At 43.7% G+C, this 121,896-nt stretch overlaps 2 protein-coding genes and 1 pseudogene across 7 annotated transcripts; 1 reads left to right on the top strand and 2 right to left on the bottom strand.

Annotated features, from left to right (window-relative positions):
• Positions 1-1,410: 1,410 nt before the first annotated feature.
• Positions 1,411-51,977, bottom strand: TXNRD3 (thioredoxin reductase 3). 4 transcript variants are annotated; one of them, XM_054551322.2, is made up of 17 exons: positions 51,784-51,977; positions 50,828-51,055; positions 40,997-41,057; positions 39,869-39,978; positions 38,058-38,162; positions 37,742-37,814; positions 35,802-35,921; positions 28,002-28,144; positions 25,839-25,954; positions 24,785-25,010; positions 23,397-23,489; positions 16,457-16,533; positions 15,706-15,862; positions 9,343-9,450; positions 5,015-5,110; positions 2,412-2,546; positions 1,411-1,886 (listed from the first exon to the last, which is right to left on the bottom strand). In XM_054551322.2, the coding sequence occupies exons 6-17, from the start codon at positions 37,785-37,787 to the stop codon at positions 1,824-1,826; spliced, it is 1,380 nt and encodes a 459-aa protein (XP_054407297.1). In that variant the 5' UTR covers positions 37,788-37,814; positions 38,058-38,162; positions 39,869-39,978; positions 40,997-41,057; positions 50,828-51,055; positions 51,784-51,977; the 3' UTR covers positions 1,411-1,823. The 4 variants fall into 4 exon arrangements, with proteins under 4 accessions (XP_054407297.1, XP_024101076.1, XP_054407298.1 ...); XM_024245308.3 differs by having other exon boundaries at positions 50,828-50,908; positions 51,784-51,942; XM_054551323.2 differs by lacking the exons at positions 50,828-51,055; positions 51,784-51,977 and adding an exon at positions 49,591-49,717.
• Positions 51,978-52,047: 70 nt separating this feature from the next.
• LOC129058438 (uncharacterized) lies at positions 52,048-93,095 on the top strand. 3 transcript variants are annotated; one of them, XM_054551316.2, is made up of 12 exons: positions 52,048-52,648; positions 54,944-55,141; positions 57,015-57,229; positions 60,635-60,741; positions 67,395-67,469; positions 67,601-71,506; positions 72,139-72,237; positions 83,843-83,980; positions 84,322-84,450; positions 87,394-87,474; positions 88,279-88,521; positions 90,744-91,290. In XM_054551316.2, the coding sequence occupies exons 7-12, from the start codon at positions 72,196-72,198 to the stop codon at positions 90,843-90,845; spliced, it is 735 nt and encodes a 244-aa protein (XP_054407291.2). In that variant the 5' UTR covers positions 52,048-52,648; positions 54,944-55,141; positions 57,015-57,229; positions 60,635-60,741; positions 67,395-67,469; positions 67,601-71,506; positions 72,139-72,195; the 3' UTR covers positions 90,846-91,290. The 3 variants fall into 3 exon arrangements, 2 of the variants coding, with proteins under 2 accessions (XP_054407291.2, XP_054407292.2); XR_008523533.2 differs by lacking the exons at positions 52,048-52,648; positions 54,944-55,141 and adding an exon at positions 92,865-93,095 and having other exon boundaries at positions 56,182-57,229; positions 67,395-71,506; positions 90,744-90,997; XM_054551317.2 differs by lacking the exons at positions 52,048-52,648; positions 54,944-55,141 and adding an exon at positions 92,865-93,014 and having other exon boundaries at positions 56,182-57,229; positions 67,395-71,506; positions 90,744-90,861.
• Positions 93,096-93,263: 168 nt separating this feature from the next.
• On the bottom strand, positions 93,264-94,385 carry LOC100439540 (splicing factor 3A subunit 2-like; annotated as a pseudogene).
• Positions 94,386-121,896: the final 27,511 nt, after the last annotated feature.

The following is a 121,896-nucleotide window of genomic DNA, read 5'->3' as shown; positions in this document are numbered from 1 at the left end:
CAAATGCTTAAGATGGATTGCTTCTTTCCACCCACATCAGTGAGAAGACAGGCTTCTCTGCTGCCTCTCTCTGTGAGGCAGTCTGTTTCCCACTGAACTTTCCATTGGGGTACAGCCCATTGGGCTTCCAGCTTTACACAAAGGTTTCCTATTAGAAACTCCACCCATGCAAGCCTGGAATTTCGGGTTTTTTGCCCCATGCTCAGTGCAAAGCAGGAGTTGAAGGCTTCCAGCGTTCTTGGTTTTGCTTCATTTGGGATTCTGCTGGCTCTGTGTGTGTGTGGCACTCAGCAATACAGTAACAAAATTATTAAAAATATATTTTATCAAGTATTTAAATCAAGTCTGTTGAAAGCATTAATCACACCCTCTCCATATTGCTTCTAATCTAATCCTTTCATCTCCACAATTCAGCTCAAATACGGCTACTTTCATTAAACTCTGTTCAATTACCCTACCCCTGCCCCACAGCCAATAGAAATTAATAACATCTCCCTCTGCTTCCCGCTGCACTGTTTCTGCCACACGGATAGCAATTACCGCAACATACTTTACACCTTTTAGAAACATTTGTATTTTTTTCTCCCAAATAAAAAAGCCACTCCATAACTAGGTCCTATGTCAGTTTTCTTTGGGTTCCCAGCCCCACTCCCCCACTGCTCCATTCCCTGCCTCCAAAGAGGATAACAAAATGCCTGCCTACAAACAGTGTTCCTAACTGTTAGCTTAACATTTGTCTTTTAAGACAAATGGCTAGAAATTGTGACCCCAGCCTATCCAATCTTAAGCTAAACAGCTAGTGTGGCTCACGAGAGCAAGTGGCCTAAAATAACCTTGCATTGGCTACTGTGTGGCATACTCAAGAACACAGAGGTTTTCCAAAAGGACCTTGGATGGGCCTCTGTCTTCAAGGACCTCTGAAATGCTGACATGTTTGTAAATTCCCATGCAACCACTTAATATTACCTATATTCATTTATGGAACTTGATCATCATTAAATAGACTGTGATGGAATTATTTCACAGATAAATTAGTTAGATTTCACATAATACAGTATTAAAAACTTTTGGAAATAATACTATAAAGATGAACATGAAAAAGCAATGCAAGTACTTTTATCTTACATGAGATATTTTGCTCAGTCTAGAGATATTAATTAGGGGAGAATAGCTTCAAGGTTATCACCACCAAGTAGTGAGTGTGAGGGTGAAGCATGAGTCAGCATTTTGACAGTAGGTTAAATGTGCCTCAAAAAAGAAAAGAGATGACTAACCCTACACAGTGTGTACAGCTTCCTGCTAATGCAGACAGCTATCCAAATGCAGCCCACAGCAGCCCACAGACACTGTTCACCAGTGAGCATGTGTGAATTCTAGGCCCACACACTAGAAAACCACCACTTTACAGCGTTTCTTAATTGAAAATATATTTTCATAGAAACAACAAAGCAAAGGGGATAAAAACAATGGTGACCAGAAAAGCTAACTTAGGTGAACGGTGCCACTCAAAGGTCTTTCCGAGGGAAGCTCAGTCCTGGCTTGCGAGAGTCGGCCTTGGCTCACCTCACAACAGGGCTCCAAGCTAAGGCGTCAAGGAAGCAGTCCCACTGCTTCTCGCAGTCAGCAAGACCACAAGGCAGATGCCCACTGCTGTCCTCTTTCCTTGTCTACTTTCTCATCTAAGTGTCGTAAGACAGCCCTGCACTGGTCCCTGAGTAACAGAGCAGCTGTCATGAGCACAGGCTCATTTTATCCGAGAGCATTCTTATCTTTGAGAGAAATGAGAAAATGACAAGGAAAACTAAACAGCAGCAGGCCTACCCTCAGCAGCCTTTCTGAGTGATGTCTAGTCCCGACGACTTTGTGATTTCCAAAGTCGTGAACACCTGTTCAAGAGAAAGAAAACAAATACATATTTAGATGTTAGTACTGTTTTAAAATAACACATTCTGAATATTATATTTATGCTATTCTTGAAAATATACAAATCTGGCCAGGCATGGTGGCTCATGCCTGTAATCCCAGTACTTTGGGAGGCTGAGGCGGGTGGATCACTTGAGGTCAGAAGTTCGAGACCAGCCTGGCCAACATGGTGAAACCCCATCTCTACTAAAAATACAAAAATTAGCCAGGCGTGGTGGTGCACACCTGTAGTCCCAGCTACTCAGGAGGCTGAGGCAGGAGAATCACTTGAACCTGGAAGGTGGAGGTTGCAGTGAGTCAAGATCATGCTACTGCACTCCAGCCTGGATGACAGAGTGAGACCCTGTCTGAAAAAAATAAAATGAAATAAAATAAATTTAAAAATATACAAATCAGTTACTAATATGACATCTTTCTGACAAGTGCTTTATAATAGTTTTTCAAACTACATCAACTGAAGCCAATTTTTAAAACCTCCTGTTTCCTACCTCCCCACATGTGGGGTGAATTCCAATGGTGTCATCAAGTAGCTGTTTTGTGAGCCCACATTTCATTGCAGCTGCAAATCCTTGGGTAACCTCACCAGCATTTGGTCCAAGAATATGAAATCCTATCACCCGATCCTTTAATAAAGAAACAAAACAAAGAGAACCCCAGTAGGTTAATGGTCTGAATACGGATCCATTCACTGCAAATTCACAGTTAAAATATACAGTATCTACTACAGAAAAAGAACTTCAATGTCAAAGTGAGCAGAGAACATTACCATGAAACTAAGCCACTGTAAGAATCTGTTAAATGAGCCAGTAAATGCACATCCAGAGTTAATTTGCACTCAAATTTACTAGAACAAGCAATTTACCCACTGCATGAAGGAGTTCATTAGTATGATGTAAATTTCCAAATTATGCTGAGACAATGCTCAACAACAACATAACAAATCTGAATTAAAGTCCAACACTGGAATAACTCTAGGGCAGCAGGTTTTACTGGAAATAAGAGGTTGCTGGCCCAGGAAGCAAGATGCCCTGCTCCCAACATCAAATGGAGACAAAGGAGAGGTTGGTGCAGGGCCGTCACCCAGGGCTGTGTGCTGAGAGGTATGGGGTTCAGGCAATGAGCTGACCCACCAAGACGGGAAGCAAGATGTGCAGTCGTTTTCCACGGTAACGGTGCATTCTAGGCTGTCCATTTGTCAATGTTCCTTCATCAGATTATCCTTCACTGTGATCTTCCTTCACTGTGATCTTCAACAGTTAAAGCGTACCAGAGATGAAGAGAAAGACTATAAAAGGGCAACGGAGGCCAGGGCCAGGAGAAACCCTTGCCCACTGAGCTTCTGGAAAAAGCAACAGCTCAGAACAGTCACACGCATCCGCATCTGCTGACGGGCACTCCAGAGGGGGGGCAGGCAGAAGCCATCTGGGCTGGGGCTTCAGAGTGAGTTCCCAGGGCCCACAGAAGACTGCTGCATTGGAACTTGAGGTGGTGGGTTGCTCAGCAAGCAGAAAAGGGGTGCGGCTCAGAGCAAAGTAAGGACACTTGGTGAGAATCTCCACTGATAACTGTAAATGAAGGTCCTGAGTGAGGGAAGTCTCATTTACAATTTTGACCCTGGAGCTGGAGTCAAGTATTTCCATTTTGTAAGTTCGAGGGTTCTGCTCAAGAAATACGCATGTGGCCAGGGTAAAGGGAAGGGGCACGCTCCCCATGGTTAAAGAGCAAGGACAAGAGTGTGGCCTCGGGACCTGGGCGGGAGCCAGAGGGGTGGTGTGGGACATAGCAGAGGGGCTCAGAGATGGGAAACAGGGCTGACAGCCACAGAGGTGCAGCCCACACCCTCATGAGGAGGTCAGAACTAGCATGACAGCTGCAAGTCCCACCTTCAGCAGCGGCTCTCCCATCAAACCCCAACCCTCTCACTTTCGGAGGGTAACAATGTGTACAGTCTCTCCCTGCTCCCTTTGGAAAGGCAGCCCACAACTGCCAAAAATTGACCTCAGATAACTCGTCCCAAAGAATCAGGATATAGCCCAGCACATAAGCACCCACCCTCAGGAGCACAGCTGCGAACTTGCCCAACCTGGAGCATTTCAGGGCCATTATGACCACCATCCCTGTCACTGCCCTGTAGCCAAATGCAACTACCAAGAGACTAAGCCCTAGAGCTCTGGATGACTTCACCATTCAGGCAAAAGAGCACATGCTAATGGGCTACTAGCCTGGGACACCCTGTTTTCTGTTATACTGAGAATAAGATAAATACAGAGATGTGAGAATTAAACAAGATAATGACTGCTGTTCAGTAAACTTTTATGTAGATGTCACTTGTTGCAGTTCATATTTATCTATTTGTATGTTTCCTCTCCCCAGATGATAAACTCTTCAAGAGAAGAACCAAGTCTTAACACTGCTTTCTACATTCAGAATTCTTTATAAAGCAAATTATAAACAAACTGTGCTTTAAACTGCACTACTAAGGAAGGCTATTAACCATTTTGATGCTCGCCCCTTGTAACTGAGAGGAGGAAAGCCTCCAATAATGGGCTGCTGCTTTAGTGAAAGCATCAGGAATTAGCTCAGTAAGTCAAGTTTCACTTTGTGTGAACATCTCCATCTAAAGACTTTTGACACACATTCAGTCTGTTTATAAAATGCATACATACAACTTATTATTTGATGACCAAAATTTTCACAGATCTTCTAGTTCTAAACTATCAAGTTTAAACTATCAAGCTATCAAGATGGCCCTGGGAAAAGGCAGCTTTCAGTGATGTGTTTTGAGAGGACACTGGTAGGGCTCAATCACAAACTGTCACTGCTCAGCCTCTGTGACATGTTATCTAAATGACAACATGGAGGTGCTCTGCATTGTCCTGAAAGCTACCTTAGAAAGATTATAAAAGCGCAGCAGTCCCAGCTGCTCAGGAAGCTGAAGCAGGAGGATCACTTGAGGCCAGGAGTTGGAGAGCAGCCTGGGCAACATGGCAAGATCCTGTCTCCAAGAAAAAAAATTATAGAAATCCAAATACTAAAAATAAAAGCTACATTTAAAAATCACAGCATTTTGGCTTCTAGTGGTATTACATACATGGTCGAATTTATTGCAGATTATCTTTGCGTAACAAGTGTTGTTCTCTCTGCCAGCTACTGTCCATTCAAGAGGCCAGAACAAAGTATGATATATCTGGAAGATAAGAGAGAAAAAGGGCAGAATTAATGTATATGGAAACCATTCCTTGATAGGCTCTTTAATTCTATAAAGGCAATAATCTCCATAGCAGCTTTCAGAAATTTAAAGTTCAGTGACCCCAACTTTATGTATCTGTTGGGAACCCCAGGGTCAAGGCTCCAGAAATGCTAGCTGCATACATGTGTTGACTGTTGTTTTGCTTGCTTGGCTGTTAGTCCAAGCAAAAATCCACAAATAAAACTCAGTTTTCAAACATGTACAGAGTACCAACAACCTAAGGCAGAGCACTAGGAACAGGCTCTCATGTGGGCTGCAGAGTTGAAGACTGAGATCCTGACGTCAAAGCTGACCCTGATAACAGGGCTCACATTCCAGCAAACTTGAGGAGGAGCAGAAGAAATAAAACAGCTCCAGCCTTTTAGAGCTCCAGAACCCAGCGATGGGAGAGCAGGGATCATGTCTCTCACATTTCTGTCCCCAGGCCCTCAGGCCAGTGCCTTGAGTGTACCTCTATGCCTCTTCAATCTGGCTCAGTCTTCTAAGAACCAGAATAAAATGCCATGTGCCCTCTCTCCAGCCTGGGGTTGCTGTGGTCTCCCAGTGTTGCACCTCTGAATCACTCTATACACAAACGGGCAGTTAATGCTGAGTGACAGAATTGGAAATGTAGTATGAACAATAATCCACGATGGATGGATTTAAATTTAAAAATACCACCCAGAAATAACCATTTTAAATGTTAGGGAAAAGCATCAATTGCCAGTGCATGTAGAGTTAAAACAAAATTTTTATTAAGGAGGTATCACAATATACAGTTACTTGTAGCTAAAAACAAAATTGATTTAACTTGTTTTTAACAGAAGAGAAATAAACTCTTCTACCCATTTTTTTGTTTGTTTGTTTGTTTGTTTTGAGACAGGGTCTCACTTTGTCACCCAAGCTAGAGTGCAGTGGTGAGATCTCGGCTCACTGCAGCCTTGACTGCCCAGGTTCGAGCGATCCTCCTGCCTCAGTCCCCAAGTAGCTGGGACTACAGGTGCGCATCTCCACACCTGGCTAATTTTTGTATTTTCTCTAGAGATGGGGTATCGCCATGTTGCCCCGGCTTGTCTCGAACTCCTAAGCTCAAGTGACTCATCTGCCTCAGCCTCCCAAAATGCTGGGATTACAGGTGTGAGCCACCAGCCCCCACCACATCTACCTATTTTAACACGAACCTTTTAATCTCTGCAGCTACTAGAAATAGAAATATTTCTTTATCTTAGGATAAGATAAAAGAGGAATAAAAATACACCTCTAAGGTTAAAAAGAGATGGTACAAACTCTTACCAGGTTTGTTTTTTGTTTTTTGTCTTTTTTTTTTTGAGACAGAGTCTCACTCCAGGCTGGAGTGCAGTGGCACAAACTTGGCTCACTGCAAGCTCTGCCTCCTGGGTTCTCTTACCAGGTTTTAAACATGATTTTTAAAACAGCAAGCTACTGTTTCTGATGTGTTCTATCACTTCTGCTATGAAGGAAGGAGGTGAACACTCACACTTCCCCCCATTTCCTTTCATTCTTTCACTGGTTTTGTCAAATGTGGTTTTTCCTTCTAGCACTTTGAAGATTTTACTATATTTAAATTTCTTACCCTTCTGGTTCAAAGTGGATGTGAAGTGTGGATTCAACTTCCAAATTTACATTTTTCCTTAATAGCTACCCACTTATTCCAGCACCCTTTAATAGATGGCCTGTGTTTTGCCATAGATTTAAAATATGACCTTATCACATACTAATTCTTACGAGCATTTGAATCCATTTCTGGGTTTCACATTCTGTTCTACTGATCTTGCTGTCCATCTGTGTGCCACTGCTGCACAACTGTAAGCACTGCAGCCATGTGATAACGTTTCATATTTAATTAGGGCTCCCCTCATTAAATTACTCTTGAAGTTTTTTATCAACTTATGCACAATTACAGACATAATTTTTAAAGCTCTGCTATGGAAAACAGTGATCTCTGACCCCATCCATTTCAATGAACCCAGAGGTCACCACCTTCACCTCTTTTATTTAATCATTTGGGTATTTACCTCTATGTTTCTAAATAACATGCTTATATTGTTACTGCCTGACTTTCCTGTTTTAGGCTTTATTTATTGATTTGGCTCTATGTAAGAGCAAGATGAGCTCTCTTCCCTGTCCCCTAGCACTCACTCTAGCTCCTTCCTGCCCTCCTCCATCCCCATCTTCCCAATACAGTTATACTCTTAGCTACAACAGTTACCAGTGTTTCCTTTACTATGTAAAAGCTATTCAAAGACAACTTGAAAGCAACGAGCAAAGGATGAAGCTGCACCCTTAGCTCACAACATTGACAAACATTAACTCAAAATGGATCACAGACCTAAATACACTCACACTTCCTCCCATCCCCAATCATGCACTGCATGTGTTGCAAAACAATGCTGGTCTATGATGGACAGCATATATGACTGTGTTCCCATAACATTAAAATGGAGCTGAAAAATTCCTGCCACCTGGTGACATTATAGCCATTGTAACATCATAGTGCAACACATTACTCACTGTTTGTGGTGATGCTGGTGATGCTGACACTGCACTGCCAGTCTCCAACAGTCTAGCATATATAATCATGTACAGTACATAATACTTGATAAAGATAATAAATGTGATATGACTATGATACTGATTTATGTATTTATTATACCATACATTCTACTATTATTTTAGAATGTACTCCTTCAACTTATAAATTAACTGTAAAACTGCCTCAGGCAGGTCCTTCAGGAGGTATCCAGAAGAAGGCATTGTCATCATAGGAGGTGACAGCTCCATGTGTGTTACTGCCCCTGGGACAGGATGTGGTGGGAGAAGATGGTGATATTGATGTTTCTGACCCTGTGTAGGCCTAGGCTAATGTGTGTGTTTGTGTCTTCATTTTTTATAAACAAGAAGTAAAAAAAATTAATAGAAAAAAGCTTATAGAATAAGGATATAAAGAAAGAAAATATTTTGTACAGCTCTACAATGTGTTTGTGTTTCTCTATAATAGGAACTTTAAAAAAATACTAACAGATCACATTTTCAGTCCTGTCAAAATGCAATAAATAAATAAATAAAACAGGTGAGTTGATCTGCAGCAAACCTTGGTGAAAAGACCTTAAAGTAATCCCCAAAACTTGAGGAACTTGTTTCCTATAAAGATACTCTTTTGTCTGGGATACAGCCTTGTACATCCTTCCTGTCATGTGCCTGACATCATCCTACCTTAATTTTTCATTAATTTCAGAAAGTTTTAAAACTAAATGTTAAATCCATAATTACTATCATCAATTTTCCAAGACCCAAGTAAAGGCTGACCAATGGAAAAAGGATAGCTTATTATTATATAAAGAGTTAATTATAAATGCCGATAAAATAATGTTCTCTAAAATGTAAATTTCAAAAATAACCATCTAAAATAACATTATAAAGTTTTAATCACACATTTTCCCAGCACCAGAAATTTAAATAGGAGTTTCTTAAATCCTTAGGCCATTTAACTAGGGAATATCAGTGCTATGATTTAAATACATTCTCAATAATAAATTAAATCATACAATTAAAATGCCTTCAAGGGAAAGCACTGTGATTTCAATTCTCTTTTACTTGAAATATCAAGTATTAATAACCCTCCAATTCTTTTTATCCTCCCTCTCCCTCCTAGTTGGGAGAGTAGGCAGAAAAAAGCCAATCAAACTTCCCAGCAAGAAATGATGTAAGAAAATATTTTTAAGGTTATAATTGGACAGGGTTGGGGGGTAAACGAGAGGTAGCAATAAAGGTGTGTAGAGGGCGTCCTTTTGGAAATCTGAAGAGCCCACAGACAGACAACCTGGAACTTCCCACCTTACCACCCATAGCCATTCCTACCCCTGCATTCCCAAAAGATCTTAAAATAACTTTGAGCTTCCTTGTACAAGTTTGCTCAAATAGATTTTTGTTACTTGTAATTCAAGTGTCCTGACTTATAGATTACACTTCCCTCTTTCCCAACCATATTCTTCTTCTTTGCTAGACAGACAGGATTTAAATTAATTCCTAATTTTCTTAAAATAGGAATATGATTTCCTACAATATAACCATCATAGTAACTTGCAAAATGATGAAATAAAAAGTGACCGCAAAGATAAATTGTTGATTAAAAGAGAATTTTTTAAGGAAGTAATAAAACACAATCTTACTTCTAGATTCTCTTTTTTATATACTTCAATAGCTTTCTCTTCAGATAATCCACAGCAACCATACTCCAGAGGAGTAAACACTGTAGTCGGAACATTAATATAATCACACTGAAAGACAAACAAATTACATTGTCTTATTTTGTGAAACTTTACAGCAAAAATCTATATTACATATATTTATATAAAGAAAATAAATCAGTCCAGTTCAGTGTAACCAATTCGTAAAACATCAACAGCTTCAGGAAAATTCTAAGGTACCTTAACAGAGATCTGGGATGGGCCCCTGACTCAGGGGAAGAGACCACACACTGGCTAGCCACCAACAAATGGGACCAGCTCTTCTGGAGCACAGACTCGGAGGTCCAAGAACCAGAAGGAAGAGGTGGAGATGGTGCCACCCATCTGCCCCTAAAGACACTCTCCAAAATGTTTTCTTTCCATGCCCATGATTCTGGGCTCTGCTCTCCTGGAGCACTTCTTCCAGGCAACCTTGAATTTACTACTTCACTGGAAGCTGAGACCACCTCTTGGCCATTTCATATTCCTTATGCCACTGAGAAGTGAGGCAAATATGCAGCTCAACGGTGCTGGACTAAGTGTTCTTGGCCATCAAAGGGGGATGGTACATGTGTGAGTGTGTCTGGAGGGGGGTGCTAATACACTGCAGGGACAAGGATGACCACAGGTCATCTCTATAGTCCAGGGGTTAAGAAAGAACCATCTCCAGAGCCTTTATTAGACTGAGTCAGAGAAGAATGGACATTGCAAGGTGGCACTCCTACCTAGGAAAGGCCCCAACTTGTGAGAAGAGAGGGCCTCTCTGGCTGTGTGGAGAGGAGCTGGAATACTTTGGTGGGTGAACCATGAAACCATGACATGGAGAGAAAGCTGTGTGTAGGTGGCAGAGAAACAGTGGAAGGTGCCTGCCCAGCCACAGCCCCTTCAAAAGACACCACCATCCACAGCACTGTATGTTCCCCAATCCCTGCCAATGGCCACAAGTGATTAGACTGGGGACAGCCATCTGATCTCACAAGAGCCAACACATAAGCTGGCCAGAAATCTATGGAGTGGCAGAAAAAGGTGGGCTGAGTCAATCCAATTCTTTCTTTTGTAGGAAAATTAACTAGAAGGAAAGAGAATTTTCCAGGTGGTAGAGGAATGGGAAGAAATGGACCTGCAGAGTTGTCGCCAAGTTAGGCCAAGGAGGAGCACATCTGTACAAACCCCCCACTGTGCTGCTGGGCCCCAGAGCAGCTGGGACCCCACCTCCAAATGCAGGCAGGTCCAGCCCTAGTATAGTTCTTTTTTTAGGTTCCTCTGTGATTCTACCTATTAATCCCAGGATTTTTACAGTAACCTCCCTCAATTTGCCTGGTTTGAGCGAGCTTCTATTCTTTGTTACCCCAAAGAAAACCAAAACACCACCATGTATCCCCCAAATCAATGAGAGGATTTGCATACAACACAGGTAAGTTATCCATTAGCCTAGATTCTTACACTCTCATGCCACTTCATATTTGCCTACCTGCAAACCATGGGTAAGCCAAGCATTTATTTTCTTTTCCCAACATGGCTGACAAAATCACATAACTATGTGAACTGCCTGGGTATTTTCTGACTTCTCTGAGGCACTCACATGTTGCCGATCCATTTATTGACTGGCAGCTGACCCTAGATTCCATAGCTTACATGGGAGGCCTCATTCTTAATAGATGCCTTTGTTTCCTGTTTCATATCAACTTAGAAAAATAAACAGGAAATGGTTCAACTTTGCCCCTTTCTCCTAAAAACCTTCTCCACCTCTTAGACCATCTCCTTCAACTGGACTTGACTCATGCTACCCTTCTTATAGGCTTCTTTCCGTCTTGAGTCTTTCATCTCTTTCTTTATACTCTACACATATTGCTCCATATTCTAATCCCTCCTCCCCACAGTCACCACGATTAACTCCCTACAGCATCAGGCAACTGCTCTGCCGACATACACCCCAAAATGTTATTTGCACTTGAGATAATTCCTTGCAAATTTGGCATTCCTGGCCCTCATCCATTAATGCCAGCAGAGCCCCCTCCCCAGTGGCCGGCTTCATGCACCAAATACACCCACCCACAAGGTCTCCATGCAAGGCCTTGGCAGGTACCTGGGGGATGAAGCAAAGCAGCACATGGCATTCCTCATGGAGAATCTGTGCCCAAACCTCTTCATCTGAACACACTCACGCAAAAACAACTGGAGAAATTCAGAATGTGGGACATTCTACAAGAAAAGTAACCTGGATTCATAAAAAAGTCAGAGTTAAGAACTGGAGCAAGACAAGGATGCCCACTGTCACCAGTCTTATTCAACACAGTACTAGAAGTCCTAGCCAGAGCAGTCAGGATGAGAAAGAAATAATGGGCATCCAAACTGGGAAAACAGGAAGTGAAATTGTCCCTCTTTGCAGACAATATGATCTCATATGTAGAAAAACCTAAAGATTCCACCAAAAATTCTTAGAACTAATAAAGAAATTCAATGAAGTTGCAGGATACAAAAATCAACATACAAAAATCAGTAGTGTTTCTATACACCAATAACAAACTAACTGAAAAAGAAATCAATAAAGCAATTCCATTTATAATAGCTACAAAAAATAAAATAAAATATTTAGGAATACATTTAATCAAGTAGGTGAAACCACTCTACAATGAAAACTGCAAAACACTGGTGAAAGAAACTGAAGAAGATACAAAAATATAGAAAGATATCCCATGCTCATGGATTGGAAGAATTAATATTGTTAAAATGACCACACTACTCAAAGCAATCTACAGATGCGATCCAATCTCTATCAAAATACCAATGACATTCTTCACAGTAGTAGAAAAAACAATCTTAAAATTTTTATGAAACCACAAAAGCCAAATAGCGAAAGTAATACTGAACAAAAAGAATCAAGCTGGAGGCATTACACTACCTGATTTCAAAATATACTACAAGTTATAGTACCCAAAACAGCATGATAGTAATATGAAAACAGACACATAGACTATGGAACAGAACAGTGAACCCAGAAATAAAACCACATATTTACAGCTAACTAATTTTTGACAAAGAACCAAGAACATACACTGGAGAAAGGATATCATTTTTAGTAAATGGTAGTGGGAAAACAGTATAGAAGAATGAAACTGTACCTCTATATCTCACCATGTGGAAAAATCAATTCAAAATGAATTAAAGACTTAAATATAAGTCCCCAAATTATAAAACTACTAGAGGAAAACAGGAGAAACCCTTCTGGACATTGGTCTAGGCAAAGATTTTATAGGTAAGACCTCAAAAACACAGGCAACAAAATGAAAACAGACAAATGGGACTGTATCAAACTAAAAAGCTTCTGCAATCAGCAAAGGAAACAATCAACAGAGTAAAGAGACGACCTGTAAAATGGGAGAAAATATTTGTAAACTATCCATCTGAGAAGGTACTAATATCCCTACACAAGGAACTCAAACAACTCAGAGCCAAAAAAAAAAAAAAAAAGAATCTGATTTAAAAATGGGCAAAGGATCTGAATAGATGTTTCTCATAAGACATACCCATGGGCAACAAGTATATGAAAAAATGCTCAGTATCACTAATCATCAGGAAAATGCAAATCGAAGCCACAATGAGATACCATATCCTGGTTAGAATGGCTATTATCAAAAAGACAAAAAATAACAAAGGCTGGTGAGGATGTGGAAAAAAGGGAACTCTTACATACTGTTAGTGAGAATGGAAACTAACACAGCCACTATGGAACACAGTATGGAGGGTCTTCAAAATACTAAAAACAGAACCCCCATATGATCCAGCAATCCCAGTACTAATATTTATCCAAAGGAAAGAATCAGTGTATCAAAAAGATATCTGCACACCCATGTTTATTGCAGCACTATTCAAAATAGGAAAAAATGGACTCAACCTAAGCATCCATAATGGATGAATGGATAAAGAAAACATAGTATATAAACACAATGAAATACTATTCAGCCATAAAGAAGAATAAAATCTGATCATTCACAGCAACATGAATGAGCCTGGAAGACACTGTATTAAGTGAAATAAGTTGGGCACAGAAAGACAAATACTGCATGTTCTCACTCATATGTGGGAGCTAAAAAAGTTGATCTTATAGAAGTAGAAAGTAGAATTGTGCTTATTAGAGGCTGGGAAGGGCAGGGTAAAGGGGAGGATGGGGAGAGGTTGGTTAATAGACACAAAATTACAGCTAAACAGGACGAGTTAAGTCCTAGTGCTTTACAGCACTGTAGGGTGAAGGTAATTCACAAGAATTCATTGCATATTTCCAAAAAGCTAAAAGAGGATATAACAGAATGTTCCCACACAAATAAATGACAAATGTTTGAGGTAATAAATATGCTAACTACCCTGATTTGATCATTACACATTGTATACACATATCGAAATATCACTCTGTAGCCCATAAATATGTACAATCATTATGTGTCAACTAAAAATAAAAGGAAAAAAGTCAGTGTCATAAAAAATAAAAAACAAATAAAGGCAGGGGGACTGTATCAGATTAAGAGACTTAAGCGCCATAAGAGCCACAAGTACTGTGCAAATCAAAACACACACACTCTCTTGGCCATGCACGGTGGCTCACGCCTGTAATCCCAGCACTTTGGGAGGCTGAGGCGGGCGGATCACGAGGTTAGGAGATCGAGACCATCCTGGCTAACACAGTGAAACCCCGTCTCAACTAAAAATACAAAAAATTAGCCAGGCGTGGTGGTGGGCGCCTGTAGTCCCAGCTACCTGGGAGGCTGAGGCAGGAGAATGGCGTGAACCCAGGAGGCGGAGCTTGCAGTGAACAGAGATCGAGCCACTGCACTCCAGCCTGGGTGGCAGAGCGAGACTCCGTCTAAAAAAAAAAAAAAAAAAAAATCACACACAAACACTGTTAAGAAACAATTGAGGAAACTGAATATTATAGTACTTTTGTTGAACTTCTCAGATATGGCAACAGAACTGCAGTTACGGAGGTAAACATCCTTGTACTTAGGAGATATATGCTGAAGTAGTTAGAGACAAATGTCATTGATGCCTGCCACTTCAAAAAGTGGCAGCAAAAAGCTCAGCAAAAGAAAAAAGGAATATGAACTACACATATACATATTCAGAAAAGGAGAGACAGAACAAAAACAGCAGGATGTGAATAACTGGGGAATCTGGGTGAAAGGTTCAATATGGGCAATTGTTTTACTACTCTTTCTGTCTTTTGACATCTTTCTAAATAAAAAATTGGGGGAAATAAAGGTCTCAACAGATCCCTACTGCCTAGAGAAGGACCTACCAATTCTTCTTTGTGGCAAAGATTTTTGATGATCTGGCACCAAATTAGTTTTCCAGCCTCCTTCCCAATTGTACTTCCCTATCACCAACTACTCTGCCTACATACATTCCAAAATGTTCTATTGCACCGCGTTTGGGACAATTTTTCTTTGCATGAGATGGTATACTCAGCATTCCTGACCCCACCCACTAATGCAGCAGGGCCCTTCCCCAGTTATCTGTCTCCCGCCAACTCCACCACATGGCCACAGAGCTCCTGATGGAGCTGAGCAGTACTTCCCCAGCTGAAAGCTCCTGGGACACTACTCATAGTCCTTAGCACAAGCCAAGTACTACAGGTCTCTGCGTTCTTAGCCAAGTTATCTGCCCACCTGAAAAGTCTCTTGCTTCCTCAATTTTCAATTACTCATCCTATAAAGCTCATCCCAAATATTTGATTTAAAAATATGAAAAGTGGAAATCCTCTGTAGAAATTATCTGATTCACATCCTTGTCTTTGTAGATGATGAAACTAAGAAGATCCTCAGAAGTTAAACAACCTGACCATGTTTACAGGCCAAGTGGGCACTGAAGCCAGGACCAGAATCCTGACTCATGCCAAGAGCTCCTATGCTATTACAGTGCAACAGTCCACTTACGAAGGCTTTCCCCTCCCTGCAGCTAGAATTAAACCATCCCTTCAGTGTCCCTAGAGCAACCTGCTGACAGCACTCTGGCACACAACCATACTCTGCCTTCTGCTCAGCCTGTGCCTGCCTGACTCATGATCCTACCTACCTGGTAAGCCCCTGGGGCTGACCATGGCCAGTGCTTTGTGTATCACGCAGCACAACATCTTGCACACAGTGGACACTCAAAAATATTTATTTTAATCCATTAGTAAATAGTAAGTCTACTGCAAATTATATCTCTGAGGAACTCTTTACTTGGAAAACAAGCACACAAGTTTTACTTGTATTAGTTTTAAAAATCATGATCTTGATCAAGATATTATCTCAAAAACAGTAAGAAACTTACTTTTTCTAAAGAGGCCCCAAAAAGTCTCCGAGCTAGCAGCTTGCCTGACTGTATGGCGACAGGAGTGAGCTCTGGCTTATCCTCCAAAATATCCCCAACAGCATAGACATATGGCACATTGGTCTGTTCCACATCATTTACAGGTATTTTTCCACTCCTATTAGTTTTTGAAATGGGAAAAAATATATATTACAACTCACTCTACACTGCTGGCTGACTAATACTATTAGCCAAAACACTGAATACATAGAGAAAAGACCTCTCTTAAAATTCACGCACCTCAGGATATCAATTATATATAAGGTCAATGACTTAAAGTTACAACGGTTTCTGTAGCTCCAAAACAAAATATCTCTGGTGAAACCACGGGCATTTCCTGGATGCCAAGGATATCTGCAGACTGCCTCCACAGACTCACTTAGAACTTTAGAATTTATCTCTTTCCCTGACCAAGGACATAAAGATGTGCTCTAAATCACAGACATTAGGTGAATATATCTCTGCAATTATTTCTTAAAGTCAATATATTATTTCTTAATTATATAATTATTTCTTAAGTTCAATATATGAGCTTTTTAAGGCATGCAATAAGAGTTACTGATTGATGAAGAAATTGATTATAAAGATCTGGCACTGAACTTATAAGATAAATTAAGACATATCTCAGTAATTAAATGAGAATTTCTTAGAGGTGATCTGCAGAAACCTGTTGCTTTGTGCAGCAACAGTGCAGTGATCCCAATATACTTACTTCTCATTAATTTTGACACCAATCTTCTCCAAGCCTATTTTCCTTGTACAGGAGTCACGACCAATAGCTAACAAAACCTGCATTTGGAGAGAAATCAAAAACACAAATTATCCATATCAGGAATGAAAGAGGGAAAGAACATCACTATAGATCCTTCAGACATTAAAAGGGTAATAATGGAATATTACAAACAATCTATGCCAATAAATCTGACAGCTTAAGGTGAAATAGATTCCTTAAAAGACACAACTTACCAAACTTCACAAGTCTGAAAAGTCTATAGGCTAAATTATGTCCCTTCAAAATTCATATGCTGAAATCCCATCTCTAAGTACCTCCAAGGGTGACTATATTTGGAGACAGAGCCTTTACAGAGGTAATTAAGGTAAAATAGGTCATATGGGTGTGCCTTAATCCAGTATGACTGGTGTACTTATAAGAAGAGGAGGACATGGGCAACACAGACCAAAGGATGACCATGTGAGGACACAAGGAGAAGACAGTCATGTACAAGCCTAGGAGAGAGGCCTCAGAAGAAACCAACCCTGTCAACACCTTGATCTTAGACTTCCAGCCTCTATAACTGTGAGAAATACATTTCTGTTGTTTATGCTCCCCGGTCTGTAGTACTCTTCCAGAACTGTGAGAAAATAAATGTTGTTTAAGCCACACAGTCTGCGGTATTTTGCTATGGCAGCCCTGGCAAACTAATATGTCCTATACCATTAAAGAAACTGAATTCTCAACTTGCAAACTTCTCATAAATTAATTCCAGACCCAGAGAGCTTCTATAGGAAAGTCTATGGAATACTTAAGTAAGAAATAATGCTAATGGTACAAAAACTCTTCCAGGAAAGAAAGAGGGAAAGGGAGTACTTCCCAACTCCTGTTTTATGAGGCCAATATAAGCAGCTGACACCAAAATCAGACAAGTGCATTAAAAGAAAAGAAATCCACAAGCCAACACTCCTCATGAATATAGATGTAAAATCCTTAATGAAATGTTAGCAAGTCAAACATAGCAATATATAAAAAGGATAATTGTTTGTGACCAAGTGAGTTTGTCCCCAAAACGCAAATTTGGTTTAACATACAAAAATCCATCAATGTAATTCATCACATTAACAGAATAAAGGAGAAAACAATTCAACCATCTCAATAGATGCAATAAAGCATTTCACAAAATTAAACACTCTTTCATAATTAAAATCTTCAGAATAAAAGAAAAGACAATTTTCGTCACCAGATAAAAGGCAAGTGTAGTAAACTTACAGGTCACATCCTGGCAATGATACAAGACTCAATGCTTCACCCCTAACACCAGGAACCAGACAGGCATGCCCATTCTCACAATTTCTAATCAACACTGTATTGGAGGTCTTAGCCAGTGAAACAAGGCAAAAAAAAAAAAAAAAAAAAAAAAAAAAAAAGATTAAAAGCATGCAGACTGGAAAGGAAGAAACAAAATTGTTTTTATTTGTAGATATGAATCCTAAGAAGCTACAAGGTCAATATAAAAAAAAACTGTACTTTTATATACTACCAACCAACCATTTAAAAATGTCATTTATGTTAGCTTTAAAAACATGAAGTATGTTCAGCAAAATATGTGAGAGACCTCTAGAGCCCAATGATAAAACATTGCTGAGAGGAACTAAGGAATACACAAATAAATGGAAAAACATATGAGGTTCATATGTTGGAAAAATCAATATTGCTAAAAAGTCAGTTCTTCCAAACTGACTATGGAAAAAAGACAATTCCAGTCACAATCCCAGCAGACTTTTATTTCTAAAAATTAAAAAGCTATTTTTAAAAGTTATATAGAAATGCAAAGAATCTAAACAAAATTAGAGGACTCACTCTACCTGATCTAAGACTTAGCACTGAGCTTCGGTAATCAAAACAATGTGGTACTGGGGAAAGGACAGACAAATGGTCTATGGGAAGAGTACAGAAATAGACCCACAGTTAAATGGTCTTTCTTTTTTTTTTTTGAGATGGAGTTTTGCTCTGTCGCCCAGGCTGGAGTGCAGTGGCGTGATCTAGGCTCACTGCAAGCTCTGCCTCCTGGGTTCACGCCATTCTCCTGCCTCAGCCTCCCGAGTAGCTGGGACTACAGGTGCCCGCCACCATGCCCGGCTAATTTTTTTGTATTTTCAGTAGAGACAGGGTTTCACTGTGTTAGCCAGAATGATCTCGATCTCCTGACCTCATGATCTACCCGCCTCGGCCTCCCAAAGTGCTGGGTTAAATGGTCTTTCATTGAAGATTCCAAAGCAATTCAACAGAGAAAGGGGAGTCTTTTCAACAAATGGTACTGGATATCCACATGGAAAGAAAAGAACTGCACAGTGAAGCACGTATGCCCTATACAATCCATAACACATGTGATGAGGTAGAAAATAAAGTGGCTGCAGATCTAGGATGTGGCTGTGGAGTGCTTAGTCTTGGAACTGCAATGTTAGGAGCCAAGTTGTATGTTGGATTTGACATAGATGCAGGTGCACTAGGAATATTTAATAGGAATGTGGAAGAGTCTGAATTAACATATGTTGGCATGGTTCAACATGATGTGTGCTCATTATCTAACGGAATGTCCAAGTCATTTGATACAGCAATTTTGAATCCTCCTTTTGGGACCAAAAATAATAAAGGGACAGACATGGCTTTTCCAAAGACCACTTTGGAAATGGCAAGAACAGCAGTATATTCTTTTTTTTTTTTTTATAGTTTAAGTTTTAGGGTACATGTGCACAATGTGCAGGTTAGTTACATATGTATACATGTGCCATGTTGGTGTGCTGCACCCATTAACTTGTCATTTAACATTAGGTATATCTCCTAATGCTATCCCTTCCCCCTCCCCCCACCCCACAACAGGCCCCGGTGTGTGATGTTCCCCTTCCTGTGTCCATGTGTTCTCATTGTTCAATTCCTACCTATGAATGAGAACATGCGGTGTTTGGTTTTTTGTCCTTGCAATAGTTTGCTCAGAATGATGGTTTCCAGCTTCATCCATGTCCCTACAAAGGACATGAACTCATCATTTTTACGGCTGCATGGTATTCCATGGTGTATATGTGCCACATTTTCTTAATCCAGTCTATCATTGTTGGACATTTGGTTGGTTCCAAGTCTTTGCTATTGTGAATAGTGCTGCAATAAACATACATGTGCATGTGTCTTTATAGCAGCATGATTTATACTCCTTTGGGTATATACCCAGTAATGGGATTGCTGGGTCAAATGGTATTTCTAGTTCTAGATCCCTGAGGAATCGCCACACTGTCTTCCACAATGGTTGAACTAGTTTACAGTCCCACCAACAGTGTAAAAGTGTTCCTATTTCTCCACATCCTCTCTAGCACCTGTTGTTTCCTGACTTTTTAATGATCGCCATTCTAACTGGTGTGAGATGGTATCTCATTGTGGTTTTGATTTGAACAGCAGTATACTCTTTACCCAAATCTTCAACTAGAAAACATGTTCAAAACAAAGCTGCAGAATGGAAAATCAAGACAGATGTTATTGCAGAGCTTCGAGATGATCTGCCAGCATCACACAACTTTCAGGAAAAGGAATCAATGGACAGTGAAATGGACCTAATTCAGTTTTCTTTTCAAAAGCCTCCAAAACCAAAAGCAACTTAAAATCTAATTAAAATGAATTCTAATTAAAATGAATGAGAATTAATTTATTTACTAAAAAAATTCAAGGTAGATTACAGACTTAAACATAAAAGCTAAAACTATAAAACTTCAAGAAGGAAACAAAGGGATACTTTCATGACCTCTGGGTTAGCAAAGATTTCTTAGAGCACACAGAAAGCATGAATACAAATAAAATACAAATAAAATTGAACTTCATAAAAATTTAAAACTACTGTTAACCCAAATATACTACTGAAAAATACATAGGCAAGTCACAGATGTGAAGAAAATATTCAAAACACATATATCTGAAAAAGGAATATGCCCAAGATATATAGAAGCCCTGCAATTCAATAAAAATTCAAATGATCCAACAAAAAAGGGCTGAAGACTTGAACAAACACTTCAAAGAAAAGATACATGAATGGCCAATAAACACATGAAAATTGCTCTACATCATTAGTCATCAGGGAGATGCAAATTAAAGCCATAAGATACCTCTACACATCCACCAGAATGGCTAGAATGAGAAAGCCAGACGCCCCTAAAAGTCCTAAGTGTCTGGAACAACTAGGCCTTCACATATAGCTGATGGAAATACAAAATGGCATAATCATTTGGAAATTGTTTGGTAGTTTCTTAAAAAGTAAAAACCATCCCACGATCAAGGAATTTCACTCCGAGGTATCTGTCAAAGAGAAATTAAAATATATGTTGGCTGGGAGCAGTGGCTGATGCCTATAATCCCAGCATGTTGAGAGGCCAAGACAGGAGGATTGCTTAAGGCTAGGAGTTCAAGATCAGCCTGGACAACACAGTGAGACCCCAACTGTAAAAAAAAAAAAATTAGCCAGGCATGGTGGCATGTGCCTGTGGTCCTAGCAACTGGGAAGCTGAGGTGGGAGGATCATTTGAGTCAAGGAGTTGGAGGCTGCAGTGAGCCTTGATCTCACCACTGCACTCCAGCCTGGGTGACAGAGCGAAACCATCTCTCTATATATATCTCTCCATAAAAAGCTTTCTACAAAGAATCTTCACAGCAGTTTTAATCACAATAGTCCAAACTGCAAAGAGTCTAGGTATCTACCCACAGGAAAATGAATAAACTGCTTCATTAATAAAATCTATACAATAAAAACAACTACTGATGCACACAACATGGATGAGTCCTAAAAACATCAATCTGAATAAAAGAAGCCAAATACAAGGAATACATACTGTACAATTCCACTTATATGAGATTTAGAGGTAAACCAAACAAAATGAATCTATGGTGACAGAATCAGAATAGTGGTTGCTTGGGGGTCGATGACTGGGAAAAAGCACAGAGCGCTTTCTGGACTCACAGAAATGTTCTGTTACCTAAAGGAGTGTGGATTACATGAACGTGGACATCTGTCAAAACTGACTGAACTGTACACCTAGGATCTGTGCATTTCACTACATGTATATTATACCTCATTACAAAAATAATTTATAGTTAGCTATTATGGACAACTTCATACCAATACATTTGAAAACTCAGATGAAATGGACTAATTCCTGGAAAAAAATATAACGAATCAAAAGTAAATCAAGGAAAAAATAAAAAGTCTTAAAAGTCCTTTGACTATTAAAGAAATTAATCAGTGGTCAAATATATCTCCACAGAAAATTATAGGTATAGACAGTTGCATCAGTAAATTCTATCAAACATACAAGGGACCAATTCTAATGTTACATGAACTTTGCCAGAAAATAGAAAATGAGGAAACATACTCCAAACTTCTTTCATGAGCAGGAATACCTTGATACTCAACCTAAAATTAAAATGTTCAATATGTAAAAGGAAAATTACAAGCCAATATGATTCATAAATATAAATGCATAAATTCTAAATAACGAAGTCCAACATTACCAAGTTGGGTTTATACAAAGGATACAAAGTTGGTTGAATGTTAGAAAATCAATGCAATTCAACAAATTAACAGATTAAAGAAAAAATTCATCATCCACAGCTGCAAAAGAAACACTGTTATAATTGAACATACATTCCTTCTTAAATATACAAAACAACATAAACAAAAAGACACTTAGGAAACAAAAAATGGAAAACAAGCTCCTTAACTTGATTAACAGCATATAACAAAACCCTACAGAAAACATTGCTTTTTAGTGAAACGTCTTTTCTTTTGATATTGTAAATAAGACAAGAGTGCCTGCTATTCCCATTTCTTGTCAGGACTGTACTGGAGGTCCTAACTAATGCATTTATACAAGAAAAAAAGAGAAAACCAGTAAAAAGGAAGAAACAAACTGTTATTATTCACAAATAAATAAATGTGTACACAGGAAATCTGAAACAATCTAAGGATAAATTTTTCAGTAAGAATTTAGCAAGATTACTGAATACTAAATCAACACAAAAATGAGCAGCATTTGTATACACTAGAAACACTTAAAGATAGCGACATTTTCAAAAAAATACCATTTGTAACTACATATAAATTACATAAGTATCTAGTAATAAATCTAACAGATATTCTTGATCTCTAAGGAGAAATGTACTAACTTTGCTGGGAATCATTAAAGAAGATCTAAATTAATGGATAGATATACCATGTTCATGGGTGGGAAGACTGAATATTGCAAAGAAGTCAAGTGTTTCCAAATTTTCCTATATATCCAATCCAATCCTAACCAAAATCTCAATAAGGTTGATTTTTGGATTTTGGTTTTGTTACATGTTTTTTGGCTTTGTTGATGTTCTTTCTCTACGTTGCATTTTTTTAACTGAAAAAATTTCTACATAAAAAGAGTATATAAAACATAAATGTATAGTTTCTGTCAAAACTATAAACTAATTACAAAAGAATTGTTGGCCTCCAAAGTATTCCATGGGTTATTTCACATTGTTTGGAGATTTTGTACTGTTTGTTTTTGAGGAAGAAAAATAGCTTTGTTGTTGTTTTTCATTATAAAATATATTCAATATTTATTGCAAAAATATTCAAATTAAGAAATGTATAAAATATCTAATTTTCCAAAAGTAAGCACTAATAACATCTGGATATATGTGCTTCCAAATTTTACATACAGTCGCATACACACATATTTTACCATGGTATTCCTCATGCATTACTGAAAACTCTAATGTCAGTAGCCAAATTATCTTCTATGATAATGCTCTTACAAAGAATAAAAAAAAGTAAAAAAATGTTAATCCTGGTATAATCTTCCCATAAGTTTCATTTCTGTTAATTTAGGAGTGTGTTCAATAACTTAGTAATGATAAAATAAAAACTCACTGTGTTATAGACTTCTTCGATTGTTTCTGTACCTTCACTGGATTTAGCCAACACTTTCAGCTTTCCAGGTGAACCTTTCTCCAACTGTTGAACCTAGTAAGAATGAAGAGTGTAATGATGCTATCTAAATATGATAAAAAAAGAAATACATGAAAGGGTGTACACTGGTATGTTCGTGTACATCTGTGTTTGGTGGTGGTACATATAATAGGTGTTAGTATAAGGTTTCTGGATAAGGCAGAAATAGAGAAAAGTGGACTGTCACAGACACATTTTGGAGGTAGAAATGAATTAATGAATTAGTTGAGATTGGAGGGAGCAAAAAAAGATAAATTAAGGGGTATTCCTAGATACTGGCTTAATACACTGTGTCAAGTACCATTTACTGAGTACTGAGATGGTACTCAGTACAGAAACTCAGTACAGATGGTACTCAGTACTGACTACTGAGATGGTACAGAAAGATTAGCAGGAGAATATTTAGGTAAAAAATCTAGAGTTTCATTTTTGTCTTGTTAAGTTTGAAATGCTTATGAGGAATTCAAGTGGCAATTTCTAGTAGGCAGTAGTATAAATGAGTGTGGAATTCAGGGGAGACTCTTAAATAGGAGATATAAATCTGAGAATCATTAGCATTTAGATAATGTTTAAAACTATGGGCCTAGAGAAGATCATCCAGGTAATGCAAGTGCACAGAAGTGAAGAGGGACCCAGAGGAAAACAAACGGGTGCTAGAGTCTGTAGGCTGAGTACCTGTAGATGGGAAAACTATAGACTGTGGGGCCACAGAAGCCAGAAAGGAAGGTGCTTCAAATGAATGGCCAGTTTCAGCACATGCTGCCAAGAGGCCCAGTAAGATAAGGACAGAGACATGACCACTGGATTTGATGACAGGAAGTTTGCTAAAAGCCTGACAATCAGCTTCAAAGAAGTGAAGGAGATGGAAGCAGCTGACAGTCAGCTAAGCGTGAAATGGAGTCAAGAAATTAGAAGCAGCATGCAGAGTTGTTCTTTGTTTTTTTGTAAAGGAGAAAGAAAAATAGGCATCCAGCCAGAAAGGCAGTGAGGGTAAAAGAAGGCTTAATTGTTCAAGATGAGAGACAGTGATAAGAATAAGGAAAAAGAAAACTACTAACTGAAGATGGAACATCCTTGAAAAGGTGAAACAAAGTAGGAGATGAGGGGACTCAGCCTCTGAGAGGAGCAAGGACACCTCCTATATCAGAAGAGGGGACGAGGGGGCAAATGGGGTTGGCTCTGTAGACTTGGGAGTGGAAACACTGTTTTAACATTATTTGAATACAGACTAATTTATGTAATGAAATGAAGTAAGGTGGGATAAAGTGAAAAGTTAGAGAAAAGAAATTACAAATGCCATGCAGCCTTACCATCACAGGTATGAATTTCCGTAGGAACTTCACACCATGCTGCTCCATGTAGGAACCCACTTTTTCTGCCATTTCTTGGTCGAAGCCACGGAGAAGGATTGAGCGTACCATAACTGTGACGTCTAGGCCAAAGCCAGCCAGAAACCCTGCACACTCCAGGGCGACATAAGAGGCACCCACCACTAATGTTTTGCCAGGGCAATAAGGCAGAGAAAAAAGGTCATCACTGAAAAATAAAAATTAAAAAAAGAATAAATACCTAGGCAGTAAGAATGAAATGAGTTATTCATGTTTCAGTGTATAATGGTCTTGTGATGACTGAATTATAATTTAGTGCTTGAATGAAGCAACAGCCTTTTGAAATTTGTAATTGAGTCTGCTGTGGAGAGAATGTGGAACAAGAAGTATACTTCAGATTTTTCAAAATCAGACCACAAGCAAGATTTTTTAAAAAATAAAATAGTATAGAAAATATCAGACTACATTACATGTGATAAAAAAAAACCTGTTTGTTTTGGAGGGGTATTCATGTGCTATGTGAAGAGGTGTGTGTTTGTTTACCTGAACAAAAAATTGCAACAAAAAATGTATTTCTTAATGTGAGTCAGCTCAAAAAAGTTTGCAAGTCATTACACAAATGTCTTGTTTGACCACCAAGGAATATTCCCATTAAATCTCAGTGTTAAGAAGAGTGGTGCTGCTCCTCCCCAGCTGGCTCATTTTTATCATAAGGACACTAAACTCTAGAGCTAACTCTATTTACTTCTTTGTTTTGGCCCGTAAGAAGTTTAGAATGAAACTCCCAGGCTACTTCTAGCAATCACCGAGACACATATGGCATATTTTTGTACACAAATTTTGCCACTGGCCTTATTTACCTGACTTTATATTCTCTGTTTGATTACTTTTAACTATTTAGCTTCTTGCATTGTATATATTTTCATTTGTTAATTCAAATCTTTTGTGGAATAAGACAGGAAGTAAACAAACTGGAAACATGTCAATATAATTCAATTTATTAACATTAAAGTTAAAATAGTCTATTTAACCTTACCTAGTAATGCAGTATTCTTTATCTCCTTGGATTCCTAAATACCGTGGCCTTTCACCCGTTGCTATGACAAACTGTGCAGCAGTATAATAAGTCTCCTGTCCTTTTTTATTGGTTGCCTTGAAAAAAGAAAAGTAAACCTCACTTAGCAAACACTACAGAGTACCAGACACCCTGGACAAAATAGTTACTACCCTCATGGAGCTTCTCATTCAACAGGAACAGCAGACATGTGAAAAAGTAATAATGCAATGTGATAAGCACAAGCACAGAAAACAGAAGTCTTCATAAAATATTAATCATAGCCCCATGGTGAGGGTAGGGTAGTGGACTAGAAAGCCAATCAAGGATGTATTAAAGAAGGAGTAGAGATTTTCAAGTGGAGATAAGAAAAGTGAAATGATGGGAGAGGAAAGGAGACCTGGAAGACAGAACAATGCACACAAAAGCTCATGGGCCCAGAACGAGTTGGTGTTTGAAGACTGGAGGGCAGGGTTGTGTCAGAAGTGACATGAAACAGACTAGAGCCAAGTGCGAAGGCCCTTATGTCATCCTAACAACTTCGGCTATGGGGAACCATCAAAGGTTGCTCACAATTTTTAATTATACAAATAATTAAAAAATATATTTTCATTTTAAAAAAATTCAAATACTTTGGGAGGCCGAGGCAGGCAGATCACAAGGTCAGGAGTTCGAGACCAGCCTGGCCAACATGGTGAAACTCCATCTCTACTTAAAAAATACAAAAATTAGCTGGGCATGGTGGTATATGCCTGCAATCCCAGCTACTTGGGAGGCTAAGGCGGGAGAATTGCTTGAACCCGGGAGCTGGAGGTTGCAGTGAATCAAGATCACGCCACTGCACTCCATCCTGGGTAACAGAGCAAGATTCTGTCTCAAAAAAACAACAACAACAACAACAACAAAAAACCCCCCAAAAAAAGAAACAAAAAAAAAGAAAAAAAAACCATTCACATGCTAATATTAATGAAGGTGTTTAAACAAGCGGGTTGGCACCATGAGTGGGATGGAGAACAGAGCCTGGAGAAAGAGCCTTGCTTTAGAAGGGCTCTGAAACAGACAAGCAAGTACAGGCTCTGGGGTGAAACGAAGACTCTGGAGTTTCTCGCCTGCAGACTGGGAATGTGCTAGCATTACTAAACAAGGAGCCACACAATAGGCAGGCTTGGTTGGGGCTTATTCAACCATCTGTGCCAGGCAATTTGAGAAATACAACATGTATTTCTGCTGTGTTTCATGTAAATAACATAATTCAAATTGGCCCATGTAAGGTTTTAAAGGGCTGACTTTATCCTATTATATTTTTTTAGGGGTGAAATATATCTTTAACTGACTAAAACACATCATCCAAAATATAGATTATATGGCAAATGATAACAACCGTTAAACCTAGGAATTGAATATTTGGATATTTACTGTGTTATGCTCCCAATTTCCTGTTAAATTTTAAAAATTTAAATAAAATGCTGGAAATAAGCATTGAAGGGCAGCTTTAAATGGACCATACCTCACACATTTCTGAGATAACAACTGAAAACAAAATAATCTAAAATCTTGCCAAGATTATCTTACACTGTGCTAACAAAGTACAAAAATAAACTAGATGATGAGGACAATATCTGATTGTCATAATTCCAATTAAACTGTTTGTGTTCCTCAAAATGATCTCATTTTCCATATGTATTAATCTAATAATATATAAATATTACAAAGATAAACTTATAAAACACGCTAATTCTAATGCTACTTTTATCAATGCTTTTATGAATAATATAATATTGGAGTTCTAGTTAAGGTTTCATTTTTAGGAAGGATTCCACTAATAAAGTTTTGATCTTTTTAGTCTTTTAAACTTTGAACTACTTAGTTTAAACATGTTCTCTTTTAAGACGGCAATAAAATCAAAGACAAATAATTTTAAATTAAGAGTTCTTTAAAACACAATTTCTTCAAGTTAACCAAACATGTAGAATCAACAAACAATAGGGGAGAAACACACACACATGCATGGCCATGTGTGTGTGTGTGTGTGCGCACGCACACGCCTGTTACGCCCCTTAACATGCAACATTAAATTTTAGTTGAAGGCAAGTACAAACAATTGTAAAGAAAGGAGATGAACAAGACAAGAAACTCAAACAGTACCTTTATTTTATGATGTTCAACAAATTCTCCATAGGAATTGACATAGGCCACAGCCTTTTCCCTCAGAGACAACCTGTAGCCCCAGTTTAGAGAGCTGATGTGGTTCTGAATCGCTTTTGTCATCGTCTCCCAGTTGTGCCTCACTAAGAAGAAATAATCAGGGTGAAGATGTTAGGTGAATTTTACCTTTAATGGTAAATTATATATAACCACACATGAGCCATACTAACAGTGCTTTAAAAATCAAGAAGTAGACAAGATAATCAGTAACTTAAATATTTTGTATGCCAGCCATAGTTTATACTCTTCCTATTTTATATTACAAAGAATGTGCAAAAATCAAGAGTTCTGAAAAGAAGAAAACTGGGGAAAAGTCCATGGAGGAGAGAATGGGGAAACTGGCTCTCATATGGCAATGCCTGCCACGACGTAAGGCAGGAGGCTCACCTCTCCTCGGTGGCACCTCCTAGAACCCTTTCCCACTCCATGGCACCTACTTTACTTGGCCCTTGGATGGGAAGAAGGCCTCAAGGCAGTGAGCTTGGTACACTCACCTCAACAGACTGGCATGGTTCCACTCTCATTTGGTTCACAGGGCAGTGGTTTCATGACAGTGAATATCTTACATGTCTTTACAACAAATATGGTTCACGCTCACCACTGCCAAGCTTCAATATTACAGTGTTTACCCATTCCTTTGGAAGGTGGGGCAGGATTCGGGTGTCGGAATTCCGCGTCATCCCTCTATCTTCTATGTGGGATTTACTGCATAGCGTTCACCTTGTCTACAGACGCCAGATCCTGAAGGTCATCCTGTGCAGCTCTATGTTTATAAGATGCAGGGGTCAGCCCAGCCAGGGCTTTCATCATAACTGGATGAGATTCCCCGAAGACAAACCAACAACCTGAGGTCAAGGGTAACATCTGGAAAATTACCCCATCTACCACTGTCAAGAAATGCCCCCCTACTCATTCAGGGACATGGGATGTTACCATGCAGGAAAGGGAGACGACTGGAGGGGACAGTCAGTGCACAGAGAGGCTTAGCCAATGTCAACACACACGGCCCTTTCTATGATGCCAATGTACCACAGTCTCCTAAAATTTTGCAACCCAGAATAGTCGTTCTTGTTACTACATTACCTCATCCTCCTACACCCTGTGATGTTGGTTATGATTCCCGAACTTGTCCCAGCAGTGACCACGTTGCCACAATGGCACATATCCTCACATCCTAAAGATACTTCCTCCCCATCCCCCAGAAAAGCTTTTCTTCCAACCCTTAAACTATTTATCCTAAGAATCCTGTCAGCTCAACTAACAGTTCATGTGTCCTTTTGTTTCTTGTTCTTGGTGCAAAAGGCATCTTAGATTAGAGGCTCTCAAATACAGCTGCACATCATAATGGGAATCATGTGGACCTATACAAATCCTAGGACCAGCCAAAAACTATGGAATCAGGAGTGGGACCCCAGAACCTGTACAGTTAAAAGCTCCTCCTGGAGTTTTTGATATGCCAAATCAATGAACTGGCACTTTGAAACCACCTGTTCTACTGTTTTATTGATGTGTTTAGTCCTGCAACAGTATAATATTTTTAAATACTGAGAAAGGTCACCCTCTATACTTTCTCAAAGGTTGCTTAGCTATTTTCACATATGTATTTTTCAAAACAAATTTTAAAATAATCAGCCAATTTCCAAAAAGAAAAAAATGTCTCATGGACATCTTACTGGACTTACATAAAATTTACAAATAATTTTTGAGATGCTGTCTTCACAATATTGAAACATCCTCTATAAAATCATAGTAAATTTTTTGTTATGCCTTTATATTCTTTCCTTATATATCCTGTACATTCCTAGTTGAATTTATTTCAAGTTATTTTCATTTTTTGTTACAATTTTCCATTATACATGTATGTGTATATATGTATATTACACACATCACACATACATATATATACACATACACATGTATATATACCTATATACACATAAACACACACACATACACACACACACACACACACATATTTTAAGAGACAGGGTCTCATTCTGTTGCCCAGGCTGGAGTGCTATGGCATGATCTTGGCTCACTGCAGCCTTGACCTCCCAGGTCCAAGTAATTCTCCTGCCTCAGCCTCTCGAGTAGCTGGAACTACAGGCATGAGCCACCATGCCCAGCTAATTTTTCTATTTTTTATTTTTGTAAAGAAGGGGTCTTGCTATGTTGCCCAGGCTAGTCTCAAGCTCCTCATCTCAAGCAGTCTTCCTGCCACAGTCTTGCAAAAGCAATCAACTTAACTCATTAGTTCTAATATTTCTTGTTTAATCTCTTATATATTCTATGTATGTTGCATATAATCATGTATAACATAACTCATATTATACATTTAAAATATCTTTTTATTACTCGTTTTCCAATCTATGTACTTTTTCTATCGGCCCTTTGTGTACACTGATCCAAAGCTCTAAACAGCACAGATATCAGTAGTGAATGTCTGATTCTTGACTTAATTAAAATACCCCAAGTTCTTCTCCAATAAGTATTTGCTTCTGACTCTTCTCCACCATGTGAAGAAGTATCTGTTTTCTAAAGCAGGAATGGGTATGAGATTTGTGTGAAATGCCCTCAGAGCTGAAATCCTGGCCATCATGCTGATTCTGTGCACTCCTGCTGTGCTATCCTGGGCTGACCCCCTTCCTGCATCCCATGGCGAGCCCTACCCACTCACATTTGTTCCTTTGAGACACTACCAGAGAGGATTTGCCAATGCTTGCCCTAGAGTTTGGGCACCTCTATGGGGTACAGTTTTCTATTTTTAGACTATCTTTCTGTATCATGGTTATTGCAGCCTCCAAAAAAAGGTGGCTTTTTTAAGTCTAGCTTTTCCAGAACAGTGTAAATCAAACTTGTCCAACCTGTGGCCCACGGGCTGCAGGAGGCCCAGGATGGCTTCAAATGTGGACCAACACAAATTTGTAAATTTTCTTAAAACATGAGGTTTCTTTTGTGATTTTTTTTTTTTTTTAGCTCATCAGCTATTGTTAGTGCATTTTATGTGTGGCCCAAGACAATTCTTCTTCCAATGTGGCCGAGGGAAGTCAAAAGATTGGACACCCCTGGTTTAAATTATAGAGGAAGTGCCTGTTACTTGTAGATTTGGAAAAATGTACCTGTAACGCTAATGGTACATTTTGGGGACTGGGTTATTCTTACACAGTGTGTTTTCTTTGATTATTCAAGTCAATTCTGGTCATTTATATTTTCATAGAAGATATTCCTTTTCATCAAGATATTTAACATTATGACCACTAATTTTTATACTCAATTTGTGGCATCTCTCCCCATCTGTAGTTATACTTCTTTTCTCATGTCTGATGCTGCATATCTGTATGAGTTTCTCCCCTTATTTCCTTAATTGGATTTGCCAAACATTTGCCTATTTTATTTGTATTTTCAAATACAGTCTTGGTTTTGTTTATCAGTTCTATTTGGGAAGGGAGCTAACATTAATTTCTGAGTTTTTCTGTTTGCTTGTTTTTTGCTTATATTCAACCTATCTGATATTAACTACCACTGATATTATTTACATTTTCCTGCTATATCATTTTCTGTTTAAAAATTTCTCATCTAAAACTTTAAATAGGAAATTCTTAATTTCCTACTTAAAATGTAAAATTTCCAAATTTTCAACAATTATTTCTTTTGGTTTTAGGTATTTGTCTTAAACATAGCATATGGAAGAATTTTGCCTCTACTAACCCAAAAATCTGACTCATTCAGCTTTATCCTAGTAATATGACTACTCTTGTGTAAGGTATCTTATTTTCTGTTGCTATTTTGTTTGTTTTAACTTGTAGTTTTATGTTGCTTCCCTTTCTATTTTTTCTTTACTACCTTCTCTTTGTATATTTTCCCCTTTCTTTTTAAACTTTTACTTGAAAGTTCATTCAGTTTCTAATCTGGAAATTATCTATACATTATAAACTTATTTTAACCTATATTTCTCTCTCTCTCTTTTTTTTTTTTTTCTTTTGAGATGGAGTCTCACTCTGTCGCCCAGGCTGGAGAGCAGCGGCATGATCTCGGCTCACTGCAACCTCCGCCTCCCGGGTTCAAGCAATTCTCTTGCCTCAACCTCCCGAGTAGCTGGGACTACAGGCGCGTGCTACCATGCCTGGCTAATTTTTTGTATTTTTAGTAGAGACAGGGTTTCATTGTGTTAGCCAGAATGGTCTTGATCTCCTGACCTTGTGATACGCCCGCCTCGGTCTCCCAAAGGACTGGGATTACAGGCGTGAGCCACCACGTCCAGCCTAGCCTATATGTCTTTATCAATATCAAGAATGCAAGTATCTAGAACATTCTCCCAGAAAATGATTTTAGCATGCTTTGACTTCTTCTCTTTTACTGCTCAGATTCTGTTGACTTCTCTTGGCCCTTTATTGAGTCTATACCTAAATACACCATGTGTTGGCTAGCTAAGTATTTCTTAGCACCCCAAAGCTGACTTAGAAAGCATTTTAGCTGGGCACAGTGGCTCACGTCTGCAATCCCAGCACTTTGGGAGGCCGAGGTGGGCGGATCACCTGAGGTTGGAAGTTCAAGACCAGCCTGGCCAACATGGTGAAACCCTGTCTCCACTAAAAATATAAACATCAGCCAGGCATGGTGGTGTGCACCTGTAATCCAAGCTACTCGGGAGGCTGAGGCAGGAGAATTGTTTGAACACGGGAGGTGGAGGAACGCAGTGAGCTGAGATCGCACCACTGCACTCCAGCTTGGGCAACATAGTGAAACTCCTCTGTCTCAAAACAAAAAAAAGAAAAAAGAAAGTATTTTGTATAGGGGGAACTTTGAGGAAGCTAATTATAAGATTTTACCCATTCAAGGAAATTAGAAAGTATTTAGAAATATTCAGCACTTAGAACAGAATTAACGTCATTTGACCCCACGGGGGCAGGGAGTGCAGCAAAGCAATGTGTGCAGACATCCTGCTATCTCTGAGAATGTAAGACAATGGAGAACAGACAGAAGTAACACACAGAAAGGTCCCCAGCTGGCACAGACCACACAGGTCTGATGTCACCCACACAAGCCACCTCTGCCTGCTGTGTCTCCAACACAGAGTGAGTGCTGTGGTTCACCCTTTATAGCCTCTTCCCTACCACTGAGGTTTTAGGGGCTTCTCCCCTCTTGGACTCAATTAGTTTTGAAACAGTGTAGATATTTATTTTAAAAAGAGATTCCATAAGTACCTGCCAAGTCAAAATGTGCATAATTCAAATCCTATTCCATTTAGCTTTTCTGCAGCATTTGATTCAGTTAGTGCTCTTTTTAGACTCCCTAAGGCCCCAATCACGCCCTTAAAAAAGCCAAACCCCTCCTGGCTTCTGTGATTCAACTCTCTTGGTTTTCCTCCTTTTCCTCACCCAGTTACTATAGGTATTAAAATATCTCAGTGTTCTGTCTCTGTTTTCTATGCTTTTCATTCTCCCCAATCCTGCATGTGCTGTGCCTCTCACACCCAGCTCTCGCCCAGCTCTCTTTTGGGAACAAACCTTCCTCATACAGCAAACTCTACCAGGATGTTCCCAAGGCACCTGAAGTACAGTGTCCAAGTAAGATGAAGGGTTTAGGGAAAAGAAAGATTTTTTTTTTCCCAAGACAAGATCTCATTCTGTTGTCCAGGCTGGAGTGCAGTGGTGCAATCAGAGCTTCACTGCAGCCTTGACTTCCTTGGACTCAAGCTATTCTCTTACCTCAGCCTCCCGAGTAGCTGGGACTACAGGTGCCTGCCACCATGCCTGCCTAATTTTTCTATTTTTTGTAGAGACAGAGTCTCACTATGTTGCCCAGGCTGGTCTCAATCTCCTGGGCTTGAACAATCCTTCTACCTCAGCCTCCCAAAGTGCTGGGATTATAGGTGTGAGTCACTATGCCCAAGCAGAAGAAGGATTCTTGAAAGCAAATAAAACTACCCCAAAATTACACTGCCAAGTAGGGAGGCCTCATTTTATCTACAACCAGCTGATCCTAGCTTGACCTAAGGCTCTCCATTGAGTTGACTGGAGAAATGTGTCCAGCATCAACCCATCCTGAACTCAACCCCACCCTGCCAATAAACCAAAGCTGCCTGTGTTTTCTATCTCAGTGAACAGTATGCCATTTCCCCCAGTCTCTCTTCCTGTATTCTTTCCTCTCCCTCACTCCATATCCTACCATGACCTGGATGCCCTGTCATAATCACCTGGCTACGGTCAGAACCAGGATCATCTATGATGCTTTAAATGTGCACATACACTGCCCACATCTACCAGATCAAAATCTCTGCACAAAGAGATAAGTGGTTTGTAATTTTTCTTAAAGTCCACAAGACATTCTGATACACAGCCAAGTCTACATCCAACTGGCCACCATATCTGGTCAATTTTATGCCTTCAACTACCCTTCAACCTGACTTCAGTCTTTGCCCAACCCTCTGTCATTTCTTGCCCCCACTTCCCTATCCTTTCCTCTCTTTTCTAAGTTCCTCAGTGCCACAAAAGGTGTGAAAGTTGTCAGAATCAAAATGGAGTAACTTGTGTAAAAAAAAAAAAAAACTCTACGACAAACAGAGGTGGGGAAGGCCATGAAGAAAGGGTTTCCTGGTTTCTATGCCTGATAACAAAATCATCACAAAGACTACAAAAACCACAAACTTGCCCAAAGGCCATCACAACCTTACATAAAAGTATATCTTCCAGGAAAAGGCCATCACAACCTTACATAAAAGTATATCTTCCAGGACATCTGCCCAGAAACTGCCTGTCCAACCTCAGACTTGAGTCACCCTAGTTATTGATCCTTGTAGCCAAGGATAATCATTTCAAAACAATCATATCATCCTCCTCATTTTTGCTTAGGAAACAATAGTTTACTATGGCACACATATTCCAATTGCAGTGCCCAATTCCCAAATAAGCATCATTTTCTTTAGGGAGTTTTTTTCTGCTTGCTACTTAGCTTGACAGTGGGACCCAGAATCACAGCCATGGCTCATGTTCCTCTCCTGCTTCAACTCCCTTCATCTACTCTTCACTCCAGCCACTACTAACCCCCCAAAACACCATGTTTCCTCACATCTCCATAGTGTTCATCAAGCTGCTTCTGATGTTAAAGGTCCTACTCCTCTGTAACCTTCCAGACGCAGCTCAAGGGTCACCTTGTTTGAAGAGCTTCCCCTGACACTCCCCCACCACCCTCAAGGCTACATGGAGCCAATACTCAAAGCAGCATGGCTAATTTGAGTGCACTGAATGGATCTCCTTGTTTCTCTCCCATGGACTATGCGCTGCTTACAGGCAGCTCTGTCTTCCTCACATCTGTATCCCCAGAGCTTTGCCAATACATGTTTACTGGATGAATTTCTTTTCCACTTTTCATTAACCAAAGATATATATAATCACTGAGAAAAAATGTTATAATAACAGATATAATTCAAACAATAACCTTTGCTATTCTATTTTTCTTATACTTGAAAGAAGTCTGAAAATAGCGATTATTTAATCTTTTACATTCTGCTACGGGTGTGGAATTGCTGCAGCTGAGACAATTCCCTCTCTAGGTGGTGAGGCTCACAAGAGTGGGGGGCCCTTTTACAACCTCTATGCCTGGTTGACACAGTGGCTTCCTAATGAATGTTCATTAAATGAATTACGAACTCAACTATAAAAATATGAATACCAAGTCTTTATCTAAAAAACTCATTTTTTTTCTTTTCTCTCAATCTATACTTTATGTACCATTACTCACCTTGTTGATTATATTCCCAGCCAAATTTCCTTGAGTCACATAATGCCTGCCCCAAAAGGGCAGCCTGATGCATCAATTTCTTAGGAATACAACCTACATTTACACAAGTGCCACCAAGACCTGAGAAAGAAAATAAGTTTTAATGCTTCTTTGTGTGTCTAGTTTCACACATCTGCAATCATATTATATTAAAACATGTCGAAATGACAAGCTCAATGGTGGGGGGGATGACACCCCACCCCAAAATAAGACAAAAGGGATTAACCCAAATTTTCTGACTACGAGTTCACAGAAGAGACCCAAGGATGAGTAAAAATACAGATGTGCATGTGAGAAGTTTTCTGGGCACAGTATCCAAAACTTTCACTTCAGTCTGATCCACAGAGATCAGAATGATCTAAGATTAATTAGATATGTACTACACCAAGGATGAGAATCTCAGCTCCCAGCCCTGTACTCTCCATAACTCTGACTCCTCGGAGCCACGTTGTCAACTGCAAGCTGCCTGGGCACATTTACTCTGAGTCCTGAACAACACAAAATGGATTATGTAAAACGGAGTGCCCCTTTGCAGGGAAGGTCTCAGATTCTCTCTGACTGCAGGTCTTCTGGTATGCCAGATAAGTAGGATTATTTCTCGACAAGAAAGGGAGAAGGGGAGGAGAAAAAGAGGAAAGAGGCCAGGGTGAGGGACAAAAAACAAGTGTACACACACCACAAGAACATTATGAGAAAAATCAAGGTAGATTAGCTTTTGTATATAAAATTCTAGGCTATAACTTTCTGAGTAAGTTTGAATTTTAAAAATTGATTTTTACACTTTATGTGAAAAAAATCTGCCATAAAATTTTTTCTAGCAGAAAAGAGAAGATACACTCGAGTTGGGTAACTGAAGGATTAACGAGAAATTATCACAAAGTTGTAAGCAGGAAGAGCAAAAAGGGATAGAATAGTTCCCTAAACTAGTGACAGCAGGGTACCATTGGCAGCCCCATGTGAAGGAGCAAGGAGACTGAGTGCCACCACCCAGAGGGAGCCGGCCATCCAATGGAGGGGGTGGCCTTCCACAGGAAGATGCAGGGACCCAGCAGGGAAGGAGCCAGGGTAATAAAATCCCAACTCCACTCTCCCTCTGCCCTCTTCCCATTACCCCAAAGTGGCCAAGCTGCCCCAGAAGCCAGAGAGCAAGGCTGCCAACAGATCAGTCTTACGGAGCGTACAGCAGGGCAGAGGCAGAGGGGAAATGCATTTAAAGAATAAATGGAAAACATCCAGCACAAAATCTATGTGCTCTTTTCACTGTGGAAAAACAACATGGAAAGGTGAGCACTCTAGTGTACAGTAGACAGCAGAGTCACAGGGCTGGTCATTGGTCTCCTTGTTAAGCTAAACTGTAATTATTACATACACTCACTCCATCAGCTATTGTGCAGCTAAAATAGTCAATTATGAAACCGACACAGAAACAAAGAAAAGTGTTTCTGGCAAACTTATATGACCACGACACAGTACATACACTGTGACCTCAACTATACACTCAAAAAAATACTACGGCAGAAGTGCTGAAATACTGGGGTCATGGAATTTTTTTTTCTTTTTGCAAAATCTTCCTTATTAATGTGTATATTATCTTTCCAACATCACTGCTTGTTAACTATATCCTCACTAAGACTCAGTTTCTTTTTTTTAATTTTTTTTTAATTTTTTTATTTTTTTGAATAGAGACAAGGTCTCACTATATTTCCAGGCTAGTCTGGGACTCCTGGGCCTCTCAAAGTGCTGGGACTTCAGGCATGAGCCTCTGGGCCAGGCCTAGACTCGCTTGTTTTCTTATCCAAGAAACAAGCAATCTTGAGATTGTTGTGAGGATTAAATGAGATTACATAAAGCAAACAACATATGTAAAGAGCAGAGAGGAACAACAGAGGAAAACAACTTACCCCAGGATGTGCCCTGAGGTGACGGGACAACAAAGTCTAGCACCATAACTTTCTTTCCCAAAATGGCAGCTTCCTACAAACGAACAACAACAAAAATTACATATAAAGATCTTGTCACTTTCCTGACACTCCCTTAATCTTTGTCTTCCATAAAAGACTGTTTTTGTGTGACACACAATCTTTTACCTGAATTACACCAGCTATTACAACAAAAGCTTAAACTGTAACATTAGTTTGGTTTTTTTTAAGTAGCAGAAGAAATAGCTATGGCAGTCATCAGGAAAATTATCTACAAGTTTCATTTCTATGTTCATACCTTTGCACATGAAAGGCCTCCAGAACCACCACCAATGATGATGAGATCATAATCATATGCTGAATCTTCCTGAAGGAGCTTCTGTAACAAACCACTCTGATATGCCTATGGTTTAATTACAGGAGAAAGAACACTGCAGAATTTAAAGTTTTACAGCTATTTATGTACACCCTATGTTCAACTGGTATGGATTTCTTTTAGAAAAATCTTAGGAAAAATCTATAATTCATCTAAGTTGGAATTGTAAATTTATCTGGATGCTATTTAAAAACAGGGTCCAACTAGTTAGAACTTATACCAAAGTACATATGTTTTTGTCGCTTCTTACACCTGACAGCTAGGAATGTGTCAAATAACCTAGAAGGTTGTGGCTCTGTATCTATGTAAGATGAGGTCATTTTCCTTGGTCTAATTATCAAAATTTTATAGTCAAGTACAGTAGAATAGCCAAGTATCATTTTTCATCAGCTCACTTGTGGTAGTCTTCATTTTTAAAACAATTCTTATGCATTATCAGCAAATTTTGTCATGGCTTCTCATAAATCGATCTAACTTGCAGTTACACTGGTGAGCTTCCTTTACAACACCAACATCTCCCATTTTCTTTCAGCAACAGTCATGATGCTGGCCCTGGGCCGTACCCTCTTGCTCATTTGGCCCTCCTTGTGATCAGAAGTAGCTTAGATGATGTTAGAGGTTCGATGTGTGATTTAGTAACAGTTTTCTTTATGCCAAGTCAGTTGCTCACTCCCATTACCTTCGCTTTAGACAAATACCATGATCAAACTAGCCTTTCCTGTAACACACAACAGATGCTTCATAACTACGTGGACTCACCAGATGCCATGTGTCCCCATGAAGAATGGGTGCCCAAGAAGTTTTTAGGGACGTTCTAAAAAGGGCCCCTATGGCCTCCTTACTTTTAGGTGCCCTTAGGGAAATCCACCTCCTCAGAATCTGCCATCCAAGAAATATCTTTCTGTCTTGAAATAATAGAATTGCTCTCTCTGCATCTACAGATTTATTCTTGGACATCATTTTCCAAGTTAGGATTGGCAAGACAAGCACTTCAGAAGGTGTTACAGCACTTACCACTATGTGAACTAGGTTATAAATTCTAGGACTAATAAAGCAGATTGTTACTGCATAAGGATGCTGATCACAGATTAACACACAACATAGACAATCTTTTTTCTCCACAAAAATATAATTCTTAATTAAAGTCTCAAATACAACTATTTAATCAACCACTGATTACTCATATTGTATACATATATAAAGGATATGACAAAGTAGAATTTTAATGAAAGTAAATAACTAATTATAAAATAGGGACCTTATTTAATAAACAATTTTTATCTATCACTGCTTACCTAACAACTCCTGTTCATTTGTAGCACTCTAGGAATCAAAAAATCAAAAGCCATAGGCCTTTGGCAATCACCCCAAGGTTAGCAGTCTTAACAGGAATTCTAATTGCCCTAGACAAGAATGTCAGTGTTGACCTCTTTTTACTGGGCAAACAGTAATGCTATCTCTCCCCACCAGGAGGAAAAGACCTGGGATGTCTCCAGGGTGGCCCACTGGTTTGTCCTGGTGCCCTCACACAAAAATCCTAGCTTTTGAAGTTCAGGCTGGCAGAAAAGCTAATTTCCCTTAAAGCAATCAGTATTATCTGATAATTATCCTATATGCTTCATTTTATAACTTCCAAAAGATGAGTGGACTCCTAAAAACCATTTTTTCCTCTTTTAAATACTTTTTTTAAATGTGAACAAACAGCATTGAAGAACATATAATACTATTATTACCTGGAAAGTTTGGTCACATCCACCTACATGCACTTTATTCACGAAAATATTGGGTACGGTTTTCTGATTAGTGATTTCTGACAGCACTTCTTGAACCCTGGCCCCATCATCTAAAGAAGATAAAAACTATATATAAAAACACTGAAAAGAGTTCCAAATCTTTGTGAGTTAAACTAAAGTGTTACAACACTCAAATGTTCACATGTACATACTCATTAACAGGTCAGTGTGTTATATAACTTTATGAAATGATAACTCAAGAGGGGAAAACATCCTTGCTTTCAAAGAAAACCTTAAAAAATAAAGATCTACTGACTCCTTCAAAGATAAACCCTTCAAAATTAGATTTTGACATATTATTCAGTGACTATGCCAAGACAGGTAAGAGCCCTCTTTAAAGAGCAAGAATCAAGATAAAATCTGCTGTAACAATAACCCAGAAAATACTTCTTACAATTACATTTGAAAAATGTTTATGGTCATAGTCCAATATTTATCTTCCAACCCTAAAAATAAAACTGGTCCATGACTACTTAAGACTACCTTATTGGTAAACCCTTTAGAAAAGTCTCCAAGATTCAAGACCATTTCATTCATTAAGGCAACTTTAAAGTGAGTCAATGAGGTTCTATGAAGGCAGAAATCAAACTTGTTCTGTTCATCACCATGCCCTCACCCCTGAAAAGCTCCTTATGTGTAAAGTGCTGAACTAATATTAGATGTATGAATGCCAAGAATTCAAAAGTATAAAGCTAAAAACTTAATGCACTCTCCCTGGTGGATGACACAGCCAGGAAACGGGAGCGGATCCTTTTCATTTGTTACAGCTTTATCTGTTCTGCTAGAGAGCTGGCAGGTACATCTGAAATGCCTCAAGTACTTCAAAGGGAACAGCTTATATATCTTCCTCCCACTCCCTTCCCTCAAATATGGAAAATGTATAAATAAAAAACCTACACCAATTTATCTGCCACATTAGGGTTCATTTTCTGCATGGCTGAATGTAGACAAAAATGCCTCATTTAACCCGAAGACAAGAGTAATCTGAATTGAACAAAGTAAATGGAAAGAAGTCAATCTCGTTGGCATTTATTATAAACAACACTATGTTGTAACTGGTCTACTTACCAACTTGATCAAGTTCCAAGACGTTACATTCGACTCCCAAAGAAGAAAAGAGTTCTTTCACCTGTAAAAAAAATTTAGCTAAGTTTCACTATCAGAAAAGATTCAACAGCTATGAAATATGAACATAGTAATGAGAGATGTCAAAAATAAATGTTCTGGAGGAACAGGAGTTCTAGCCAACGGGTGGTTTTTGTTTTTGTTTTTGATTTTTTCCTTTCCTCTACACATCTTCCCAGAATAATCTCAGGCCATCCCTTGCCTTCTTTTTACTGTCTCTTATGACTTTCAAATCTACAACTTTGGCCCAAATCTCTTTTCTGAACTCAAGATAGGCAGTATCTATTTTCCACCTGCGTGTCCCACAGGCATCTCACAGGCAACACACCCACAATGCTACTCCTCTCCTTCCACTGAGTAAGACCCCATCTCTACAAAAAAATTAAAAAAACAAATTAGCCAGGCATGGTGGCACATGCCTGTAGTCCCAGGTACTCAGGAGGCTGAGGTGGGAGGATCGCTGAAGCCCAGAAGTTTGAAGCTGCAGTAAGCCATGATCACACCACTTCACAACAGCCCGGGTGACACAGCAAGAAGACCCTGTCCCCCTCCAAAAAAGTACTATTAGTCCTAGCCAGAGCAATACCACAAGAAAAGGAAATAAAAGGCATCCTAACTGGAAAATAAGTTAAATTATCTCTGTTCATAGACAACATGATCTCATGTGTAGAAAACCTAAAGATTTCACAGACACACACATACCAAAACTGTTGAAATAAAGAAATACAGCAAAGTTGCATTGTACACAATCAACACACAAAAATCAGTTGATTTTCTGTATACCAATAACGAACAATCCAAAATAGAAATTGATAAAAAAATTTCATTTATAATAGCAAGAAGAAGAACTAAATACTTAGGAAGAAACTTAACCAAGAAAGCAAAAGACCTGGATGCTGAAAACCACAAATGTTGCTGAAAGGAATTAAATAAGATAGCAACAAATAACAATATCCCATGTTCATGGAAGATTTTATACTTGCAAATATGTCAGTAGTACCCAAAGCAATCTACAGATTTAATGCAATCCTTTTCAAAATCCCAATGATCTTTTTTTGCAGAAATAGAAAAATCCATCCTAAAATTCATATGGAATTTCAAAGGACCCTGAATAACCAGAACAATCTTGTAAAGAAGAACAAAGTGGAAGAACTCATGCTTCCTGATTTCAAAACTTACTACAAAGATACAGTAATCAAAACAGTGCCGTACTGGCATAAAGACAGGCTTACGGACCAAGGAAGAGACCAGAGAGCACAGAAATAAAGCCTCACATATACAGGGAAATGATTTTTAACAAGGGTGCCAAGACCATTCAATGGGGAAAGGAGAGTCTTTTCAGCAAATGATGCTGAGAAAACTGGCTGTCCACTAACAAAAGAATGAAACTAGACCCTTACCTAACACCCTGTATGGAAATTAACTCGAAATGGGTCAAAGACCCAAATGTCAGAGCTAAAACTATAAAACTCTTAGAAGAAAACATACGGCAAAAGTGTCACAACACGCTTTGGCAATGATTTTATGGATACGATCTCAAAGGCACAAGCAACAAAAGAAACAACAGACAAACAGCACCTCACAAAAATTTGAAACTCCTGTTCATCAAAGGACAGTATCTACTCAGGAGGCTGAGGCAGGAGGATCATTGAGTCCAGGAGTTTGGGGCTGTAGTGCATTTCGATCACACCTGTGAATAGCCACGGCACTCCAGCCTGGGCAACATAGCAAGATGCCATCTCTTAAAAAGAAAAGAGGGTATTATCAACTGAGTAAAGAGGTGACCCAAGGAACTGAATAGGGTATTTGCAAATCACATATATGATAAGGGATTAATATCTAGATTATATAGAGAACTCCTAAAACTCAAGAACAAAAAAGTTAAAACGCCAACTTAAAAATGGGAAAGCACTTGAATAGATATTTCTTCAAATAAGGGATACAAACGGCCAATAATAAGCATGTGAAAAGTTGTTCGTCATCACTAATCTTTAGTGAAACGCGAATCAAAACCACAATGTGATAATACTTCACATCCATTAGGATAAGCGTTATTTTTAAAAACGAGGAAAATAACAAATGTTGGTGAGGATGCAGAGAAACTGAGACCCTTGTGCACTTTGGTGGGAATGTAAAATAGTGTTGCCACTACGGAAAACAGAATGACAGTTCCTCAAAAAGTTACAAATAGAAATATCATATAATCAAGCAACTCCATTTCTAGGTATGTACCAAAAGCAACTGAAAGCAGAGACTCAAATAAATATTTGTACACCCATGTTCATAGAAACATTATTCATAATAGCCAAAAGGTGGAAGCAATGCAAGTGACCACTGACAGATAAATGGATAAACAAAATGTGTTATATACATACAGTGGAATATGATTCAGTCTTTAAAAGAAAAGAAATTCTGACACATGCTATAACATGGTTGAATGTTCAGGACATTACTCTAAGTGAAATAAACTGGACACAAAGAGACAAATACTGTATGACTCAACTCATATGAGGTACCTAAAGCAGTCATATTCATAGAGACAGAAAGTCAGAAGGTGGTCATCAGGGGCTGGGAGAAGGAGGAAAAGGGAATAAGTGTTTAATGGGTATAGAATTTCAGTTTGGGAAGATGAAAAAGTTCTGTGGATGGATGCTGCTGATGGTTGCACAACAATGTGCATGTACCTAGTGCCACTGAACTCTACACTAAAAAATAGTTTAAAATGGTAAGTTTTATGTTATGTGTATTTTAACACAATATTTTTAAAAAAGCAAAAGCAAACCAATGGAAGTATAAATTTGTAATTCACAAATGTATGAATTCAGGACTGGGGAAACATGGCTTAAAATTAATGTGGGGAAAGTACTTCTAAAAGTCAGGGCATTTTATTCACTGTATAGTTTACATTATTATCTTACATCTGTCCTTTAACATTGACTTTCCAACTAGTCTAGCTGCCTCTACACTGAGCCTAGTTTCATATGATGGCTAGATTTCAAATCACAGGTCAGACGCTGCTCACAAGCGTGAGATGACTTTTCTTTGCCACATCATTAAGTCCACACTTATTAGCAAGCATTTTAAGACCTCCTTGGCCAGGCACGGTGGCTCACGCCTGTAATCCCAGCTCCTTGGGAGGCCAGGCGGGTGGATCACTTGAGTGCAGGTGCTCGAGACCAGCCTGGGCAACATGGTGAAACACTGTCTGTACAAAAAATACAAAAATTACTGAGGTGTGGTGGCATGCACCTGTAGTCCCACCTATTTGGAAGGCTTATGTGGGAGGATCACTTGAGACTGGGAGGCAGAAGTTGCAGTGAGCCAAGATCAAGCCACTGCACTCCAGCCTGGGCAACAGAGCAAGACCCCATCTCAGAAAAAAAAAAAAAAAAAAGACCTCCCTAAATCACCTTTGAAACTAAACTTCCAGCCATTTTCCAATGAATCTTCCTGATTCCCTTGCATATACTTTGTGCTCAGCCATACTATTTTCCTTTTATCGTTATCTATCTTTGCTGATACTAGTTTCTTAACTAGATGCTCTTTCTTACCTACAGACTCTAACTTATCCCTCAAGGACCGGCTTACATGGCATTTTCTTAGACTGTTCTGATCCTCCACAGAAGCCACTGTTTTATCTCTTATTCCCACAACTCTTGTTTTTCTTACGCACTTCTTTCTACACATACAAGCTGGTTGATTACAGCTCAATTAGACTATGAGTGTATGGGAGGCAAGACCAAGGTTTATTCATTTCTGTGTCTCTGCAACACTAAGCACCCAATAACACTTATTGAATGCCATTAGCAGCCCAATGAAGAAACAAATCTCTCTCCTTGACTCTGCAAGGATAAGAACATATGTGGAATATGGTGTCTAATTTTGGGCAATACATTTAAGAGGTTCATGGGCAAAAACAAAACTGTACAACCAAGTTAGTGAGTGGCCACATGTAAAGACGGACATGTAAGGAAGCAGGCTACTCAGCCAAGCAAGAAAAACACTTGGCGAAAGTACTGGAAGATCTGCCTTCCAAGCAGAAGCAAGGTTCTTAATTCTGCCCACTGGAGCAATGCTCACCTCCAAGAATGAATAAATATTTCAGAGAGGCAGATTTTGCTTCGCTTAAAAAAATTTCAATAATCAGAGCTGTCCAAATATGTAATGGGACTCAAAATCGTGGCCACATTACTGAAAATGTTAACACATACAGAACAGAGGATCATTTGTCCTAAGATTTTCTGTATCAGCAAAGATTTGATTAACACTATTTAAGATAATTCACCCTACATTATGTGCCTGACACTATTGTCTAGGCCTCAGTAATACAGCAGTAGACAGACACAGTTCTGATCTCTTGGTGTTTATGCAAACTACAAAGGACAACTCTTAAGAAATATAGATAGAAAACAGACCCCAGAAATAGTCCAACACATACATGAGAACCTGATCAATGATGAGTGAGCATACGAACTAGTGTGGAAAGGATGGGGTCTCCAAAAAAGGAAACAGGAACACCTGAGAAGTCACAGAGAAGAAAACAAACTGGATCCCCACTCCTATTACCAATATCAATCCCAAGTAAACGTCAAGAATGTGGGTATCAAAAGCATACTATTCAATTTTCAGGAGCTAAAACAGGAGAATATCTCTATGATCTCTGAATAGAAACAGATTTCCTAAATAAGACACCAAAAGCAAGCCATAAAAGGAAAAGAACGATAGAAGCAAATACATTAAATTTACAAACTTCAGTTAATGAATAGATCCTTGTATTAGTCTGTTCTCCCATTGCTATAAAGAAATATGAGACTGGGTAATATATATAGAAAAGAGGTTTAATTGGCTCACGGTTCTGTAGACTCTACAGAAAGCATGATACTGGCATCTCCTTGGCTTCTGGGAGGCCTCAGGAAACTTACAATGATGGCAAAAGGCAAAGGGGGAGCCAGCACTTCACATGGCCAGGGCAGCAGCAAGAAAGTGGGGTGGGGAGATGCTACACACTTTTAAATGACCAGATCTCATAAGAACTCACTATCATGAGGACAGTACCAATGGGATGATACTAAACCATTCATGAGAAATCCACCCCCATGATCCATTCATCTCCCACCAGGCCTCACCTCCAGCATTAGGGATTACATTTCAATATTTGGGTGGGGACACAGATCCAAACTATATCAATCCCATAAAAAGAGTGAAAAAGGAAGCTAAATCTGACCGATTTTCTACAGCAGCAGGTCCTCAAATAACATTATTTCATTACAACAGTGATTTTAAAAACTATTTCCAGCCAGAGTCACTGTCAAGTGGAGTTTGCACCTTCTCTTCATGTTTTCTCCAGGTACTCCAGTTTCCTCCCACATCCCAAAGATGTGCATGTTAGGCTAATTGGTGTTATCTACATTTTCCCAGTCACAGAGAGTGTGGGTGTGTGTGCAAATGCACCCGCAATGGGATGGTGTCCCAGCCAGGTTTGGATCCCGCCTAACACCCTGAGCTGTCAAGACAGCCTCTGGCCACTTGCAACCCTGAAATGGAATAAGTGGGTTGGAAAAGGAATGAATAAGCAAATATAAATTACTGCCAAATAAAACTTCATCAAGTAGACAATAATCATATAGATGCAAACAATAACGAATGCAGTAGGATAGTGCTCAACAGTGCACCCTCTGTATTTCTGATTTTGTTTTTGAACTGCCCAGTGGCACAAGGTGCTCCTTAAAATTCTGCTTTGCGAACATTTTTTTATTTCACCCACTACCATTAGAACCCAACCTCTCCTGACTCACCAGAAATTGGGTAAATAATTTTCTTCCTTGTTCTCACTAATCTCTCTTAAATGTATGTATAGCTCACATTTATTTCAATGTTTAATATTAGACATGTTTTGGGTCTTTTTATTTAAAAGTTTGGTGATTTTTTTTGTGGTCAGAAATATGCCATAGGAACTTAACTCTTATTTCTATCGATTAGCCTACAATAAAACTGGTTTTGTTACATGTCATTTGGCTTAAGGTTGGTTTCCAAGAACCTGTCAACGATGTTGAGTGAGCACTTACTGTACACATAACCAAAGGATAAGCATCCTAAATATATAAAGAACAAGTCAGTACAAACAACTAAAAACCACTGCATAGGAAAATAGGCAAAAGGCCTGAAAAAAATGAAAAACACACTATATAATTTCATAGAAGAGGAAGCTCAAATGACCCATGAACACACTGGACTTCATTTGGGAAATGCAAAATTAAACCATAATGGAATGCCATTTCAAAATTGCCAGAATGGCAAAAATTAAAAATATCAACTGTTAGCAAGGATGTAGAGCAAGATGAATTGTTACAAACTAGGAGGAGAGTAAATTGGTATCACTACTTGGAAACTCAGTTGGGCATTACCTTGCTAAGGTAGAAATCATGCATCCTTTATGACCCAGCAACTCAGCTTCAAGATATCCATTCTAGAGTAAGTCTTTTATAAGTGCGCTGGGAGTTACGCACAAGAATAAGCATATAGCTGTACTGTTTTTTAAGACCAAAATACTAAAAACAGCAGAATGATAGACTCCGGTATGATTCATCCCAGGGAATAGTCAGCAATGAAAATTAATGAACCCCAGCTACAGATACTAACATGCATGAATCTCTGAAACATAACTGTTGAGGAAGAAAACTGCAGAAGAATACCTATGTATGTATGGTTCTATTTATATCAAGTCCCAAAACAGGCCAAAAGGAACCAAATATTGATTAATAATACATATATTTGGTAAAAAATGTAAAAAAAAAAAGAAATTTTGCATAGTGGTTAACCCTGAGGGAGGGAGGAGCCAGCCAAGGAAGCTTCTACAGTACTAGGGTCGCTTTATTATTCTTAAAAATGTATATGCATAATATATGTTTTAAGAAACTATACACATCAATGTAAACTTCAAATATATTTGAAAAACACAGCCTATAATTTCATGAACTCAACCCAATAGTTTATGCTTTTACGTACTGTCTTCCACGTATCATTTTTCAACTTTCTGTAAAATGAAGTAAATTCCTAAACGTTGACGTAGGTTATCACCCAAAGGCTCGTTTCTAAGTGAAGTATTCTTAAACTCAGAATACATTTGTCCTTAGAAATAATGCCGGATTCCTAGTCCGCCCCGAAAAGTTAAGGCAGTGTGCATGAAGCTGAAATTACCTCAGTCATCCTCACAACCCTCCCGTACCTTCGTTTCACAAGACGGGGGAACCGAGGCTCGGCACAGGGTCCTAACCCGGTCGAGGTCACGCAATTAGGAGAGTTTCTGTTTTGATAAACTATCACAAGCCCACCTCAGGGGAAGACTGGGGAGAGGAGGACAGGCGGCTGACCTCACCGCCGCAGCCCGGGACCCGCGGGCGCCCCGGCCCGGACCCGCCCTGCCCCGGGTGGCGTCCGCGTGGCGGGCCCGGTCGCGCGCGGTGGAACCGGCGAGGGCCGCGCCTACCCGAGTACTATGGGGACAGTAGCTCTTGCTGAAGATCACCACCCGGCTGCGCTCGATGAGGCCCAGGAGGCGGCGGCGCAGCTCCTCGCGGGCCTCGGACGAGCGGCTTGGCCCGGGGGACGACAGGCGGGCACGGCGCCCCGGCGGCGACAACACGCGCGCCCCTTGGACATGGCCCGAGCGGCGGTTGGGGGCATCGCCCGCCTTCCCCGGCCCGGGCGACTGCGGCGGCGACCGCTCCAGAGTCTCGCTCTCGCTCCTGGCCCGGCCGGGCCTGCTCACAAACCGAAACGCAGGCGGCGGCGGCGCCGGGACCAGGGCTGAGGGGCGGCGGCGCCGGGACCAGGGCTGAGGTGCGGGCGCCGGGACCAGGGCTGATGGGCGGCGAACGCTGCCTTCGCTGGCCACTCTCAGCACCCGCGCGAATCCGCGAGGCAGCCGCTCGCCCCGCCCCCAGCACCGCCCTCGGCACCGCCCCGCGCATGCGAAATGGGTCCCCCGCCCGCCCGCCGCGTAGGTGTCACCTGCTCTTCGCAAAGGGGCGGGTACCAAGCGCGAGCCTCTTTATCTCCAGGTTGTGCCTGCGTCCCGAGACCACCCAATTTGGCGATGGCGCTCGGAGATGGCCTCTGTGCAATGCCTTTTAGTCCTAATAATCCCCAACAGCCCCTTTAAACCACCTTAAAATATACGTTCTTCAATTTTTATGGGAAGTGTGAATTGGAAAGACTGATATTTTTAAAAGTTTAGATCACACAAGCTGAATAAATATATTGCGTTTGCTATTGCAATGCAGCTTTAAGATGAGTTTCCTAGGTTGCTACCCGTCAGTTCCCTTCTACATAGAATTCCAGAGCCGCCCCTAACAAAGGGACTCTGAAACCGCAAGAACAGGAATCCTCTGTCCATTTCGGTGGATGGGTGGAAGACCTCAGAGCTGAACTTGCCTGCAGTGACTTACTGCCCCCTTCACCACAATGGGTGAATAAAACCCCATTAAAGAGAGACACCCAACCACAGGACCAGCAGGTGTAAGCCGGTTCCTGCCTACCTCTAGGCTGTCATCCCCTGACAGTGTCCCTCGGGTTCACTCTGCTTCAGCTACACGGGCTTTCTCCCTGTGCCTCAGATGCGTCAAAACCATTCTTGCCTTAGGGTCTTTGCACCTTTAGCCTTTAGCTTTATCAGTCTAGGATGTTGTCTCCTGCAATGGACAGAATATATCACCCAGATTTCATATGTTGAAACTCTCATCCTAATGTAACGGTATTTGAAAGTTAAGACCTTTGGGAGGTAATTAGGTCATGAGGGCAGAATCTTTGAGAGTGGGATTAGTACCAGTAATTAGTATCACCAAGAAAAGGCCAGAGAGCTAGCTCACTCTCCACCATGTGAGAACACAGTGAGACCTTACAGCTGGAATGGGCAAGTGGGCCCTCATCAGAAGCAACCATGCTGACACCTTGATCTCAGACTTCCAGGCTCCAGAACTGTAAGAGATAAAATTCTGTTGTTTGTAAGATGCCCCATCCTTTGTTCTAACAGCTCCAATAGACTAATACCTGCTCCAGCAAGTCTGGCTCCTCATTGCCAGCTAAGTCTTGGCTTAAATGTTACCTCCTTAGAGAACCTTTTGCTGTGTACCCAAAATGCAGTAGCTGCTAATTTCCATCATTTCACACATGTTCTAGTCCCTTCATGACACATTTATTGTTATTTTCAATGGCCTCCTATAATTTCTGGTCTCCTTGCTTGTTGTCTGCCCTACCCCTGTCTCCATCACCTCGACTAGAATGTGAGTTCTGTGAGAAAGGGGCCTTATCCTTTGGTCCACAACTCTAGCCCCAGAGTTTATCACAGTGCCTGGCTCATAGTAGGAACAGAGTATAGTTTTACTGAATGAATGAACTAGTGATTCACACATGTCACATCTTACCAGAACATATATTACCATAATTTGCTTCTCCTCTTGTCCTCACACGACAGGCTGGGATCTCAAACTCCTCTTCCTCCTACTCTGCTCATCCAGGGAGCCACAAGTCGGGGAGGTGGAGTACAGACCACGATGTTCAGGGACTGCCTCATGACACTCCTCTTGCCCTGGGCCTACGTAGCTTATTTCATGCCTTGACTCCACAAGCACTTCCTGAACACCTCAGTCTGTGCTAAGTGTTAGGGAATAAACACATGGAAGATAGCACCTGTCTTCAGATCAGAGCCCTTCTAGGAGAGATGTCAAAAATAGGAAATGTAAAATGAGGAAGTAATTTCAAAGAGAAGAATAATACCTGAGCTGGATGTGATGAACTGAAGAATCATTGGCCCAGACGATAAGCACTGGAAGAGGGTATCAGAGGGAGGCAGCCCAGCTGAAACACAGAAGCAAGGGAAGGCTGGTGTATTTGGGGAAAATGCCGAAGGATCCAAAAATGAGCAGAGGTGAGGGAGAAATGAATGCTGCTGAAGTGAGCAGGGGCCAGATGGCTGCAATCTAGTTGATGCTGTTTAGAAGATCTCTAGGAAGGAAAACGGAACATGAGACAATAACTTCAGGCAACAGGAAGATGCCTTTCCTATTAGCCTGAGCAAAAGTCAGAGTTTGGAAGAACTGAAGAAGAAAGGAAACAGAACAAGTAAGATGTCGCCTTTATCCTTTTATTTTTATTTGTATTTTTTAAGAGACAGTCTTCTATTGGGACTCTGGATATCTAGACATCAGTGCAGGGGGTTTCTGAGGAGACCAGCCTCCCTGGCGGGCTTAGATGTGGCCTAGCCTGAGTCAGGAGGGGAACACAAGTGGGGCTGGATGTTCTTTCAGATCCCTGGCAGAGACCAAAGACAGAGTGGTCAGCTTGGCCTAGCTTCTGCGAGGGCTGGCTCTGATGTGGGAGAGGGAGGCAGTCCCCAGAGCAAGAATGCCTTCCTTGGGGCTCCCTGTCCTTGCAGGGGAGAAGCTGGCCATCGTCCCCTCAGAGCCTCCTTCCCTGCAGCCCGAGGAGGGCAAGTGACGGATTCCCCAGGGGGGCAAACGGAACGGATTCCCTGGGGGGGAAACCTCTGGGCTCTGGCTTCAGCCCCATCCCGGGGAAACATTCACAGCCCCTCCGGAGGAGAGCCCTGCTGCAGGAAGACTCTAGGGCAGGGCCCAGCTGCGAGGGACCTGGGCTGTTGGTGATAGTACCCCAGGCTCCAAACTCTCTGGGCCTGGGGGCAGTTCTCTTCCTTGGTTACAACAGATTCTTACCCGGCCGTGCCCTACTGCCCGCACCGCGGGGAAGGGGCCCAGGAGTCGACCGATGGACAGACATTCCGATGTCTCGAGTCGGGGACAGCCTGGGCGGCACCGTCCGCGTGGGGCAGACAGGGCGCTCAAGGCAGGCGCCAGACTCCAGAGCAGCAGCTGACAAGTGGTCCGGCCGTTCGGGTCTCCATGGAGACGGGGGCGGGGCCAGGCGACCCGTGACGCGATTGGGGCGGGGCTTTTCAACTGCCAACGGCCCCGCCCAGCCTGGGCAAAGAGACGTAGCCTGGCCTGGAAGACCGAGCCAGGGACCCCCAGGCAGAGCCTGACCCCTGCGCGCGGCCGGGGCCTCCTCTCTCCAGGCGCTGCTGCCTCCACACGGACCGGCACCCTCTGCGGGTCCCGCGGCTCCTGGCCCCGCTCAGCGCCTCCAGATGCCTCACCCGGGCCCACTCCGCTGGGTCCCCAGGGACCTTAAAGCGCTGGTCACTCCCATGAGCCTCCTGACACTCCCCTGGGTCCTTTGGAGCCCTGGGTTGTGATGTTGATACTTCCTCAGTGCCGCCCGCCCAGACGCGGCTGCTCCAGGACCACAGCTGACCGAGTGCGGCCACGTCCCCTGCGGGCCACCCGTCAAGGGCACAGGCGACAGGACCCCCAAGGCGCAGTGGCTCGCCCTGCCCAGGGCTGACCCTTGGGGTGGGGAGAGGGCACTAACTCGGGTTCTCTTTCCTTCCTCAAGGCTCCTTCCTCCTCTGGGGTGAAGGGCTCCCAACCCCAGCACCTCGGGGGCCTTCCTGTTTCATTCACGCCCACAAATGATCATTCAGCGTGCTGGGATAGAGAAGACAGACACGCTGGCCCCCGGGTGGGTAAGAGAGACTAGTCTATCAGTGCAGAAAATTCCCAATAGGGACAGGGGCCAGGAAGGAAACACCAGGAAAAGGGAGGCAGGAAGATGGGGGTGACCGTACTGCAGATGGGTGCTCAGAAAGGGCTTCTCTGAGTATGTGACATTCACTTAATTGGCAAAAGGGATGTGCAGGGCCTGTGGAAGTCTTCTAAGAGAGGGAACGGCAGTGCCCAGCCGGCTGTCCCAGGGATGGAAATAGGGCAGCGGGTGGGGGTGGGGGAATGAGCCAGGCAGGCAGGACCCAGACACTGTGTGATGGGACCCACGGAGGCTGTGAGGAAGCCCTGGGCCTCAGAAGATGGGGAAACAGGAAGACCCACTTAGAGACCTTCACAACCTTCTATGGCACAGACAGTGCAAAACAACTCAGGCCAGAGTGCAGTTTAGGTTTCAGAAGGATGCTGGCTCCCTCACACTCTTCTTGAGGCTAAAAGGCTCTAGCTCCTTGGTACCTTTCTACGGAGACATGGTTCTGGGGCCCCAGCTACACAGACAGCCTTCTAATGGTTGTCGTCCACAGCCAGGAAGGGGGTGTGGGCCGACCCGCCCCTTCCTTGGCCAAGTGGACAGATGAAGGAAGCAGCTGGGAGCAGGCTTGCTGGACTGAGAATTAGACTTGGAATGTAATCCAAACTCCCCAAAAGCCACCTCTTCTCTGGAGCTTGGCTTCTTCAAGAAAACTGGGGACAAAGGACAGCAAGAGCAGCTCTCAGGACCCTTGCCTAGCCACGCTGTGATGCTTTTAGATGGTTCTCAAGGGCCACCCTTTTCAGAAAGAATTCTTGGGCTATAGGAAAGTAAAGGGAGGAAATGTGTTTTGAGTGGCACTTAGCCCAGGCTCCAGACTAGGTGTTGGTTTGGTGGGGTTTGCTTTTCCTCCTGCCCCATCCCCCTTCACAAAACCTGAGTCCTGGCTAGGGCCGGGAGTGAGATTCCTGTTTCTAGATTTTCATCATTCCGTGTTGCCCAGGAGGAGGTCTGGGGGGGAAAGGAGACAGATATTAGCACGTATATAAAAGACAATTTAGAGAAAATCTAGAAGAGGAATCAGGATGAGGGGATTAGGAATGGCAAAGGAGGTGCTGGGGGAGAGGGAATTGGGTGTGGGGCTGGGACAAACAGAAAGGAGGTGGTTGTGGGGGCCAGGGAAGTTAAGTCCAAGAGGTCAGCGGGACCAGAAGCCACAGCCTTAGTGGGGGCCTCAGGAGAGCAGCAAGCTGTGTCTACCTTGGAAAGGTGGAGAAAGGACTGTAGTGAGCTGGATAGGGAGGAAGGGGGAGGTGACAGGGCAGAGGAAGCAGGGGACAGACAGGAGAAAGAGATGGTACCCTGGGCCAGGTGGCCACCACCGCTGCCATCACTGGAAGTGGAAAACTCTGCCTTCTCCGTACCCCTGTGGCTGTGACGCCTCCATTCTTCTTGCCCCTGCTTCTTTAGTAATAGGTGCTGGCAACTAAGGAGCAGAGTCTGATTTGAGGTTGCCTAGGAAACCCTCGGGGGCAGCTGTGAACCCACTAGGCTTGCCCAGTAGGGAGCTCAGTATCCCCAAATTGGACGAGCAAATAAGCTTAGTGAGTGACAGTTCCACCAATGTTCCCCAGAGTCACAGTAGGCATCCACTGTCCCTGTGTGTCCCCAGGCCTGCTCTGCCGGGTGGCCTTGGGGACCCAGGGCTGTATTTCCAATGCTCTGCAGACACACCTCGGGCTTGAATCCCATCTCACTTATTCCACAAATATTGATTGAGGGCCTACTGGGTGCGAGGCCTGTACGGCTGTGAGGGAGTCAAGGTCCCTGCTCCAGTGCGGGTAATGGGCATAAAACAGGACAACTTCAGAGCCTGAGAAGGGGGACAAAGCAGAGTACTGGGAAGTGGCTGGGTGGGCACAGAGCAGCCTGGGGTGAGGTAAACAGCCAATGCTTTGCCATCCATTCTTGGCCAGATATCATTGGGGATCCTACCTGCTCTCTCTTCAGCCTTGGTTTCCTCACCTGGATGGTGGAGCAGGAGACCCCCCCACTGCCTGACCCTGCTCTCTGGGTTGCCTCCAGGGAGCCGGCCCTGCTCAGGCCTGTTCCCCCACTCCATGGCTGTAAGTTCTTCCTGAGAATGTTCCCCTAAATGGAGGCCACTGGCAGCAAAGAAATGAACAAGACAAGGTTGCCGGGCCCACACCGAGAGCTGCATGGCTCCTGAGGCACAGCCTGGGTGGACACTGGAGGGTGCTTTCTGTCTTGGATTTTGCCCAGGTGCCTGGAGCCCTTTCCTTTGACCCAACCCAGCTCGCTGAGCCTGGAGCCCTAGCTTCTGGAGAAGAGATGTCAAGCTCTACCACAGGTCACAGGTCAGAAACAATTCTGGCCTTGTCCGATGCAAGTGGAGGCCAGATCTTGGGAAGGCGCCTCCTCTCATGGGGCTGGCACTTCCAGAGGGTGGATGGCAGCAAGGTAGGGAAGACTCTGAGGGACCCTTGGGGAGTTCAAGTGGGGCCCAAAGGGGCCCTCACTCTGGGGTGGCAAAATGGCATTGGGTGGAGGGAGATTCAGTATTGACACCTGGGGGACTCTCGCCCCCAAAGTGGATTTTAAGGACAGCAGCACACTAGGAAGACTAGGGGCCCCATAACACTCTCACCCTCTCTCCAGCCAAGGGGGCACTCAGCCAAGAGGGCACATGGGGGCTGAAGTCCAGCCTACCCCCACCAACCTCCAGGCCCAGCTCCCTGACCCAGGCTACATCCATCTGGAGGGTGGATTCTCAGAAAGGCATTGTACAGGCCAGGAGTGCCCTTCAGGTGGCCGGCTTTCTCATCTGTAAAATGGGCATCAGTGTCTGATGGCGGGCACTGAGAGACCCTTGTGGCAACTTGGACACCTCTGTCCTCTGCTGGATGAGGCCTCTGGGCCAGGCATCCTGGGCAGATGGCAGCCTGGGAGTCTTGCCTGGCTCCTACTTGCAGCTGATGAAGTCCACACATTGTCGAGGTTTCAATGTCAGGTTTTAATGTTCTTGGACTTAAGGATCTTCATTGTCTCCATTCTAAATGCAGGGAGACCTTTGATGTGGACTCTCTGAGGTATTTTTGCAATATGCAATATGTTCTCATTGGCTCTGGTCACCCTGCTATGTACTAGATGTCAAAACCTCTTCCTCCTGTCCATCTGAGACTTTGGTCCTTTGACCGGTCCTTTGACCAACAGCTCTCCATTCCCTACCTCTGCTGCCTCCCAGCTTCTGATCACCGTCAACCTACTCTCTACTTCTATGAGGTCAACTTTTTTACACCAACACTTCAATGACATCGTGAGAAATTTGTCTTTCTGAGGTTATGAATATGCTAAGTAGGTTCATTTCATCATTCCAGTGCACACATCTATCTAATCATCACACTGTACCCCATGAATGAATACAAACATGATTTGCCAATTGAAGTAATATTTATAAACATAATAAATATAATCAAATGCAGGCAGTGCTGCTTGACTACCCAAACTACTTGGTTTTGTCTTGGTCACAGCTATCCACTTGGTTTGTCAGTGCTATCTTATTAAGATGAGGTTTTTGGGCTTGGCAGAAACAAAGTAATTTCAGCATGAAATTGAGACATCTTCTGGCAGCCCTGTGGAAGCCCTGGCTCATTTTATTCAAAGAGGCTGAGGTTATACCATCTGGCTGCCCAGCATGGAGGGAGCTGGCTTCCTGGGATGTTCCCTGGGACAAGGATCTTTCTGGGTCTTCCCCACTGCTGCTGGTGCTCTGGGAGAAGAGCAAGGCCACAGGGCCATGCTGGGGTGCTTTGCGTGAAATGGTTCATTTCATCTGCAGAACTGGTAGGGGACTGGCAGGAACAGTGGCCTTTTGCCCTGACTCCTGGTCCTCCTCAGGCATCTGAAAATGGGAAAGGCCAGCTGGCTTTGAGTCCTGTTTGGCTCCACAGGGAAGGTGGAAACTTTCGCAGATGGGCAAGTTCAGGTGGGGCCTACAGGAGGAAGGGACTGTGCTCTGATGTTTTTCCACTAGATACTCTGATGCTTTCCATTAGAACTTTTAAAAAGTTGGTGAGTGGTACTTTCTTTGAGTAATTTTTTTCTGTAGGTCCTTAGAGTTCTCCAAGTAAAATGGCAGGGCCCTGGCCAACATAGTGTACAGGATGATGCCAAGGCTCCAGACACTGATGGTAAGGCATTGGTACCCATGGCCCAGGAAGAGTTCTGGGGCTACATAAGAGTAAGGCATATGAAAGGTTCTCAGCCTCTTGCCCTCCCTAAGTGTCATGCTGAAGCCAAAGTCAGTGATATTAACATTGTGTTCTTCATCCAGTAGGATGTTTTGCAGCTTTAGCTCTCGATGTGTGACGTTCTGTGGCAGTACTGCAGTGCTGACAGAATCTGCCTGAACATGGTCCAGGCCTCCTCCTCCTCGATGTGACCATGGTGGTGTATCTGGTGGTGCAGCTCTCCTCCTCCAGTGTGCTCCATCACTAAATGGACAGTGTTTGCTGTGTCAATCACCTGGTAGAGTTGAATGATGTTCAGGTGATTGAGGGTCTTCGTGATACTTATCTCTCTCTCTGGAGAGTGATGCTGGGGAAGCCACGCTTCTTAGAGATGATTTTGATGGCCACCTGGGTCCCAGTTAGCGTATGCTGGGCCAGTTTGAGGTCACTGAACGTGCCCCAACTGATGGTCTCAAAAATCCTGTACCTTTGGATCTCCTCATCAGCTGAGTTTGAGGCCAAGCCCAGCTCCATAGTGCCTCCTAACTATGCTGACTACAAATCAACCTCTATAAACTATTCTAACTAATGAAAACACTAATTGTACTAACCAGGTTGACAATACTAACAAACCACACTAATTATACTAAATACACTAATGATATTGACTATAATAACTATGCTAAAATACTAAGCAATGATACCGAATATACTAACTACACTAAAATACTAAGCAACTAAACTGACTGTAAACACTATGCGAGAATACTAAGCAATGATACTGACTATACCATCTATGCTAAAACACTATGCAACCATATTGACTATACAAACTATGCTAAAATATTAAAAACCATACTGACTATGCTAAAAGACTAAGTAACAATACCTACTGTAATAACTATAAGCAAAGATGCTGATGTTACAGACTATGCAAAGAAACTAAGGAACAATACTGACTACACTAACTACACTAACAGTACTACACAATGATACTGAGTGTGCTGACTACTACAAAATACTAAGCAACAATATAGACTATACTGATCACAATAAAACATTAAGCAACCATATCAACTATACTGACTACACTAAAATATTGAGCAAGCATAAAAACTATGCTAAAATACTAAGGAACCATACTGATTATGTCAAGTACACTAACAAAACTAAGCAATAATAATGACTATTATAACTATGCTATAATACAAACAAATAATACTGAGTATAATAACCATACTAAAATATAAAGAAACCATGCTAACTATACAAACTTCACTAAAATATTAACTAACCATATTAACTATACTAGCTGCACTAAACTGCTAAGCAATGATACTGACTATACTACCTATGCTTAAATATTAAGAAATTATACTATCTATCCTGACTGTGCTAAAATAGTAAGCAACTATACTAAGCATACTCACTAGACCAACAGTGCTAATTAGTGATACTGATATGTGTCTCCACCCGAATATCATTTTCAACTGTAATCCCCAGTGTTGGATGTGGGGTCTGGTTCGAAGTGATTGAATAATGGGGGCAAAATTCTCATGAATGGTTTAGTACCATTTCCCCTTGGTGCAATATACTGAGTGAGTACTTGGTAATGTGAGTTCTCACGAGATCTGTTTGTTATACAGAGTGAAGTATTCCCTACTCTCTCTCTTGCTTTTGCTCAAGCCAGGGAGTGCTGCACCCATAACACCTTCCACCATGACTGTCAGTTTCTTAAGACCTCCCCTAGAAGGGAAGCAGATGACAGTAACATGCTTCCTGTACAGCCTGTGGAACCATGAGCCAATTCCAACCCTTTTCTTTATAAATTACCCAGTCTCAGGTATTCTTATAAGGTAATGTGAGAATGGACTAATATGGAAAATTGGTACTGAGGAGTCAGGCATGGCTCTGAAGGTACCTGAAAATGTGGTAGTGACTTTAGAACTGGGTAATGGACAGATATTGGAAGAGTGTCGGAGGTTCAGAGCTCTGAAGACATGAAGATGAGGGAAAGTTTGGAACTTCCTAGAGACCAGTTAAATGGTTGTGACTGAAATGCTCATAGTGATATGGACAATAAAGTCCAGGCTGATGACGTCTCAGATGGAAATGCGGAACTTTTTGGGAACTGGAGCAAAGGTCACTTTTTTTATGTGTTAGCAAAGCCCATGGAGGCATTGTGCCCCTGCATTAGTGATCTGGTCTTTGAAATTGGGAATGATGATTGAGGGTACCTGGCAGAATAAATTTCTAAGCAGCAGAGTGTTCAAGATGTGTCCTGGCTGCTTCTAATGACCTCTGATGCTCATATGCATGGGCAAAGGAATGATATAAAATTGGGTCTTATATTTGAAAACAAAGCAGAGTGCAAATGATTGAGAAATTTGCAGGCCAGCCATATGGTAGAAAAGAAAAGCCCATTTTCAGGGGAGGAATTAAAGCAAACTGCAGAAATTTGCATAAGTAAAAAGGAGCCAATGGCTATTAGCCAAGAAAACAGAAGAAAGGCCTCCAAGACATTTCAGAGACCTCTGTGGCAGCTCCCCCATCACAGACCCAAAATCCTAGGGATGAAGCATAATTTTGTGGGCCAGACCCAGGGCCCCACTGCCCTGGGTAGCCCTGGGACACTGTTCCCTATATTCCAGCTGCTCCAGCTCCAGCCATGGCTGGAAAGAAAGGCCCAGGTACAGCTCATGCCTCTGCTTCAGGGGGTGCAAGCCATAAGCCTTGGTGGCTTCCAGGTAATATTAGGCATTTTACAGGGGCACAGAGTGCAAAAGTGGTGACTTGGGAGCCTCTGTCTAGATTCTAAAGGATGTATGGAAATCCCAGATGTCCAGGCAGAAGCTGGCTGCAGGAGTGGAGCCCTCATGGAGAAGCTCTCCTAGGGCAGTGAGAAGGGGAAATGTGGGGTGGGAACACCACACAGAGTCCCCACTGGGTCATTTTCTAATGGAGCTGTGAAAAGAGGGCCGCTTCTCTCCAGACCCTAGAAGGGTAGATCCACTGGCAGTTGCATGCTGTGCCTGAAAAAGGTGTAGGCACTCAACACAAGCCTGTGAAAGCAGCCACAGACGCTGTACCTTGCGAAACCTTGGAAGCAAAGCTGCCCAAAGCCTTGGGAGGCCACCCCTTGCACTACTGTTCCCTGGATGTGAGACATGGAGTCAAAGAAGATTACTTTGGAGCTTTAGGATTTAATGACTGCCCTGCTGGGTTTCAGGATCTCATGGGGCCTGCAGCCCCTTTGTTAGGGCAGATTCCTCCCTTTTGGTAAGGGAGTATTTACCCAACGTCTATACCCTCATTGTATCTGAGAAATAACTAACTTGTTTTTCATTTCACAAGCTCATAGGTAGAAGGGACTAGCCTGTCTCAGACAAGATATTGGACTGTGGACATTTGAGTTAATGCTGGAATGAGTTAAAACTTTGGGAGACTGGGGGAAAAGTATGATTGTATTTTGAAATGTTACAGGGACATGAGATTTGGGAGGGCCCCAAGACAGAAAGATATGATTTAGATCTCTGTCCCCACCCAAATCTCATGTCTAATTGTAATTCCCAATGTTGGAGGTTGTTGGATCATAGGGGCAGAATTCTCATAAACAGTTTAGGACTCTCCCCTTTTAGTGCTGTATAGTAAGTGAGGTGTCATGAGATCTGGTTGTTTAAAAGTGTGTAATGGCTTCCCACCCCCTCTTTTTCTCCTGCTCCAGGTGTGTAAAATACTGACTCTCCTTCGCCTTTTGCCTTAAGTTTCCTGAGACCTCCCCAGAAGCTGAGAAGATGACAGCATCATGCTTCCTGTACAGCCAGTGGAAACGTGAGCCAATGAAATATCTTTTCTTTATAAATTACACAGTCTCGAGTTTTCTTTCAAGCAAAGCAAGAACAAATTGATACAGATATTAACTTTGCTAACTGCACTAAAATACTAAGCAACCATACTGGCAGTACTGACCACGTTACAATGCTGAGCAATGACACTGACTCTACTGGCTATGCTAAAATACTAAGCAACCATATTAACTGCACAAAAATACTAAACAACAGTGCTAACCATACTGATGGCTCTAATGATGATAAGCAACAATACTCACTGTGCTAACCACACTGAACTACTAAGCAACAATACTACCTGTACTGACTATGCTAAAACCATAAGCAACCACACGGACTATAATGACTATGCTGAAATACTAAGCAACTACACTAGCTATGCTGACAGTGCTAACATATTAAGCAACCATACTGACTATACTGACTACTCAGGAATACTAAGCAATGATTCTGACTATAGTGACTATACTGAAATACATAACCAACCATCCTAACTATAATGACTGTGCTAAAATAATAAGCAATGATACTAACTATACTGACTGCACTAACAATGCTAATGATACTGACTACACTAGAATACTAAACAATGATAGTGACTATACTGACTACACTAAAGATGCTACGCAACAATACTATTGTTCTAGCATAGTAACTAACTTGTTACTATGCTAGAATACTGTCTGTGCTAGAATACTGACTAAACTGACTATGCTATAATACTAAGGAAATACATTAACTATAGCACCTATGCTAATTTATTAAGGCAACAATAGTGACTATATTGACTATGCTAAAATACTAAGCAATGATACTAGACTAACAATTCTTTTGTTTGTTTGTTTGTTTGAGATGGAGTCTCTCTCTTTTGCCCAGGCTGGAGTGCAGTGGCGCGATCTTGGCTCACTGCAAGCTCCACATCCCAGATTCATGCCATTCTCCTGCCTCAGCCTCCCGAGTAGCTGGGACTACAGGTGCCTGCCACCACGCCTGGCTAATTTTTTGTATTTTTAGTAGAGATGGGGTTTCACCGTCTTAGCCAGGATGGTCTCGATCTCCTGACCTCATGATCCACCCGCCTCGGCCTCCCAAAGTGCTGGGATTACAGGCGTGAGCCACCGCGCCTGACCTAGACTAACAACTCTTAACATGCTTAGACGTGATACTGACTATACCAACTATGCTAGCAATACTCAACATTGACACTCTCTATACTAACTATGCTAAAATATTAAGAAAGCATACTGACTATACTAACTACACTGAATGGTTAAGCAACCATAGTGACCATGCTAACTACACTAAAATACTAAGAAATGATACTGACTGTACAATTATGCTAAGATGCTAAGCAACACTACTGACTGTATTAACTACATTAAAACAAAAAGCAACAATAGTGAACACACTGACCCTGCTAAAATACTAAGCAATGATACTGACTGTGCTGACTATGCCAAAACGCTAAGCAACAATATTGACTATATTATGGTAAAATAATGAGTAACAATACAGACTATACTAACTACCCTAAAATACTGAGCAACAGTGCTGACTGTACTAACTATGCTAAACTATACTAAGCCACAATACCGACTATACTAATTACCATAACACAATACTAACTAACGATACTAACTGTACTGACTTTGCTAAAATGCTAAGTAACCACACTGACTATACTAACTGGGCTAAAACACTAAACCATGATACTGACTCTACTGACTACTGTAATGAAACTAACCAAAGATGCTAACTATACTGACTATGCTAAAACACTAAGCAACCCTACTAACTATACTAACTACACTAAACTACTAAGCAACCATACTGACTTTGTTAATGATGCTAAAATACTAAGTAACCGTATTGACTATGCTAACTACACTAAAGTACTAAGCAATGATAGTGATTATGCAGACTAAGCTAAAATACTAAGCAACCATACCAACTCTACTGACTACACTAAAATCCTAATCAACCCTACTGACCATACTAACCATGCTAAAATACTAAGCAACCATACTGACTATATTAACGATGCTAAAATACTAAGTAGCCATAGTTACTATACTAACTATGCTACAGTACTAAGCAACGATAGTGACTATGCAGACTATGCTAAAATACTAAGCAATCATACTGACTCAGCTGACTATGCTAAAATTTTAATCAACTCTACTGACTATACCAACTACGCTAAAATACTAAGCAACCATACGACTATACTAATTAGGCTAACACACTAACATATGAAAGAACCATAGTGACTATACTAAGTACGATAAAATGCTATGCAACCATACTTATATTGACTGCACTAAAATCCTGATCAAACTAGTGACTATACTACCATAAAATACTAAGAAATGATACTGACTACACTAACTACACTAAGATGCTAAGCAATGATACCTAGAATGGTAACTATGCTCAAATGCTATACAGTGGTACTGAGTGTATTTCCCACACTAAAATTCTAGGCAACAATATTGATTCTACTAACTATGCTAACATATCAAGCAATGATACTGACTATACTACCTACCATAAAATACTAAGAAATGATACTGACTATACTAACTACACTAAGATGCTAAGCAATGATACCTAGAATGGTAACTATGCTCAAATACTATACAGTAATACTGAGTGTATTTCCCACACTAAAATTCTAGGCGACAATATTGATTCTACTAACTCTGCTAACATATCAAGCAATGATAATATACTAACTATGCCAAAATACTAAAGAATGATACTGACTTTACTGATTATGCTAAAATACTGACTGCAATAATGATATGCAATCATACTGACTATACTATGCTAAAATACCAAGCAGTGATACCGAGCATACTAACTACATTAACAATACTAAGCAATAATAATCACTATACTAACTTCAGTAAAATACTAAGAAACAATACCGACTATACCAACTGTGGTAAAATACTTAGCAATGAAACTGACTATACCAACTGTGGTAAAATACTAAGCAACAATACTGACTATACCAACTGTGGTAAAATACTTAGCAATGAAACTGACTATACCAACTGTGGTAAAATACTTAGCAATGATACTGACTATATTAACTATGCCAAAATACGAAAGAGTGATATTGACTATACTAACTACTCTAAAATACTAAGCAATTACTCTAACTACACTGACTGTGCTAAAATAGTAAGCAATGTTACTAACTATACTGACTGTACTAACAATGCTAAGCAACAACACAACTATACTAACCGCTAAAATACTGAGCAATGGCACTGATTATACTAACTGCACCAAAATTCTAAGCAACGATGCTGACTATACTGATGGTGCTGAAATTCTAAGCCATGATACTGACTAAATTGACTACACTAAAACACTATCAACAATACTCAGTATATTAACGACACTTAAAATATTAAGCAATGATACTAACTATAATATCTGCACTAATAATGCTAACTAGAACAATGCAGAGTAAATCAGTGAGAGTCCTCCAGTCACAAAGCAGCTTCCAGAGATAAAATGGACCAAAAACAGACTCTGTATGTGAATCCATCACAGGGGCTGTTCACGAGGTCAGAGCTAAACACGGACCATGCCTGGGGATCATTCACAGTGGTTTTCTCACTTTTGTTCCTAAGAACATTTTCCCTTTTGAATAAAGGGTGTTTTATGTCTAGATGGCTTATAGAGACTGATGTTTAGTTTCTTAGCTATTTAAACTGTACAATGCTTCAATGGCATTTTCATTTGTAGTTTGAAAATCTGTAATAACTTTTGGTTTTCAAAGATTTCCTAATGTCTACATTCAAAATATTCCATTCCTTTTCTTTCAACTCTGGATGATTGGTCCCGATCATTGAGAAGGGAGGGAACATTTTCCTTTCCTTGTAGGACTTTTCCTTCCTCATGTAGTTGAGATCCTGCTGCAGACATGGAAGGAAACAGACACACCCTACCCTCCACAAGCCCATAGCCTGGTCAGGGAGACACCCCAGCCATGAAGCTCCTTCAGGATGAGGAGCACCAGGTGAAGCGGGGGCCAGAGAAGAGTGGCCTGGGCTGCAGGTCGGCGCTGGGTAGGGGAGGAAGCAGCTCTTTCTCCAGGCCAGTGTGCTGAGCCTGTAGTGTGAGGAGGGGTTGCCTAAGTGAGTTAGGGACAAGGGCAGGAGGATAGCCTCTGCGAAGTCCTGGGGATGACCGAGGGTGGCTCGCTGGAGTGATGTGCTAGTCTGAAGGTGGGACTGGGGCCAGGTTTGGAGAGCTCGAGTTCCAGGACAGAAGCTGAGCCTGTATTCTGTGGGCCGCAGGCCCTGTGGAATAGTTCTGAGCACCCTTGCTGTGCCACAGCCTTCAAACCCTGACTCTGCTCCTGACTTGGGAGTGGGCTCAGCTGAACTTTGCCTCCTCACCAGCCTCACTGCATCCAGCCTCCCCCACCCGTGACCCTCCATTCAGGCTTCCAGAGGGATCCAAGGGAAAGTCACCTCTGGCCTCCACCACCCACCTGGTGGCCCTGAGACCTTTAGAGGGAAGCCCTTCTCCTTGTCCACCAGGACTCGCCTGGGCAGCCTGTTCTCCCCACAGCCCTGCCTTACAGACCACCCAGTGTGCCCAGTTTGGTCCTATCTCCTGCACACAGTCCCCAATGCCTGGAATCCGCCCCTTACTCTCCTTCACTGGGTGACCTCCTGTCCTTCCAGTCCCAACTGAGATATCCAGCACGCTGGGGAGCATCCCTGAGCCCCAGACACAGAGGAGCCCCTTCTGTCTTGAATCCCAGAACCACTTGTGCTTTCCTGCTGTCATGGTGCAGAAACCCTTACCCACCCCCTTCACACGCATACACAAATGCACACACACACATGCACACACATGCACATGCGCACACACACCCACACGCACATGTACTCACACACACACACACACACACTTGCCACTGTCTGGGTACATGGATTGCTGCCTGCCGGACCGCCTCTCCCCAACCCCAGCCTCTCTCGAGGGCCCCAGGCAGAGGCGCTGCTATTAATAGTATAGGTGCACTAGACTGCACACGCCTGTAATCCCAGTACTTTGGGAGGCCAAGGCAGGCAGATCACCTGAGGTCAGGAGTTCAAAACCAGCCTGGCAAACATGGTGAAACCCCATCTCTACAAAAATACAAAAATTAGCCAGGCATGATGTGAGATGCCTGTAATTCCAGCTACTTGGGAGGCTGAGGTGGGAGAATTGTTTGAACCTGGGAGGCAGAGGTTGCAGTGAGCCAAGATTGCCCCATTGTACTCCAGCCTAGAAGACAGAGCAAGATTCTGTCTCAAAAAAAAAAAAATATATATATATAGTATAGGTGCATTGGAGGTGGGGTGCATTGGAGGTGGGGTGCATTGGAGGTGGGGATGCCAAGGGCTCCCCAGGAATAACCCTGCCTAGATGACAGCCACCCCATGGGGGACATGGCCACCAGGAAACTTAGGTCTTGAATATGGTGGAGGCAGCAGGTACAGGCTGGAAGAGGAAAGTGAGGTTGGATTCCCAGGGTCCCTAAATGCCAGGATGAGGAGGTCCTAATGCCTCCTGGGGAGCAAGCTTTGGAAGAGGCTGGGGCCTCATGGGGGCAGCACTAGGGAGGCTGGCCTGGAGGGAGGTGGGGCTGAAGGGACACACCTGTGCCTTTCCCAGATGGCTCAGTCCTCACTGACACCAGGAATCCCTTAGTCGGGAGTGGGGGGCGTCATGGCCTCCTGCCTGGTGCCTGAACACCCCAACGGGTTCCCCCCAGGACTTTGCACTTCCTCCCTCTGCCCTGACGCTCCCCCACCCACCCAATTGCTGAGGCATTCAAGCTTCCTCCCCTTGCAGTCTCTCTTCCCCTGAGAGCTGCTCTCCCTTGCAGACCCCATCCTTGTCCTTGTCACCCACACTGTACACCTTCCTGTCATTGACTCAGTCTTGCTTTTCCATCTTTGCATTGGAGTCGCCTCTCCCTGTGGGCAGCTGCTGCACCCTGAGTGCCTGGCACACTTGTGGCCCTGAGGAGGTGTTCAAACATACAACTCTCTGGGTGCCTCAGATCTGGTTGGCTCTCTTGTGTGACATGTGGAGGGAAGTAGAGCTCGGTGGGTCGTGTGCCGCCCTAGGCGATGAGGGCTGTCCTTGTCCTCTCATGAGCCAACCGTGGCACTCTTCCAGGGGACCCTCCCCCCACTGCCCAGACTGGCCAGCAGCCTTCCCATCCACCCTGAGGTGGTGTCTGCCACACGCTCCAAATCTGGCCCTTTACTGTGAGGCCCCGAAGGGCAAGGCGTGTGTGTGAGTCACCCACCGCTGGGGACTGGCGGGGTGGGGTGGCATCTAAGACAGACTGTTGCCAACCCCCTTCTTGGTCTGGATTGGAGGAGTCAGCAACTCACTCCCTCTTGAGGAGCTGAAGGGAGGCCTCAAAGGGGCTGTGGCCAGTCCTCTGGGCTCAGGAGCACCAGGGGCTTATTGGGGCTTGTGACTAGGAGCAAGGCCAGGCTCTGGGGCTTTTGGGCCTGCTCTTCTAGAGGAGCAGCCTGCAGGCTGACCTGATGTTGGCTCTTGAGTGGCCTGTGGCCTCCTGGATCTGATGGTCTTGCCCTTGCCCTTCAGCACGACCCTCTGGTGCCTGTGTCAGCCTCTACAGAACTCATTCTGGTGGAGGACGTTAGAGTGAGCCCAGAAGAGGTGACCATCTACAACCACCCTGGCGTTCAGATCCAGCCCTTGCCCTGTCACCCCCTGCCTGGGTGAGGCCCACCAGGGGACCCCTCGCCCTCTGACATGCTGCCTGCCCTCCCCAAATCTGCCTCCTGCAGGTGGAGCTCCAAGACAGGAAAGACTCGGGCTAATTCTTCCTCAACACCAATGCCACGGATGACATCAAGATGGCCTACCAGGAGGCCAAGGCCATCGCCATGGTGAGCCTGGGCCATTGGTCCCCCAGGCAGTTTTCATTCCTCATCTGGGCTACGTGTGGTAGTAGATTGGTTATTTTTGAAGCTGGCACTTTTTGATGGGATTGTTTGTTTTCTTCTTGCTGATTTGTTTGAGTTCCTTGTAGATTCTGGATATTGGTCCTTTGTCAGAAGTATAGATTGTGAAGATTTTATCCCACTCTGTGGGTTGTCTGTTTACTCTGCTGGCCTGAGGACATGAATAGACATTCTCAAAAGAAGATATACAAATGGCCAACAAACATATGGAAAAATGCTCAACATCAGTAATGATCAGGGAAATGCAAATCAAAACCACGATGTGATACCACCTTACTCCTGCAAGAATGGCCATAATCAAAAAATTAAAAATAACAGATGTTGGCGTGGAAGCAGTGAACAGGGAACACTTTTACATTGTTGGTGGGAATGTGAAGTAGTACAACCTCTATGGAAAACAGTGTGGAGATTCCCTAAAGAACTAAAAGCAGATCTACCATTTGATCCAGCAATCCCACTCCTGTATATCTACCCAGAGGAAAAGAAGTCATCATTCGAAAAAGATACTTGCACATGAATGTTCATAGCAGCACAATTTGCAACTGCAAAAATATGGAACCAACCCAACCATCAGTCAACAAGTGGATAAAGAAAATGTAATATATATATATGATGGAATACTACTCGGCCATAAAATATAATGAAATAATGGCATTCGCAGCAACCTGGATGGAATTGGAGACCATTATTCTAAGCAAAGTAACTCAGGAATGGAAAACCAAACATCATATGTTCTCAAGAGTGGGAGCTAAGCTATGAGGACACAAAGGCATAAGAATGATACAATGGACTTTGGGGACTTGGGAGAAAGTGTAGGAGGGGGGCAAGGGAAAAAAGGACTACACACTGGGTACAGTGTACACTGCTAGGGTGCCGGGTGCATCAAAATCTCAGAAATCACCACTAAAGAATGTATTTATGAAAGAAAAGAAAGAGAGAAAGAAAGAGAAAGAAGACAGAAAGAAAGAAAGAAAGGGAAAGAAAGAAAAAGAAAGAAAGAGAAAGAAGATAGAGAAGGAAGAAAGAAAGAAAAAGAAGAAAGAAAGAGAAAGAAGAAAGAAAGAAAGAGAAAAGATAAGCTTCTTTTCTTCTTTTCCTCCTTTCCCCCTTTCCCTTTTCCTTCCCTTTCTTTCCTTCTCTTTCCTTTTTTCTTTTCTCTTCCTTTCTTTTCTTTCTCTCTCTCTTTCTTTCCCTCCCTCCATCCCTTCTTCCCTCCGGCCCGCCTTCTTTCTTTTCTTTTCTTTCTTTCTCTCTTTATTTCTTTCTCTTTATTTTTCTTTTCTTTCTGTCTCTTTCTTCTTTCTTTCCTCTTTCTTTCTTTCTTTCTTTCTTTCTTTCTTTCTTTCTCTCTTCCTTTCTTTCTTTTTTCTTTCTTTCTTTCTTTCTTCAGTATTCACACCTGGGGGACCCTTAAACCCAAAGTGGATTTTATGGACAACAGCACACTGGGGAGACAAGGAGCCCCACAGCACTCCTACCCTCTCCCCAGGTCACTTCTTGCTTCCTGGTCCTGCTCTTTATTGGAGAAGGAGAATCTTATCTGACCGATGGAACTCCAGGACAGTCCCTGGCCACCATCAGTAGTGGGCAGGGTCACCGCATGTTCTAGGCTGTGCACACTGAGCCACCGGCCATGAATAAGGGCGAGGCCCTCTGGACCTCCCTCAAACTTCCTAGTAATACATGAGGAGGCTCCCTGATGGGAGCTACTCTGACCCCAGCACAGTCTGGTTCCCAGGACTTCAGGATCCTCCTGGAGACTTCTCAGCATGATTAACACAGGCAGATGAGACCTGAAGGGGCCACTGGTCCTTCTGAAAATGTTCACCAGGCAGTGTGAGTGTGCGGAGGCCGTTCACAATGTGTGGGACTCTGCCCTCCACCCGCTCAGAGCCTCAGCCCTTCAGAGCCACTGGTAATGATTTGCTGCGGGTGGGGTCACCCTGATACTTCTCTGAGGTCTTTTTCCTCTCAATTTTTCAATTTTTTTTGAGTAACTGAGAGGATCACATGACTGCATGCTGCCTAAACTAGGGTATGCACGCCCCCGTTCTGTGCAGGGAGGGAGCAAAGCAGCAGAGTGTCTGTGACCCATCTGCCACCTTTCCAATGCTATTACAAGATTTGCAAGAAACGGTAGTTTATCAGGAACCACCTTTATTTAAAAAGATAAAATAGAGCAGGATTGCTGGGCACACGGCAGCACGGGCCCGGCTCCTCTCCGCAGCTGTTGGCATCCACTGTCAGGTTTCAATGTTCTTGGACCTCAGGGCCTTCATCCTCTCCAATCTAAATGCAGAGAGACATTTGACACGGACTCTTTCAGGTGTTTTGCAAAAGGCAACACATTCTCATTGACTCTGGTCACCCTGCTGCGCACTAGATGTCAAAACCCCTTCCTCCTGTCCAGACTTTGGTCCTTTAACTGACAACCCCCCTTTCCCTCCCTCTGCCACTCTTTGACCCCGATCACCATCAATCTACTTGCTACTTCTATGGGGTCAACTTTTTTAGATCAACACTTCCAGGACATCGTGTGGAATTGGTCTCTCTGAGGTGGTGGAGATGCTAAGTAGCGGGATATCCTCATTCCACAGTGCACACATCTATCTAATCCTCACATTGTACCCCATGAATGAATACAAGCATGATTTGCCAATTAAAATAATGCTAATAAAGACAGAATAAATATAGTAAAATGCAAGAAGTGCGGCTTGACTGCCCCACCTACTTGATTTTTGTCTTCAGCTGCGCAACTACGTTGGGGAGATCTTATTCCTTTTTTTCTTTGTTGGACACATGCAGAAACATCAAACTACTATGGAGAGGCATCTCCTGGCTGCCCTGCGGCAGCCGCAGCCTCTTGTTGCCATAAGCCACCTCATCCGGCTACCCTATGCTTTTTTGTAAGAGTTGTATAGTTTTAGCTCTTATGTCTCAGTCTTTGATCCATTTTGAGTTAACTGTGTTGGATATAGGACTCTTGGTTGATGGGTGTTTTGGGGGTTTTTTTTGAGCACCTTGATAATGTTATCCTACTCCCTCTGGCCTCCATTGTTTCTGATGAGAAGTCAGCTGTTAATCTTTTGGGAGTTCCTTTGCTAATGATGAGTCATTTTTCTCTTGCTGCTTTCAAGATTTGTTTCTAGCCTTTGGCTTTCAACATTGTTTAAACTGTTTCAGTTTACACAACAGATCCAATCATGTTCAGGACCTTCTGAAGGGATAGTTTCTGAAGAAGGTATTTGTGATTTGTTCTGACCCCAGGAATGTTCTTCTATTTGTGTATGTCTTTGGGTTTATCTTATGTGGATTTCACTGGGCTTCCTGGATGTGTATATTAATATCTTCCAATAAATTTGGGAAATTTTGAGCCATTGTTGTTTTTAGGATTTTTTCTCCTCTTTTCTTTCTCTCCTGTCTTCCATGTTCTCCCATTATGTAACTTGGTAGTGCCCCATATTTCCCTGTGACTCCATTTTTCTTCAGTCTTTTTTCACTCTGTTCTTCACATTGCATAATGTCTATCAGTCTATCTTTAAGTTTGCTAATCCTTTCTTTTGCCAGTTCAAACTACTCTTTTTTGTTTGTTTGTTTGTTCTTTGAGACAAAGTCTCCCTCTGTTACCCAGGCTGCAGAGCAGTAGCACAATCACAGTTCACTGCAGCCTTGACCTCCAAGGCTCAAGCAATCCTTCCACTTCAGCCTCCTGAGTAGCTGGGACTACAGGTATGCACCCCCACGCTGATTATTATTATTTTTTCTTTGAGGCAGATTCTTGAAGCTGGGCATGATGGCTCATGCCTGTAATCCTAGCACTTTGGGAGGCTGGGGTGGGTGGATCACTTGAGGCCAGGATTTCAAGACCAGCGAGGCCAACATGGCAAAACCCCATCTCTACTAAAAATACAAAAATTAAAAGGGTGTAGTGGCAGGCACCTGTAGTCCCAGTTACTCAGGAGGCTAAGACAGGAGAATCTCTGAACCCAGGAGGTAGAGATTGCAGTGAGCCAAGATCACACCACTGCATTCCAGCCTGGGTGACAGAGCGAGACTCTGTCTTTAAAAAAAAAAAAAAGCGAGACTCTGTCTCAAAAAAAGAGATAATTGAGGCACAGTCTCACTCTGTTGCCCGAGCTGGTGTGATCTCGGCTCCTCCTGGTCCTCCTGGTCCAGGACCCATATCCTGCCCAGGGTCTTACAGCAGTGCCCTCCCCCAGCTACTCATCCTTCCAGACCCAGCAAATCAGCTCCTCTGAAACATCTCTCCTCCCACCAGAGGGACCAGTCACCCCCTTCCTCAGCCTTATCTTCAGAGCTGCCTCTTTCCCACTGTGTTTGTCACTGCATCCTCTCTCTAGGCAGGGCTTCCCGTTCATCTGCCAGCCCAGGGTCTGGCCCACAACAGGTGCTGATATATGACACAACAGAATAAATCCATTCACCAACAAGAAACACTGGTGAGTACTGACTGTGTGTCGGGTAGGCCCTGTCCTAAGGGTTGTCCTCAGGTACATAACTTCTAGTTGGGGAATATGAGCAGACACTCCCAGTTTAGGCTCTTATCCCTGACTCTCCACTTCCCAGGGGAATGGGGCTGGATGCCTCCTTCAGCCAGAATGGAATGTGGGGAGGGGAGGAGGGAGAGTGGACAAAGGCAAAGGCCACGGCTGGCTGGGGGCAAGGAGGATCAGCAAGCTGTCCATGCCACCCATGTAAGCGAGCTCGAGGGCACAAGGTACAGATGAAGTGTATCTGGGTTATTTCATACAATGACTTACAGTAGATTAACAAAGATCCAAGATGGACGTCACGCTTATACTCCAAAACCATGGCTATGTAACTCGAGCCATCGTCACACTAGCCTGGTGTCAAAATAGGCTGAGGAGCAGGGTCCGGGAGCCACTGATTTACCCCAGTTTATTACATTTCACCCAAAGAAGACCCACTGGAAAATTACAGAGAGTAACAAGCGCTTTCTCAATTTGAGGACCCAATTTGAGGCTCTGACTTGAAATTCCTGCAAAGTTACTACTGTCATTAGTGGGCAGGTCCTTCACAATGCCAAGAAATTCTGTGGTGCCCCACCGCAGAGCCCCACACAGGGCAGCACAGGGAAGGGCTTTTTCTCCTTTTCTTCTCCTTCAGAAAAAGCATTTTGCACATTTTAAACCAAGACATAAAATGGCAGTGGGGAAATCCATTGCTCTTCCACTCAATTTCCCAAGGGATGGCCGTTCAACCATCTCTGGAGCCTGGCATGCCCCTCAGGCTGGCACACAGCGGCTAAATGCACCCCAAAATTATGCTGTAAGGGGGCGCCCACCAGGCCACCCTGGAGGCTTGGGTAATGGAGGGCACTTGGCCGCTCTGAAACCATCACATGCCCTGAAGCTTCGCAGGCCCCAAGGGTCTGCCTGCGTCATCTCAGCCCTCACTTCCGGGAGCCCTGATTACATTTCAGGCTTGTCCTCTGACAGGTGGCAACTGCAGGGGAGAAGGAACCCTGCAGCTATTTCTGAAGGTCACTGGAGCCATGGGCTTCCATTTCCTTCAGCCTGCTTGTCAACGTCATGTGATGGGCCAGGTGTTGCTTGATTACTCGCCCTGGAGGCCAGCGGGGGAGGACATAAGCTCACATAAAATTCACAGGCACTGAGTTGGGGCCTGGGCACTGGATGAAACTTCATGCAGGGCCCCGGCCAGCCCTGTGACCTTCCCAAGGGCAAGGGCTGGGGATGTGCATCACTGTCCACACATCAGTCTCAGGCAAAAGGAGGACACACCTGACTTCAGGCCCTGAAGCTGCCACCCACTCCCCGCTCATCCCGGACATGCATCCTTGCCTGAACAATGGCCCCATGACTGGCTGCACCTCACAGGCTCATAGGACCCATGAGTGGAGAGACGCAGCCATGGCTGTGAATGAGTGAATGAGAGGGTGCCCAGTTTCAATGGCACTGTACACATTTCCCCTAACTTAGAACTCCCCATCACTTGGTAATGGGGATGTTTTTATTAATTTCTAAAAGTAAACAAAACAAGGCAAATGTCAAGCAGTCAGAATTAAGATGTAAGGTTCTTCTCACTCGCATGGCTGGAGGAAGAGCTGGGGAATTGTTCTTTCTTCTATGAGGGGATAAGAATGCTTAGGGGACACTGCCTGTAGTTTCAGGCTCCTACCCTCCTCCAGCATCCTCCAACCACAGGCGTGTTCCCAGGGGCTGAGGGCATCCTGCCATCCAAGGGTCTACCTCTGGGAAGAACAAGAACAGAGGGATTCCCTCCCTCTCCCTGAGGGATGGCACTGAGAAAGGGTCCTCTCTACAAGACAGCTGGAAACTAAGGTCAAACATGGAAGGAATGTTTTTAAAAAGCACCCCAAACACCAAACAACCACCAAAAAAAATGGAATCAAAAAACTTTTTAAACAGGAGGTGTTCCATGTAAAAACAGAGATTTCTATTTTCTCTCGAAAATCAGAGCTCTTGCCTCATAGACCCACACCCCCACATATCAAAAACCAGCCAGAGGTGCCAGTTCTGCAGGACAGTGTGAGGAGGCCATGGACTCCCCCATTGAAGGTGGCGGAAATCATGAAACACACACACAGCCATTGAAAATCTCTGGGATGATGAGGTCCAGAGATCTCACTTGAGATCAGGAGTTCAAGACCAGCCTGGCCAACATGGTGAAACTCCGTCTCTACTAAAAATATAAAAATTAGCTGAGTGTGGTGGTGGGTGCCTGTAATCTCAGCTACTCAGGAGGCTGAGGCAGGAGAATTGCTTGAACCCAGGAGACAGAGGTTGCAGTGAGCCAAGATTGTGCCATTGCACTCCAGCCTGGGTGCCAAGATCAAAACTCCGTCTCAAAAAATAAATAAATAACTAAAATAAAATCTCTGGGATGATTCCAAGGGCACACAGCAAATGAAGAAGTGTTTATTCAAGAAAACCTACTAACACCTGGGAAGAACACCAAGGGCCTGCAGTGTGTGAAATAAGATGCCTGTCCTCCCTAACTCCCCACCCCAGTGAGGGGGGCTCCACTCCAGACTGCTTTCTCCAAGATCACAGGACTCCCTCACCCCCCAGCTCCCGCTTGGCGGATTTGCTTCCTAAGAGGGGCAGAATGTCATCTTTTCTTATCATGCCACCAGCTACTGCTTGCTGAGACCGCTTGCTCGGCCCAGGAAAGTGGGTTGAGAGGTGGAGGCTCTTGTCTTCCACCCAGGCCCCACTCATGGGATAGAGGCTTTGCGTTGGGTACAGCACCCTTGAGAATACTGGGGCCCGGCCGCCCTTCCCTGGCCCATGGGGTGGGGTTCCCTGCTAAGAGAGGCCAGCGGAGGAACACTGGGGCTGCTGCCCCATTCACCAAGCACCCAGCTCCTAATGTGCAGGTGTCACCAGAGAGAGATGCACCACTGTGCCCAGCACCATAGCTCTGGCTCAGAGAGTTTGCCTGGGAAAGCAGCAGGCAGAAAACAGGTGTGAGTTGCTCCCGAAGGAACTGATTTCATGAGCAACAGAGCTTGGAGAAGTCCAAGCCTAAGTGCACTCTCCAAAACAGTGGAGGTTGTGCTGAAAGGCAACTGGGAGGCGACGGAGAGTCTGGGAAGTGTGGGCTACACTGGAGACTGAAAACAGAAAAAGAGACCGCTGGGAAGAGCTGTCCTGGGATCAGAACAAACCTAATATCTTTTTTGACAAAGAACCTAACATCAAAATAGCCGACTTTGGGTTTAGTTCAATATTTGCAAAGAGAGACTGAGAACATTTAATGGGACTCTCCCTTAAGCAGGCCCAGAACTCTTCTTGGGCCATGGGTACCAATGACCTGCCATCAATGTTTGGAGCCTTGGCATCATGGTATGCAAAATGGTGGCTGGGGCCCTGCCATTTTATGAGCAGAACTGTAAGGATATACAGAAAAAAAATACTCAAAATAGTACTACTACTTTTTTTTCATTTTAATGGAAAAAATTATTTAAAAATTCTTCACACTCAACCCCAGGGAGCAACTCCCACTGGACCAGCTGTTGAGGGACTCCTGGGTCAATAGCGACCAGAGACATGGTTCAAGCCATACAGAGAGCCACTCCTGGACCTCCCAGGCCCCCCAACAACCCAGCTCACAGTGGCCATGGGATTCGAGGAAGCGATATTAAAAAAATAAAAATCATCCCATGGCCACCTACCTAATCATGGAGTTCAGAAAAGTGCAGAGGAGAAAGGGTTCCAACATCGGAGCACAATCCCTCCCTCCTGGGGGTCCCACCTGTCCTTCCCCATCTGCCACAGTTAAGTCAACCTTCCCTGTCCAACCCAGAGGAGGACTCAAAACCAGCCGACCTTTCCCACTTTCTAAATCACAGAAGCATGAAAAGGACCATCCCTGGGAGTCAGGGCAAACCCTAGCTGGCCTAGAGATGAAGCCAGCCATTCCCAGCAAAGCCCCCCAGCATAAGCCTGTGGCTTCACCCTCCCCAGAGCACCAGCAGCTATGGGGGAACCCCCAAGGAGCCTTGTCTCAGGGAACCCACTGGGAAGTTGGCTCGCTCCATGTGGAAGACCCAGAAGAGGTGACTTGGTTGGAGGGAACCCCCGGGAAGCCAGATGGTGTAACCTCAATCTCTGTGACCAAAAGGAGTCATGGATGCCATTGGCAAAATATGCTTCATTTTCATGCTGCAATTATGTTGTTTCTGACTAGCACAAATAAAGTCAAAGGGAGAAATAAGGCAGCACCAGTGAACCCAATGGACAGCTGGGCCAAGACAAAAACCAAGTGGGTAGGGCAGTCAAGCTACACTTCCTGTTTTACTACATTTACTATGTTCTTCTTAATATTATTTTAATTGACAAATCATGCTTGTATTCATTCATGAGATACAGTGTGAGGATTAGATGGATGTGTGCACCATGGAATGACAAAATCACACTACTTAGCATCTGCATCACCTCAGAAAGACAAATTCCACATGATGTCCCTGAAATGTCCATCTAAAAAAGTTGACCTCATAGAAGTAGTGAGTAGATTGATGGTGAACGGGGGCTGGGGAACGAGTGTGTGGACGGGTGGCAGAGGAAAGAAATGGGGGCTTGTCGGTCTAAAGACCACAGTCTCAGTTGGAAAGGAGGAAGAGGTTTTGACATCCAGTGCACCGTAGGGTAACCAGAGTCAATGGGAATGTATTGCATACGGCAAAACACCTGAGAGAGTCCATGTCGAATCCCTGCATTCAGAATGGAGAAAATAAAGGCCCTGAGGTTCAAGAACATTAAAAACCTTGTGACAGGTTGACCATGTGTAGACTCCAACAGCTGTGGGTAGCAGCTGAGCAAGATGCTGATGCTGCCATGTGCCTAGCACACCTGGCCCAGAGGCATTCAGCAGAGGATGCAGGTGTCCAAGCTGCTGCCAGGGTCAATGAACAGGATTCAAAAGTCAAGAGGGCATCTGGCAACCCTGTGGCCTTCAAAGGCCTATCCAAAGCTACGAGTGAGCTGAAGGACAGCCTGGAGCCTCCTGAAGAACAGAGGGCCCCTCTGCCCCACCTGGCACAGGGCACCATCTCTTCCTCCTGTCTGTCCTCTGCTTCCTCTGTCCTGCCACCTCCCTCATCCTCCCCGCCCAGCTTTCTGCAGTCCTCTCTCCACCTTTCCAAGGTAGATGCAGCTTGCTGCTCTCCTGAGGCCCCACTAAGGCTGTGGCTTCTGGTTCCCTCTGACCTCTGTGACTTGATTTCCCTGGCCCCCTCCTTCACCTCATTTCTGTTTATCCCAGCCCCACCCCAAGTCCCTCTCTGCCAGGTCCTCCTCTGCCATTCCTAATCCCCTCATCCCGATTCTTTTTCTGCTACATTTTTCTCTAGCTAAATCATCTTTTATTTACTTGCTAATAATCTATCCCTTGTTCCCCTGGTTGTCTGTCTTATGCAACATGGGATGATGAAAACCTAGAAACTGGAATCTAACTCCTGGCCCTAGAAAGGACTCAGTATTTGTGAAAGGGAGAAAAAAAAAACAAAAACAAAAGCAAACCCCAGCAAACCAACACCTAATCTAGAGCCTAATACAACTGTCACTCAAAACATGTGCCCTTTCTTTCTTTCTCTTTCTTTTTATTTATTTATTTTTTTTTTTTTTTTTTGAGACAGAGTCTCACTCTGTCTCCCAGGCTGGAGTGCAGTGGCGCAATCTCAGCTCACTGCAAACTCCACCTCCCGGGTTAAAGCAATTCCCCAGCTCTTCCTCCAGCCATGCCAGTGAGGAGAACCTCACATCTTAATTGACTGCTTGACCTATGCCTTGTTTTGTTGACTTTCAGAAATTAGAAAAAAGCTTCCTCATTACCAAGAAGAGGAGAGTTCCAAGTTAGGAAAAATGTGTACAGTGCCAATGAAACCGAGGCACCCTTTCATTCACATTTGCTTTGCACTTATGATTTTTTGTAAGCCCTGAGGGTGGACCTGTGGCCAGAGAGATAACTTTTATCCAAGAACAAGAGTTCCTAGAGGTCAGTAATGGACTAGGCTGCCTCTGTAGGTAGTGAGCTCCCTGTCTCTGGAGGCATTTGAGCAGAAGCTGGGACACTTGTCTGAAAGACTGAAGGTGGGATTCCAGCATGGGTGTCAAGTTTCTCCAGGAGATCTTTGAGCCCCTGTTGAATCCTAAAATGCTGCAATTCTAGGAGTGCCTCTGCAGTTCTGTTTTACAGGTGGCCACAGGGGAGCTCTGGCACTCTCCCTCTCTGGATTGTGGACTGGCCCCTGGCCTGGTTGAGTGGCACAGAGTGCCCACTGCAGGCAGGACCTGGGACAAGTCTCCACTATGGCGAGCTGCAGCCCATGCAGCAGGCCATGTGAACTGCCCTTGTCCAGAAGTTTCCTTACATGGAGGTGCCCTGCCCACTGGGGTCTCCACTTCCCCTCATTTTGGGCTTGTGCCAAAGACCCTCGCAACTCTAAATGGAAATCAACCCTGGTTCCTCTGGACTCTTCCAAAGCCTGCGGGTAGAATTTTCCAGGCAGCGTTGACGTCAGAGGCAGGTCCTGGTGGCTTCTCACAGGCGGCTGTTTCTGAGGGACAGCTACATGTGGCTGTGCCTTTTTCCAGCTGCTGAGGAGCAGCACAGAGACAAACAAGCCCCCAACACTCCCCAGTTAGCTCACAGATTTCCTTCCTATTGATACACATTCAGGATGCAAGGATGGCTCGCGGGCGTGCGTGGCTTTGGAGCATCTCTAGGGGGGCTCTCTGGGGCTCACCCAGCAGGAGTCCTGTGGAGGTTTTTATGTCCACACGATGGCCATGGACTGTGCAGGGCTGTGATGAATTCTGCTCACCCAGCCCCAAAACGCTCTGTAAGGGCCTTTATTTTGTTTTTGGCTGGTTTGTACATGGAGCGTTTATCTGATTTAAACGTAGAGTTTCTGGCCAGGCGCGGTGGCTCGCACCTGTAATCCCAGCACTTTGGGAGGCTGAGGTGGATGGATCATGAGGTCAGGAGATCGAGACCATCCTGGCTAACACGGTGAAACCCCGTCTCTTCTAAAAATACAAAAAATTAGCCGGGTGTGGTGGCGGGTGCCTGTAGTCTCAGCTACTTGGGAGGCTGAGGCAGGAGAATGGCGTGAACCTGGGAGGCAGAGCTTGCAGTGAGCCGAGATGGTGCCACTGCACTCCAGCCTAGGCAACAGAGTGAGACTCCGTCTCAAAAAAAAAAAAAAACAAACAAAACCAAAAACAAAAACCTGGAGTTTCCTTCTTCTCAACAATTCTTTACATTTCAATTAAGTCCTCTAGGTGGAACCCATGCAATAACCAGAGCAGGGGAAAGAGCCTAGTAGGCACTTTAAGCTTTTTGTTAACCTGTGCACTCAGCGATGCTGGAGTGCCTGTGGTGTGCCAGATATTGTGCTGGGTGCTGTGGATTTGGCAGGGAATGAGGCTGGCGGCCCTGCTCCTATGAGGCGTGGCTGCGTCTCTCCATCTCCTGCGTCCCGTGAGGCGCAGCCAGTCATGGGGCCATTGTTCAGTTGAGGACACATGTCCAGGATGAGGGGGGAGTGGGTGGAAGCTACGGGTCTTGAAGTCAGGTGCATCCTCCTTTTCCCTGAGACTGATCTGTGGACATGACGCATGGCCCCAGCTGTCACCCTGAGGGAGGTCACAGGGCTGGCCGGGTCCCTGGGTGAAGTTTCATCCAGCACCCAATCACAGTGCCTGTGATTTTCACATTAGATTGGGTCCTCCTCTTTGAGCCGTGAGGGGGAGTAATCAGGGGCACAGACCATGACACTCTTGCATGGCACAGCCTGGCCCGTCACACAACATTGATGGGTCATTGACATGGGCAGGCTGAAGGAAACAGACATTGATGGGTCCAGTGACATTCAGAAATATCCGCAGGGTCCCTTCTCCCCTGCAGTTGCCACCTGTCAGGGCACAAGTCTGAAATGCGATCAGGGCCCCAGGAAGTGGGGGCTGAGATGATGTGGGCAGAGTCTTGGGGCCTGGCAAGCTCCAGGCCATGTGACAGTTTCAGCCCCTACATGCACAGAGCTGCCTCTGGCTGCACTCACAGCATCTTAATGAGCACGATGCATTTGTCATCTCCCACTCAATGACAGGACTTTCCCCTCCGCTCAGTGTTTCCCGATGTTCTCAGGTGGCACCTTTAACACTCGGAAATTAGAATTCATTCTGGGCATAGGTCACCACCACTTCCTTCCCCTCGCAAATGTTCTCCCGTGTGTGAATCAGGAAGCAGGTGGGTCCAGAACACATGGAGAGGCCAGGTGGTATGAGCCGCATATGCAGTGTAGAGTTAGGAGTGGGTGCAGGTTCCCACTCTGCCACCAGCTAGTGACCAAGTGCCCTCAGTTCCCCAAGCCTCCAGAGTTGCCTGGTGAGGACTTCCTTAAAGCACCACTGTGAGGCACAGTGAGCCACTGTGCACCAGCCCAAGGGGCAGGCCAGGCTCCGCGGGCTCCAGAGATGGTGGCTGGATGCCTATTCCCTGGGAAGTCAAGTGGAAGAGCAATTGATTTCCCCACTGCCATTTTAATGTGTCTTTAAAATGTGCAAAATGGTTCTGAAAGAAAAGAAAAAGAGCAAAAGCCCTTCCATGTGTTACCCTGTGTAGGGTTCCTCAGTGGGTGCACCATGGAATTTCTTCGCATTGTGAAGGACCTACCCACTCCTGATAGCAGTAACTTTTGCAGGAGTTTGAAATCAGAGTCTCGAACTAGGTTCTCAAAGAAAGCTCTCATTACTCTCCCTAATCTTTCAATGGGTTTTCTTTGGGAGAATTGTAATAAGCTGGGGTGAATCAGCCCCAGCAAAACCAGAACTGGTGGCTCTTGGACCCCATTCCTCAGCCCGTATTTGACACCAGGCTCATGTGGTAATGGCTCAAGTCACATAGCTACTGTTTTGGAGTATAAGCATGATGTCCACTTTGGGATCTTTATTCATCTACTGTAAGTCATTATATGGAACAACCCAGGCATGCTGCGTCTGTATTGATGTACCCTGAGTAGGTGGTATATGCAGCTCGGGTCAGTTTGTTGATCTCCTGTGCCCCTAGCCAGTTATAGGCTTGGGCCTTTCTCAGCTTGGCCTTTGCCTTTGGCCACTCTCCCTCCTCTCCTCCCCGCAGTTCCATTCTGGCTCCAGGTGGCATCCAGCTCTGTTCCCCTGGGAAGTGGAGAGTCGGGAAGGAGCATACGCTGGGAGGTAGGGTATCTGGTTCTATCCCCAGCTCTGCCTTTTCAAAGCCACACCCCTAACCTGTCATCTGGGCCTGTTTCCTCATCTGTCTACTGAAGAGCTTGGACTAGAATCAGCACTTGCCAAATAGGTGAGGGTCCATGAGGTTTGCCCGTGATTTTCAGAATTTCCAAGGCTTAACAAAGCTGGTTTTACTCTGTAAAGCCAAGCAGGCTAGAGCAGCAGTTTCCATGACCTTGTCCAGAATTACTCAGAGCAGCGGCCCTGGAGCTCATCCAATCAAGACGTGCATGGGGGCCAGGCTGGGCCAGATGCTGGGCTGAGTCCTGAGGGTATGTGAGTGCTGGGGACAGCCTGGAGAGGAAAGCCAAGTGCACTGCAGGCCCCATCAACACTGATGGCACGCAGCAGGTCCAGCCCCCGGGAGAGGGGAGCAGGGGCACTGGAAGAGCTGACCTGGGTGAGGGAAGACTGTTCTGAGGAAGAACACTGGACCTGGGCCTGAAAGATGACTTGGAGCCAGCAGATGGAGGCTGGGGAAAGAGCCCCAGGTCTTTAAGAGGGCTGTGAGCCCCAGAGGCAGGCAGGCAGCAGGTAGCTGACTGTGTGAGTGGGAGAGAAGGCCTGCATGGCTGGAGCATAAGCATGGTCGGGGAGTGTGATGTGTGTGGAAACAGGAGCGGAGGCAGGGGCCAGGCCACACCCAGCTTTACAGGGCATTCTAAAGCTTTGGGCTCATTCTCAGAGCACTGGACAGCTGTTGAAGGGTTTTCACCTGGGTGAGATGTGATCCTATTTGGTTTTCTCTTTTGGGTTAGAGACCTAATTTTGTGTGTGTGTAGGTTCTTGGTATTGAAACTCTAGCTTTGCAAACCCTGAAGTGCTTACTTTAAAGACCCCTGCTACTCACCCCATGAATATGAGACCACAAATAGCCAGCAACAAAGCCAGGCCCAGATAGAGGAGTGGGGCAGCCAGCTGGACTCGCCCACCAGCTCCATAACCTGTTCCTGCCTGCCCAGCTCCAAAACCACCTGGATGAAATACACACCTAAGCAATAAGGCAAGCTTCATGCAGTCCATCATAAATAGACATGTCACGTGTGTGAATGCCCATCCTGTGCAGCATGAGAGGGTGATTGTGAATGCACTTTTTTAGGGGAGAAAGTCCTGAAGGCAGAATCCCTAAAAGTGGATAGATGGCCAGGTGCAGTGGCTCATGTCTGTAATCCCAGCACTTTGGGAGGCTGAGGCGGGCGGATCAGGAGGTCAGGAGATTGAGACCATCCTGGCTAACACGGTGAAAGCCCATCTCTACTAAAAATACAAAAAAAAAAATTAGCCGGGCATGGTGGCACACACCTGTAGTCCCAGCTACTCAGGAGGCTGAGGCAGGAGAATTGCTTGAACCTGGGAGGTGGAGGTTGCAGTGATCTGAGATCCCACCACTGCGCTCCAGCCTGGGCAACAGAGCGAGACTCCGTCTCAAAAAAAAAAAAGTGCGTAAACAGAAAAGGATTAAAGTGAGGGCTCTTAGGCCAGAGGGGGTGGATTGCCTGAGCTCAGTAGTTCAAGACCAGCCTGGGCAACACGGTGAAACCCCGTCTCTACTAAAATACAAAAAATTAGCTGGGCGTGGTCCCAGCTACTCGGGAGGCTGGGGCAGGAGAATTGCTTGAACCTGGGAGGTGGCAGTTGCAGTGAGCTGAGATTGTGCCACTGTACTCCAGCCTGGGTGAAAGAACAAGACTGCATCTCCAAAAAAAAATAAAAAATAAAAAATAATGGGGCTCTTGCCTTGAGCCCAGGAGTTCGAGGTTGCAGTGTGCTGTGACGATGCCACTGCACTCCAGCCTGAGTGACAGAGCTAGATCCTGTCTCTTAAAAAAATGAAATAAAAAAATAAAAACAAGGATGTATTCTAGCCACAGTGGCATACACCTGTCATCCCAGCTGCTGCTCTGGAGGCTGAGTCCAGGAGTTTGAGGCTGCAGTGAGCTATGGTCCTACCACTGCACTCCAGCCTCAGAGACAGAGCAAGACCCTGTCTCTTAAAAAAATAATAAATAAATGTTAAAAGGGTCTTTGGCAGTGAAAAGGCTGGAAAACTCTAGCTCTGGTTTGTTCATTCACTCACACCTTAGCAGTCAGTGCTTCACACAGAGCTGGGGCTGTTGATCAGATACAGAGTTGAGCGAGATGCACGGAGCTCACACTGGGGTGGCCTTGCAGGCTGCTCCCAGGTTCTGCGATTCAGTCCATTCTGATTGAGACTTCTCAGGGAGAGCTGCCGCTGAAAAGTAGCTGTCTCGTTTTCTGCCAGTTCCTGTCTTGCAGTTTCACAGAAGACTTCACGGGGTGCTTCTCTACCGCCAGGGCTGCAGCGGCAGGTGGCCAGCTCAGGACGTGGCATCCTGGGACTGCATTCTCACTCTGTCCCCAACTTCCTGCACATCCCAAGGTTGCTGACTGCCCCTCTTGGATTAGCTTACATTTTCTTCCCTTTGTAAAATGTGCAAAGCGGAGATCAATGTTCGGTGAGATCTAGCTGAGCACTGACATGTTACATCCCAAGCCCAGCTTCTGGCCAGCAGTGGGGCTCGTGATGAGAGGTGGGCAGGGCACTATTTGGGGTAGGATTTCCCTTGTCCACTGCTTTCCAGTGCTGGCCTGGAGGGCTCTGCCAGTGAGGTGATAGGCTGGTGCTGAGGGCAAGGCGCTGCTCACAGACCTGAGCAGAGGGGGGCTCTGCAGCCACCTAATCCACCACCCACCCCTCGACCCCGGCCCCGAACCTTGCAGGTATACCCTTTGCTCCCTGGCCCGACCACCGTCATGACCTATGACTTGTGCCTCATCTTCCCGGCCCTGGCCAAGGCTGTCATTTACGTGTCGGACATTCAGGAGCTGTACGTCCGTGTGGTTGACAAGGTCAGTGGAAGCTTCATGACGGGGCTCCCTCAGCAGAACTGGAGGAACGGAGAGTGAGGCAGCTGTGGGATGTTTCCTGTGGCCTTCACTTTTGTTCCTGGGGTCTGCATCCCTTCCCCTGTGAGGCTGCAGAGCTATCTTCTATCTCCTTCGCTCCATGTTAAGGATGTACAGTCCCTCCAATAAGGGACTTCTTCATCCCAGGTGACATCCCCATGAGGCTTGGCAGTAAATCCTGCTGGAAGTTGCCTCTAAATTAGCTGTGACCTGGGAATTCTTGTCTTTTAGCTGGTGTAGGTTATTAACCAGCCAGGCACACATCTTGCTGAGCATGGATTTTCCCCCAAAAATACAGGTTTTGGGTTCTCTGGAGTTTCAGTGACAAATGAATACAGCTCACCCATGCCAAGCACCATTGCAAAGAAGGACAAGGAATAGATCTTGTTTTATCTTTCATGTCAATAGGGAAATTTTATTACTCCAAATATCTGAGAGACTGAAGCTGGGCTTCCAGAGGGTTGTGGTCAGGATCCTGAGTGGATAGAAGGGCTGGTAACTAAAAGGGCATCTTAGGCTCCTTAAGAAGCTAATGTGCTCTACCCAGCCTCACATACTCCTCCTATAATCTCATTTCCACTGCTGTTTGCTAATTTTCTGTTTCTTCGCTGTGTATTTCTGAGTTCACTGTGTATCTCTGTGTATTTCTGAGCAGCCCACAGCCACCATGTGCCGGTTCTGGGATTGGGCCCAGGGCTGCCCAGCTTCAGAGCTCTCGAGCTTTTTGTTGGTCACTCGAAGCTGGGCTTCAGCATGTACTGATAGCAGAGAAGGGGTGCTGTGGGCTGAGAGTGTCTTCTGGGTGCATTGTTTGTCTCCAGAGCAATGTGGTGTATGTGTGGTGAATTAAAAAATTGTACTTCAGCCCTGGATTTGTATTTCCAGGTGGAGAGAAAAACCTGGGTCATCTGCTAGCATCTTCTATACCAGCAGAGGTTAAGTCATCTTCCCAGTCTCTGTGCAGGGTGGAGGACTTTCCTAATTGCTTTTCTGGGCTGGCAGTGAACGTAGGAGGCCAAGTTAGGGCCGTCTTTTCCCCGGAGGGTCTCCCTGCCCCACATTGGTGGGACTGACTCAAGCAGGTGAAAGTCAGTGTCTGGAGAGTCTGACAACTTCCCCACTTTGTGAGGCGTGGGTCTCCTTTGGTCCTCTGGAGAGGAGGTGAGACCATTTCCACCTTCCGACGAAGGCTCAGGGCTAAAATTGGGGCCTTTGCATTCTTTGTGACCTCCTTCGCCAGCAGTGACTTGCAGAGTCATCTCAGGGAAGGCTGCTTTGGAGTTCTGCTCACAGCTGGACCAGAAACTTGGTCTGTAAGAAGAGCCTTCTGTGATGTTTAATGCAACTGTGGACAGAAATCTGTTTCAGAATCAGTCATCCCATTCCTCATGAGAACTAGGTCCCCTGGAAGCAGTCCGTGCAGTCCTGAGTTCAGAGCCTGTAAACACAGCACCCAGGGAGCTGGCAAGTGCACTGCCCTAGAGGGGGTGCAGGGAAGTTCTTGTTTTCAGAGGCCGACTTTGATCCATCATTGAGTTCAGTGATTTACTCTTTTTCCCAGCATTTTCCGTGCCTGCCCAAGTATCCTCGTTAAGCCACAAAGTCTGAATCACAGAGGTGGATGCCCAGATCCAGTGTGTGTCAATTTCCAAGACAAAGAAAAAGTCTTGGGGATGTTAAAATCTGTCCTGGGGATGTGGCAGGGTTCAGATTGGCTTCCCAGAGCATCACATTCAGGACTGTGACTTACAGACAGGAGGCCTGTGTTTTTTTTGTTTGTGTGTTTGTTTTGTTTTGTTTCTCTAAAAAGGATTGCAGCCTCAGGAACTGGCTCATTTTCCGGTAGCTAAAAGGGCAGCTGGCTGGAAATTCAGCCAGAGGGACACAGAGCACTGAGTATCCCTCCTCTTTGTTGTCTGACTTTGCTGGCATTCTCCCCTCTGGGTCCACCCTCTGACAGGTTGGGGAGGTGCTGAGGAAAGGCTCTGGTGGCCCCTGGCAGGTGGAGGGGCTGCATCACCAGCCCCATCTGAAAGGCATCTTCTTGAGCCTAGGCAGGCAGGGGCTTCGCCTGCAGCCCCCGTGTCCTTGCCTGGAATGTGATTCTGGTCAGATGCTTCCAGTTCCATCTGTCCAATCCAGGTCACACAACCAGCACCCCAAGGCCGTGGGGTGGGCCAGGACTAGCAGGAGGAGACTGAGCAGAAGGATGAGTGAAAGGAGGGGAACGGGTGCTTATCAAGCACCTACTGTGTGACAGGCATTAGCCCAAGTCATGAGGCACAGAATGTGGGCTCAGCATGAGTGCATGGCAAAGAGTCTAAGAGGTTTAATCATGTCAGTTCCACATGAGTCAGCAGCACTAGAAAGAAGCCAGGAGAGTTAGTCTTTGGCCAGATTAATAGGAGTATAGAGTTGAGAATGAAGGAGGTTATAAGGTCTGCTCTAATCAGACTTCACTGGACTCCTGCATTTGTCCCTGTACTCTGCTTAGTCAGATACAGGCAAGCTGGATTTGAGTCTGGGAGGGTCTGGAGACCTGTTGCTTGAGGGTAGCCTGGCCTAGGGAAGAGCAGACCCCAGTCCCTGGGCCCAAGTCTGAAGTGCTGACTGGAAGCAGCTGGATGAGACAGGGTAGCAGCCTCAGAGCACTGAGCTGGGACCTGCGGAGCCGTGGGAGATGAAGTGGCTGGCCCATGTGGGGTGAGCCGCCCACAAAACCAGGCCTCTCTTGGCAGAGGAGCATGGTGCTGGGCATCCTGAGGGGCCTTCTCACTACAGCCTCTTAGCCGCAGCCTCTTTCCCTTGAGAGGTCCCTTCCAGAAACATCCCCGGCCAGCACAGCGTTCTGGCGCCCTGTACCTGAGCACCATGCTCTTTCCCCAGGACCTCGTTCAGGTGAAGGTGCTGCTGCTTGGGGCCGTGAGGATCCGCACCCCCATCATGCAGATGAGGATGGGCACCCAGGTGAGGGGACCTCCTGGGCTCTGAATCCTGGTTCCCAAAGAGCCACTGCTATAACCCTGTCCTCGAGCTACAGCGCTTCTCCACCTCCTCCATCTGCCCAGCCTGGGTATCTAGGGGCGCAGTGGCAGCTTCCCGCCCACCCCTACCCAGACTGACACCCTCTTGCAGCCACTGATGAAGGCCTGCTTCCTGCTAGCCTGTCACCTTCCCACACCTCAGATAGCACGAGGCGCCTAACAGGAGTACGGTGACGGTGGCACTTACTCCACTCCATGCTGTCTTGGACATTAATCCATTTGGTGTTCATAGCAGCCCTGGGAGGCTGGTGTCAGAACCATCTCCACGTTGCAGATGAACAAATGAATGCGCAGAAAGCTTAAGACTCATGCCAGGGCCACACAGCTAGGAAGTGGCAGCACTGGCAGTGGACTGGGCAACCCGGTGCAGCACCCACTGTGGCCTTTTGCCGTCTCGCCTCCAAGTGTGCCCTCAGCAGACTCTCAGCAAATAGAGACTGAAGGAGCCAGGGACCCCACCCGTGGGTGCCCTGTGAGCAGGGACCCCGGCTAGATTAGGAGAGAGGGGCCCGGAGGAACCAGCACTGTGGGGCAGGGCAAGCTGTGCTGCTGGGGAACACACAGCCTCCTAGAGCTCCAGGGACTCCTTCCAAAAATGGGTCTCTTGGCCATGGGGAGGCGCAGCCAGCGGCAGGGGAGGCACAGCATGGGGAAAACAGTCCCGCCTCTGGTTTAACTGTTTGGTATTTCATCAAAATTCCCAAACTTGTGCCATGTCCTTCTCTAGCTGGGGAAGAATTGGGTACATCTCCCACTGCTTGAAGGAGGCAGCACAGCTTCTGGGGGCATTCCCAGTGCTGGCACCCCACTGGTCACCAGGCCTGACTTCTCCCCACTGATGTCCATCTATATCACCTGGATCACCAACCACCAGAACCCTTTCTCGTTTGGCAATGCCATGCCAGGCCTGACCTTCCACTGGTCTGTCACCAAGCGGGACATCCTGGATCTCCAAGGGCAGCATCACAAGGTAGGTAACCACCCACCCAGAGCCCACCTCCCACCTCTGTCCCAGGCCAGCACCCCGAGGGGCAGGGAGGGTTCCTGCCACATTGTCCCACAGGAAGTCCCCACCTTCACACCCAGAGAGACCCTTTCTGGCCTCTCCCAAGGCTCAATCCGACTTCCTTCTCTCAAACACTAACCACACAGACAGGGTAGGTAGGTTCCTCTCCTAACAGAAGTGGCCACGTGGGGAAGTCACAAAAGTCCTGGGAGGTCAGAATCTGCAGCTTCTGACCATTTTCTGAGATGATTTCTGGCAGCCCTCAGTTTCTCCTGGTTTATCCCAGGGGCTAAACTCCCCTTCCCTTAGCCCTGTGAGAGGCCCTGGCTCCTCCTGAGACGTCAGAGCTAGAAGGTGCCAGGGAGAATCTACTAAGTCCCTCTTTGTGTTAACCAAGGCCAGAAATGGGAAGGGACTTGCCCAGGGTCGCCCAGCAAGCCAGGGGGGAAATGGGACTGGGCACCAGCCCCTGTAACTCCAGGCTCAAGCCCAGGTGGGCCTTGGGCACACAGGACCCAAGCAGAGGATGGATTGAAAGGTTGCTTCCTGCCCACTCCAGAGACAGCGGGGATAGAGGCTAGGGGAGAGGCCCAGGCCCGGGAATGGGCTTTCCCAAAGGTTGCCCGAAGCTCATCTAGAGTAGGACGAATGCCTCCCCACCCAACTCAGTGGGAACAGGGTCCTGTCCCCAGTGCCTGGGGGCTCTCCCAGATTGCTCTAATGGAACACAGGCAGTGAAACTTGTTAACAGATATCCCAAAACAAAGCAGTCTTTGGGGACACATTGCAAAACCCAGCATTGCTCTGGGGACCTACACACACTGAAGGCTGTGAGACGTCCTGTTGTGAAGACCCCTGGCTTGCGCGGGTTGGCCCAGTGTTTTCCAAATGCACATTGTGAGACGCAAGCAGGGCGGGGCCTGTGTGCCTTTGCTGAGGGTAACATGTCTGTGAGACCCAGCCCTGAGAAGCTCTCAGTCTCCAGAGGGGTGACAGCAGCTCATTGCAGTGGGATGGGCATCCATGTGCGTTGGGTGCTGTGGGAGCCCAGAGCTGGGGCCGAACGAAGGCTTCACAGAGGAGTCGTGTTTCAGGATAGGAGGGACTGGCAAAGGCCTGGAGGTGGGAACTCACTTGATGTGTTGCAAAAGTAGCAAGGAATTCTGAACTTAGGGTCTGGGGTGCCCCTTCACACGGGGAGAGGCTGACACTCACTGTGTCCCAGTGGCCATCAATATAATCATCTGTGTTTATTTAACAAACATGCACAGAGCACCCGACAGAGGCTGAGGTGCCCTTGCGCACTTTCCAATATTGCCTCGTCCAGTCCTCAGGTGAGGCCTGTGGGGCAGGGGCCACAGGGGCTGCTGCCTGCTGATGTCCCTGAGGTGGGGAGGAGCTGGGAGGGAGGGAGTCAGACCAGTTTCCTCTTGGACAATCACATGTTAGTTCAGATGATATTAGTCATGGGCCCAGGACTCAGGCCCGAGGGGTGTCCACCTGGTCTGATCGGAGGCCAGTGGGGGCTCAGGGAACAGCTTTACCTGCCAGCGAGTGACTGCCCCTGAGCCAGGCTGGGAGGCCGAGGAGGCAGCAGCCCTGAGGGGCCTGAGAGAGGGGACTTACACAGGTGGTGGACACATCTGAAGTCTTGCAGAGAAGGGGCCTGGAGTTCCCAGGTAAGTGCTGTCACCATGGGCTCAGGGAGCCACCAGGGCTTTGGAGCACCTGGGCGTCCCAGGATCAGATCTAGGCTGACGTCATGAGGCTGATCATCTGCTGGACTGAGCTCCTCCCCAGGCCCCTGTGTGTGTCTGTGTGGATCCTGCAAGAAGGTGGCCAGACAGAGCCAGCCAGAGGGGCCTGGGACGTGGAACCAGGGTTGTTCTGAGACGGTGGCATTGAGGACCAGGATGTCTCTGTGAGAGGAAGGAGCAGTTAGGTGGTGCCTTGCCCAGGCTCAGTCCTGGCACAGTTACCCTGAGCAAGATCCTGGTGCTGGAGTTGTGCATGCTGCCCTCCGAGCTCACATCCTGGCAGGTAAAGTTTTCCCTCACTGGGCACGGAGGGAGAGGCCTGTGTTTCCAGGCTCCTTGAAGGAACTGCCATTAGGCTGCACGAACATGAGCCTGCCTGCCTTTTGTCATCCTATGTTTGACCTCTTCTTTTTTTTTTTTTTTCCACAGGGTCTTGCTGTGTTGCCCAGGCTGGAGCATAGTGGAGTGATCACAGCTCATTGCACCCTTGAACTCCTGGTCTTAAGCAATCCTCCCAGCTCAGCCTCCTGAATAGCTGGGACTACAGGTTCATGCCATCGCACTTGGCTATTCTTTAAATTTTTTGTAGAGATGGGATCTCGCTATTTTGCCTCATGCTGATCTCAAACTCCTGGCCTCAAGTGATCCTCCCATCTCAGCCTCCCAAAGTGTTAGGATTACAGGTGTGAACCACTGCATCTGACCTCTACCTATTGTTAGTCATTTGTGTCTTTCCTCTTTATATCTACATCAGTTTTTACCATAGAGTTGTCTATATTACTCATCCTTTTCAAAGAAAGTTTTTTATTTGATTGATCAAATTCACTTTTGCTTTCTAATTCACAAATGTATACGTTTACCTTTGTTAGTTCCTTTGTTTTATTTTCTTGGAGTCATTTTGCATTTTTTCCTATTCCTTGAATATTCAACTTATCTCCTGTTTCCTTTTATAAAATAAACATTAACTCAAAAATAATACATGCTCATCTTTTTTTCAAATAACTCAAGCAACATATAAAAGTTGAAGTGTTGGGAGGCCAAGGTAGGTGGATCACCTGAGGTCAGGAGTTCCAGACCAGCCTGGCCAATATGGCAAAACCCTGTCTCTACTAAAAATACAAAAAAAAAATTAACCAGGCGTAGTGGCAGTGGCCGATAATCCCAACTACTCTGGAGGCTGAGGCAAGAGAATTGCTTGAACCTGGGATGTGGAGGTTGCAGTGAGCTGAGATCACGCCATTGCACTCCACCCTGGGCGACAGAGCAGGACTCCATCTCAAAAAAAAAAAAAAAAAAGTTGAAGGAGACAAAGCAAAATATAAGATAATGATCATCTCAGAGTCTTGCAGTAATGATTTATTGTCAATGCATGATGATCATTATTCCAGATATCTCTCTAAACATTTAAATAGATAGGATATAGAGAGAGATTATTTTACAAAACGTGGTCATGCTAATTATAAAATAAAACATAAATGAAATTTTAAGAAAAAAGGCTAAAGTAAAACTGTAGGAATTATTTATTCAAAATTTTCAGACTTTTTTTTCAAAAAAGATGTTAGTTCTTCAAAGATCTCTTTTAAAAAACATGATTATGAAACAATGAAATTAAAGTCATTATTATTAACAAGTTCCAATTTTCAACTGTATGTTTTCACTTCCTGGTAAGAAAAATAAAGAAAATAGAACACTTATACTTTCTCCTACCTCTCCTCCTTCTCACTTATGATTTTGTACATTTTATCATTTTTTTTTACATTGTCACCCTCTATAATATTAGTATTCTGCTTGGTAACCATACTTCTCACAATTTAGTCTTACTTATTTAAGTGAATATTTAAGTAGATTTGATGTCAAACACTAACCTTCTCATGGCTTTTGCATTTATGAATTTTAATATTTTAATCACTTCTTTGTTGCTTTGTTTGAATTGTTCCAAGTAAATTTTTTTCAAAAAGGATCATGGTTGTTGTCTGCCCTGAGCTTTTTCATGCTTGAGAAGGTCTGCCTGTTACATACATATATATGAACAGTTTAGCTAACTGTAACATTCTTGTTCATACTTTCACTCTGAGTTTGTAGATTTCCCTCTCTCTCTTCTGGAATGGGGTGTAGATATGGACAATTCTGAGAACAAGTTTCCATCTAGTATTGTGTATTAGCTATTTATTGCTGCAGAACAATTTTTCCCAAAACTGAGCAGCTAAAAATAACACGTACTTATTATCTCACAGTTTCTGTGGGTCAGAAATCTGGAAACAGGTTAGCTAGATGATTCCGGCTTGGGGTCTCTGTGAGGTTGCAGCTAAGCTGACGAACGGGGCTGCAGCTACCTGAGGCTCACCCAAGGCTGATGGATTTTCTTCCAGGCCCACTCAGCTCCTTGTGACATGGGCTTTTTGAAGATTTTGATGGCAAATTACTCCCTTGATGAGTGACTGAAGAGAGAGAGAGGAGAGAACTCATGCTAGAATCCCCATCTTTTTATAACCTAACTTCAGAAGTGACATATCGTCACTGTCACTTCCTGCTGCCTTCTGTCACCTACAGATGAGCCATTAAGTCCAGCCCACATTCAAGGGGACAGGAAGTAAGCACCACCTCAGGCACAGAAGAACAGAAAGAAGTTGTGTGCATATCTTTAAGACAACCACATACCAGGAACTGCTTTTTTTTGGTATAGAAACTATCTTTTTTAAAATTTACCCTTGACATTTGGAAACTTCATCCAGCTATGTCTGAGTTGCAAATTCAGGTATATCTTTAAAATAATTTTCTTTGATTACATCTTCACATATTGTTTTTATTTTACTTATTCTTTCTTCTTTTTCAGGAAAATGAATTATATGTTGGATTTCCTTTAGTTTCATATTTAATATATCTGTAATTCTCTCCATGGAAAAGGCAGGAGCACCTGGTGCGGGGCTTGCTTGGGGAGGGAGAAGCTTCTCAGTTGGTTGCGGGAGGGGGACGTATGTTCCCTGCGCCTTTGGAGGGGAGGGGGGCCTTAGCATTGGAGGCTTGGGAGTTGTGGGGTGTACCCAGGATTTGAGGGGTGAACTCCAGGAGGCTGAAGATGGACCCCAGGAACTGACGGATGGACCCCAGGAGATTGGGGGTAGACCCCCAGGGCCTGAGGATACATCCCTGGGTCTGGTGGGTGCACTCCTGGGCCTGAAGGTGAATGGCAGGGGCTGCTGGGTGCACCCCTGGGGCCTGGGGGTGAACCCCCACTGATGGGGGAGGATGGACCCCTGGGGCTGGTGGGTGAATCCCATGAGCTGGTGGGTGGACTCCGGGGGCTGATGGGTGAACCCTGGGGGCTGGAGGATGGACCCCTGATGTGGGGTTGCACCACTGGGGCTGGGGGGAGGACCCCTGGAGCTGGTGGGGGCAGCTGAGGTGGTCCCAGGGGACCTGAGGGTGCAGGCCCCATGGGGGGCATGGGTGGCAGAGGCAGACCTCCTGGAAGGAGCAGTGGCAAAGACTCAGACGGCGGCAGCCAAGGGGGCAGATCGTTCATCAGCGGGGGTGGAGGCCGCTTCACCCCAGGGGTCCAGTGGAGAGGCTGGGGCTTCTCCATCTTAAAGTGGAACTTGAGGAAGAACTGCTTGATCTCCCGGTTCCAGTGTGTCCAGAACGTGCCTTCCACCTTGTTGATCTCCCTGCTCGGCACCTTGAAGGTGATGGTCTCGTAGGGCTCGGCGGCCATCAGCAGGTCATGCCAGCGCCAGTCCGGGGGCTTGATCCTCTGTTCGCAAGCAGACATGAAGCGGTGGCACAGCATGATGCCACCTCCTTAGCCTCCTTGGCTGCTCACTGGGCCAGGTTGGTCTGGTGCTTCTTCCCCTGGGTATGTGCCAGATAGCTCCCCTTCTTGTTGAGAAGCATCAGGTAGAGCTTGCATTCTTAGGGGCCCAGGTGGTTTTTCATTAAGTATGGGTCCTTATTGATGTCAGTGGTTTCCAGGGCCAGCTGCCAGAGGTGCTCCCTGTGGTCATGATTGCTCTCAGAGGAGGAGGCCATGCCCCTGCTCCTGGTCTTGCCCCCAGTGAGATGCTGAAAGTCCATGGTGACAGCCTTGGGCTTTAGCAGACTGGGAGACACCAGAGCCTGAGGCCACGCTATGGCCTCCTTGATCGGCCACTGCCACGACTTTGTTTGGTGCACCTGTAGTAATTTGTTATAGTAGCCTGGACTAAGCCTGTCCTCAATACCTTTCACCAAATCTGTTATCTCCTTGGCCCCAGGGAGGCATCTAACCTTAGTTCTCAAAATTCAAGAGGTTAACAGTCATCAAGCCTGTCTATTATGAGCCTTTGAATGCTGCAGCTCAGTTGTCATTGCTTCTTCTCCCGTCCTCACCCTCTGTAGTCTCCTCTGCCAGAGGCTGGATCATTGAGAGTGAGGAGACCATATTTCCCATTCAGCTTCTCCCACTTCCTGGGTATTCCTTGTTTTTCTCTGCATCCTGCTTTTGCCCTTAGAGCTGGTTGATCCATCACAGAACCATTGGATGGGCCTTTCAGAACCATGACGCAGTTCTTAGGAAAATCTGTGTTCTAATTAAGATATAAAGAAGCACAGGTTCTAAGACCAGACACCCTGGCTTCGAAATCCAGCTCCACTACTCACTAGTTGGTTGTCTTAGCCAATGTTTGTATAAGACTAACACCTTGTTAAACTCCTACCTTAAAGTTTTGGTATGAATTTTAAATGAGCTAATTCACATAAACTACTTAGGACAGCATCTGGCCTATGGTAAGCACTCAAGTATTTGGATAATATCTCATTATTTATTCCTCTTAACAGCCCTATAAAGTGGAGATTAATGTCTCTATCTCACAGATGAGGAAAGCAAGGATGAGGAACAGAATGTGATTTGTCCAAAGTCACAAAAATGGTAAGGAGGATAACTGAGACTTAAATCCTGGCTCATTTACCTCTGGTGGTAGTACTTTTTCCAGAATGAACACTGTACAGTGTTGTATTGTTTTTAGTGGATTTTGAGGGAAGGAAGAAAATAGAATTGACTTTACTTCATCATCTTTAACTACAAGTTCTTTTTTCTTTTTGTGCCCATGATAAATACATCTTAAAGCTATGAATTTTCCTCTAAACACAGATTTGGCTCCCCATAGCAGTTGTGATGGTTGGCTATCATTGTCATTTATTTCTAATTAGTTTTTAATTTTTAATCAAAAATTTAAAATCAGTTTTTAAAAATTAGATTGGTTTTAATTTTCTCTTTAATGCAGCAGTTATTTAGGAGGTATGTTTAAATATTTTAAAGGGATAGTTTTTTGTCACTGTTGATACTACGCTTTATTGGGAATTTTCAAATTTATTATCATATAGACCAAAAACATGGATTCTCTGATTTCTACTTATAAGTTATTAAGATCTTCTTCACAGTTTAACAGCAATTATTATTTTCTGCCAATGCTTCTTAACTGTTTGAAAAGAATGTGCATTTTCAACATGTTGCATACAAAGTAGAAGCTTGAAATTGTGTCATTTACATTGCAGAACCCTTACTTATTTCTTATTTTCTTTATATGTCAATTTCTAAGAGGGGTGTGTTTAAAATCTCCCACTATGGTTACAGATTTGTTAATTGTTCCATCTATTTACTCATATACGTTTTGGACAATGTGGCTGGCTTCCCCAGAATTTCTTCCACCTCTTCTATATTACATCATTTCAAGTGTTTAGGATATTATTGAGTCTTTTCACACCACAATGAGCCATCATAATCTTGGATAATTGAAGAATTTCTCCCCTTTATTCCAATTTATTTCAAAATTTTGTGCATAAGCCAAATCTAAGTCAACCAGTCCCTCTCATCCCCTTGGCTGGCCACATTGATTAGTTCAGCCATGGTCATATGACCTAATTTTGTCCATGAAGATTTAGCCCAGGAATTGCTTTTTGTTGATTGAAATGAAAGATACCTCTCAGACTACATGCTAATAGGGAAATGTTTGACTCCAATTGCTTCATCAGCCATCCTCTGATCATGAGGAGAGACTGCAGAAGATGAAATTAATGCCCTGCCTGAAAGCAGGGATGAGAAAAATAAGGAAACTGGGTTTCTGGGAATGTCATTGAGCCATTGGATCAGACTCATCTGACAGCTGCTCTGTCTTTGGACTTTTGTGGTCCATTGAATTCCCTTAATTATGTAAGCCAGCTTGAGTTGCATTTTTCTGTTACTTGCAACCAAAGCATCTTAACAAATAAATATATTTCAAGGTTCTAATACTAGGTGAAGAAAAATTCATGACTCATAATGTCTTAATGAGTTATATTTTTTTCACAAAATATTATTCTTTGTCCTAGTTAATTAACCCTTTAGTCCTTAAATTTTATTTTTTTCTAAATACTACCATAGCCAAATCTACTTTCTTTTGTTGGTATTTGCATACCTATCTTTTTCTATGCTTTTCAATGTAAATTTGTCTTTTTCTTCTATGTATATCTCTTAGGATAGGATATGGCCTAGTTAATCACCTTTTATGTCTTAGAAGTTCTTGATTAATTGAAGACAGGTACAAGAAATCAGATGATAAAGCCAAGAACATATTGCAACAGAAGTAGATTCATGGTTGCCTTGGGCTGGGGGTGTTGGAGGGGTGAGAAAATAGGGAGGGGGAGAATGGGAAGTGATGGCAAGGGGTTATAGAGTTCATCATTTTGAGTAATATAAATGCTCTAAAATTGATTGTGGTGATTGATGCACAGTTCTGTGAATATGCTAAAAGCCATTGAGTTGTACACTTTCAATGGGTGAATTGTATGGTATGTGAATTATATCTTGAAGCTGTGAAAAAAGAAGACATTGAATACATAAAACAAGAATAGGATGCTGTGGAAAAGAAGCAATTACAAAGCCAGAAAATAACTTTTGTAAATTTGAAGTATTATTGTCAAAATGTGTGTGTGTATGTGTGTGTGTGTGTGTGTGTGTGTGTATATTTAAGCATCTTATGTTGCATTTTTCTATTACTTGTAATATTAATAGCAATATTTGAAAAAATACATATACACATTTATTTGTATACACACATGTGTGCATATATATCTATGTTTATATAATAAAATTTCCCACAGTATGGGACAATTAGGTAAAAAGGTTTTAAAAAATGAAAGAAAAGATGAGAAACCAAGAAAATCAATCCATGAGGTTGAAATGTCTAATAGACTCAAAAATAGAGGACAGAGAGAAAGGGACATAAATAGTAAAATACTAATATAATAATAGAAGACAATTTCCCAGAACTGAAGCACCTGGGCCTTCAGTTTGAAGGGAACTCAAATGCCCAGCATAATGAATAAAAAAAGGCCCATGGGATATCAGCACAAAATTCCAGAATATCAAGAATAGTGGAAATATCCTACGAGCTTCCAAAATAGGTGGATGCAGGGAAGGGACATTTTGGCATCAGCTGCCTCATCAGGTACTCCAGCTGACAAGAAGAAAGTGAGGATTGCCTCCAAATTTCTAGGGGAAAGGAATTTTGAACCTAGACATCTAGGACAAGCCAATGTTTAAAGGCAAATAGATCTTTTCAGATCTGAAAGGACTCAAGGTTGACCTTGCATACATTTCGAGAGTTATTTGGGGTTTCTCTCCACCGAAAAGGGGATATACCTTGAGGAAGGGCTCCAAGAAGAAAGTGAGTCCATCCCAGGAGGATAAGGAGTAGCAGTCCTCGGGTGACAGCCAAATAGCAGTTAGAGAGTGACCGATCCAAAGAGAAGGAGGGAATTGTCCAGGAACAAACCAGAGACTATAGAGCAGCCTCTCCTCCTTGGTGGGGGCAGTTTGCCCAGCAGAGCCTACCCTCAGCTGATTTCCAGGGTCTACAAGGGTGACTTTCTAGCAGGCTGCCTTCCCAACACCCAGCCCCCAAGGGCAGATGGTAGAGAATTAACCCACAGACACGTAACTACCCAGCTGGACAACCTTGATCAGGTCCAGGAGCAGAAGAATGAAGGAAGAAGCAGAAGAAAGGAGGTGAGCAGGGGTATCAGTTAGCTGTTGCTGTGTAACAAAACACCCCAAGGCTCAGTAGGTTCAAATAACAACCGTGTAGTACTGCTCATGAGTCTGTGGGCTGGCAGGATGTTTCTGATCATCTGAGCCAGACTCAGCAGGGCTCACTTGGGTATCAGCTACACATCAGCATCTGGGATGGCTCCGCTGCTGCTGAGTGGTGTCTTTCTGAGTGGCTAGCAGGCTAGCCCAGAGATCTGAAAGGAAGGGGAAGCATGCAACGGCTGTTACGGCCCAGCCTCAGAACCTGAACCCCCTTACTTCTGCCACATTCTGTGCACTGAAGTGAGTCACAGGCCAGCTCAGATCTAAGGGGTGAGAAATGCACTCCGCATCTTCACGGGAGTTACTGCATTGTCACCAGGTTGAGGACACAGATGCAAGGAGGGCTGCAAAATCACAGCCACTGTTGTAACCAACCTACCATGGGGACGGAAAATAAGGATTTTTTAAAGATAGCAAAAAGTTACTTCTCTTACCATGTGGGATCTCTTTTCTTCTTTCCTTTATTTTTGTTCGAGACAGAGTCTCACTCTGTTGTCTAGCCTGGAGGCAGTGATGCAATTACAGCTCGTTGGTGCCTCAAACTCTTGGGCTCAAGCAATCATCCCACCTCAGCCTTCCAAGTAGCTAGAACTACAGGTACATGCCACTGCACCTGTCTGATTCTTTTTTTGCAGAGACAGGGTCTCACTATGTTGCCCAGACTGGTCTAGAACACCTGGCCTCAAGCCATCCCTCTGTCTCAGCCTCCCAAAGCACTAGGATTACAAGCATGTGCCACTGCACCCAGCCAGATCTTTTTTTCCTCTGTGACCTGGGCAGAAATGGACCATTTTCCAGATGAGAAATCTAGACCTTCTGTGTGGTGCAGACATTGCCGTGTTCATTTCCCTATATTCCACATATAACGAAGTCTCTGGGTGGTCCCAGGGTGGAATTCAGTACATTGCTGGAGCAGATCATTGGAGGGGAGACTCTCCCACTGTGGCACATGGTGGCAGGCGAGGGCTCCAACTGAGGCTGTCAGGGGAAAGAAGAGCTAGCCCCCCACCCGCACTCGCTTCTTTGCTGAAGTTGATCTTTCCAGAAACCAAGCATGGAGGTTCTGAGGGTAATGGAAGTGCCTGCTCAGGCGGAAACTTAGAATTATGCCAGCTGCTCCCTCTTCTGCAAATGGAGACCTTAAGTCACCTTGGAACAGACTCGCCTTATTATGTCTGGAATCTCCTTAAGTTGTATAAATGCAAGGCAGGCCGGCACTGCTTTTTTTGAGAAAGGGTGTAGATTGACCCTTGCTTTCTCTGACTTGGAAATGTCTGCCCTTCCAAAGAATCCTTAATATACAACGTCAGGGAGAAGGGGGCGGTAAATTCACCCAAAGGCCAAGAGCCTGCCAGAAAAAAGGGATTTGGGACTCTGTTCCCTTCTTTTATTGGAGCCAGAGGCTCTCAGAGAGGCCCGCGGCGGGAAAGTGGCCAGGCCCCAGAGTGTACCTCTCTGCAAGAGAAGGACAGAGTCTGGCTGGGGGTGGCCTGAGCAGCCTTGCAGCCTCGGGTTCTTAAACAGGGTGTGGCAGAGGCTCAGGCCCTGTGAGCAGCCAGGCATTCAAAGAGCTGTCGGTTTAGTGCCTCCCGGGAAACACCAGCATCTGGGGTTCTTGAACAACTTGCGCGGCCGGGAACCTTGCACGCCCAAGATGCAGGATGCCTGTCAATCGGAGCAAGCGGGCGGACGAAAGGAAACCATGGGGCAGGAGATGGGCCCCTCTGTGTGCGCAGCTGGACTCGGCCCTTTGCTCAGATCCTAGCATTCATGACAGCTGGCCTCACGCAGAGGTCCTCTGGTTGGCCTCTGCCTCTCCTATTCCCCCACCCCTTACAGCTAAGGCCTCTGGCACTCCTCTCCAGGACCCCACGGTCCTTTCTCTGCACCGCCCCCACCCCATCCCACGGCACAGGGCCTGGTATCAGTAGAGGATTCTTGCGCGAATTCGGTGCACGCCGAAGCATCCTGCAGAACCCATTTCCACTTTCAGCTTCGTGGGCCCGGCAGGGACGCGCTCTTCTTCGCTGGCCAGGCAGGCAGCCCCTTGGGCTGGACGCAGGTACCTCCCCGCAGGGCTTCTCAGAGCGCCAGATTGCAGCATGCACTTCTGAAGCCAGCCGCGAGGTGGCACTGCGGCTTCTTGTGAAACAGACAATGCGCGGTCTCCTTTCAGAGGGTCTGGCCTGGGCTGCCCACTGACCCGCGCAGGCGACGGGGACGGGGCACGTGCCTCCCGGGCGCTGTCAGTCGGCCACCCACAGGGACCCAGTACCGCCAGGGCCGGCCAGTCCTGCCCAGAGTGGTTCCCAGGGGAGCTGTGTTCCAGCTCGGTGCCTCCACCTCCACGTGTTGATTTCCTCTTAAAATAAGGAGGATGACACAGATTACGAGGGAATGAATAAGAACACACTCTATGAACTCTAAAGCCGGGCAGAAATGCCTGTTGTGGATGCAGGGATGAAGAGGGAGAGGCGAACCCAACGCTGCTCTTAAGGAATGTCCTGGGGGCACGACTAAGACTCACCATGGGCTGAAGGCAGGCTGAGGCTTGGGAAGTGTGAGAGGCTCCGAAGGCATCCTCCTGAAAGAGAACCATAGAAACTAACAAAGCTAAGCGCTTTGCAGCTGGAACTCATTGAAGCCTCACCTCTGCCTCTGATTCTCTGTAGATTATCTACCTTAATTATCCCCATTTTACAGACGAGGAAACTGAGGCCCAGGGAAGCTGTGACCTGGGGGAGCCCTCATGTTAGTGAATGGGCAGGAGGGATGCAGAACTGGAAGTGGGGAGAGGCACAGGAGGGAGATGGGATGGAGTGAGAGACGGCAGGAAAGTAAGAACGATGCCTGCAGGAGAGAAGGAGGGCAGCATGGGGCCCCTCGGCAGCCCACAGCTCCTTCCCTTCTCCTCCCAGGAACTCCATCATGGCCCCATAAAACTGGGGCCGGCACATCGGCCTCTCAGATTTGGTTCCTATTCACTTACAGAAACCACTTAACCTATAAGAACGTATTTTATTCCTCCACGGCAGAGGTATTGTCTGCTGGTAAGAGATGCATAGTGATAGTTATTGGAGGTGCAACCGGTTTCTGCAAGTTCTGATATCTGGAGACAGATCAGAAACTGGGAGTCACTGGGAGCCGAGTAACTTGATTATTCCACTTCATGTGGTTTCAATTATATATTTATTTATCTCACAGCATTATTTGTGCTTCTCATCCTTCAAACGTGATGTGTGGAGCAGCTGAGAATTTTCCAAGAGGAGACCTGAGTGTGCTTCTTCCTGCCTGTCTTCCTTCTTTTTTAATGAATACAAGAATTAGTGGCTAAATAAAATCGGCCCACAAGATAGGTGCATACAACTGCTTCATGAATTGACAGATGACAGTAACCGGCAGCAAGCCTGGAAAACCTATCACACAGGCTCAGAGCACCTCTTTTGTCAAGTTATGACGAAGAACATCTATAGGCTCAGGAAAGAAAACTCAGCAGCCAGGGAGTGTGGATGAATTTCTTAGGTCTGGCAGACAAGATGTTTATGTCACACACAGGACTGAAATTCTAAGCCGCAAAGATGTCAAGGCTGGGCTTGGAGGAAGATCTGGAGTTTTCTTCATTTACAAAGTCTGTGAATCCTGGATTATCCCACACTTATCCAAGACACAGGGAAGCAAAAGACACAAGGCTTTTCTTATGAAAAGCAGAACAAGGAAGACTTGGGAGTTCAACAAGTGAGGTTCCAAGACCCAGCCTGCAGGAGTATGGCTAGGGCTGGAAGTTGTTGCCCATCCCACCAAGACTTTTAGGCCAACCCTGTGTATCCACACTTAGTCTCTCAATGGCAACCACTGATCTATTTTCTGTCTCCATAGTTTTGCCTTTCCCAGAATGTATAGAGTTGAAATCATCCAGTCATGCTCTGGGATAATTATTCAGTTATAATCTTCAGATTGTTAATTTCATTTTCAGGTATATTCAGTCAATTTATCAGCACGTCTATTGAGATTGTTTTTCCTAATTTGGCAATCTAGCGTTTAATACCTTTTTTAAAAAAACAAGAGACAGTGGTTCACTATGTTGCCATCTCTTCTGAGACTCTTCTTCAGCCCCCTTGGGCCCCTGGTCCTCCAGGGACCACTTATGCTGCAGCATCACCACCTGCCTACAGGTCACCCTGGCACTGTCTGCAGGTCACCCTCTCTCTCAGCAAACACTGACCTTTCCTTTTGTGTTCCAGGCTCTGACATGCATAGCATGTGGATTTTAATTTCAGGAATCCGTAGCTAAGTTTTTTTTTGGAGGGGACACTGGCCAGACACAGATGCAAACAGGCACAAAATTGTGCCAGCCACATGGTGGTTTGTGAGGGATTTGGGGGCTTTGGGGGACCCAGTCTTCCAGCTCTATTTGCAATGCAAACACAAGGTTTCTACCTAAAGGGTATTGTTTAGTGGGGCTGATAGAGATTACAGGAGGGAGGGTAAAAGTCCCCCAACCGCCAAGTGGGGTGGCCCCTGCTCTGAGGCAGGATTCTGATAGTGACCTTGAATACAGTGGAGGTGACCCTCTCCTTGCTCCTCACCTTGGTCATCCACTCCAACAACTGCTCAAAGTGCATAGGGTATACAGAGGTCTTTCCTCAACAATCTGCGCCATTTGGCCAAGTAGGCAACTAGAATGACCACTGAAAACTCAAAGGAAGAGTACCAATTTATAGCTCTCATTATAGTGTAATTTTATTTCCTTAAAAGTTTGTGCACACATTTAATGAACTCATAAAACTTAAACTATCAGAGTCTTGTGATGAGGAGGCAGGGTACAGTTCTTGTAACTTCACATTCTAGCAGCTCTGGGTCGAAGCCACCCTTGCAGGGCTGGGAGCTGGGGGCAGGTGGGTGAGTGACTCCCCCAGGGGGCTCCTCCCAGGCCAGGTGCCCAGACTGTTTCCCCATCTGGGCTCAGGACCTGGGCTAGCAGGGTGCCAAGCCTCCCCAAGGAGGAGACTCTTCTCCCTCCCCATGCCCATACCCCTTCCTGAGCCTCAGACCCTGATTGCTATGGTCAGGCCAGCCACTAACCAGGCTGCCTCATTCCAGCTCCACGTCCCACACCCAAGGGCCCAGCTGGCAACGCTCCATGAGGCATGACAAGGCCATGGGGGGTCCTGGAGAAATCTTCATCTTCTGAGCCATGTGGACCTGGTTTCAAATCTTGACTCTGCCTCCTTCTAGCTGTGTGACCTCAGGCAAGTCACATGCCCTGTCTGAGCCTCGGTTTCCTCATGTGTAAGATGGAAATATCCAACGTGCCAGGTTCCTTGGAATGCTGTATATCATAATAACCATTGATACTTGAGTGTTTCTGTGGCTGGCCGGGTCCAGGCTCATTCTGCGCTCTTGCAGTAAATCAATCACTGTGACAAATTTTGCAAAAGAGAAGAGAGTTATTTCCCTCAAGGACACCAAGTGAGGAGGTGGGAGAACAGCCCTCAAATCCTCCTGCTGGAAGATAAGGCTTAGGGGTATTTACAGGCTAGGGGAGTGGGGTGCTCTAAGGCTTGGGGGAAAAGGTGATTGGCAGTGGGGAAATGAAGCAACACATTCATTCGGCACAAGTGCAGTCAGGGTTCATGGTATTTCATAGGGCATGTGTACAGAAAACGGCAGTGGTAGCATGACCTGAGGGGGTAGGTTTTGGCTCTCCAATGTCAGAAAGCCACCTCTCAGGCACTTGGGCAGGCCCAGTTGAAGGGTCAGTGGTCTCAGCTGGTTTGAACTGGACAGGAGCTGCCCCAAGTTCCTGAAAAACAATGGAAGTGACTATGACCTTGGTGACCGATGAATGTTATCTATAAAGTAGCCAGTGAAGGTTAAGTTTCAGCATTCAGTGGTGAGGTCTTCAGCTACCACGGACTTTAGCTTCATGGAAAAATGAAAAAAAAAAAAAAACAAAAAGTGAGTGAGTGGCCAAAAGCAAGCAGGCCAGGCAGCTCCGATCAAATTAACCCCTTGGTTTCATTTCCTCTTTGTCAGGTATTATTCTAAATCCATTACATATATTAATTCATATAATCCCATGTCAATCCTATAAGCAGGTACCATTATTATCCCTATTTTACAGATGGTGAAACTGAGGAATGCAGAGATTAAAAAATATATATAATATATTATATATATGTTACATATGTGTATGTGTGTGTATGTGTATATATATATATGTATGTATGTATGTATCTCACAAGCTTTCCTTGATGCCCTCTCTGCTCTAAGCAGGGCCAACGACTTGCCCGGCCTCAGCCCCTGCCGTTCCCAGCCCCTGTGAGCTCTGACAGTGCTCTGGGCTGCTCCAGAGCTCAGGCTGTGAGCTTTTGCCTGGCTGTGGTTGCCCACGCCTGGACTGGCTCTGAGCATGCTGCAGAGCCCCAGGGCTCCAAGCAGACAGCTCCTGGGAGCAGGCACAAGCCTTCGTTTGAAACAAATCGGGAAGCCCACCCTCCACCTGAGTCTGGGCTGCCTTTCAGATCACAGCTCTGCATGCAGGTGTGTGTGTGTGCAGGTGTCTGTGTGTGTGTGTGTGTGTGTGTGTGTAGGAAAACTAGTGAGAGGAAATGGGATGCAGGCTGAACAAGCTCTGTTCTGAGCAACCTCAGCCCCCCTCGCTGAGAGTTCTGTGGCCCATTTGGCTTTGCTGCGCCGAATGTTCTCTTTTTACCCTGCTATACTTGGCCATCCATGTCCTCTGCCTCTCCCACTCCAGCCAGCTCCGCTCAGGAGAGCTGTGATAAGGGACGACCTTCCTGTGGCACAGCCCCAGGGGAAGCTGCCGGGGCTGTTTGGCCGGCAGAGCAGACATCCGCTTGGCTGAATGGTTAAAACCAGGGCTAAAGCTGAAGCTTAAAACTCTGAAAAGCAAAAAAAAAAAAAAAAAAAAAAAAAAAAAAAAAGAAACTGGGGCCAAGAAGGCCGATCCTGACTTTCTGCTTGAGCCACTTATGCTTTTCAGCTGATTCATTCCATCTGGAGGCTTTGTTCACACGAGGAATTTCCTGGATGGAGGGAGAGCAGGTGGGAACAGAGCATGGGGACTGGGAACAATGGACCGAGTAGCTTCATTGTCTGGACTCACTCTCTCCCTTTCTGCAATTCACACTCACACACACACACGCAAATGCTTTATTCACATTGATGCACTGCACACACATACGCCCCGACACAGATGCAGCACACTCACACTGCACGCAGCAACCCTGTCACAGCCTGGTCCTGTCAGGAAACAGATGGCTGCTCAAATGGGGTACTTGGAGGGGCTGGTTTTGTGAGGCAGTGCGTCCAGCCCAGGGAACAAGTTGCCATGGTCTAAAGCAGACAGCCCTTCTGTGCCCTCTGCCAGGGCCTGGTCTATGGGTGTGTGTGTGACCCACAACTGCCCAATGCCACTCCAGAAGATTGTTGGTGGCTTCCAGAAAACATTTCCTTCGTTCTGAGAGAGAGAGAGAGAGCTACATGAAGGCAGAGCCCTTTTTGCACAGAAAAGGGCACAAGCCATAAGTCTGTGGCCTTCATGTGGTGTTAAGTGTCAGGTGCCCAGAAGGCAAAAGTGGTGGAGGCTTGGCACCTTAGACCTAGATTTCAGAGGATGCACCAGAAAGCCTGAGTGCCCAGGCATATGCCTGTCACAGGGGTTGAGCCCCCACAGAGAGACTCTGTTTAGGCAGTGCCCAGTGGAAATGTGGGGTTGGAACCCCTGCACAGAGTCTCTACAGGGCACTGCCTGGTGGAGCTGTGGGAGCAGGGCCACCATCCTCCAGACAGCAGAATGGTAGAGCCACCGGGAGAATGCAAACCCAGCCTGGAAAAGCCAAGGCATTCAACTCCGCACCCCTGTGCCTTTGCTGGGCATAGCCCACATGGCTGCCCAAGGCCTTAGGAGCCCACCCTTCACACCAGTATGCCCAGAATGTGAGACATGGAGGCAAGGGAGATCATTCTGGAGCTTTAAGACTGAATGTCTGCCCTGCTGAGTTTCAGACTTGTGTGGGGCCTGTTACCCCTCTCTTTTGGCCCATTTCTCCCTTTTGGAATTGAGAATGTTTATCCAATGCCTGTATCGCCGTTGTATCTTGGAAGCAAACAACTTGTTTTTGATTTTACAGGCTCACAGCTGTAAGGAACTTGCCTTGAGTCTAAAATGAGACTTTGGATCTCGGACTTTTGAGTTGGTTCTGGAACAAGTTAAGACTTTTGGGGACTGTTAAGAGATTATTGTATTTGGCAACGTGAGAAGGACATGAGGTTTGGGGGACCAGGGAAGGAATGTTATAGTTGAATGTTTGGCCCTCTAAATCTTATGTTGAAATCTGATTCCAAATGTTTGATGTGGGGCTTAATGGGAGGAATTTGGGTCATGGGGGTGGATTCCTCATGAATAATGTCCTCCCTGGGGAAGGGCACATGAATTCTCACTCTACTAGTTCCTGAGAGTTCTCTTGAGAGCTGGTTGTTATAAAAAGAGCCTCCCCCTCTCTTTCTTGCTTCCTTTCTCACCTTGTGGTCTCTGCGCATGCTGGCTCCCCTTCACCCTCCTTTAAAAGTGGAAGCAGGCTGGGCGCAGTGGCTCATGTCTGTAATCCCAGCACTTTGGGAAACCGAGGTGAGCAGATGACAAGTTCAAGAGATCGAGACCATCCTGGCTAACATGGGGAAATCCCGTCTCTACTAAAAAATACAAAAAAAAAAAAAAAAAAATCGCTGGGCGTGGTGGCTCATGCCCATAGTCCCAGCTACTTGGGAGGCTGAGGCAGGAGAATGGCTTGAACTTGGGAGGCAGAGGTTGAAGTGAGCCGAGATCACACTACTGCACTCTAGCCTGGCAACAGAGTAAGACTCCATCTCAAAAAATAAAAATAAAAATTAAAAAATAAATAAATAAATAAATAAAAGTGGAACCAGCCCGAGCCCTCACCAGGAGCAGATACAGGTGCCATGCTTCTTGTACAGCCTGTAGAACCATGAGCCAAATATCAATTCTTTTCTTTGTCAGTTACCCAGCCTTGGGTATTCCCTTATAGCAACACAAATGGACTAAGACAGGCCACATCATCAACTGTCTCCAGGGCTGCTCCAAAGTCCATTTGCTCCCCAAAGCACGGATTGGATCAGGTCCCTCCTCTGCTCCAAAAATCAGGACTTCCCCACTGCCTGCCTTAGGGGCCAAGCTTTGTACCTGGTTTTCAAGGCCGCCATTCTCATGATCCAACCACACTTTCCATAATCCCTGCTACATCCCATGCTCCTAGCACTCTGGGCCCTGTCATATCCTCCCCCAGGTCCCCCCTCTCCTTTACCCCGTTAGCCCACTGTTCCCTAACAAAGGGGTCCTTGAAATGGTCCAGGGATAATTTGTGGAAGTCCATTTAGGCCTAATCCAACTCAAAAGCACTGATGACTCAGGCAAACCTTTTATTGAAGATTACATAGAGATTTTGAAAGAGGGGATTGTATTAGTCCTTTGTGTTGCTAAAAAGGAATACCTGAAACTGGGTAATTTATAAAGAAAAGAGGCTTATTTGGCTTATGGTATGCAGTCTGTACAGGAAGAATAGCACCAGTATCTGCTTCTGGGGAGGCCTCAGGAAGCTTCCACTCATGGCAGAGGCAAAGGGGAGCAGGTGTCACATAGCAAGAGAGGAAGTAGGAGAGAGAGGGGAGGTGCCCAACTCTTTTGAACAACCAGCTCTTGCATGAACCAATAGAGTAAGAACTTATTACCACAGGGAGGGTACCAAGCCTTTCATGAGGGATCTGCTCCCATGACACCCCCCACTAGGCCCCACCTCAACATTGGGAGTCATGTTTCTTTGTCCTTTTTTTTATTTCTTTTTAAATTTTTAATTTCCGTAGGTTATTGGGGAACAGGTGGTGTTTGGTTACATAAGTTTTTTAGTGGTGATTCATGAGGTTTTGGCACACCCATCACCCAAGCAGTATACCTGCACACAATTTGTAGTCTTTTATCCCTCACCCCCTTTCCATCTTTTCCCCCTGAGTTGCCAAAGTCCATTGTGCCATTCTTATGCCTTTGCATCCTCATAGCTTAGCTCCCACTTATGAGAACATACGATGTTTGGTTTTCCATTCCTAAGTTGCTTCACTTAGAATAATAGTCTCCAATCTCATCCAGGTCTCTGTGAATGCCATCAATTCATTCCTTTTTATGGCTGAGTAGTATTCCATCATATATATATATTCCTATATAGATTCATATATATATATTTATATATATTCATACATATATTCATATATACATACTCATACATATATTCATATATACATACTCATACATATATTCATATATATATACTCATACATATATTCATACATATATTCACATCTATATGCATACATATATTCACATCTATATGCATACAGATATTCATATCTATATGCATACAGATATTTATATCTATATGCATACAGATATTCATATCTATATGCATACATATATTCATGTATATGCATATATATTCATATATATGCATATATATGTGCATATATATTCGTATATATTCATATATATTCGTATATATATTCATATATGTATATATATATTTGTTTAAATATATTCATATAAATTCATATATATTCATATATATTCATATATACTCATATATGTATATTCATACATATAGTCACATATAGTCATATATAGTCACATATATAGTCACATATATAGAGTCACCTATATAGTCACATATATAGTCACATATATAGAGTCACATATATAGAGTCACATATATATTCACATATATATTCATATATATTCACATATATACTCACATATATATTCACATATATACTCACATATATATTCACATAATACTCACATATATATTCACATATATACTCACATATATATTCACATATATACTCACATATATATTCATATATATTCACATATATATTCATATATATTCACATATATATTCATATATATTCACATATATATTCATATATATATTCACATATATATTCATATATATATTCACATATATATTCATATATATATTCATATATATGCATATATTCACGTATATATATCATATATATGCATATATTCATATATATTCATATATATGCATATATTCATATATATTCATATATATGCATATATTCATATATATTCATATATATGCATATATTCACATATATATTCATATATATGCATATATTCACATATATATTCATATATATGCATATATTCCTGTATATATTCATATATATGCATATATTCCTGTATATATTCATACATATGCATATATTCCTGTATATATATTCATATATATATTCGTATATATATATTCCTATATATTCGTTTAAATATATTCATATAAATTCGTATATATTCATATATATTCATATATATACTCATATATGTATATTCATACATATAGTCACATATAGTCATATATAGTCACATATATAGAGTCACCTATATAGTCACATGTATATAGTCACACATATAGTCACATATATAGTCACACATATAGAATCATATATAGTCACATATATATTCACATATAGAGTCACATATATATTCACATATATACTCGCATATATATTCACATATATTCGCATATATATTCACATATATTCGCATGTATATAGTCGCATATATATTCGCATGTATATAGTCGCATATATATTCGCATGTATATAGTCGCATATATATTCGCATGTATATAGTCGCATATATATTCGCATGTATATAGTCGCATATATATTCGCATGTATATAGTCGCATATATATTCGCATGTATATAGTCGCATATATATTCGCATGTATATAGTCGCATATATATTCGCATGTATATAGTCGCATATATATTCGCATGTATATAGTCGCATATATATTCGCATGTATATAGTCGCATATATATTCGCATGTATATAGTCGCATGTATATTTTCGCATGTATATAGTCGCATGTATATTTTCGCATGTATATAGTCGCATGTATATTTTCGCATGTATATAGTCGCATGTATATTTTCGCATATATATTCGCATGTATATTTTCGCATATATATTCGCATGTATATTCATATATATATTCGCATGTATATTCATATATATTCGCATATTTATTCATATATATTCATATATATATATCACAATTTCTTTATCCACTTGTTGATTGATGGGCATTTGGGTTGGTTGCACATTTTTGCAATTGTGAATTGTGCTGTAGTAGACATGGGTATGCAAGTATCTTTTTCGTATAATGACTTCTTTTCCTCTGGGTAGATACCCTGTAGTGGGATTGCTGGATCAATAGTAGTTCTACTTTTAGTTCTTTAAGGAATCTCCATGCTGTTTTCCATAGTGGCTGTACTAGTTTACATTCCCACCAAAAGTGTAGAAGTGTTTCCTGTTCACTGCAGCCACATCAACATCTATTATTTTTTGATTTTTTGATTATAGTCATTCTTGCAGGCATAAGGTGGTATCACATTGTGGTTTTGATTTGCATTTCCCTGTTTATCAGTGACGTGGAGCATTTTTTCATATGTTTCTTGGCCATTTATGTATCTTCTTTTGAGAATTGTCTATTCATGTCCTTAGCCCACTTTTTGATGTTTTTTTCTTCTTGCTAATTTGTTTGAGTTTGTTGCAGATTCTGGATATTTGTCCTTTGTCAGATATATAGATTGTGAAGATTTTCTCCCACTCTGTGGATTGTCTGTTTACTCTGCTGACTGCTCTTGTGCCATGCAAAAACTCTTTAGTTTAATTAAGTCCCAGCTATTTATCTTTGTTTTTATTGCATTTGCTTTTGGGTTCTTGGTCATGAAATCCTTGCCTAAGCCAATGTCTAGAAGGGTTTTTCCAATGTTATCTTGTAGAATTTTTATATTTTCAGGTCTTATATTTAAGTCTTTGATCCATCTTGAATTGATTTTTGCATAAGGTGAGAGACAAGGATCCAGTTTCATTCTTCTACATGTGGCTTGACAATTATCCCGGAACCATTTGTTGAATAGGGTGTCCTTTCCCCACTTCATGTTTTTGTTTGCTTTGTTGAAGATCAGTTGGCTGTAAGTATTTGGGCTTATTTCTGGTTCCATTGGTTTATGTGCTTATTTTTATACCAATACTATGCCATTTTGGTGACTATGGCTTTAAGTATAGTTTGAAATCAGGTAATGTGATGCCTCCGGATGTGTTCCTTTTGCTTAGTCTTGCTTTGGCTATGCAGGCTCTTTTTTGGTTGCATATGAATTTTAGGATATTTTTTCTAGTCTGTAAAGAATGATGGTGGTATTTTGATGGGAATTGAGTTGAATTTATAGATTGTTTTTGGCAGTATGGGTATGCTATTTTCAATATTTCACAATATTGATTCTACCCATTCATGAGCATGGGGTGTGTTTCTGTTTGTTTGTGTTGTCTATGATTTATTTCAGCAGTGTTTTGTAGTTTTCCTCGTAGAGGTCTTTCACCTCCTGGGTTAGGTAGGTTACGTATATTCCTAAGTAATTTAATTTTTTTTTTCTTGTTTTTGAGATGGAGTCTTACTCTGTCACCCAGGCTGGAATGCAGTGGCGTGATCTCAGCTCACTGCAACCTTCACCTCCTGGGTTCAAGTGATTCTCCTGCCTCAGCCTCCCAAGTAGCTGGGAATACAGGCGTGTGCCACCACACCCAGCTAATTTTTTGTATTTTTAGTAGAGACGGAGTTTCACCATGTTAGCCAGAATGGTCTCGATCTCCTGACCTCGTGATCCGCCTGCCTCGGCCTCCCAAAGTGCTGAGATTACAGGCATGACCACTGCTCCCAGCCAGTATTTTAATTTTTTTGCAGCTATTGTAATAGGGTTTGAGTTCTCAATTTGATTCTCAACTTGGTCGCTGTTGGTGTATAGAAGAGCTACTGATTTGTGTACATTAATTTTGTATCTGGAAACTTTGCTGAATTCTTTTATGAGTCTTAGGAGCATTCGGGAGGAGTTTTTAGGGTTTTCTAGGTAAATGATCATATCATCAACAAACAGCAACAGCTTGACTTCCTCTTTACCAATTTGGATGCCCTTTATTTCTTTCTCTTGTCGATTGCTCTGGCTAGGAGTTCTAATGCTATATTGAAGAGAAGTGGTAAAAGTGAGCACCCTTGTCTTGTTCCAGTTCTCAGAGGGAATGCTTTCAACTTTTCCCCATTCAGTATTATGTTGACTGTGGGTTTGTCATAGATGGCTTTTATTACCTTGAGATATGTCCCTTGTATGCTGATTTTGCTGGGAGTTTTAATCATAAAGGGATGCTGGATTTTGTCAAATGTTTTTTCTGCATCTATTGAGATGATCATGTGATTTTTGTTTTTAATTCTGTTTATGGGGTGTATCACATTTATTGACTTGCATATGTTAAACCATCCCTGCATCCCTGGTATGAAACCCACTTGATCATGGTGGATTATATTTTTGATATGTTATTGGATTCAGTTAGCTAGTATTTTGTTAAGGATCTTTGCATCTATGTTCCTCAGGGATATTGGTCTATAGTTTTCTTTTTTGGTTATGTCTTTTCCTGGTTTTGGTATTAGGGTGATACTGGCTTCACAGAATGATTTAGGGAGGATTCCCTCTTTCTCTATCTTGTGGAATACTGTCAATTCTTTGAATATCTGGTAGAATTCAGCTGTGAATCCATCTGGTCCTGGATGTCTATTTGTTGGTAATTTTTTTTTTTTTTTAGAAGAGCTGCTAAAAGGAGCTCTAAATCTTGAAACCAATCATGGAAACACATCAAAACAGAACCTCTTTAAAGCATACATCTCACAGGACCTATAAAACAAAAATGCAATAAAAAAACAGGTATACAGGCAACAAATAGGAATGGTACCTCTCACATCTCAATACTAACGTTAAATGTAAATGGCCTAAATGCACTACTTAAAAGATACAGAATTGCAGAATGGATAAGAATTCACCAACCATCTGCTGCCTTCAGGAGACTCACCTAACACATAAGAACTCATATAAGTTTAAGGTGAAGGGGTGGAAAAAGACATTCCATGCAAATGGACATCAAAAGCAAGCAGGAGTATCTATTCTTACATCAGACAAAGCAAACTTTAAAGCAACAGGAGTTTAAAAAGACAAAGAGGGACATTATATAATGACAAAAGGCCTTGTCCAACAGGAAAATATCACAATCTTAAATATATATGCACCTAACACTGAGGCTCCCAAATTTATAAAACAATTACTAATAGACTTAAGAAATGAGATAGACAGCAACACAATGATAGTGGGAGACTTCAGTACTCCACTGACAATACTTGACAGGTCATCAAGACAGAAAGTCAACAAAGAAATAATGGATTTAAACTATGCTCTGGAACAAATGGGCTTAACAGATATTTACAGAACATTCTACCCAACAACTGCAGAATATACATTCTATTTATCAGCACGTGGAACTTTCTCCAAGATAGACCATATGATAGGCCACAAAACAAGCCTCAATAAATTTAAGAAAATTGAAATTATATCGAGCACTCTCTCAGACCACAGTGGAATAAAACTGGAAATCAACTCCAAAAGGAAACTTCAAAACCATGAAAATACATGAAAACTGAATAACCTGCTCCTGAGTGATCATTGGGTCAAAAATGAAATCAAGATGGAAATTTAAAAATTCTTCAAATTGAACAACAATAGTGACACAACCTCTGGGATATGGCAAAGGCAGTGCTAAGGGGAAACTTCATAGCCCTAAACACCTACAACAAAAAGTCTGAAAGAACACAAATGGACAATCTAAGATCATATCTCAAGTAACTAGAGCAACAAGAACAAAGCAAACCCAAACCCAGAAGAAGAAAGGAAATAACCAAAATCAGAGCAGAGCTAAATGAAATTGAAACAAAAAAAAATACAAAAGATAAATGAAACAAAAATCTGGTTCTTTGAAAAGAAAATTAAAATTGATAGACCATTAGTACGATTAACCAAGAAAAGAAGAGAGAAAATTCAAATAACCTCACTAAGAAACAAAACAGGACATATTACAACTGACACCACAGAAATACAAAAGATCAGTCACGGCTACTATGAACACCTTTATGTGCATAAACTAGAAAACCTAGAGGAGATGGGTAAATTCCTGGAAAGATACAACCTTCCTAGCTTAAATCAGGAAGAATTAGATACCCTGAACAGACCAATAACAAGCAGTGGGAGTGACATTTCAACACGAGATTTGGAGGAGACAAATATCCAAACTATATCAGTGTTCTATTACATATTGCAGAACAAAATACATTAATCTGCCACCATGATATGGTAAAAATACATATTAGGTCTTTGTCCCCAGTTCCTGGAACAGAGTTCCTTATAAACGCTTGGGATTTCCTAAGTGATAGGAACATCTTTTGTTATTCATAAGGAGCCCCTTTGGGACTCACTGGAGTATACCTTAATGAGGTGACTCAGAGTGGTGTCTCTAGACAGCTTCAGGATTGGGGCTGGTCACCAGAAAGACCAAACACATGATTAGAAGGTAGGAACTTTTATCTTATCCCCCGACTTTTATTCTATTCCAGGGAGGGGATAAAATGGGGCTGGAGATTGAGCTCAATAAAAACTCTTGAACGACAAGGTTCAGAGTCCCTGAGTTGGTGAACACATCCACATGCCATCCACCTGGACCCGGTAGGGACAGAGGCTCCTACATTTGGACCCTTCCAGACCTCAACTTACGTACCTCTTCATCTGGCTGTTCAATGGTGTCCTTGATAAGAACCCGTAACAGTGAGTAGAGCACTTTCCTGAGTTTTGTTGGTTGTTCCAGTGATTATCAAACCTGAGGGGGGTGGTAGGAACCACTGAACTGGTTGTCAGCCTTGGCACCCCATTTGTGGCCAGCATCTGAAGTGGGGAGCAGTCTTGTGTGATTGAGCTCTTAACCTGTGAGGCCTGCACTGACTCCAGGAGTTGGTGTCAGAACTGGACTGATCTCTAGGATACCTAGCTGGTGTCAGAGAATTGGAGAACTTGGTGGTATGGGGAAAATGATATGTATTTGGTGTCAGAGATGATATCAGAAAACACCACTGCCACTTTTAACCAAAACCTCCTTTCCCAGATTTTCTCTCCCCACCCAGTTTCTGTCTCTTCTCCTTCCTTCACTCTAAGCCCCACTCCTCCAATACACTGCTCTTCCTCTACTCACTCCTCACCCACACCTTAGGAAATCCATCCAGCTTGCAACCAATTCAACAGAAGCCTCAGTGGCTAGCCTGAACGGTCTCAAGAGGACAAACACCCCCAGACCCAGCGGTTCTTCTTCTTCAGGTCTGAGGGTGGTGGGAACAAGGGGCTCAAGTCAACCCCATCCTACAGCTGAGGCACCTGAGATTCAGAAAGGAAAAGAATTGCAGAAAGCCAGGAGATGCTCTGCACCACCACTAGGACCGGCTCCTTCAGCCACTCCTCTCCAGTGGCCCCAGGACCCGACCTTCCAAGGAGCTCCTCCTGCCTACACGTGAGCATCCTCCCTTCCCATCAAGGCTCCATTTCTCACCAGCAGTTTGCAAACTTTAGCCTAGAGGGAGCCATTATTGTTAGGGAAGTAGGAGCCTAGGAGAGCCAGAGTAATGCCATTTTAAGTTCAGCTCCATCTTGACTAACAAGACACATTCCTTGCCAGTCATGACCCATGGTCCTAAGATGCTTATGGTTGAAGAAACAGCCTAAAGATCCCTGCAAGGACACTCCTACAACAATGGAGAGTCCAGGTATCCCCATACCCATAACCATGTATGCTTTCTAGTTAATAACAGCTATGCTTTGATGGACACTCACACTGAAATGTCAAGGAGAGTTTTCTTTAAATCAACTTTGTCATGCTGTCTGCTAACCCTCACATAGTCACAGCTTAGTTTAGTCTTTCCATAGACAAGACCCCTATATAAGAAAAACATAAAACAAGACTGTGCGTTCCTCCACTTGCTTTCTAAGGATGCCCTGCTCTGTAATGGAGTAGCTTTCAATGAATTTGCTTCCTTCACTGAACTTTGAGACTCGCCTTAAATTCGTTCCTGCGCAAGATCCAAGAATCCTCTCTTGGGATCTGGATCAAGACCCCTTTTTCTGGTAACATTATCGGTGCACAGTGAAATGAAAAATATAACGAGAAGTGAAGAGCAGCACAAAGAATTTGCCTTCTAGGGTAAATGCATGCCAGCATCGCTGAAAGACCTTTAGCACCCAGGAAACACCTTCCTAAGGCAGAAGATGCATGGACTATAGTTACTGTACAGCAAAAGACATGTATATGCCATCATCAAGACACAGCTGCTCACGAAATAAACTGTGGTTTAGTTTCTCTGTGCTCTTTCAGTGTGAGGAATGTCTTGATTATTATCAACATATTTTTCATATACGGACCTTCTCAGAAAACAATAAGGGATCAATGAGTTGTTTTCATCAGTGTGCGTGATGGTATTAGTGCTTACGAGTTGGTTTCCTCTTTCTTCCTTCCTACTGAGGGAAGACAGCACCTCTCAGCCTTGCAGTTGGGTGGGGCCATGTGGCCAGCACTGGCCAGGGGAATGTAGAGGGAAATGCTGGGTCATCTAGGCTGGGAAAGCTGGCACTCAAAGCTGTAGTCTGGGAGGCTCACTCTACCCTGCTGAACTGCCCTCAGAAGCCACATGTTCCATGCAGCGCAGTTCAAGCACAGCCGAGCCTCTGTTAGCCAGGATTTCCCAGCCCCCTCCATCCACATTTTGCCTGAGTGAGAAATAAAATATGATGGTGTCAAACCCCAAAAATGTTTTATACCTTCCCCCCAGCCACCCTTTTTTTTAAAGAGCTAGGGCCATGCTCTGTTGTCCAGGCTGGAGTGCAGTGGTGCAATCATAGCTACTGAAGCCTTCTTCCACCTCAGCCTCTCGATAGCTGGGACTACAGGTGTGAAGCCACCATGCCTGGCTAATATTTTAATTTTTTAAATGTTATTTTAGATTCAGGAGGTACACGGGCAGATTTGTTAAAAGAGTATACTGCATGATGCTGAGGTTTGGGCTTCTCTTTATACCATCACCCAGATAATGAACATGGTCCCAATAAGGAGTTTTCCAGTCCTTGCCCCTTTTTGGAGTCCCCAGTGTCTATTGTTCCCATCTTTATGTCCTTGTGTACCTGATGTTTAGCTCCCACTTATAAGTGAGAATATGTAATATTTGGTTTTCTCTTTCTGCATTAATTTTCTGAGGATAATAGCCTCCAGCTGCATCCATGTTGCTGCAAAGGGCATGATTTCATTCTTTTTTTATGGCTGTGTAGTATTCCATGGTGTTTATGTTCCACATTTTCTTTATCCAATCTGCTGTTGATGGGCACCTGGGTTGATTCCATGTATTTGCTACTGTGACTAATGCTGCAATAAACATACACATGCAAGTGTCTTTTTGGTAGAACAATTTATATTCCTTTCGGTATATACCCAATAATGGGAATGCTGGGTCAAATGGTATTTCTATTTTTAGTTCTTTGAGGAATCTCCAAACTGCTCTCCACAGGGGCTGAACTAATTTACATTTACACTTGCAGAGTGTAAGAATTCCCTTTTCTCTACAACCTCCCCAACATCTGTTCTTTTTTAAAATAGTAGCCATTTTGACTGGTGTGAGATGGTTTCTCACTGTGGCTTTGATTTGCATTTCTCTGATAGTTATGTCGAACATTTTTTCATATACTTGTTGGCTTGCATGTGTGTCTTTTGAGAAGTGTCTGTTCATATCCTTTGCCTACTTTTTAATGGGGTTATTTTTTTCTTGTTGATTTGTTTAAGTTCCTTACAGATTCTGGATATCAGTCCTTTGCTGAATGCATAACTTGCAAACATTTTCTTCCTTTCTGTAGGTTGTCTGTTTACTCTGTTGACAGTTTCTCTTGCTGTGCAGAAGCTCTTTAATTAGGTCCCAATTGTTAATTTGTTTTTGTTGTATTTGCTTTTGAGGACTTAGTCATAAAGTCTTTGCCTAGGCTGATGTCCAGAAGAGTATTTTCTAGATTTTCTCCTAGGATTTTGATAGTTTGAGGTCTTACATTTAAGTTTTTAATCCATTTTGAGTTAATTTTTGTATGTGGTTGAGAGGTAGGGGTCCAGTTTCATTCTTCTGCATACAGTTCTCCCAGTTTCACAGCAGTTTCCCCAGCACTATTTATTTACTAGAGAGTCCTTTCCCCATTGTTTATTTTTGTTTATTTTGTTGAAGATCAGCTGGTTGTAAGTGTGCAGTTTTATTTCAGAGTTCTCTATTCTGTTCTATTGGTCTATGAGTCTTTTCAATTTTTAAATTTTATTTTGTTGAGATGGGGTCTTGCTATGTTGCCCAGGCTGGTATTGACAAAATGCATAGATGCTAAGTGTACAGCTTGAAGAGTATTGATAAATGTAGACACCATAACCACTACCCTAATCAGAATAGGGAACATTTTCATCCCTCACAAACATCCCTCAAGTCATTTTCCTATCAATTTCCATCCCCCTGCCCAGGCAACAGTGTTTTGCAGTTTTCAGGCAACAAATCTCGTAGTTCTTTGGTTAAAATTTTTTTGAAGCTATTGTAAGGGGGTTTTCCTAATTTCATTTTTTAGTTGCTCATTGCTAGTGCATAAAATAGAACTGATTTTTGTATCTCATAGCCTCAACCTTGCTCAAGTTGCTTATTAGCACTACTAAAATGTGTGTGTGTGTGTATTTGTGTGTGTGAATCTCTTAAGGATTTTCTACATACAAGATCATATCATCTGCAACAGATAGTTTTACCTCTTCCATTTCAATCGGGAAGACTTTTATTTCATTTTCTTGTCTAACTGCTCTGGCTAGAACCTCCAGGGCAATATTGAATAGAAGTGGAGAAGGCAGACACCCCTGTTTCTGATCTTGCGAGGAAAGCTCCCTATTGGCTTTTTCTTTTTTTGAGACAGAGTATCTTTCTGTCACCCAGGCTGGAGTACAGTAGTGTGATCTTGGCTCATTGCAACCTCTGCCTCCCAGGTTAAAGAAATTCTCCTGTCTCAGCCTCCTGGGACTACAGGCATGCACCGCCATGCCTGGCCAATTTTTGTATTTTTAGTAGAGATGGAGTTTTGCCATGTTGGCCAGGCTAGTCTCAAATTCCTGACCTCAAGTGAGTCGCCCACCTCAGCATCCCAAAGTGCTGGGATTTCAGGCATGAGCCACCATGCCTGGCTCCCTTTTGGCTTTTAACATGGACAAAGCAAATTACTTTTCTACTCCACCAGCCCTTCTCTTCTTGTTTGCTTCTGAAGAACCCACTTTAAGACAAGGCACCTCACAGAACTCCCGGCTCCAGTATACCCTCCGTATTGGTTGCCAAAGTATTTGTTCCAAAAACAAAGTCTTTGAATAACAACAGCTGTTGCTGAATGAGATCCCTTAGTACCAAGCTCTCTGGACAAATACTACAGGTAATGTCGGCAGCATTCTCACATCCTTCAGAAAACGGAGGCGCAGAGATATTCCACGAATTGCTTGAGAGGCCAGTCTAGAAAAAGGCAGAGCTCAGCCTCGTACCCCATCCCACGTAAGTACTGTGCTGTCCTACTCAAGAGCTGGGTCACATGGTCACTTCCAGCTTTGAGGAAAGTTTTTTTTCCCTCCTCTTTTTTGTTCTGAAAATTTTCAAATGCATAGAAACAGTGAAAGAATAATACAGTGGACTCTAAGATATGTCACCTACAGTCATCTAATGTTAACATTTCTCTTTCACATCATTTGCATGTAAGTTGTAAACATTACGGTACCCCACTCCTAAATATTTCAACATGCATTTCCCAAGAACAAGAAGATGAACATTAATTCCACAGTATCATCTAGGACACTATTCCATATATAAAGCATTCCCAAAAAACCTAAGTATCTTTTGATAGCTTTGCTGTTGTTGCTGTTGTTGTTTTAGTTCAGGATCCAATTAGGATTCACTGCTGCATTTCAGTGCTATGCTTCCTTCATCTTTTTTAAAAATTTTTATTATTTTGTTATTTTATTTTATTTTTTAGAGACAGGGTCTCACTCTGTCACCCATCCTGGAGTGCAGTGGTCTAATCATGGCTTACAGCAGCCTTGACTTCCTGGGCTAAAGCACTCCTCCTACCTCAGCCTTCTGAGTAGCTGGGACTACAGGCACACACCACCACACCCAGCTAATTAAAAAAAAATTTTTTTTTTTTTTTTAGAGATAGGATCTTGCTATGCTGCCCAGGCTAGTCTTGAACTCCTGGCCTCAGGTGATCCTGCCACCTCAGCCTCCCAATGTTTTGGGATTACAGGTGTGAGCCACTTCACCTGGCTTCCTTCATCTTTTTTAAGCTACCTTTTTTTTTTTGTTTTATTTTCTATGACATTAACCTTTTGGAAGAGTCCAAGCCAGTTGTTTCCTAGGATGTTCCTGGATTTGTCTGACTGTGTCCTCACCATTAGATTCACGTTACACTTTTGACAAGAATACTGCACTGGAGATGTTTTGTGTTCCTCATTGTATCACTTGGGGAGGGACATTGTGCCAGATGGTCCCCACTATTTGAGATGCTAAATTTGGTCATTTGGTTAAGGTTGTGACTGCCAGGTGTCATCATTGTAATATGGTTTTCCCTTTGTAATGAATACATCTGTCATTGGGTGGGAGGGAAGGTGTTGTGACAGGTCCACTCATGGCTGCCTAGCACCCGGTTCCCCCTTCCCTGCAACAGAACCCCAATTTCCTTTGGTGCAGAAAAAATTCAGCACAGATATCTTGGTGGCCCTCTGAATACTCAGTGGCTGTCAAGCCCTGTGGCCAGGCATGATGGCTCATGCCTGTGATCCCAACACTTTGGGAGGCCAAGGTAGTCCCAGCACATTGGGTGACTAGCCTGTCCCCCAACAATTTTCCACTCAATGGCTTTAGTATCCTTTGATGATTTTTGCCTCAGTTAATCCTCTGAAGGTGGCAAAGTGGCAATTTAAAAAATCTCAAATTCCCTCTGTACTGGTTAGCTGGCATTTTTTTGTAAAGAAGAATTTCCTTACCCTCTTTCCTATTCTCTCTGTTGCTGTCTCCCTCTCTTCCTCCCTCTCACTAGAATAGGCTAATGGATTTAAAACAATTAAATGTGCTATAAGCCATTACTCTTTCTATTCTTCTTGATGTTCAAATTGTCCTGCATTTGGCCACTGGGAGCCTAGGAGGCAATTTTTTCTAAATGGGCACATGCCTGCACCTCAGGAAACTGGGGTTCTGTTGTAGGGAAGGAGAAACTGGGTGCCAGGTAGCCATGAGCAGACCCATCACAACACCTTCCCTCCCCAGGGCCTTAGTTTTTTGGGCCTTAGAATGGGGTAATAAAACTCCTGGCACAAGGAAAGTCCTCAGAAAGCTCTGCTTCCCTTCCCCTCCTTTCC

This window comes from Pongo abelii, chromosome 2, assembly GCF_028885655.2.
Source record: "Pongo abelii isolate AG06213 chromosome 2, NHGRI_mPonAbe1-v2.0_pri, whole genome shotgun sequence".
Taxonomy (NCBI): Eukaryota; Metazoa; Chordata; class Mammalia; order Primates; family Hominidae; genus Pongo; species Pongo abelii.
This window is presented reverse-complemented; position numbering and strand designations above follow the sequence as displayed.

Excerpts from the sequence above, each read along its gene's own strand:
- TXNRD3 (XM_054551322.2), bottom strand. The coding sequence starts at position 37,787 with ATGGTGCTAGACTTTGTTGTCCCGTCACCTCAGGGCACATCCTGGG. Across the intron at positions 25,955-28,001 it reads TTGAACATCATAAAATAAAG|GCAACCAATAAAAAAGGACA; the intron begins GTACTGTTTGAG and ends TCTTTTTTCAAG. Across the intron at positions 23,490-24,784 it reads GGAAATTCATACCTGTGATG|GTTCAACAGTTGGAGAAAGG; the intron begins GTAAGGCTGCAT and ends CATTCTTACTAG.
- LOC129058438 (XM_054551317.2), top strand. The coding sequence starts at position 72,196 with ATGACACAACAGAATAAATCCATTCACCAACAAGAAACACTG. Across the intron at positions 84,451-87,393 it reads ACGTCCGTGTGGTTGACAAG|GACCTCGTTCAGGTGAAGGT; the intron begins GTCAGTGGAAGC and ends CTCTTTCCCCAG. Across the intron at positions 88,522-90,743 it reads TCCAAGGGCAGCATCACAAG|GGTCTTGCTGTGTTGCCCAG; the intron begins GTAGGTAACCAC and ends TTTTTTCCACAG.